At 47.7% G+C, this 142909-nt stretch overlaps 3 protein-coding genes across 5 annotated transcripts; 2 read left to right on the forward strand and 1 right to left on the reverse strand.

Annotated features, from left to right (window-relative positions):
* The first annotated feature begins 11420 nt into the window (after positions 1-11420).
* Positions 11421-60111, forward strand: Ppp2r5a (protein phosphatase 2 regulatory subunit B'alpha). Its single transcript, XM_048439405.3, has 13 exons — positions 11421-12207; positions 36896-37092; positions 40797-40898; positions 50750-50842; positions 52984-53114; positions 54314-54373; positions 54946-55054; positions 55705-55758; positions 56782-56832; positions 57120-57239; positions 57320-57447; positions 57963-58064; positions 59103-60111. Exons 1-13 carry the CDS (start codon positions 12027-12029, stop codon positions 59236-59238), a joined length of 1464 nt encoding a protein of 487 aa, XP_048295362.1. The 5' UTR covers positions 11421-12026; the 3' UTR covers positions 59239-60111.
* Positions 60112-60873: 762 nt separating this feature from the next.
* Pacc1 (proton activated chloride channel 1) lies at positions 60874-86784 on the reverse strand. Of its 3 annotated transcripts, none has more exons than XM_048439407.3 (8): positions 86640-86784; positions 84353-84449; positions 71420-71629; positions 69898-70049; positions 65965-66107; positions 64252-64396; positions 63197-63304; positions 60874-62176 (listed from the first exon to the last, which is right to left on the reverse strand). In XM_048439407.3, the coding sequence occupies exons 1-8, from the start codon at positions 86673-86675 to the stop codon at positions 62015-62017; spliced, it is 1053 nt and encodes a 350-aa protein (XP_048295364.1). In that variant the 5' UTR covers positions 86676-86784; the 3' UTR covers positions 60874-62014. The 3 variants fall into 3 exon arrangements, with proteins under 3 accessions (XP_048295364.1, XP_048295363.1, XP_048295366.1); XM_048439406.3 differs by having other exon boundaries at positions 71420-71632; XM_048439409.3 differs by lacking the exons at positions 60874-62176; positions 64252-64396 and having other exon boundaries at positions 63193-63304.
* A 7246-nt stretch (positions 86785-94030) lies between these two features.
* Positions 94031-105595, forward strand: Nenf (neudesin neurotrophic factor). Its single transcript, XM_048439307.3, has 4 exons — positions 94031-94223; positions 101370-101430; positions 103136-103239; positions 105060-105595. Exons 1-4 carry the CDS (start codon positions 94050-94052, stop codon positions 105234-105236), a joined length of 516 nt encoding a protein of 171 aa, XP_048295264.2. The 5' UTR covers positions 94031-94049; the 3' UTR covers positions 105237-105595.
* The last annotated feature ends 37314 nt before the right edge of the window (positions 105596-142909 follow it).

Here is a 142909-nt window from a genome sequence, read left to right on the forward strand (position 1 = left end):
ATATTAACTCTATTCACTAATGAATCCAAGATTATCACTTTTATGAAGGCCCTGCCTGGAGAAAGAAGACAAAATAAGACATTCGGCAGAATTCCATTTCCCAGAGGCTGAGTGTCCACCCTGGAGCATGGCTGTGTGGGGGAAGACGGAGCCAGTTAACTGTTGCTTCTATGTTGGGCCTCGGTCATTGCAGGGAAAAGGCAGCTGTGGCTGCAGCACGTGTTTGCCACGTGTTTTTGTTTATTGGCCTTGAGAAGAAATTCCGGGGAGAATAAAAGGGCTAGTGGGAGAAGGAACAGGGTAGCCGCCTCTGATGTAACCACAGCATTCTTACAGACCCTGCCTCATGCCCATAGTGAGTCAGGCACTGTGCTGTCTTTTCTAAAGCTTTGTGTCTGGTTCCCAAAACAACCTGAAGTAAGCCTGCTTGTCCCTGCTTGGAGACAGGGAAGCCGAGGCGGCATAGACTGTAACTCCTGATGGGCAGGCCTCTTTCCAAGTCTTAGTGAGTACATTCACTCAGAGATTGGACTGACAGGTTAAGCCCAGTATGTCCAGAATTTCTCTCTGCCTTTATTCTCCTCTCTCTGACTTTTTCCCAGTGAACAGTTGCAGAATTAAACCTTGTTTTGGTTTACATCCTATTGCCGCTGTAAGAAAGACCATGACCTAACACAACCTGGGAAGGAAAGAGTTTATTTGGCTGTCCATAACCTGGAGGCAGGAACTGAAGCAGAGACCATAGCTTGCTCCCCACGGCTTGCTCAGCCTGCTTCTTGTACAACCCAAGACCACCAGCCCAGGGATATTGCTGCCCACAGTGGTTTCTCCTCACTTCCCAATCGTTACCCAGGAAAATACCCGACAGATATACCACAGGCCTATCTGATGGAGACATTTCTCAACCAAAGCTCCCTCTTCCCAGATGACCCAAGAAGCTTGAGTCAAGTTGACAAAATTTCACAGCACAAGCCTCTTAGATCCAGGCGTAACTGGGACTACCCTGCTCCAAATTCCTCACTAGTCCCTCAGCGCCCAAACAGCGATGTAAAAAGTTCTCACCTTGACATTCCAAGTCCAAGTTCCTTTACACTCCTGTAATAAACCTGACTTTACTGCGTATTCTCCTCCCAACCCCAGCCAGGGCTCACACCTTCCCAGCCGCCTTCTGCTCCTGTTTTTCCTCTTGCTGTTCTGTTTACCCACGGACTTCCCACGGACCCCAGGGTAGACTGGCTAGGCATTCCCCACCACTCATTTTCTCATCCCCCCAATCAGAATACGTCTCTTCCTCTTCCAGCCCTGAACGAATTTTTATACGTCCCTTATCTTCTTGGATTACCCTGTGATTCTCTATGTGCTTGCCTTTCCCAACCCCATAAAATTGTAAACTCCCAGACCATGAGCTGTTTCCTCCTCACCTTTGCTCCCCCTAAGGTCCAGGAGGAAAAGGGACGATCTGCGGCCCTTGAATTGATGTAGCACTTTCTCTCCTCAGAGGACCAAACTCAGAACAATTCATGTTGAAATACAGAGGTCAGCCTTGTTCAGCCTGGGCACAGAATAAACTGCATCTTGCACGGGCTTAAGGTCACGCTCCTCTCTCAACCTGGAAAGAAAGTTGTTGTAATTCAGTGTGTGAGAGTAAAGACAAAGGCCTGGGCCAGGGCGTAGCTAAATCAAGACTCTGGGAAGCTGTTTACATTTATTTAGGCCTTGCCTGAAATTGGGAGACAGCGTTCGATGGGCAGGTAAGACTTCACACTTGCTCTGGAAAGGCATTGTGCAGACTTTCAGAGTTCCAAGTGGAAGGTGGTTAGGAATAAACACAAGGTAGATGACAGTGTGTGCGTTGTGTAGTGGACACACACTTGTGTAGTGGACACACACTTGTGTAGTGGACACACTTGCATACATAGAGCATGTCCACAGTGGCTCTCAACCTGTGAGTAGTGTAAGCCGCCTTATTCCTGACTTCCAGCCCTCTGGCACAGGAGTATCGGGGTTGTCATGGGCTTTTGGGGTCCCCTCCACACAGCCCTGCTGCACCCTCAGTCCCAGAGTACCCCGAGGCACAGGCCATGAGCTTTGCTTCTGTCGTGACATTTTTTTTTTCCCGAAAGAGAAAGAAGCTTGTGTTTGTATAATTTTCTCCTTTGCTCTGGACTACTTCAGGCTGTCAGCCCGGTCCAGTCATCTTCTTTCCCCAAATTAATATACATGTCATCACCTCTCTTTAAAAGTAAGGATCCAGCCCGCCAGCGCCAATGACCTTAAAAAACTTTAGTAACTCAACACTGCTAACCTTGGACTCATCTTTGCTTCCTTTCCTTCCTTGCTCTGACATCCCCCTACCCCCTGCCAAAACAGACCTGGCTCAGCTTCTGTCCTTTTGGTAAAGGGTCCAAATTGATTACAAAACCTTGACATCATTTGTGATTCTTCTGACTTGACAGTTCCCAACCCTACAGACCTAGTGTGTGTGTATGTGTATGTGTGTGTGTTTGTGTGTATGTGTGTGTGTGTACACACACACACCAAACCCCTCATCTCACACAGACACACATGCTGGCCTCGCGTTCTACAACTGAGCTACATCCCCAGTCTTCTGTTGCTTGAGCTCTTCCCAAGCTGGCCTTGAACTTACTGTTTGTGCTGATTTGGTTCTCTTTTTAGGTGGCTGTGGTGCTATTGGATCCAGGCCTTGCACACGCTCAGCAAGTGACGTTCTACTACTGATCTACAACCCTGGCCCTCTAATCCCATCTGTAATTAAAACACCCTAGCATCTCTTCTGTTGCAGCTCCCAACATCTACTCCCAAAACCACATTTAGCTTAAATCACTCATCGCTTAGGGATTGGGGAAAGGGTTGTGTTAGGAGATTTATTTATATTTCCAAAGCTCAGTTTGCCTCCTCTATCTTATGATTTTAGCTGCCTTGGGGGAGCTAGGGATGATAGCATGAGAAAAACCCCTGGGTGCTCTTGTGCACACTGCTCAGCACCACACAGCCCAGCCCTTGCTTCATAGACACTTCCAGTCACCTCCAACCAGCTCCTTTGGCTTCTGCTTCCCCAATCTGCTGTTCTGAGTACACCTCTTCCGACCGGGCATCTCCCATTAGCTCCTCCTGCCTGATCTTAGGTCAGGTCATCAGATTGTCTCCTAGCATCTGCAAACCTGATCACCCCAGCAGTATCCTCTCTGTCATCCCTTCTCATCCCACACACTCCAGCTCTGCCCAGGGCAGTAAGTGGCACCCTTTGTGCTCCATTTATTCTGTGTACTCTCCCAGGCCTGTCTCCAGCCTAGATCTCTTTCCGGCCAGACTTCACTGTCCAGCTACTTACTGCATGTCTCACAGATTTAAAGTGCCCAGCTATATGTCACCACCCCAACCCCATCCACTCAATCTAGATACCTGGCGGGGGGGTCACCTTTCCCTCTTTGTCCCCAGCCCCTATGCACATTCAACAAGCCACCCAGTCATCTCCTGTATTTTCTGTTTGATGGCCTGTATATGTATACCCTGATGTCTGAATCTGAGCTCTGTCTTCCATCCCGGAAGCAGATCCAGGCTCCCACTCCCTTTCTTCTGGTCTCCTGGTCCCACTTTGCCCTCTGTAATCAGTTTGTCCTCTACTTTGCCGACAATGTAGTTTTTCTGGAATACACATCTAGATCCCCTCACAGGCTCTCCCTCCTGCCATCTGCAGAGCTCAGAACAGCGCCCCCCACCCCGGGGCTCCTGAACCACCTCTTCCCAGGGCTCTCACCTCCTGTACCTTGTTCCCCATGCCTAGAACAATTTCTTTCCTTTGCTCTGCTAACTTCTAGCTCCTTGGTGATCCCATGCCTTCATCCAGAGCCTCCCTTCCCCTCCTCACCTGGGAGCTGTGGAATCGACACACCTCCTCCATATCTACTCCTAACTGGACAATAGAAGGCCACTACCGTGAGCTTTGGGGTTTTATGTCTCCCTGCTGTGACTTTTCCTGGGGATTTGATTTCTAATTATCCTAGACAGAGAGGGTAATGTAAGACCAAAGAAATGATTTCATGAAAGTTTAACGTGGTAAATCAGTCAGTTTAATTGGGGTTACTTCCAGGATCATGGGCACCTGTCTCTATGGCGTGGTGCTCATCAAACAGTGTCCTGAAGGAGACTATGTCTCTTCTGGATCCAGCCTCCTCTAGAACGAATACTCCCTTAGGGCAAAGACCACAATGCTTTCCTACGGTTTTTTTCAAGACAGGGTTTCTCTGGGAGACAGAATTTCTCTGTGTAGCTTTGGAACCTGTCCTGGAACTCACTCTGTAAGACCAGGCTGACCTCAAACTCACAGAGATCCACTTCCCTCTGCCTCCTGAGTGTTAGAATCTAAGGCGTGCGCTAGCATCGCCCAGCACATTGGAGGCCTTTAATAAATCTGTTTTATTCATAGAAAGGCCAACTCTCCTGGACCAAGAGTCCTGGGAGGTAGGTCTTCAGTGCTGGAACCTGACCAGTCCCTAGCGAGGGCTCCCCTATTGGCTCCCCTATCGGCACACGGAGTTTCCAGCTGGGCTTTAATTGACGAGAATTTTCGCCTCCACTGATGAGTTTTGTCTCATCTACAAATGAGATCTACTGATGTTCTCCAAACAGCCGACAGGGCAAAGCATGTTGGATGTGATAAATGAATAAGTCTGAATGAGTGAAAACGTTGACTTCCTTTCTAAGCGAGAGCAAAGGTCTATGGTAGCAAACACCAGTCCGTCCTGTTGTCATCTTTGGTCAAAGCTGCTGCTCAGCACGAACGGAGCCTTCAGTCTCAACCCTGAGCTTTAGATGAGAAAGACAGACCACACCAGGATACTATAATAAAAAAGATACTGATGTAGGGGCCTCGTGCCTGCAACTCTAGAACTCAGGAGACTGAAGCAGTAGGATTGCTGAGAGTAAGTTTCAGAAAGGGCAAGCCTGTGGGGTGAGACCCTGTCTGAAAAAAAAGAAGATTCTGAATGTGACAGAAATAACCAAGGGGCACGGAGGAGTGAGAGTCTGTAAGAAAAACTCCACCTCATTTACTCTCTGCCAGGTTCTTCATATTAGGGGTCTGACACACAGGTAGTGTGATATATGTGATGGAGGTTATATTCATACATACTTACAGCTCCGTAGAGACTTCTTCCTTCTTTGCTTGCTTCTTTCTCTTTCCTTTCAGTTAGGTCTTGCTGCATAGTCCAGTCTGGCCTCAGATCTTCAACCTCCCTGCCTCAGCCTCCTAAATGATAAAGTTTTAGGAACCGAATGGCACCTGGATTCATACATTCTGTTGGTGGTGGTGCTGAGGCTTTGGTTTTTTTCCCTTTGTCTTTGTTTTTGAGACTATATAGCTCTGGTTGGCCTAGAACTTGCTACATAATCCATGTTGTCCTCGGACCCACAGAGATCTGCCTGCTTCTTCTCATTCACAGGGTTCTGAAAAACGGATGGCTTTTGCTATGGAAGCCAAGTGAAAATGACCAATTATTTCTAACTCAATAATTCCTAAAAACCCCCTCACATTTCCATTATTATTTTGTCATCGACAGCACTACTGAAGACAAGTCAGCTTGCGGGCTTCTCAAACTGATCTTTTTCTCCTGTAAGCTGGAGCCTAAGCAGCAAGCAAGGAGAGAAGACAGACGGCTGACATTCAGCAGCTGTGTGTTTGAGAACAGCAACAGCCTCAAACCGCCAGAAGCTTCTTCAGGTAAATGAGGAAAGGCCACCCTCAGACTTACGTAAGAGCTGCATATCAGCGCCAAGGGGACATGCAGGTTTTTGCATCACTGCTTTTCATAATATGGCCAGAGGACAGTCACGTGAAAAAGCCCACCTCTCCCTTCTTTCTCCAGGTCAAATTCTGAAGCAAGATGTGGCATAAGGTATTTTCCTACGGCTTTGGAATTTTAATTTTTGCCAGGATGGTATGCAAACTATGCAAATCTTTATAGTGATGAAGAAATGTCAGGGGACTAATTTCTAAGACAACAAGATTTTCTTTTTTGATGGTTGTCTCGAAAGTTTGTTTTCTTCAAGTCTCATTTTTTTTTCAAACATGGTTTCTGTTAAATTTCCTCTGACTCCTTCTTCCCAACCCAAATGAGACATTTTCCCACGACACCATGAAGAACATCTGTGCTGAGTTTTCGTTCGTTTGTTTTGTTGTTGTGACTGTGCTTCTTTTGTTTTGCTGCTTTTTATTTACTTTTTTCCTTCTGTTTTTGTTTTTTGAGGCAGTCTCAAGTTGCCCAGGCTGCCCTCAAACTTGTTATGTATCCAAGCCTGGCCTTGGACTCCTGATCCTCCTGTCCCTACTTACCAAGTGCGGAGACTACTGTATGCACTGGCCTGACAGGCTTTTTTTGTTATTTGTTTAAGTCTGTCCCTTCCCACTGGGCTGTCGTAAGGGCCACTCTTTATTTATCTCTTCATTTCTAGTGATTGGCCTTTTGCCCGACACAAGGACTCCCATTAAATGTGTGTAGTGTTTTATTGTTGTAGCATGGGGAGTTTGCCAAGCTTTAGTCACACTCACAAGGACAGTGGCTCATGACATGAACTTTACAATTCTGTCTGATTCCTCGTCTACATAGGTCCAAGATGGGGTAGAGCAAGTGCTAGCCGACACTGAGGCTCTCAGCCCATAGCGAGGGAGCACAGGCTTCCTAGCTATGAAGAGAAAGTCAGGTGATCATAACACGGCAGGATCCTCAGGTATATGTATACCTTTGCTGCCATTTAATCCACCTACAGGTCCCTGGTACTCCTTGCCCCAAACAGATCTCCAACCTAACCATTTCGATTGTCGTTGGCCTTGTGGAAAGTCCTGGTTTACCAACCAACACAGTAGCTCACAACAGATTGAGTTGAAATGATGAGCTTCACGAAAAGTTTATAATTCGAAAGAGAAAAGTGGTGCCAGCGGAAAGCTGGGACGTCTCATCTTGCCCTGCTAGCATCTCTGTCTGAAGTCACAGGAATTCCAATCATCTCAACACACGCTGGCTCTTACAAAGCACCTAGATAAACCACGTGGAATTGGAGTCCTTGAAAACCCAGAAAAGTGGCTGGGGGTGATGGCATTTGTCTGTAATCCTATCGCTCTGGGAGACAGAAGTGGGAGGATTACAAGTTCAAAGCCAACCTGGGTTATTTTTGCAAGATCAAATTTCCATACCTCTTAACAGCTTACACGGCAACTCAATAGTCGAAAGCTCTTCTTGCACATAGCAAATCTTTGATAAGACAGTTTTATTTTGTTTGAGACAGGTTCATACTCTGTAATCCTGGGTGGCTAGGAACTAACAACAGACTTTCAGCCGACATTCTTCCTTTGCCTCCCAGGGACTAGGTTTACAGGTGTTTGCTACCATATAGATGGTTCATAGTGACCAAATTTCTGTCTAGGGCCCAAATACTTAATTCAAGACAGAGGGTGGAAAATAGGTTTTTTGACAAATATCTGTGTGTAAAAGAGCTGCCTGTAGAAGGTTCATTTTATCAAGTGTTGCGCTCAGGTGTCATATTTAAAACCCATGCCAACCCTTCCCAGAAGGTCGTGCACTTTTCCTTCCTACCCTTGTATGAATGTGGAAGATAAGACTTTGAGAAGGTGAGTGATATGATAGGCTCATATCATTAATGTCATTTAAAGTCGGGCCAGTTCACTGCTAGGGTTCCCACGCTGCAGTAGATAGCACATCTGTGCACACAGGTCAGCAATAACTGGGCTCATGGGTTGTAAAAAAATATTAAGTTGGGGGGCTGGACAGATGGCTCAGTGGTTAAGAGCACATGCTGCTCTTCTAGAGGACTGGGGTTCAATTCAGCACCACATGACAGCTCATAACTGCCTGTAACTCCAAGATCTGACATCCCTACACAAACATACATGCAGGCAAAATACCAATGCACATAAAATAAAAAATAAATAAAATTTTAAAAAGTTGGGTCTTTATTCTGAGACGGGGTCACATCACATTTTATCCTCCCCAAAATGCTAACATGAACTTTGAATCCTCGTTTTCTTCTCTCTTTGAGGTTTGGACTGAACCTTCTCTTTCAAGCTTCAAAATCTTCTTCCCCAGGTTCCACTTCAGACAACATCCGATCAGTTGTGCTCATTCTAACCGAATTGCTAGGAGTCTATCAGTCTTTACTGTAGACGAACTTTCTGGTCAAGACTCCCAGCTCACAAATAATGACACAGAGACTTATTATGAAAGTTTGGTTGGCCTTCCCTTAGGCTTGTTCCTAATTAGTTAATTAACTTAATTAACCCATGTTTTAAAATCTACATTCTGGCGCATGGTTCATCACCACATCTCCCTACTACCCAACCTGCTTCCCCTGCATTTGGCTGGCGACTCTGCCTTTCTTCTTCCCAGAGTCTTCTCTGTCCCTGCAAGTCCCACCTCACCTCTTTCTGCCTAGCTATTTGCCCATTCAGCTCTATATTAAACCAATCAGAAGGCACCTTGGCAAAACCACATCTTCATAGTGTAAACAAATATTCTGCAACACCTTTTTTTGTGTATGTGTGTGTGTGTGTATGTGTGTATGTGTGTGTGTACGCATGTATTCTCATATACACTGTCTTTGTTATAAATATCACTACTCTGCTTTGTGGACATTTACTCTCACTTGTGGGTGGTGCTAGGTACTGAACCCAGGGCCTTGTGTACGCTAACAAGTATTCTTCCTCTGAGCTATACCTTCAGAAATCTATACTTTTTTAAAATAATATTTCGGTGACTAGAAAATTGTGATTTCAGACTTCTGTGTGCACAACAATAGAGACTTATTAAAAATAGATTTCTAACAATTTCTCCATATTGATATAGTGTATCAGATGAGAAGTCCAGGAGCCTGCATTTCAAATGATCACCCCTAGGACTCTGATGCAGGGAATCTGACGCGGGGACTCTGGTAACCACGCTTTCTGAGACTACTGGGAGCTGACGACGCTGCTGTGTTTCAGGGGTGGCTAGGAGCGATAAAGTAACCCAGTTCCCTCAGAGGAGTTTGGGGCTGCGGTCCTGTGAGGAATATGGATAAGATGTACAATTGGAATAATTGGAAGAGAGGCATTCCCCTCCCGGGGTGGGGTGGGGGCAGATTATTGTGAAAAGCTTCACAGAAGGTAGCTGCCTGGCTGGCTGTGAAGAAAAGACACGTTTCAACAAGCGGAGATGAGGTGGATCATTTCAAGAAGGTGGGGGTAGCACTAAGTGTCAAGAAAGCAAGGTCACTTTGTGGGATGCTGTGTCTGAACTGGAAGGGAAAAAGTACATGTAGTGAGATTTGCACCTGGCAAGTCAGGAGTCAGACTGAATTTGAACTCTGCTGTGTGGGAACTGGTCCATAAGAACCAAGAGGCACAGGTAGCTAAGGAATGCTGAGAGCTGGAGGAACAGTCTCTAGGGAAGACCACACTGAGTGGTGATCCAGGGCCGGATGGACTGAGCAGGTTGTGCTGGTATATTTAGGAGTGTGTGTGTAGCAACAATTCAAGAAAAAGGCTATGAATTTGAAAGCGAGCAAGGAGGGTGGTACAGGTGAGGGTTTGGAGGGAGGGGAGAAATGATCTAATTATATTATAATTTCGCTCTCTCTACATATGTATAAATACACAGTACACACATGCACACATATATCTCCTCTTGAAAGATCCTCTGGCGGTCATCTTGAAACCCTGAATTATGATGGGTGATTCATTTTGCAAATTGTGAAAGACATTTTGAACCTTAAAGAAGAGTCAACTTAACCTGGTGTAAGACTGGATGAAAAGGTCTTTTAGTTGCTGATGAGCCTCCTTGATCGGGAAGATTGATTATAACCTTCTTTGTTTAATACTTAATTTCATATTAGAAACTTCATACAAGTATTTCTTGTGCATCCCATTTATTATTAATTTATTATCCCCTCCCATTTATTATTAATTTATTAACTCCTTTTATTCCCGCAGACAACTTCATGTCTACTTTCAAGTTGCAAATGTATACATGATTTAATGTATCTATGTAAAATCTAGGAACCACAAACAAGAGGAAACAGGATATATTTATCTTTCTGAGACTGCCCTAATCAGCTTAATATGATTATCTCCAGTTAGATCTTTTTTCTACAAATGATATAACTTCGTTCCTTATGGTGAAAAAATTTGTATATATGTCACATTTTCTTTATCCACTCCTATTGTTGGTTGGTTATATAATTTGTTCAGGTAAATGTTTTGAGTGTAGGGCTATAACTTAACTTGTACATAACTCTCGACCTCCTCACGCATTAGGTCAGTCTACTTCAACAGTTTTTATTAGGTCAAAAGGAAAGGGTGTGGCACTTGCAGGGGAGACTGAGGAGGTTGGAGGTCACTTACTGTCGAAGCATTATATGGAAAGCACAGCACAAAAGCCAACACGAACAGTTCTTGGCTTTAAATTTAAAACACAGTCGAAATCTCCAAGGACGAGATCCCAAGACCCCCACATCAGCGAATCTGAACTTGACTGCAGATGACAGAGGTCCTCAGCTGAAGGGGTTAAACTGGGCCAAGTTCGAAACGGAAAACTTCTTTTCAGAGGGCGTGGACTTGCAGAGTTCTTTGAAGTGGTAGAGGCGAGCTTGCCCAAACCCCACGCGAGAGCAGCGCTCAGCGAACCGCGGCGCCTAAGCCTCCGCAGCTACAAACAGACTCCCCAACCACCGCTCACGCGGTTGAGGACCGGGGAGGAACGGGGAGGACGAAGGCCCGCCCAGGAGCCCAGCCCCGCGTTCCGATTGGACGAGCTCATTCCTCTCCGCCCGGGGGCTCCTTCGCCTGTCAATCACATTGCTCTGACACGACCTTTGCCCCGCCCCCGTGCCACTGACGCAACACTTGGCGTTCTTGGGCGCCCAGGGGCGGGAGGACGCTCTTCGACTCTCCGAACGCTGGTCCCGTTTTCCTCTCACCCGCTGCCTGGAGGACGATCCGGGTGTGGAGCCGAGCGCAGGCGTGCGCGAGGCCCGACCGTGGCACCCCCATTTCCCCTCTGCCCCCAAACCCCGAGAGCATTCATTACAGTTGTGACGCACAAGGCACCCCGCTCCCTGCCTTCACTTGCGATTGGCTGGCACCCGCATCTGTCACGTAGCCCCTCCCTCCCACCCAGCTTCGGACTCTTGATCGACATCTCGTAGGCCCCGCCCCCTCCCGCCCCGTCCTGCCGCTGAGCCCTGCGACTGGCTGAGGGAACTGGCATGCTTTCCCGCCCCGGCCCCCTCCGGAGCCTCGGGAGGCTTAGTGGGACCCCGCGGAAGTTGTCAGTCAAACTCCTCCCTCCACCCCCCGCGAGCCCTCCCCCGGGCCGCGCGAGCGCGCACGCACGCGCCCCGGGCCCCCCCTCCTTGCCCGCTCCCCGGTCGCCCGTACCAGCCGCCCTCTCAAGTTGTAGCAGTCGCTCGCCCGGCGTGCTCCGTGGGCGGTCGGTGGGCGCGCGGGGGAGAACGAGGGCGACACTGCAAGGAACGGGGCGCCGGTGGCCGCCCCGGGCGATGAGGGGTCGGCGTTGACAGCAGAGGCGAGCGCTCGGCGGCGGCTCGCGCGGACCCGCGATGGAAGCACCCCGGGAGGAGGCTCCCGGCCGGGCGGACGGCGCGGGCAGCGGCCGCTGAGGAGCCTCCGGGACTCGGTGCGCTCAGGGGACGCGAGGCGCTCTCGCTAGCTCCAGCCGTCCAAACTTCGGGCTCGCCTCCGCCCGCCCTCGGCGCCGGGCGTCAGCAACTTGAGCGGCCCGCGCGCCCCAGCCCTCCCCTCCGCCAGCCCCGGGAGGCGGCCGCGCGGCGCGGGGATGCGGCCGTGAGGCGCTGTCGGGCGGGGAGCAGCTCGCGCAGCGCGAGGGCGGCGCGGCCGGAGCCCGGGGCGCAGGGGCGCAGGCTCTGCGCGTCCGTCCCTCGCCCATTTCCCGGGCCAGCCGCGGCGGGAGGCGCCGGGCGCCGCCGGGGTCGTGGAGATGTCGTCGCCGTCGCCGCCCGCGCCAGTTGCCTGCGCCGCCATCTCGGCCTCGGAGAAAGTGGACGGCTTCACCCGGAAATCGGTGCGCAAGGCGCAGAGGCAGAAGCGCTCGCAGGGCTCGTCGCAGTTCCGCAGCCAGGGCAGCCAGGCGGAGCTGCACCCCCTGCCCCAGCTCAAAGGTAAAGTGCGCGCCCGGCCGCCCCTGGTGCCCCTCTCCCGGGGTTGTCCACCCCTCTGCCTACTTACCCTGCCGTGGCGACCCCAGGGTCCCTCAGGTACCTGCGCTCCCCTTCCTTGTCCGCTCCTCTGACCGCCCCCCATTCGCCCCACTTTGCCCAGCCTCAGACCTGGCTCTCCTTCACGCCGAGCTAGTTCGTCACTTTCTGTACTTGTCCCTCGGTCACCAGATCCAGGGTCCGAACAACTGCCCCCGAGTTAACTGGCCTTTAGACGTAACTATAAAGAAGCCTAAAACCGCGACCAAGTGACGTATCTTCCCTACGGCGTCGGTAGGCTTAAGTGTCATCCCTTAGAAGACCTCGATTGCTTTTGGAAGGGTTCTGAAGGAACGAGTATTGCTTTGCAGTGGAACGGGAACTTGTTTCGCGGGGCTGGGCTTCCAAGGACTTTGCAAGGTTTTGTACAGTAATTGAAATTGGTGTCCATGCCTAATGCCTCGCAGGAGTGCTTGGCAATTCTTTTGGCTCGCCTGGTTTCCCCAGTAGGTTTGGAGGCTTTCCACGAAGTTGTTTCCTGGTGTTCTTGCTTATTCTTTGAGAGTTACTGGCTTTCGACTTAATAATTTTACGTCTAGATGTCATTATGGAAAGATAATTATATTCCTAGATACTTAAGACATTCTTGCAAACCTGATAGAAATCTAGAGAATGATTTACAAGGCCAAGAAATTAAAGGCTCATGCCTAAATAGATAAATGATCAGCAGATTTTTCAGCTCGTTTGACAGAGATCCAACAACCCTTTCAAGGCCAATCTGGTTCTGATTTGTCTTTGGATCTGTGAATCCTGACATAGTTTGGCAAGACTGTTAAAGAAAATCCCAGATCAAATCAACAGTTGACTAACAACAGCTTTGGGACCCCCTTCAGACCCCCCCTCCATCTTCCTCTTAGGGTGCTTTGAATCAAGGACACACCACAGCTAGGCTCAGACGGACTTGTGGGAGAGTTTATGTATGTTCAGTGTGTATCTCATTTATTGTTAACACATTCGAATTGCTAAAATTGGCATGGCACGGTCAGCGGGGTGCAGCAATTGTAATAATCCAGTGCTACCTGTTAGGATATTGAATTACTACTCAGAGGTTTAAGTTTTTATACTTTGTTAAAACCTATTTTATACTTTGTTTTTCATTAATTTATAGTGTTATTTTTAGTTTGAAACCTTGGTACTAGCATTTTTCTTTTATATTTAATCCACTCAAGTGAGTTATTCTTGTTCTTAATGTTGTACTTACTGTTCTTACCTAATAATTGAATTTTAAACATCTGGCTAGTCTCAAGAGATGCAGTTTTAATAGGCTTTATTTTTTAAAGCCAACACAAGTTTATAGAATCAGGAATCATATTCTAAGTTAGATGGTGTTTGCTTCAGAAAGTTGTGGGTTCCATAGTTGTTTTTATGCACAGAATTTTGTCAGTAGTAGAAAAAAGATAAAATTGAAACTCCAGCTTGATTTTAGATATTTGCACGTATACTATTGCTCAAGGTATTATTCATGGTAAACTCATGCAGATTCAGTTGAGGAGATAAATCTTTGACTTGGAAATAAAACCCTCAAACAGAAAAAAAAAACCTACTTTCTCTCAAGTTGTTAAAATGCTTTGAAAATTTGAGTTGTTTTCCTTGGTTCTTTGGCAGTGCCCTTGATACCACAGTATTGTAGGTTTTTTTCTGTCAGTAGTATTTTTCCCCATTTGTGGGTTTAACAAAAACAACACCAGAAAACCCTTTAGTATGAAAGAGAGTTAGTTCTTCCTGCTCTGAAATACAATCGTACTGTGGAGTGATTCAGATATCCGTGGGCATCCGAGATGTTTCAAGTATTTATATCAACCTGCTTACTCTACACTTTGTCCACACAGATCTGGGCTGGAAAGGTGCCAAGTTGTTTTCTTAAAAACAGACTGGGAGTAAGGATTAACAAAACAACCCAACCTTTTCAGTTTATTTTCGCAGAATCATGTAGGTGAGTGGGTTGCATGATTTTTTAATGTTGAAAATGTTCAGAATGAACAATGAGTTCCCCTGAGAACTGGGTGCTAGAAAGTAAAATTAGGAGTACTATATGGGAATCATTTTTTTTCTGGTCTTGGAACTTACGTTCATGAAGGATGTAATTTTTTCATCTAAAACTTGTTGATCATGAACCATTAGGAAACTTGTTTTTTAAAACAGACATTCAGTGTGTTTAGTCTGTTTTAGTTTAAATTTCTGGCCTGGTAAAACAGCTGATTCCTTACATGTATATAAGAGTTTAGTATTTCAAATGATTATCTTCAGAAAAACAACACAAACCAGTGTTGTCCATGACAACTGGAACAGCCCAAAATGGTGTATCGTTAACTCTCGTCTTCTGCCTTTTCAGACCTACTTTGGCAGTGCTGTTAGGCTGTTATTGAAAGTCTAGGGCTTGGTGTCTTTTCACAAATATCTTTCTTTGGTTGATACTAGTAACTTTATTTAGGAGAATGTTGAGGCTTAGAAAAGATAGTTTTAGGCCGGATTATCTGGATGGTGATTCATCTGACTGGGGGACTCTGGTCAAATGTCAGTGTTTTTGGTGTAAATTCATTTTACACAAGCTTGAAGTAGTATGGTTGAGAAAATCAGGTCCGTGGGGTTAGTTCAGGGTGAAAAGTTAGTTTTTGATCTGAATTATTTTCCTTATCTGTAAAGTGGGAATAACACTGTCTCCCAGGATTGGAAGGATTAAGTGAAATAATGTAAGTAAGGAATGCTCGCTCTCATCCCTTTTGTGATTGAAATCCAAATTAAAATATTTTAAATGAAGAATTACTAGTAATACTTAAATATGAACTTTCCCAGAATATTATTTTTCATTATGTGCCTGTGAGTACAGGTGTCTGCAGAAGCCGGAGTCGGTAGATCCTCCTGGAACTGAACCGGGGTCCTCCGGGAGCTATACATGCTTTTTCTCCAGGAGTCCTCTCTCCAGCCTGGATCCATAAGTTTTTTCCAAGAAAAGGATCTATCATTATGATTATACAGATTTGTATTTCTCCTGGAATAGTCAGTAAACAGCAAGGAACAGAAACTGATTTTGAGATTGAACTCTTGAGGTAGAGAGGGACTGGAGAGATGGTACAACGGTTGAGAGCACTGACTTTTTCCAGAGGACCTAGATTCTGATCCCAGCACTCACGTGGTTGTGAAGTTACAGGGGATCCAGTGCCCTCCTCTGGCCTGTGAGGACACAGCACATAAGTGGTTCCTCAGACATACCATCATACAAATATGAATAAAAAAAGATGAGGTGGAGAACTTCCGAGAATCATTCCGTTTCACCGTTTACCTCCGAAGAACTGAGGCCAGAGCCTTGCTGCTGTTTGAAGGATCTTGCTTAGCAGTAAGGGAAATGTGTGTGCTTGTTTTGTCAAGGTATGTGGTCTTCTGAGTTAATTATGACTTAATTCACTTTTTAGGTGTCTTGATTTGGGGAGGGACGCACTACTTCTACTTGTATAACTTTTAACTGGATAGTCACAAATTATTGCTCCACCCAAACACAAAACCTTTGTAATTAGAAAAACACTTAGGTAAAGTTGAAATTCATCTGAATAAGTTAAGTGTTTCCAGTGACTTCCAACGTTATTTTAGGACTGTTTTCTGACTGTTGTCATGTCCCTCTTAGAAGACATAATTAATTTTTCTTTTTACTTTTTAAGGATATACTAAGAGGAATTGCTAAATATAGTGTCTAGTTCTAGTACTCACATGAGGAAACCTTTCCTCCTTGAAGGCTAACATCTTCAGAATTCCTATTTAGGATCATATCTCTCCTCTCATTTTTTTTTTTTGGTTGTCTTTCTTAATTTAATTATTGATTATTTTTGGAAGCGTCTAATTGAGTAAAGTGATAATCCAGGAAAATATATCTAGCAAATTGGTGATAGCATTGGGGCAGAGCACTGTCCTGTAAAGAGCAGATTTGAATTGTCTTCTCGCTTCTGTGGTGACTCACAGCTGCTTGAGGCTAGCTCTTTGACCCTGTGAACGTACTGCTTTCACCTGTAAGAATAACAGTCTCCTTGATAAAGGCACTGGGAAAGTTGTTCTTTAGGCTCCTTTGAGTTTTAGAAACAAAAGTTTAGCTACAACATAATACATTTGGGAAATAGTAGATGTTTTGTGCTTTGTTTTGTTTTCCAATTTAACTTTTAACATTGTAGCATCTGGGGTCGGGTCTAGTTTGCCTTTGTTTTTCTGTATCAAGCACATCCTGGTCCTCCTTACTTACACACTTTGAAAACTTGAACCCACACCTGGCCCTCATTCCTCCCTCAGCATTAACTGATCTAGGGTGGAATCCAGGCATGTTTATTTTTTAAAACTCCCAGGGTGATTCTCAGATGCAGTTAGAAGTCAGGGCCAAGCCTCATAGTATCAGGCGTCTTCTGGTTTAATTCATTAATTGAAGCTTTGTCTTTCCCTCTGATCCTCAGGGCTCCTTACTCAGCCCATTAACTTTTCTGCCCTCCCTTCACCTTCTGGTGCCTATACTTCTCTCTCTTAGCTCTGCTGCCCCCTATGGCCGGCTGATCAGGTGCTCTTCTAAAGGGGAGAGACTGTTGTTGGCGTCTGGCGTTTTCATATGATGAGGTGATTCTTTTAGATCTTGCTTTATTTATTTCTTTACCTAAATGAAAGCCCAACTATTGCCATTCAGTGCCAGGCAATCAGACCTTTATTTTATTTTTTTTAAGAGCTGAGATTTGAGTAGGCAAGAATTGAGAACATATGGTAGAGATTGGCCTAGCTTTAACCCAGTTTTTCAGAATCACAGGTGATAGTGCCAGTCAAAACTGATGTCTTCTATCTACTGAGTATATTGAATAAAATGTAACGGTAGTGTCCACCTTTAGTCCCACCTCTCTGGAGTCAAACCGATCTCTGGGAGTTTGAGGCCATCTTGGTCTACATAGCAAATTACAGTCCAACCAAGGCTGCATAGTGGACCTGTGTGTTGAATTTAACTGTTCGGATCATGCCTTGAATTTATTTTGTATCAAGTATTTTCTTTCAGAGAGTTTTCATGGTTTTTGTTTGTTTGTTTGTTTGTTTGTTTTTCAAAGCAGGGTTTCTCTGTGAAGTTTTGGGGCCTGTCCTGGAACTAGCTCTTGTAGACCAGGCTGACCTCGAACGCCTGTCTCTGCCTCCCAAGTGCTGGGATTAAAGGTATGCACCACTACTACTCCGTGAGAGTTTTCATATTGGTGTTTAACTTAATCTTGTCCATAGCTTTGTGTGAAAGGTATCAGTGAGGGTCTAGAGCCACTTCTAACCCATTTTCCTAATTTGTCTTTGGCCTTTCTGCTGACCACATTGAATAATACTAGCATTTGTTGGTTTGTTCTAGGTGAATGTTCCCTAGGATGAAATGGTAAATTTTGTTTTGCAAAAGTGGATGTCATTATCTCCCCCCACAAAAAAACTCATAGTAACAACTGCAGTGTAATAAATGTCATGTAGACACAGTCGTTATTTTGGTGTAATTCGCCTTGGTTACCTTAGTCACCTACCTTCCTGCATTGATAGTGCTTTCCCCAGACTATTAAGTATTGACTGTCAGAGATTCATTCTCTTTTATTTGCCTTTTGTTTTAACATATTTATGCCTAAAGCAGTTCAGGCTAAGTACATGAATTCTGATTTCTTAGTGCTTTGATAGTGAAGAGTAAATACGGGTTTGACTTGGCTTTTGTTTTAGTACATGTGCTGCTGAAGTGAGCAGAGTAATTTACTGGATTAAAACAAAGGTGTTTGCTCTTGCATTTCAACATAGTGTGAGCTGTGTAACACCGATTATTCTAGGAAAGCAGTGTATACAGTTGTGTGGAAAAGTAGTGCAGGGTTGACTTAGATATGGACTTACATGTGCTTAAAATTGGATAAAGTGAGATAGCTTGTATTAATATTTTCTTTTTAATCGCTCTTTTTCTTTTGTGCTAGGCTCTCATGGTGTAGCCTGGACTGACCACAGACTCACTACCTTGTAGCCCAGAGTGGACTTGAACTCCTGACCCTCCTTCCTCCCAAGTGATGGGATTACAGGCCTGCACTAACTTGCCCCCCACCCCGTATTACTATGCCCCTGCACTAGCTCGCCCTGCTAGTTTATATTAATTTCTAAATTTGAGATGCAGCCTTAATTTATGAGGATGTTCTTGAAGGAAATAAAAGAAATAGATTTAAAATGTATAATTACTTTTAGTGCGTTATTACGAAACAAGAAACCTAATTGCTGAAAGTTTGACGTGCCAGGCTGGGTTTACGTAAAACAGACTCTACTTGTCTGAGCAGGATCATTTACTAATAAGCAGTTACAGAACTATTTTTCATGTGTATCTTTTTGAACTCTTCCCTGAAGGAATTTGTTTATGTGAGCTTTTTGAGTGAGTAATGAAGAATTTTAGAAATCCTGTCATTTTGATTCACATTTCCTTAAACAAACTTACCGGGTTTTATTTGTTCGTGCCTGTTGTATTGTAGTTTGTAGGTTTACATGACCTGAGAGAACCTGTTTCTGACTTGGATACTGAACACTAGGGACTCCTTGGAATCACAGTGCTGGAGTAGCTAAGCTGCTTCCCCTCCAGCCCACTGTGAGGTGCTGAGCAGGACGGCCTCAGGAGTCATTCTCTCGATTTCACTCTTCTGCTACATAAACATCATTCTGGTCATCTCACCAGAGAGAGTCTCTGAAAACAGGGAGGGGAGTTTGGGTGTAAAACAGTGTAGATGGGGGCTGCAGAGGGTGCGGTGGTTGAGAACTCTGGCTGCTCTTGTAAAGGACCCAGGTTTGGTTCCCGGCACCCACTTGGCAGCTCACAACCATCTGTAATTCCAGAGCACTAGCTATGCACTTGGTACACATACACACATGCAATCAAACACTCCTCACATAAAAAAAAAATCAGTGAATCTTATATAATATAAATAGTATAGGCAGTGACTAGGTTAAGTGCCAGAAATAACTTTATAATAACTGGGCTTAGAACTTGAAGTTCAAATATCAAATGTCAAAACTAGAGCCCCCCGCCAAATGTATGCTTCGTTCGTTTGATAAAGGATGTTCTAGAATTATAGTTATTACCAGAAGCCAAATAGCATTTGAAATCATTATTAGTTATTTCCTCACAATTGATAAAAGTGCAAAATATGACAGATTTTTTTTAATAACCCTGAAGTTAGCAGAGCTGGATGTGTTTTTAAAAACATATTTTTTACAGATAGACTTGTAAAGATAAACATCTGTTGAAGTTCTAAGTAAAATAAGATAAAACTTGCAGAACTATATGTCCGATAAAAATTACCCTTATCACTACCATTCTTTGAAAAGTTTTCTTGCCTGATATGAACTTTGCTTTAAAAAAAAAATCTAGTACATTTTTTTTCTCCCTCTGGTTTCCATGGTACTTAAAATTTCCATGAGCCATTGTGGAGATTAAAATGTTACTTAGGTAAATAAAATAATAAATGCTTTTTCTTTTGAAATTACTCATATTTAGTATCTTATAGTGGGTGAAGAATATATACTTTAAGAAGTTTCAGTGAGTTTGCTAAGTATTGACCTGTCAGGGATTGTGGAAGAGTCCTGGCCCAGTGTTATTATGGAAGGAGAGAAAAAGGAAACCTGCCTGGAGTCAGAGATCGACTGAGACCAAATAGCTAGGTGTTAGGCTAAGACAGATGGAGTTTAAGACCCATCCATTGGACAGGATGTGTGGTCCACGGTTGAACACAGTGCGTTTGAGGATTGCCAGGTTTTGTGCTTAGAGAAGACAAGGGGACAGCAGTTAGGACTTCGGTCTCACTTTCAGTGTTGCCGGAGGTGGCAATGCAGACCTTGAATCCCAGCACTCGGGAGGCAGAGGCAGGTGGATCTCTGTGAGTGCAAGGCCAGCCTGGTCTACAGGAGCTGTTCCAGGACAGGCTCCAAAGCTACAGAGAAACCCTGTCTTGAGAAACCAAAAAAGAAAGAATGGGTACAGGTATTATACTGCGTTTATACCTACTGAGGATTCTGGGAGACGGGAATAAAGATTCTCATTGTGATCTGGACATGAAATACAAAAATAGCCTTCCTAAGTGGAGATGGGATAGTGTCTCAGACAGAGGACTTGGCGAAAGGAAGTCAAGAATGATACAGTTTTTATTTGAACAGCCAGGTGTACGATAGCAGTTTGTCCGTAGGTAGCCCAGGCTAACCTCAGACTCAACAACCCTGCTTTAGCCATCTGAGCGATGACATTACAGGTATGCACCACCTCACCAGCTAAAACAGTTTACTGAGAGACAAAGCAGACTTGTGAGAAGAAAAATAACATTTTTATTGTTTTGTTGGTAGTGCTTTTTAAAAATTTTGTTTTTGTTTTGAGATAGAATCACACTATAATGCAGGCTAGCCTAAATTCATGGTGATCTGCCTCAGCCTTCCAAGTGCTGAAATTACGGGTGTGAGTCCCCTGTGCTAGGCTTAAAAGAGTTCTTTTGTGGGAAGTTAAAGTGGTCTGTTGGAAAGTTAATTTGGGCCTAAAGCTGACTACATGTACACTATGATAGTAGTTTGGGAGCCTTCAGCTTGTCAGCATTTGAAGCAATGGAAGTTGAAGCAGCTTCTCAGTAGAAATCGGTAGAATGAGAAGAGGCCAGAGCATGCCAATATCTAGAGGCGAGAGAGACCAAAGCATCAAGGTAGGAGAAGCTTAGTAAGTGGGTAGGTAGAACAGATAGCAACAGAAAAGTGGGTGAGTCAAGTAAAAATTAAAAGTTTCCATGCTTTTGATAATCTTCCCTCTGGTGTCTTTGTCTATTTTGGGGGGCCATTTCAGAGGGTTGATAGACTTGAGATACCTGTAGGGTAAAGATGAAGTAGAAATTGTATAAGCACAGTCAGTAAGTAAGAATAACTCTTTTAGAAAGTCTGGCAGACATAAATGAGTGTCTTTCTGTGTATTTGTATATTTATTTATTCATTTAAATATTGGCTAGAGAGATGGTTCAGTGCTTAAGATCACAGGCTGCTCTTCCACGGGATCTGGAGCTTGTATCCCAGCTCCCAAATAGCAGCTAACAACAGTTCTTAACTCCACTTCCAGAGGATCTTCTAGCCTCCGCAGGCACCGTGCACACATGTGGTGGACGGACATAGATGCAGGCAAAACACCTGTATGCATTAAAAAAAATCTTTAAAAATAAGTATATTAGCTGCAGAGGGGAGAACGGATTAGAATGGAGCAAGGTTTTAAGAAGGGAAGGGCCAGTCAGGAGGTTTGTTTTTAAGGCTAACTAAGGTATGATGTAGCTACATCCAGAATGGTTAATGCAGAAGTGCAAAGAGGTTTATTTGAAGTGTACATTATAAGTAGGGTTTGTTAGTTGTTTGAAGTAGGAAGAGGTAGAAAAGGAAGAACTGGTCATCCTGAGGTGTGTTTTGTCCTACACTGCCACTGAGGACTGTGCTGGGAAAGCAACCAAGTAGGGAGGGAAGATCAGTTTTATTTTGTAAACTGTAAATTTGGGATGCTTTTAGAAATGCATCTTCAGTTCTAAATATCAAAAAGACCTTTGTATTTTTGTTACACATATTTCTATGTGTGCACATATTCATGCATATGTGAAAGTCAGAGGACAACTTGGAGGAGTTAGTTCTCTCCACCACGTGTGTCCTCAGGATGGAATGCAGGTCAGCAGGCTTGGAGGCAAAGAGCCTTTACCACTGACTCATCTCACCTGCCCTGTGTGTGAATCGAACAGTGCCCATTTGGATAGTTCTGTGACTAACGCAGCTTCCTTCAGGAGCCTGCTAAGACTCTGGATTTTGCTATGAAGGACTTGTCCATAACTGGATTTGTAAGCCATTGGTCTTCTGCGTACACATGGTGCAGGATGAAATGTTACATGTGTCTTCCCACACAGCATAGAGCCTGCCGTGTTGTTTATCGAGGGAAATAGTGAAGCAAAGGCTGTTGTTGAGTTGATCTAAAGAAAAAACATTTTATATCATGTTATAGTTATCATTTTAATACATATTTTATATCATATATATTTATATAAATTATATAGTTTGTAATGTTTAGTAACTGTCTTGGTTATTTTTCTGTTGCTATAAAGAAATACCATGAACATGGCAAACTTATAGAAGAAAGAGCTTATCGGGAATTTACAGTTTCAGAGAATTAAGAGTTCATTACCTGTTGCACAATTTCTAGTTAGTCGTAATAATAAAACCTGGACTCAGATACTGGGGAGTTAAAGCTGAGAGATCAGAGCAGCCAGCCACTAGTTCTTACCTCTGTGAAGTCCTCAGATGGAATGGGGTCTCCTGTCTCCTCCCGCCTTACATTCCTCTCTCCACCCAGCCCTATCACTTCCTGTCTCCACCTCTACCACTGCCTGGCCTCTGTGGCTAACTAGTGACTCTCTTCACACTCTGATCCTCAGGCTAGCACAAGCTTGCCTTCTGCCTCGCTTGCAGGCATGTTGCTGGAGCAGTAGCGGAGAGCTTACATCTTAACTGTAAGTGGGAGGCAGAGCAGGCAGGGAGAGAGAAGTGGAGAAAAGAGAGAGAACACTCTGGGATTGGCATGGGCTTTTGAACCTCAAAGGCCACCCCCAGTGGCACACATCCCAAACCTCAGACAGTTCCACCTTCTGGAGACCTGATGTTCCAACCTGTGAGCCTGTGGGTGCCATCGTTCAAACCACCACATTAACTGGGTAACATGTAGATACACCAACATTTTTACCATTTTGTGGATAAACCAAACCCTAGATTAGGTTGTGTTCTATGCCGGTCATTTACAGTTTGATCTTCTCCATTGGTTAATTCCTTCTCTGTAATGTTAAACTGAAGATGTATGTTGACTGCATTAAAGTAGAATTGTTCCCTTCAGTGCAAGAGAAAGACTGTGGTTGGGAACTTTCCAAGAAAGCTGCTGATTTCCTAGGTGCTGGACAAGTCCATTACTATCAAACACTGTCTTCACTGCCCTTGAATAGCCTAAGGTTTGCTCTAAAAGTAGTTGGGAACATTTGCTTTATGAACAAATCCTGATGATGGGATAACTGTTGGTGGTGTGGTGCAGCACATTTGTGGCAGGTAGATTGTAATCGGAGCCTCCAGCCACTCCAGTTACAGCTATCCGTTCCAGAACTGGATGCTGCACCTACTCTCCCTCTCCTTTGGAAATGCTGTCTTTAAGAGTTTGGAATTTCCTTGCACTGTGCCACATTAGCATAACACTGTCTTTCCTGGTGGTTTCCCCCAATTTGAAAACTGGAAGTAGGATGAGAAAACTGAGATTTGCATAGAGACCTAATTAGGAAAATTCATCAAACACTTCACTAATTTTAGTCTCCTAAAGTTTCCAGAGGAGATAAAATTGGACAGTTACGTATCATCTCTTTAAGTAGTATTCCAGATGCGTTTGTGCCTGTGGTTAGAGAACAAGCCTTAGCTCGAATGTAAAGTTCAGCCAAAGTAGCAGGTGTAACCGGGAAGTGCTGTTCCCTTCCTGGGAAGTTCTGGTCTTGCAGTAGGAGAGGTGGAAATAGCTCCACTCTCTGTAGCTGACCCAGCCACAGGACAGCCACGATGGGGTCGGTGCTTCATGTCTGATGTCTGGTGTGATCACCTGGATGACCCTGAACACACTTGGAGCGTGTTTTTAGCTCTAGAACAGTAGTGACTAATTTAGGATATAATACTCGGTGTGAGTCATAATTGAGTCTTGGTTTTCATTGTTTTCTGAAATAAACTCATTTAAAGAGTACACATTGAGAAATATCATTCTTAACTACCTCATTTCTTTGTGTCTTTATTTATTTTTTTTAAGAGTTTGTAGATTGTTAAAAACAGAAATTCCCCATTCAGAACAAACCTCGAATTTAATGTCTGTGGGACCAGTGTAACTGAAGGTTGTTCACCCCATGCTTTAACTTCGTAGAATATTATAAACTGCATGATTTTTCTGAAAGGAAAAATAACCATTTGGATTGATTCTGAATAAAGTACTTATTTCTAGAAATTCTGAGTTGGGCCATTTGAAACCTTAGTTATAAAGTCCACACACTAGGGCTGTTGAGATGGCTCAGCAGGCAGAAAGTGCTGGATGCCAAGCCCAGTGACCTGTATTTGGAGTGTCCTCTGATTCCCGCTCCAGCCCCACTCTGAGATCTCATACTCAGTTTAAGTAAATAAATGTTAAAAATAGATAAATTACACAGACTAAAAGGAATCTTCTTTTTAAAATTTTTATTTATTATATGTTTGTATGTATATGTGTGCACTCACACAAGCATGCCTTAGAACACATATGGAGGTCAAAGGGCAACTTGTGAGAGTTGGCCCTTCTGGGTTGATTCTGGAGATCCACCTCAAGCTGTCAGGCTTAGCCAAGTGTCTTTACCTGCTGAGCTATCTCTCTGGCTCAGAAATAGGGTTTTTTTTCTTTAATTTTTTTTTTTTTTTGTAGTGCCGAGGATTAAATGAGAGGCAACGACTATTCTGAGTACTGTTTCTAAGTCTTGTTTTAGGAGTTGATACATAGATCTATTGGAAATTCCAGTTAAATTCATCATTTCCCCAGAAAATCAGTGAAATATCCTGAGGTTTCCACTCCTGTCCGTCACCCAGAGCCCGTCTGCGATGATGAAAGGAAGTGGAGTGGGTGGGGAGCTGCGGTGCTGATGTAGACGGGGCACCTGTGAAAGGGGGCACACCTGAACACAGGAGCAGGGGTCTCTTAAAGCTGTGTAGACATTCGCATGAGATAGAGTTCCTCACAGCCGTTAAAGTAGCTTCCCACTCCGTTCCTAAAGGTCTACCTAACGTTTCTGTTCCTGAAAACCCCACACGCTGTTGTTTCATGAATAGCAGGTTCGTAGTCAAATGAGATTAAGGGGACGGCACAAGTTTTCCATTTATTCTCAGCACCGTGATTGCTAAAGTCCACAGCCAAAGGACTCTGTATCACACATCTAGTAGCTCATCTTTCTTCCTTGTTCTTGCTGTCTTAGTGGAAGTGATATATGAAATTCAAAAGACAATATGCAATTAACTTCCTTCCTCCTTCCTCCTCTTCTCCTCCCTTTCTTGATGGGATTATATAGCCCAGGCTAGCCTGGAGCTCTCCATTCTCCTGCCTGAGCCTTCAAAATACTGAGATTATGGGCATGTGTCACCTTACCCAGCTTACAGTTATTTTTTTGGAATAAAAACTAATCAGTATACTTCTATAACAGTAGTTGTGGACACAATTTTCTTTGAATGGTAATTAAAGCTGTTAAGTTTTAGACAGTAGTCCAGTGGTTTTGATTAACATACACTTACACATACCAGATCGACAGTGTGCACATTACAATTTGCTAAAGTGTGATGTCTATACATTTTTCTCACCATTTTCAGTTCTAATGAAGTCACAGACTCTTAACTAAGTCACAGTGCAGAGGCATTTGTTAAAATACAAGTATTTTCCTTGCTTCTTAGCCTGATCTCTAGTTCAAGATAAAAGCTAGCTCAGGCTCTTTGTTTTAATGTTCTCGGGTATTGCCAAAAAAGCTACACGTTCTATATCCCGTGTCAGTCTCTTAAATTAGAATTCTGGACCACACCCTCGGCATACCACTGAATGGCAGTGCTAGGTTGCTAGGATACTGCACTTGTTCTATAATTTGTAGCATGAATCCTATATGAGATGTTAGTTTAGATTTCAAATAAACGAGCAGCAGTACCTGGGGATATGGTTTGTAAAATTATCTTATTACAAATGATGCTTAGCTTTTCAAATATTTGTTACTAAGCACAGCACTAACAAATGAAAAAGCTGAAATAATTTGATTGTACCTGGGTTTCTTGCACTGACTGTAAAGACGATGGTGAAGAAGCAAGCTTTAAGATGGGCTACCCTAATATCAGCTCCCCTTCCACTGGCAGCAGCCATCAGGTGAGCCAGGATGGGCGTGTACAAATACATCCAGGAGCTGTGGAAGAAGAAGCAGTCTGATGTGATCCACTTACTTCTGAGGGCCCACTGCTGGCAATACCACCAGCTCTCTGTGCTACACAGGTCTCCAAACCCCACCCAGCCAGATAAAGCTTGTGGGCTGGGATACAGAACCAAGCAAAGTTATGTCGTGTAGGATTTGCCCAGCTCCTTCAGTCTGTTGTCATACATTTGCACAGCTTTAGTTACTGTTTCCTCAAATGTTTTTTCTGCTCCTTTTCCTCTCCTTTCAGTACCTCCATCCTGAACACTTTACTATCATGATAGTGTTCTATAGAATAGCGCTGTCCACTTCTATTTTTAAAAATTAGGTTTATTTGTTTAATTTTATATGTGAATATTTTGCCTGTATGCATATGTGTTGGTGTTAGAAGAGGTCCTGGCTTCCCTCGAACAGGAGTCATGGGTGGTTGTAAATCATGGGGTTGCTCGGACTCACGCCCAGGTCCTCTGCAGGAGCAGCCGGTTCTCTAAACCTTTAAGCCATCTCTCTAGCCCTTGTTCCAGTTCTTCAAGATTGGAGTATATCTCTAGATACGGCTTTCAGTTTCTCATGAGTCTCTTTAGTGAAGTTTTTGTTTTGTTAGACTTCTCAAGTCTATAATTTCCATTCTCTTTTTTATTGGTGTTTTTGCTCTTTTTTATTTGGTGTTCTCTCTTTGACATTACATTGCCATGACACTTCTTAGTCATGGTTTCCTTTGAATAGTGGCTACTTGGAAACCATATTTCCTTAACTCCCCTGTGCGTTCTCACAGGCAATCAAGTTATGGTGTCCCCTTGTTATTATTTTTTCCTTCTTGTTAACCTGTAGCCTGTACTTTTCTAGGCAGAGCGGGAGAAGTGGAAGTAAGAAGGGTGTGAATGGTATTTAAAATATGTGCTGGGTACTGACCTCAGTACCGGGGTTGTTGTTATCATTGCTTGTTTGTTTAGTGGCTGAGTGAGGTCTCCCTATCTTCAGCCTCTGTTGCTGTTCTTCAGAGAGGCATTGCTTTGGCTGTGCTCACGTCGTCCTGGGAGACAGTAGTTTTGGTAGACTTTTCTCCTGACAGTACCCCACCTCTTACGTCCCACTCTTTCCACCTGACTGCTCATTGTTTTTTTGTTTTTTTGTTTTTTGTTTTTTTTGCAAAGCCAATTCAATTCAGGCTTTAAGGGATTTATGTCAGGAATCTTGTTCTTGTATGGGTCCTCCAAGCTACCCCTCTTACATCTCTCTCCTGAAAATGAATTGTGTCCTCGGTGAATCTGGAGATCTCTTCCATTCCCTCTATCCTAGCCCCTGCTCTTTCTGAGAGCACTGTAAACTGAAGGATGTTGTGGGAAGGAAGAGCTAGCTTTATTAGGGGTGGCTTGTAGGCAGTCTTCTTAGCTTGCCTAAAGGACCGGGAGAGTGCAGTCTAAGGAACCCTCGCCTCTCCGCTGCTCTTGGTTAGAGCCGCACCTCTACAGCAGGCTAGAGTGCCAGAGTCTATTCCGTACCTGAAGAAGGCTGCCAGGGAGCTTGAGGTAGAGGGAGCCTCCGGGTCTCTGAGGAGAGTTCCTGCTGTGCTGAGTGAAGGGAGCCATCTTAATTCAGGTTCTGCTTACTGGGTTTCCATAAATGTGGCATGGGACTCAAATCCAAGGCCTTGCTCATATTAGATGAGTGCTTTCCCATGAGCTCGTTCCCTGAGTTTTCATAGATGTTCTTAGGAGTTTCCTCACTTGCTCTTTGCCCTTGGGCCTATTCATAGAGTCTTTAAATGGTGTTTTATTATCTTAAAACTTTATTTATTTTGAAAAAGGATCTTGCTCTATAGCCCAAAATTTCCTGAATCTCTATATGTAGACAAGGCTGGCCTTGAACTTTGGTGATCTTCCTACCTCTACCTCTCAAGTGCTAAATTGCAGGCATGTACCATCATACTTAGCTAAATGGTTGTTTTAAGCTGAAATTTGGGGGAAGCAGATAGGTCTGAGGACTTCTTACTGGAAGTTGGCCCCCAACTTGACTCCAGTTTAAGCTTGTTTTATAGTAATGGTTAGTACCTTTTCTCTAGGGTGACATAGCTTTCAGGTACAAAATTATGTGCTTATATTTGAAATCTTAAAGGAAATGGGAAAATTCCTTGAAGTAAACAGCTTTCTAAAAATAACACAAGAAGAAGCAGAAATTTCAATAAGTTTGTGCCTGTTTGGTTGAGTCTGAATTAGGAAAACATTACTAGAAAGTAAATTACAGAGTGCTGTCTCTTACGGACATAAACTGAAAAATCTTTAATAAAATATTGGCAAATTGAATTCTAAAATATGTAGATAGAATAGTATATATTGACCATGTAAGATACATGCAAGGGATCTAAGGCTTTTTTTTTTAATTTAAAAAGTGACCAGTAGTCATTTCTTGGCCTTTTGCCTCGTCTAGTGTAAAACACGACTACCATTAGTTTTTGACAAAGATGTAAAGAATAGAGATTGAAGAAACGATTGCTTCCTTACCAGTGCCAGAAAAACTGGATTTCTCTTGTAGGAGAATGGAACCTGATGTGTATGACCACCATGCATGCTGATCAACTCAGGATGGATCTTAAGGTAGTTAGGACTTGACTTCGAAACTGCTGGGAGCACAGCCCTTTCCTGTATGTCACAGGCAAAGGCTTCCTGGAAAGGATTCTAACAGCCCAGGAAACAGTCCCGAGAATTGGCAAGATTGTGAGGACGTGAAATTAAGATTCTGTACAGTGGAGACAGTTTACTGGACAGGGAGAAGTGAATCTTGGCCATCTGCTGTCAGACTAGAGAGTTGTCCAAATACATAAAGAGAGCTGCAAAAATTAACCACAGAAATCATCCAGTCAGTAAATGAACTAATAGCCAAATACATAGTTCTCAACAGAAGAAATAAAACGGCCAGTAGTACTTTAAAAGTGTTCAGTGTCCTTAGCCATCAGGAAAATGCGAATTAAAAGTGTTTTGAGAGCCCACCTCACTCCTGCCAGATGGCTATCAGGACAACAAACAATAGCAAATACTAGCAAGGCTGTGGGGGAAAGGCCTTTATTCACAGCTGGTGGGAAAGTAGACTTGTGCTGCCACTGTGGAAACTAGTGTGGACGTTTCTCAGATAACTGTGACCCAGCTATTCTACTCTTGGTGTGCCCAAAGACTATTAAATCAGCATATTGTAGAGGTAACTTGCACACCCATGTCTACTACTGCTACACTGTTCACAGTAGCCAAAACAGTGTCTATTGATCAAAGAACGTAGGACAGACGCACAGTGGAATTTTGTTTACCTTGAATTGGGGCTCTCTAGAGGAACAGAGCTGATGGAATGAATCTCCGTTGGAAGGGAATTTATTGGAGTGGCCTACAGGCTGTGGTTCAGTTAATCCAACACTCATGTCTCCTGAAGGACAGGCCAAGAATCTGGTAGTTGTTCAGTCCACAAGGCTGATTTCCTGCCCATTTTGGAGTCCTGAAGTAAGTTCTAAACTAGCAAAGGAATGCCTCAGCAGAATAGATGAACCTGCCAGAGTGAGTGAGGGCAGGCAGGCTGAAAGCTTCCTTCCATATACTTGGATGTGCATTGTCACCTGAAGGAGTGGCCCAGATTTAGGGTAGTCTTTTGACCTCAAATGATCCAATCAAGAAGAATCCCTCAGAGGTGTGTCCAGCTACTCATTGGGTTTTAGTTGATTGAAGTTGACAACCAAGATCAGCTGTCACACAGCTATAGAGGAGTGAAAGTGACATCATGCACAGAAGAATAAATGGAGCTGGAGCATTGAGAGAGGCAGGCCAATGTCAGAAAGTCAGCAACCACGTGTTTGCTCTATTGCGGAACCTAAATTTAACAGGAGAGGGAGAGAGGGAGGGAGGGAGGGAGGAAGAAGTTCATGAAACTAGAAGAGATGAAAGGGGAGAAAGAGATCTTAAAGGTGGGGTAAAATGAGGGTAATCGGATAGATGTTTGATGCATGTGACATGAAGGCAGAAGAGGTGGTTCTTGGTTTCTCAACTGTCTAGAGCAGTGGTTCCCAACCTTCCTAATGCTGTGACCCTTTAATACAGTTCTTTATGTTGTGGTGACCCCCAACCGTAACATTATTTTTGTTGCTACTTCATGAGTGTAATTTTGCTACTGCAGTGAATTATAATGTAAATATTTGTGGTTTTGATGGTCTTAGGTGACCATTGAAAGGGTCGTTCGACCCCCAAAGCGGTCACTACCCACAGGCTGAGAGTCGCTGGTTTAGATGAGCTTCTCAGGTCCTCAGAACATCTTGTCAAGATTTTGATAAATTATATCCTTTGCATAGACTCATTGGAGAAGGTACTGAGTATGTTATAATCTTCATTTATTTGATAAAAGAGTTATGGAATTTTCTCTTTTCTTTTGGCTTTTTGAGACAGGGTTTCTCCATGTAACAACCCTGGCTGTCCTAGAACTCTCTTTGTAGACCAGGTTGGCCTTGAACTCACAGAGATGTGCCTGCCTCTGCCTCTCAAGTGCTGGGATTAAAAATATGTGCCACCAATACCTGGTGGGTTTTTTTTGTTGTTGTTATTTGTTTTTTAGCTTTTTTGTTTTGTTTTGAGACAGTGTCTCTCTACAAAGTCTCACTGTTGTGAAACTCACTATGGAAAACAGGCTGGCCTCAAACTCAGAGATCAGCCTGCTTCTGCCTCCTGAGTGCTGGAACTAAAGGTGTGTACCACCATGCCCACCTGTGCCTTGGTTTTCTGTACAAAAGCCTTGCTTGTCTCTTATTATATTTCCTTTCTGTTGAAACCTGACTACCATGTATGAGGAAGCTTAGACATTGATAGGTCACACCTATCGCAGCTTTTAAAGGAACATTGGCTGCTCCACTGATAACAATCATGATAACATTCTCTTTGTATTCAGGGTGGTTTACTTTATCATCTTAGGCATACCTAATATGGAATCTTCTGGCGTTTTTATTTTTTGGGGAGCTAGAGATGAAGTCCCATGTCTCACATGTAAGAAGTGCTCTGCTTCTATACTCCAGCTGATGTGGGAAGTTCTTCTGTATATGTGTTGCTTTTATTGGTTAATGAATAAAGCTCCCTTGGCCCGTGGCAAGGCAGAATATAGCCAGGCTGGAAGAGATAAATAGAGAGAGTATGTGGAGTCAAAGAGATGCTGTATAGCTGCCGAAGGAGACAGACACCATGTAGCCACCCAAGAAGCAAGAGGTAACAAACCACAAGCCTCGTGGTAAAATATAAAATAATAGAAATGTGTTAATTCAGGATGTAAGAGATATCTAGAAATATACCTGAGTCATTGGCCGAACAGTTTCTGTAATTAATATGGTTTCTATGTGGTTATTCGTGTCTGGGCGGCCAGAAACTAAGTGCCGTCTCTGTCTACACTGGCCATGATAATGTAGCATTTTACATGTTGTGGAATGACGCATGAAGCACATCTTGCTTTGTAATTGAAGATCCATATGCAGTGCAATAAAACTGTAATCACATGCGGTACCTCTGATTGGTTTGTTTGCTTAACTCTAGTCATAACCCATCAACATGATACTGCTACCCAGTTGGTTACAATCCATACTCTAAAAAACAACACTGTAGAACATATTTCTGGTATGAGCCAGGTCACCTTCAAGTTGAGTATTTGTGGTGAAAACCTTGAAGAGTCCAGAAAATACCTAACAGGGCTTTGGGGAGTTTTTGAAGGTGAGCTAATAAGTCTTCAAGAGGAAATGCCTCGTTTCCTCGGAGCTGTTTCTGTCTCCCTGCTCGGCATGACTCTTTTTATGTTTCAGCAGTTGTAAAGTCTTTAGTAAAATCAAGTTCTGGTCATAACAAAATGGAAAAGTTACGGGCATTTAAAAACTCACATCCTGACCAGGCATGATGATGCTCACCTTCAATCCCAGCACTTGAGAAGCAAAGGGAGGTGGATCTCTGAGGTCTAGACCAGTCTGGTCTATAGAACGAGTTAGCGAGTTCCAGGACAGCCAAGGCTACACAAAGAAACCCTGGTATTGTTGGTTTTTTCTTGGGGGTGGTGCTTAGCTCAGGATGTGACTGAAGATGAGTGCACTTTGACAGCATGTTCCCTGGGCAGCAGGCAAGCCTGAAGGCATCGCCACTGCTGAATGTGCCGTCCGTACAGTAGTTCTGGACTGCTCCTTGGTAAAATATTGGGGGGGGGGAGTGGGGATCAAAATACTACTGCAGGGTTATGTAGAATTGCTTTTGTTTTTGTCGTTTCAGTGGAGTTCTCTAGTGTATTAGTAAACTTCCCTCATCTCTGTGACAAGAACAACTGACAGAAACCATTTGAGGGAGGAAGTATGAGCTGTGGCTGGTGGTTTCAGAGTTGCAGTCTGTCACTGGAAGGCACAGCAGTGGGAGCATTGGCTGCAGGTGCTCATTTGCATCACGGCAGCAGGAAGCAAAGCATACAGGCCAGAGCCAGAAGTGCTATAACTCTCAAAAGCCCACCCCAGTCACCTGCCTCTGCCATCTAGGCCCCAATTCCACGGGATCCCCAGCCCCAGAAACAGCACCAGCAACTGTGGACCACAGAGCCCGAGGGGACAGCTCCAACTCAAACCTGTTATCTTAAATACTCTTCCATATACACTCATGGCTCGTTTATATGTTTTCAGAGATTCATATCCAATAGTGTGTTCGTTTTCCCATTGCTCTGCCAAAAATACTTGATAAAATAAAGGAGGAAGGGTTCTTGTTTTTGTTTCTTAGTGGCATGCCCCTGGGCAGAGCATTATTGTGGCAGAAGTGGCACGACTCCAGTGACCCACTTCCTCCAGGGTGGCCCGCCTGGCAGCCAAGGGTTCACCTCATGGGCTTGTGGGGAACATTGCATTTTCAGACTATAACACTATATGAAATAGATAAAGAGAATCAGTTCCAGGAAATTTTATTAAAGTATCCCCAACAAAAATCTGGGTAGCTTAGGATAATTAAATTCAAAATGACTAAGCAAATGCAAACAGTGTATGGCTTAGGATACAGTTGGTACAAATACTTGGGGTTTCATGAAGCCACCCAGCATTGTGAGAGGGTATTCTACCATTAGAAGGGATCAGAACAGAAACTGAAACTGAACTAGTTTCTTCTGAATGCAAACCATTTTCCTGCCACTTTCTTACTGTGTCGTAGCTTCAGGGCATGGGTTTTGTTGGTGTTGTTTTTGAGGCAGGTCTCACTGTGTGCCCTAGCTGGCCTGGGAGTCACTGTGTAGACCAGGCTGGCCGCTGACTCTGAGAAGTTCTCTGGCCTTCACCTGCAGGATTAAAGGAGTGGCCACTACTTTTAGCTAAGGTTTTGAATGGGAGACGTGGCGTTTCACAGTGGAAGTGGGAGGACAGAGTGACCAGGACTTGCTTGCAGATGGTGATTATATGTGGATAAAGCATGAATTTGTGTTCACTTCTGCCTCAAGGAGAAAAAAGCTCAGAAAATATTTTCAGACTGTGAGAACTGAGTCAGCCTCTGAAGGTGGCACCTGTCATCCTCAGATCATCAGTATAATGGGATCTAATTATTTTAAAGACGCAGTACACGGGCAGGAACATAGCTCAGTGGTAGAACACTTGCCTAGCGTGTGTGATGCCTGTGTTCAGTCCCCAGTACCACACACACGAGACTAAGATGAAATACAGATGTATTGTAAAGATAAATATGTAAAGATATTAGTAAAGATAAATATGTATTTGACGGATATGGGTGTTTTCGAAGATAAAGGATCAACTGAGAGAACTATGGGGATTTTCTGTGAGTTGAAAAAGGGTTCATAGAATGACTTTATCTTCTTGAGTGGGTATAAACAATATGTATTCCGAAAAGTTTACCATTGTTAGTTTACAGAAACCAAAGGGGTCTTGTCTTCTAGCTTTTTAAACTAATGAACTTGGTACCAGTGTTAGAAAATGTCACTTAGTAATTAAATTAATCATTTGACTTTAAGAACCAAAACTCCAAAAGTTTTAAGAAAAAGGCCAATCAGATGTTGCTGACTTAGTGGAGGTGGAGCAGGTTCTGCTGCTGAACATCTATCTGGTGTTTGGAAGGAGCAAGGGTAGTAGGCCTGTCTGCTGGCTGTGTGTGTCAGATCTGCTTCATATTCGCCACAGTATAGTAAAGTCTCATTTCAGAGCACAGATAGCTTATGTATAAAGGGCTGCAAATTTAATGATCCTTTAAAAAAGGGTATCTTAAAACTTCTTCACTTCAGAGCAGTTCCATAAAAGGTGATTGAATAAGCCAGGTGGTGGTGGTGGATGCCTTTAATGCTAGCACTTAAGAGGAGGAGACAGGTGGATATCTTTGAGTTTGAGACCAGCGTGGTCTACAGAGCAAGTTCCAGGACAGGCTCCAAAGCTACAGAAAAACCGTGTCTCAAAAAAAAAAAAAAAAAAATTAAAAATGTGATTGGATCAAGAACTTGACTACCAAAACAGTGGTAAAAACATTATTCACTGCCCATCAGCTTTCCATGAATTCTGAGTGCCAGTCTGATGGTGGAAACCTCAGCTGACTCTGGGGCAGAACAGTAGATGCATTGTTTGTGGGTGTAGAACCGAAGCTTTTAGTGCCATAGACACAAATGGCTGTGAGAGCAAATTCAAAATTTATTTTGTAATTTTCAGCATTCAGGCCGGAAGCCTTGTAAAGTATGCAGTCTTTATACCATTTACACTTTGCTACAGTAAGAATGTAGGGGACACTGGGGGAATGGTTCAAGATGGGCTCTGAAGTCATGAGGTCCTGAGTTGAATTTCCACTGCCCACCGACAGAAGCCAGGCTCCGGCAGTCCCAGCGCTCAGGAGGCAGAGACAGGGTCCCTCGAACTCGCTGGCCAGAGTGCTGGACACATTGGCAAGTCCAGACTCAGCAAAAGATCCTGACTCGAAAAACAAGGAAGAAATTGATTAAGAAAGATGTCAGCCTCTGGCCCCTCCGTGTACACTTAGATACACACACAGACACACTCAGGCACACTCACTCAGACACACACACACACTCAGACACAGCCACACGTGGGGACACAAAATGTTGATACCTATGGTGAAATTTTAATCTTTTGGGAGATCTTTTCCTTACCTTTATATAAAATAGGTACTCGCTTTGGATGGACAAATAATTTTACATATTATAAACCTAAATATCAGGTTTTAGATTATGATCTTAGAAGTTTAAGCTCAGTAGTTCAGGAGATGTAGGCATATGAGCTCCTGGAAGGTCCTTGTTCACAGATTTGTAAGTCCAGAGTTTAAATATTCTAATTTTTTATGCTAAGAACAAAGAGATGTTCTTAGCATAAAATATATTTGTCACATGTATAATATATTTAGAATCAATGTAATGTACTTTGTTTTAGTCACAAGCAAAAGGCAAATATTTATTAAGTGCCTTTTATGTGCCAAGCTCTATGCTGAGCATTAGCGGGGAGAGAGAACAGTGGGCATGAGATAACACTTGATTCCTGCTTTGGGGGGCTTCATAGATCAGGATCATTAAGAATAGTAAGACGTAATTGCCATATGATACAAAAGGATACGGCAGCAGAGATACAGGGCTCACCAGCCAGTGTAGTGTCACTTCTATTAGGGAGACCCCTGATTAAGGACTTGGGCCAAAATGGAACCAGCGGGTAGGGTCCCCAGATAGTGGTGTGGGGAAATGGGCATTCTGGGCCTGGGAAGCAGCATGTGTTCTTCAGGAGCCCCAGAGCTGTGGTTTGACCAGGATGGAGAGCCCTGCATGGCTGTGTTGAAAGGTGACTTGGTATATGTAGTGAGGAGCTGCGGGCAGTCCTGCTTTTCATCCCACTTGGCTCCCGCATGGCTAGGTTAGCCCCGGAAATAACAACACACAAATTGTTTCATTTAAACACTGCCTGGCCCATTATCTCTAGAGAGTTAGTTACTGGCTAACTCTCACATCTTGATTAACCCATTTCTAATAATCTGTGTAGCACCACGAGGCGGTGGCTTACCGGGAAAGATTCAGCATGTCTGACCTGGTGGCTGGCTCCATGGCGTCTGCCCCATTGCCCTCTTCCCAGCATTCTGTTCTGTTTACTCCACCTACCTAATTTTCTGTCCTATCAAAGGGCCAAGGCAGTCTCTTTATTAACCAATGAAAGTAACACAATAGACAGATAACCTTCTCCATCAGGTATAAGCAGATAATACAATACAGAGGCTTCATTTTTCCAAATTATTGACGATCTTATTGAGTGCGATAGTATTGATTGTTTTAAGAAAGTTTTTACTTTTAAAGTAGTTTAGATAATAAATCAGAAATGAATACTTAGTCATGCATTATTAGCATGTTCAGACTGAAATCTAGATGAGGGATGATGAGCATCTAAAATAATCGAGGTGATCAAGGAAAGGTATGTTAGACTCCTCAGTGATTGGTCGTGGGCACTGAGAACAGCCCCGTATAAATCTGTATGTGATAGGACTATAGATGCGTGGATCTCCCTCGAGCACTAGAGGATTGCGTGCAGATACCTTCTGCAGAGTTAGTTAACAGATACAGCAGCAGTGCAAAGGCTGGTTTGTTCAGAGCTTTTCTCTTTCTGTTTATAGATGCCACTTCAAACGAGCAGCAGGAGCTCTTCTGCCAGAAGCTGCAGCAGTGCTGTGTGCTGTTTGATTTCATGGACTCTGTTTCAGACTTGAAGAGCAAAGAAATCAAAAGAGCAACACTGAATGAACTGGTTGAGTATGTTTCAACTAATCGTGGTGTAATTGTTGAATCAGCGTATTCTGATATAGTAAAAATGGTAAGCCTCTAGATTTCTATTCCTCAGATTATGTAAGATCAAGGATCTGAGGTGTATGTACTGTAACTTACACACCCAAAAGGATGTTCTTAGAAACATCCCATGGGGTGAGATCTGGTAACGCATGTCATTAATCCCAGCACTCGGGACACAGAGGCAGGCGGGTCTCTGAGTTGGAGGCCAGCCTCCTCTACGGAGTGAATTCCAGGACAGCGAGGGCTACATAGTGAGATTCTGTCTCAAAAAAAAAGAAAAGAAAAGAAAAAAGAAAAGAAAAAGAAAGAAAGAAAGAAAAAAAGAAAGAAAGAAAGAAAGAAAGAAAAGAAAAGAAAAGAAAAGAAAAGAAAAGAAAAAAAACGCCCATTGGAAAAATTGTCCGTTTCGTTGATGTGGCCTTGACTATAGGACTTGGAGAAAGTAGTAGTTTTAGTGTCTCTTGGCTACCATATTGGATAGTTCAGACCTTGAACTTCGGAGAAAGATGTAGGTTCAAGCGTACAGTTTTGTATGGGACTACTGCAGTTTGGTTCCCAGTACCCATGTCTGCAGCTCATAACTGCTTGTATGTAGCTCCAGCTCCAGGAAGGTGCTTCTGGCCTCCGGCACTTGCCCTGAGGTGCACATATCTGCACACGAACACATACATGTAACTAAAACTAAAATTTAGAAAAAGTGAACTCATTTATCCAGATAACCGATTATATCTGAGTGAGCAGTCTCTGGGAATTGTAAAGGGGGCAGAGAAGGCACGTGAAAAACACGGGTTTAAAAGAAATCGTATATGGGATGTTTTCTTATATTCGTAGAGTATAACACTTCGATTATAGCTCACAATCTTTAAGGATAAATAGGCATCTTATCTTTAATATGGGAGCCAGAAATCAAAGCACTAAAGTTTGAACACTGACGTGACTCCCTAAGTGGAAAATTCTACACCTGACTTTATGGATTGCAGTCCAAACAAGTGAAATAAAAATAGTGACTATAATTGCCTTTATATCCTATGTAAGGCACTCTTGAAACAAATGAACTTCATATTTAGATGCCCAGAGCACCTCATTATAGGCATTTATAGATGAGTAAGCCAAAATCCAGGACACTTCTTGCTCCAAGCATTTTAGGCAAGGAGTACTCAGCACAGTAGATAAATTGTGGAATCTCTCGTGTGAAAAGATGAATTGCTGCCATCTTTATTGCAGTAAGGTTCCTTTGAGGAGGAGGCTGTTAGTGGTTTAACCTCCTCCTTCAGAGTGGACACTGGTTCAGCCTCTGGAACTGGCGTGTTGTCCTGTGCAAATGAAATTCAAACCCTGTGCGAGTGGTTAGAGTCACTAAGAACATAATTTAAACTACATCCAAGCAGAACAAACAACCTAATCCATGTTCTAGGAGAAGAATAAAATGGGTAAGAGGAAAGATCTTGATTTGGTCACAGTCGAAGACCTGCCAAAGGAACTTAGGAATTTGTGTTGTACTTTAAGAACAGAAATTAATGCTTTAGTGGTTTTTATGTTATGTTTTGAAAAGATTGACTATCGAGAGAATATTAACCAGAATAAAACTAGCTTCCTAAACTCCCACAGATAGTAAAAGAGGATGTAAGTATTGAATATTGATGAACTTCCTGCTTTTGTTTGTTTATTTAGTTGGTTGGTTGGTTGGTTTTTGAGACAGGTTTTCTCCGTGTAACAACAGCCCTCACTATCCTAGAACTCTATCTGTAGACCAGGCTGGCCTCAAACTCAGAGATCCTCCTGCCTCTGCCACTTGAGTGCTGGAATTAAAGGTGTGCACCACTGTACCTTGCCGAATGTTCTATTTTTATTTTTATTTCATTATTAAAATTTTAAGAGTAAAGATTATTTTCTTCTGTTAGCTGTTTTCCAGTGGTTATTATTGAGAAATTTTGAAATCCCAATGGGAGATACCTTATAAGGTTGATAGATATTGAAAATACTCAAATATTTGAGTCAGACTTCTATAATTTTCTATATATTATACTGGGATTTAATCTCACTACTCAAGTGAAAAGTTGTGTCTGTTTCATTGTTTTTGTTTAATTTCTGGTGCTAGTTTCTAGGTAGGAGTTGGGCCACTTGATCAACCTTTAACAGACTTCTGAGTATTTGTTACGGGTTATTTTATTGGTGGCTGCAAGGTTAACATTTAAGTTTACTGGGGACAATCATGAGACACCCTGCTATTTGTGAAGTTGATGCCATCAGGCTATTACTGGTTTTACCTTTAAATTTGGTTTTGAGAGCTGGGCAGGTGATGCACGCCTTTAATCTCAGCACTCAAGAGAGGCAGGCAGATCTCTGAGTTTGAGGCCAGCCTGGTCTACAGAGCCAGTCCCAAGACAGCCAGGGCTACACAGAGAAACCCTGTCTCCAATAAATAAATAAACAACAAAAAAATGGTTTTGTGTTGCAACTTACAAAGTTCTAGATAGTTGCCTCCTTGCTTCTAGGGTTTTGGTAATGATGCCTGTCCTGGATACCACTTTTTATAAATAAGTGGAAAGTTACTTGTACATTGCTTGTATTACCTTCTTGCCCTAGGTAGTTTGTTCCAAATAGTTCTCCCTCACTGTAGTCCCCCCATTATAGTCCTCCCTCACTGAAGTCCTCCCTCACTGAAGTCCTCCCTCACTGCAGTCCTCCCCTCACTGCAGTCCACCCTCACTGCAGTCCTCCCTCACTGCAGTCCTCCCCTCACTGCAGTCCTCCCCTCACTGCAGTCCACCCCTCACTGTAGTCTCCCCTCACTGCAGTCCTCCCTCACTGCAGTCCTCCCTCACTGCAGTCCTCCCTGACTGTAGTCCTCCCCTCACTGTAGTCATCCCTCACTGTAGTCATCCCCTCACTGTGGTCATTAGTCATCCCCATACTAGCTCAGTCTTAAACATTTACTAAACTGTCTGGTGTGGTCTGTTCATTTTTCTTGAAAGAAATGAGGCTGGACATGTTGGCACACACCTTCAATCCTAGAAATCTGGAGGCAGAGCCAGGCCTATCTCTGAGAGTTTAAGACCAGCCTAGTATAACAGACAGAGTTCTAAAAACAAATAGAATTGTAGATTGGGACCACAGTATAGTCTTTTGGAGAGAGAAGGATGGGTATGGTGACCTAGGACCTGGCTGGTACTGATGGTGCAAAGGAGGAAATTATGAATACCATATCACCCAGACTCTAAAATGAATCTCAGCGCACGTCCTTGTTTCCGAGTAGTCTGTGGTTTTTAAAGCCTCAAATCTCAAAAATATTAAAATACTGAGAGTAGAAACATCATTGGAGTTACGTAACTGTAGTAACAGGGAGGGGTTCTTGTTATAGGTGCAGAACATGGTGGTGATAGAATGCAGGAAGAATGCAGAGCCGTCAGATTCAGATAGATGAAGTGGTGATATTTGCCTCCCCTCTCTTCTCGTCCCTAATCCTCCTTCATTTTAAGCAGACTTTGGAAAGAGCAGCTGGTAGTAAACGTGTGTGGAGGTAATGTGTAGTCACCAGTTGCTCGGGGCTAAGGAGGTTAGCTATCCCAGAGAAGGAGAAAGGCCTCCCTCCGTATCTTGAAGAGATTTATAGGTAGGAACTGAATTTATAGCAGTACATTTTTTCTGTAAAAAATGGTGTTATTTTTCACTGTTAGAATTCAGTTATACACAGCAAAGAACATGAATCCAAACTTAATATCTTTTCAGATCAGTGCTAACATCTTCCGTACGCTTCCTCCAAGTGATAACCCAGATTTTGATCCAGAAGAGGACGAGCCCACACTTGAGGCCTCTTGGCCTCACATACAGGTATGGATTATAAGTTTGTATTAATAATGTTTACATTTCAATTTTCTGCTGATTCTGGGCGTTTATTTAAAATCTTTGACTTTTAAACTCTATGTGTTGTCATGGGGTCTGTAATCTTAGCCTTTGGGAGGCTGAGGCAGGAAGATCATGTGCTCTAGACCAGTTTGAGCTACATAACAAGACACTGTCTCCAAACAATTCCATTTCCTGTCTGTAGTTATACTTCCCCAATTGCTCATTTCATATGCACAGACTCATGATGCATGACCTTTCATGTCTGTGTCCTTTTTCTTAGCATAGTATCCAAGGCTCATTCCTGCTGTCGCATAGGTCACTGCTTCTTATGGCTGAATAATATTCTGCCTTGTGGATGTATACTGTTCTTTTAAATCCATGTTAGTTATTTGGTGTTAAAGGTCTTTTTACCCTTTTGACTGTGTCTTAGGGTTTCTATTGTTGTAAAGAGACACTGTGACCACAACATCTCTTATAAAAGAAAACACTTAATCGAGGTAGTGGTTCAGTTTCAGAGGTTCTGTCCATTATTAGCATGGTGGAACATGGCAGCATGCTGGCAGACTTGGTGCTAGACAGGTACTGAGAGTCTGTTCTTTCAGGCGACAGGAAGTGGACTCAGTGTCAAACTGAGGGAGGCTTGAGCAAAAGAGATCTCAAAGCCTGCCCCATAACAGTGGTACACTTCCTCCAACAAGGCCACACCCACTCCAACAAAGCCACACCTCCTAATAGCACCCACTCCTTATGAGCTTATGGGGTATAGTTACGTTCAAAGTACCACAGGCTGTTACAACCAGAGCTATTAATACATTCATACATAAATTTTGTTTGAACATTCATTTCCCATAAGATGTTTGGTTTTCTGTTTTTATCCATCTGTAACTATTTTTTAATTTCCCACATGATTTTATTTCATTGTTTACTTTATTGTATGATTTTAGTTCTTGTAGAGTTCATGGCAGTGTACAGTATGTCCTGGAGAACATTACATGTGAACTTAGACCTATCAAGGGGCTGTGTGCTGCTGGGCCTAGCTGGCTTATAGTCTGTTACCTCACTGATCTGTTCATTGAAAGAAAGGTATTGAGTCTCCAGATGCTGAATTGTCTAGGCATTTCTGTGAGGTTTTACTTCATGTGTTTGGGGACCTGGTTGATAGGTGCATATAAGTTTATGTTTATAACTGTAGTTTCCCTGTGGTGGCCCTTTGTCGCTGTTTTGAAGTCAGGTTGTTTGGTATTAGTGCAGCTGTTCCAGGTTTTAGCTACTGTTTGTTTACATGGCTTACATTCTCTGTCCTTTTTGCTTTAACCTCTTTGTTTCTGACTCTAAGTGTGTCTCTTACAACAGCATGTGTTTGTAGGTGCTAGATCTACTGTTGTTTTGTGTTTTGAGGTAGGTTTCTGCCTCCCTGACTGGCCTGGAACTCACGGGGATCCGCCCGCTTCTGCCTTCCAAGTGCTGGGATTAAAGGTCTGTGTCCCCGTGCCTGGCCTCTAAATTACTTTTTAATAGAATTGAGGAGAAGTTCACCCGAAATTTTCTGCTGTATGTGGTATAAAATTAGTGGTACTGTTTTTAGTAATGGGAAAGTTTTTAAAGCATGAAATTCTCATTAGCTAGTGTTACTCTTTTATTATGTGTAGTTGGATAGTCTTTGGAAAAGACTTTTAGCTTTTGAAATTTTAAAAGCAAAGACAGATTTTTCCATCAGGATATTTTTATATACTCATAGAAATTAACACAAGAAATTCAGCCAAGTAAACAATGTGTTTTTCATCTTTTACTGGTATAATTTGAGGCTCCATTTGAATTTCCTGAGAGAAAATGGTTCTTAACATCTTAGAAGATGGTAATTACTATCAGGATACTATTTCTGTGGCTGGTGAGACTGCTCAGCGGATAAAAGACATGTCAGCCTGGTCCAGTCCATAACCTTTGTGTTGCAAAGAGAGAACCAGCTTCCACAAGTTGTCCTCTAACTGAGCGTTACACACACACACACACACACACACACACGGTGGGGGGGGGGTAATTTACAAAATGGTCTCGTGGGAGTTGGATGATGACTCTGTGGTAAAGAGCTTGTCATGCAATTATGAGGACCTGAGTTTAGATCCCCAGGATCCACATGACTCCTTCAGGCGATCTTCTGACCCCCACATGTGTACTGTGGCACACTCACATGCATGCATACACACATGTAAGAACATGCAATTAAGATTTTTTTTAGAAAGTGGATAGCAGTAGGGGATGACACTCAACAGTGACTTCTGGCTTCCACAAGTATGTGCACACTCACACCAGCATAACACACACACACACCTTGCAAAATGGATTTTTACATAAGACACATTCAGATTGCACAAGCACACAAGCAATTTTCATTCATCTGTGGTCTCGGTATGTCTAAAATTTTAAACTCTTGAGTTACTAAAATTTGATATAGCATTTAAATATTAAATATTTTGAGGCTATTTGAAGTGAGCGTATGTGTCCAGCAATGTTGTAGTCACATATTTAAGCACCTTGAGTCTTTGGTTTGTTTAGGTTTTCTTTTGTTTGGGAGGTTTTTGTTTGTTTGTTTGTTTGTTTGTTTGTTTGTTTTGAGACAGGGTTTCTCTGTGTACTCTGGCTGTCCTGGAACTCCATCTATAGACTGGACTGGCCTCAGACTCAGAGATCTGGGATTAACGGTGTGCATCATCATGCCCAGCACATCTGCTCTGATAAGTGAGAGCATAGAAAGTCACGACGCCAAAAAAGGGGCTCGATGGAAGGTTCCTATTGTGCTTTTTTTTTTTTTAAGTTTGATTTATGTAGCATGTCAAGGTTATGCTGGGGAAAACCTGCAGTGGCATTATGCCACGCGGTCTCCTTGCAATTTTTTCGCATGTCACCCCTCCACAGCAAATAACCCCCCCCCCCCCCGACACAGGCCTTGCAAAGTTGTGTCCAATCACTGGGTGTGAGGTTAAGTTTAGCGAAAGACTCCAGCAACGACCGCCTCTTTCAGTTGCTTGACATCCTTAAAGGCCAGAGAGTCAAGCTGTCTGATTCTATGTACTTGCTGACCGGTAGTTTCCTCAGCAGGATAAATCAGCCTTTCTCTACCTAGATTATTAGGTCCGTCTAACATCTCTCGAGTTCCCGCCTCTAGGTCTATAGGAGCGAGAGCCGTAGCACAATGGTTTGGGGTGGCAAAAAATGTTTTTTTGTGGTGGAGGTCTCACAGGGAGATCTCTGTTAGCGGGCCCCGCCTTCCTTTTTTTCTAGCTGTTTGGTTAGAAGTGCGATTTCGCCTTCTAATATTTCCTCTTCCTCTTCTAAATTCTCAATGCTTTTGATTTCTTGCTCCTCAAAACTCCTGATAGAGCTCACAGATTCTACTTTCTGAATCTCCTCAGGGGTTTTGTTCAAAACCTCTAACTGTTCCTTCACTATTACATCCTCACTGAGGAGGGCATCTCTGATAAGATGCCATAGCGAATAGATCGCTAGGGGGAAGGCTCTAGCTTCCCGTTTTCTCTGTGCAATATGAAGGTCAGCCCTGACTTGTTCCCAGTCCGCGATATTAAAACCTCCTGTTAATGAGAACCAAGGACTGAACTCTGAAATCGTCTTTACGATTTCCTGCGCAGTGTCAACTCTGATCTTGGCGCCTAGCCTCCCTACGAGGTCCAGCAACTAATCTGCTAACTGGCTTTTTAACGCCGGAACAGACAAATCAGCACCCATTTTTCCGAAACCAAGCCAATTCACCCTCCTTGCACACTTCCACACTTATAATGCTGGCCAGCCTTCTTGAGGGTGACTCCCACGGGGTCTTACCTCCCCAAAGCTCTCGTGGGTGAGTTTGCAGACGAGCAGAACGCAGCTGTTTTTTCTCCGATCCCAGCAGTGCCTCCAGATGTTCCACCCAATTCTGCGAGCCCCTTCCCCCCCACCCCCATACGGGTGGGTGCCTTCCTCATCGAGCTGCGAGCTTGGAACAATGTCCTAGGAGTTAAAAACAGACACACACACACACACACACACACACACACACACACACACAGACCTGGATCATTTGCCCAAAAGGTAAATGTCAACTTTATTCAGTGAAATTCCAGGTTTATATACTTACAGGCCAAAGGACGAGAACCCCCTCACAACAGGGAGTGAGATCAAGGTGTTGGGCGCCTGGCACCAAGTGGAAGGAGCTTCCGCGCAGGGGATGCCGAGCTAGCTGCAGTGACAGACAGGGCAGGTGCCGCAGTGAGAACCCTTCTTTGCAGGTGGAATTACCATGCCAATAGAGGATAAGGCTCTCTATGCTAATTCCCCTAGCCGGTGGAGCGAGCAGAGGAGATGACAGGAAGCTAGACTGGTTGGGTAAACAGTCCTGCATAGCACCTGGAGGAGCCGGGGAAAGGCCTGGGATCCAACAAGCCCTCACTGTGCTTTTATTTTTTTTAATATTTACTTATTTATTTATTATGTATACAATATTCTGTGTGTATATGTCTGCAGGCCAGAAGAGAGTACCAGACCTCATGAAAGATTGTTGTGAGCCACCATGTGGTTGCTGGGAATTGAACTCAGGACCTTTGGAAGAGCAGACAATGCTCTTAACCACTGAGCCATCTCTCCAGGCCCCCACTGTGCTTTTATACAAGCTTCAGAGATTCATTTGTAACATTTTTAGTTGTGAGTAGGTACTGTAAATGATCTTTGCTGGTCACTGTGTGTGGTGGGGGAGGCTTGCTGTGTTGCCCAGGCTGGTTTTGAACTCTTAGACTCAGGTAATCTCTTGTCTCAGCTTCCTCAGTAGCTGGGATACAAGTGTATGATGCCTGCCATGCCCAGCATGGTTTTGGTTGTTGTTTAGTTTTGAGATTGTATTTTAATTGTAACATTTCTCCTTTCTCCTTCCTCCCTCCACTCCCCCCCCCCCATATACTACCCCTCCCCATTCTTCAAATTGATGGCTTTTTTTTTTTAAAATCAACTGTTATATATTCAAGTAGTATATGTACTCAACATTTCCAGGGCTGACCATTGAACTGAACAACTAATTGGTGTGCTCTCCCTGGTGAGGACCACCTGGAGAGGTGGGAGTACTCCCGCCTTTACTCAGTTGTCTGTAGTTCTTTGTGTAGTGTTGAGCCTGATGGGTTTGTTAGTGTCTGTGTTTTTGTTCTATAGATGAAAGAGCAGAGGGAGAGTGTCAAGGCTGGCCACAGTAAAGAGCAGAGGGAGAGTGTCTGGCTGGTCACAGTAAAAAGAGCTCAGTGTTTTGCAGAATCTGTTTTGCTTTCTCAGATACCCAGAGGGAGGGAGGAGTCATAGAGAACTGAGCTTCTGTTTCTGCTCACTGCGCCCAGGCAGTGTTCTAAACATGCAGTGTAAACTACATGATGTAATTTATAGATGCTCACTCTTGTGAATTCTTCATGAAATAAATCATTTTAAATCCCTTTACATCACTTTCCTGCTAACAGAAGTTGGAAAGCCTGTGGTCACCATGCCCCTTGAAAAGGGCCTTTTTTATACCTACACTCATCAAAGTTGCTTCTCAGTTTTTCTTCCCTGGGCCAAATGTTTCTGGCTTGTTTAGCTTACCTAGGTCTTATTTTCAGGTTCTTCAGTCATTTGGACTGTTTTCTGATGGACCTGTATCTTTTTAGTGAGGAAAAGCAGAACTTTATCATTTTGTTTAGATGACCTTAGGAAAGGCATATTCAGAACTGAGTAGCATAGTGGAGCTGGGCTGTAGCTCAGTTGGCAGAGTTTGTGCCCAATGTATGAAGCCCCAGATCCATTGGTGTCGTGGGCAATTCCTATAACCCTAGCCCTCAGCAGGTGGAGGAAGAACCATTTGAAGTCAATGTCATTGTCAGTTAAATTTCAAGTTCAAGGCTAGCCTGGGCTACAGAAACCTGAGCAGTACGGCAAGATGACCTTCTGCTTTTTCGTATCTCTTGTCTTCAGGGTGTAGAGTGTGTTATGGCGAGACAGGTGGCAGGCCAACCTTGTAACAGACACACGTGAGGTCTGCCATTTTGTTAGTGCTAAAGCCATTGCTGAAGTGTGTTCTAAGATTCGTAAAAGCAAATTATAATTCTTCATATGATGCATAGAGAAACTTCAGTAACTGCATAGAAAGTCTCATCAGCTGATTTCGTATAGCTAGTAAACACTCTCAAGCATCTGCTCTGTGCTTCTAAAACCTACGCCCTAACACAGTAACTATGCTTTACAATGTCCACCCAGGATAACAGGTGTGGACTGGGGGCAAGCTTCATCTCATAGACACATGATCTTACTGTGACATTCTGATGATTGTTAGCCCTGTAGGCCAGTTGTTTCTTCTACTTGCTTGTAATACTCAGCGTGCATTAAATAACCTTCATCTCATCACCTGCTAAACTGGCTCCTGACAGCAGGTATTTGCTAATCTGGGCTATTCATTGCATGTGCACTGTTGTCAGGGAAATTATGTAGATGAGGATAAGTAAGTAGGGGTTTAGAAAGATGGCTCAGCAGGTAAAAGTCTTTCAGAGGACCCAGGTTTGAGTCCCAGCACAGACATCACAACTGAAAACTGTCTATAACTGCAGTTCCAGGGAGGTATGACGCCCTCTCCTGGCCTCCTTGGGCACTGCATGCTGCACATGGTGCATAGACAGACATGCAGGCAAAACAGCCCCACACATAAAATAACAATACGATTAAGAAACCATAATACAGTTATGAGCAGCACCGTGTCCAACAATGTCTACTGGCATAGGAATCTGGGACTTGACGTCATGCACATCTCCCAAGGGATACTATCTCTATGAAAAGTTATTTGGTGCAGTGCTCAAGGAAGTGGGTGGTATGGGACCTGCGTTAGAGCTGAGGCTGATTCCACACCTCCAGCCCTTTCCCTGGACCATCCCCATCCCAAGACACACATTGGTGCTTCTTCTTTTTTTTTTTTAAATTTATTTAACTTTATGTGCATTGGTGTGAGGGTGTCAGATCCCCTGAACTTGAGTTACAGTTAGGGCTGCCATGTGTGTGCTGGGAATTGAACCTGGGACCTCTGAAAGAACAGTCAGTATTCTTAACCACTGAGCCATCTCTCCAGCCCCCACACTGGCACTTCTATCAAAGCAGCTCTTCCTATATTCTCCAGATCAAGTGAATACAGAGCTCAAGTTGCGTGTCTCTCTCGACAGCTTTGTTGCCGACTTGATCCTACAGCAGCAGAGCTGTCTGTCAGATGCTTCCTGCACTCTGTGCCATGTAACTGTGGTGTATCCCTTTTAGTTTTCTGTGCACTGGTTATCTGGATGAGTGTTCTGAGCTGCACGGTTATTCTTGCTCACACTGTATGTAGTCCAGTCACCCAGTAAGCTGTGTGGCAGCAGAGCTCCCCAGCTCAACTTCTCAGAGCATTGCAGGCTTATATGTTTTAGCTTGTTTGTGCTCCAAAGCAGAATTCTCTTTCATGATTATGTTCTTTTGTGGTTTTATGAAACAGGGTTTTCTCTGTGTAGCCCTAGCCATCCTAGAACTCTCTCTGTAGCCCAGGCTGGCCTCAAACTCATAGAGATCTGCCTACCTCTATCTCCTGAGTGCTGGGATTAAAAATGTGCACCACCACTGCCCAACTTTTTATTATGTTCTTAATGCAAAATTAACATTAAAAATTAGGTAACCTTAATCAAATGAACATTGCTCCATGTATCTGGATGGGCAAAGGCGTATTTATACTTTATTGACACAGGGTCTCACTTTGTTTTTTTAAGATTTATTTATTTATTATGTATACAACATTCCTTCCATGTATGCTTGCATGCCAGAAGAGGGCGCCAGATCTCATTATAGATGGTTGTGAGCCACCATGTGGTTGCTGGGAATTGAACTCATGACCTCTGGAAGAGCAGTCAGTGCTCTTAACCTCTGAGCCATCTCTCCAGCCCAGGGTCTCACTTTGGAGTCCTGGTTGACCTGGAATTCACTGTGTAGCCTGGCTGACTTAGAATTCACAGAGATCCTCCTGCTTCTACCTCCCGAGTGCTGGGATTCCAAGTGGCCCACCACACCAGTTTAATTTTTTTTTAAGATGTATTATTTGTGTGTGTGTGTGTGTGTTATGTACACATGAATGCAAAAGCCTACAGATGCCCTGAAGCTGAGTTAACATTAACAGTTGCCTAATGTGGGTGCTAGGAACTGAAGTTTGGTCCTCTGAAGAGTAAGTAGCACGTGCTCCCAACTGCTGAGCCGTCCAGACCCTGTCCAGCTTTTTGTATCCGAATTCTAGTCCTCATACTTATGGGGCAAGAGATTTACCCTTGAGCCATCTTAGACCCCAAGTGTTTTTTCAGTGGTTTTTTACTTTGGGACCTAATTCTCTTGTGTTTCTGGGTTGCTAAATTGGCACACTATCCAATTGTGTTTATGATTAAAGTTATATCTTGAGGTCAGTCTCTTGCCTTTTGTAGATATTTAGGTTATGATTTTTTGGGTTTTTTTTGTTTTGGTTTTTGTTTTGGTTTTTGGGGTTTTTTTTTTTGTTTTTTTGACAGGGTTTCTCTGTGTCGTCCTGGCTGTCTTAGAACTCACTCTCAAATTTACAGAGATCCACCTGCCTCTAACTTCTGAGTGCAGGGATTAAAGGCGTGCACCACCACCGCCCAGCTATGCCCATACTTATCCTGACTGGTAGTCTTTGTGCCCTTTGCTGTCCTGCAGGCTGCACGGTGCTTCTTGATCTCAGACTCCTCTGCTTTATCTGCTCCATCAGACCTTCCTTTCTCAGGCTTCTGCATTTAGGGTTTGCTTTGTGATTCTCCAGGTGGACTGCTTTCAGTTTCAGCTTCCCTGCTCTGCTTTTACGTGTGTGTGTGTGTGTGTGTGTGTGTGTGTGTGTGAGCGCGCGCGCGCGTGTGCAGGTCAGAGGACAACCTGTGGGAGTTTTTTTTTCCACTTTCCACCACATGGGTACCAGGAATTGTACCCAGGTGAGCAGTTGGCAGCAAGTAGTGTTACTTGCTGAACCATCTTGCCAGATCCCCTATCTAGTTTTATAGGAGACGTGAATTTTATACACTGCCCACTCTCTGAGTCTGTGTTTTGGGGACGCTAGGGGTGAAATTGAGGTAGGATAATAGTGCGCTGGGGGGAAGGAACATGAACTGATACCTGAGGGGCACTCTGATAAGTGATGCAGAGAGCCACAGACCTCACAGGCTGTGCCCTAGGAGACTCTGCCTCTGTGATGATCACCATGACCAAGAGCGGTCTAGGAGGAGAGGGTTATTTGGCCTACACTTTCATATCGCAGTCTACCGAGGATAGACTTCAGGACTGGAGATGGGACCTGAGGCAGAAGCCATAGAGAAACAGTGCTTACTGGTTTGCTTTCTTACACACCCCTGGCCACCTACGCACAGGGGACTGAGCCCTCTCACGTCAGTCATTAATCTAGAACATGGCATTTGAGGCCAGCCAGGTCTACAGGAGCTAGTTCCAGGACAGTTAGGATTGTTCTACAGAGTAAACCTTGTGTGTGTGATGGGGGGGGGGGGGGAGTGGCCCACAGCCTTGCCTGCCTATAAGACAATCCAATGGAGGCATTTTTATCATTTGACTTCCTCTTCCCAGATAATTGTAGCTTGTGTCAAGTTGATAAAAAGCCAATCAGGACAAAATCCAAACTATAAAGATAATGTTTTTTTAAAACTTTGTTTTTTAGAAACAGTTACCAACTCAAGCTGATAAGAGAGGTGTGTTCTTACATGAAACATAATTTAGAGTATTATTTTATAGGCATCATTTTGCTTTTTACTTTCTTGCAGCTGGTGTATGAATTCTTCTTGAGATTCTTGGAGAGCCCTGATTTCCAGCCTAGCATTGCAAAGCGATACATTGATCAGAAGTTTGTACAACAGGTAAGGGACTCTTAGATCTCAAATCTTCTTAGCACTTGCTTATTAAGAGTAGTCATTCAAAATGTGAATAAAAGTACTTAGTTCTTGACAAACAAAAAAGGATTTGAGGGGTTGGCAAGACGACTTGGGTCAAAGCCCTTCCTGCTTTTCCAGAGGCTTCTGTGTTGTCTCCTCCCAGCATCAGGCCCCTCCCAAAAGCCTGATAACTCCAGCTCCGATTTGGTGGTCTTCTGACCTGTACAGGTCACACTTTTTTATGTAGCTTTTAGAAGTTAAGAGTGTGTATCAAGGGTGAGTGAATGCCCAATGAAGTCAGTCAAACTGAGCTTTCTGCAGCTCCTCAAAAGTTTGGGGTGACCATTTAATCCGAGGGCGAAATTTCTGTAAGTCTTTGAACTTGCTGTGTTTTAAACGTTGAGCTGCCAGGGCGGAAACCATCACCGAGTTTGAGCTCTGGGTGCCTTCAGCATCAGTCGCCTGTCTTCCCTCTCCTAGCCACAGGTCAAATGAAATGGGCCATGGAGGAGAGGAGGACATTACGCACGTGAAATGTTTAGAAACTGGTATTACCTCTATAATTAACTTCTAAGAATATTTTTGTTTGTTTTTATTGGCAAGAGCTTTTAGACAACATAACAGCCTCTTTTAATCATTTGAAACTGCCTGACCCTAAACAGAACTGAAAAGTGACCCAAGAATTTCTCTGTCCATTGTCTCTTTTAAAGCCATTGTCAGTACGTACGCCTTGTTAGGGATTTGATGGTGAGGGCACAACTCAACTCCATTATGAGGGCCTTTCAGACCACTCTCGGGTGTCCAGATGTTAAAGATCCCTCATATTTAGAGCTGTTCCTGACTCAGGGATGATAAACACCTGCCTAGCCCTTCGAGAACTCTTCATAATCCACACAAGATTAGATGTGCGCTCACAGTACACTATGTACTTCAGCCATGAATAAAATCAGCCAGATGACAATGGGGTCTTTGGGGCTATTGCGGAGGAAGGTACATCACTTTTTGGTATGGTTCTCATGTAGAATGCACTCAGCACCTAGTGAAGCCACATGCACATCAAACTTTTGCTTCAGCCTGGTGCTCTAGGCACCCAGAATCCTGGGCTTTTCTGGGGTGTGCGGGGAAGCCCTGGCATGATGGGAACCATTTTCTATCTCTACACCAAACTCCTAAAGTGCCTGGGAAGCCAAGGCAACAATCTGATTCCAGCAGTTCCGTGTGCTACGAGGCTGCTTTACAGCTCGTTTTCTGGCTGCCCAGACTCCTGAAATAATCACACAGAAACCATATTATTTAAATCACTGCTTGACCCATATTAGCTCTAGCTTCTTATTAGCTAACACATATCTTAATTTAACCCATTTCTAATAATCTGTGTATCGCCTTGAGGCTGTGGCTTACCGGCGAAAGTTTCAGCATCTGTCCCCAGGGGCAGCTCCATGGCTTCTCTGACTCCATCTTCTTCCTCCCAGCATTCAGTTTAGTTTTCCCTGCCTATCTCTATTCCCCTATAGCTCTGCTATAGGCCCAAAGCAATTTATTAACCAATGATATTAACAGCATACAGAGAGGAATCCCACATCAATCTGGTGAGGCCCAGCGCTTGTCCCCTTTCCTGTAACTACCCAGCACCACAGTTCAGAACATGAGGTCCCATCCATTTCTGTAGACTATATGGGCTTGCTGTTTGGTCTGTGAGCACCAGCACCTGGGAGCTTAAGGCAGGAAGATTGCAAGTTCAAGGCCAACCTGGCCATGGAATGACTCCCTGTCTTCCAAAACCAAGTTTTTAAATTACTATCATTATTTGAGAGATGTTTAATATTTTTTTAGCACTAAGAATCACGTTAGGAAAGAACTTTAAAGTCACTGGCAAGGTTAAAAATCTTGTTTTTATAAAGTGTTTATATTCTTTAAAATGACCAAAAGAATGGATAAAGACGAATTTGGTGAAAATATTTATGCTTTCCTCATCTTCATTTACTTAGCAAAGGTAAAATCTGATAAGGCAGAATATTTAGGGAGAATGTTAAAGATTTCATAGGCAATCTTGCAATCAAAATTAGAAAAAGAGCAGTTTTAGCTCGATTATTTTTTTAAAGTAATTTGTCAGATTTTTTTTAAAGCTCCTGGAGCTTTTTGATAGTGAAGACCCGAGAGAGCGCGACTTCCTGAAGACCGTTCTGCATCGTATCTATGGGAAGTTTCTTGGGCTGAGAGCATTCATCAGAAAGCAAATTAACAACATTTTCCTCAGGTAAATTCATCTTTTAGAGTACTCTTCCCCTCGTGCCGTTCCTTTAACCAAGCCCCTTTAGGTTAATTTTGATCTGAAACCTGACCTAGCTGAAGGCTCTCAGTCATTCCTGCCCATCATGAGGTTCACTTAGCATTTTCGAGGCGCGTGTCCTCCTCTTCTGGGTCGGCAGTGGTCATGAGGACAGTGTTGGATAGATGAAAGAATTCGCTGAGAAACTTTTTCTGAGCTTTTTAATTTTTTTAAACAATCATCATGATAGCCAATGCCTGTAAAAGTGCTTTCTTTAGATTTAATTAAAATCTTGCTGGGCATTGGTGGCTCATGCCTTTAATCCCAGCACTCAGGAGGCAGAGGCAGGCAGATCTCTGTGAGTTCAAGGCCAGCCTGGTCTACAGAGCGAGTTCCAGGACAGGCTCCAAAGCTACAGAGAAACCTATCTTGGAAAAAAAAATTCATATGGGACTATGATTTCAATACTTGCGGAGCGTTTGTTTCATATTACTGCCTGTGGTTCAGGTTTATCCTCCTTGTCTCAGTTCATTGGAGACGAGGAATTAGGCTAGCACTGGAGGTGAGTGGTGACAGCCCCCTCGAGTCTTACGTCGGTGCTCCATCCCCTCGCCTGCTGCAGTCCTGAGTCACCCACACCTCATGCTGTATTTGCCTTCAAGGCAGTCCCGATAGCCTATGCTGTTTACACTCTAGAAAAATTCTGAGCATTTGAAAAAGTGGACCTCTTTTCCTTGACCTTCATGTGAGTAATGGTTTCCTACTTAGAAAAAGACACTCGTGGGGCTGGAGAGATGGCTCAGTGCTTAAAAGCATTGCCTGCTCTTCCAAAGGTCCTGAGTTCAATTCCCAGCAACCAAATGGTGGCTCACAACCATCTGTAATGAGGTCTGGTGCCCTCTTCTGGCCTTCAGGCATACACGCAGACAGAATATTGTATACATAAGAAAAAGAAGAAAGAAAAAGAAAAGGACTCTCATATGAGCATCCCCCTTCCTTTTATATTAAGTAAAATAACCCAGATGAAATGAGACTGTTATTCTCAAATTGTAGCAGAGGAAATAGATCAAAAGGTCAAGACTGGCTACGCAGTAGAAGAGCGGTGTGGGCTAAACAGTTCAGAGAAAACCTGTCCCTGCGGTTCCTGATGCTTACGTTTAGTACATCTCTCTCTATTCCAAATGCAGGTTTATATATGAAACAGAGCATTTCAATGGTGTGGCCGAGCTCCTTGAAATACTAGGAAGGTAGGTGGGGGGGGGGGCTGCTGATTTTAACAATTAAGAATTATGTACCAAACAGCTGGAGTTAAAAAAAAAAAAATGAGCTCCCATATTTTTAGAGTTGAGCACAATGCTGGAGGTCCTGGGTTCAACCCCCAACAACAGAGCAGACGGTTTCAGGGCCTTTGGAACTGTGGTGGGTGCCACAGCTGTTTTCAGGCTTCAGCTGGGAAGACATGGAGTTTTCATCAAGTATTCACTACAAGAATTCTTACCCAAATGTTGATAGGCTGTTCTTTTGGAAGACTGTTTGGCTTCACTTACACATTTCCTTTCTGTTCACCACATAGAATTCCAGATTATTCAAACACGTAGGAGAAACTGCTCACTTATCACAGAACATGTTGGGAATTCTAGTAGCCCTGAGACAGGAGAGTGAAGGCAGAGCTGCAGTGACAGTGTGTAGAGGACACCAGATGACGCGGTGCCCTGCAGAAAAAGCACAGCACTAAGCAGATGCTCCCCCGTAGGTGCAGATAGTGTAACTTCTGGAATCAAAGCGACTGCTTAACCCTTCCCTGCTTTTCTTCCCCCAGCATCATCAATGGCTTTGCATTGCCACTGAAAGCCGAGCATAAGCAGTTCCTAATGAAGGTTCTTATTCCTATGCACACTGCGAAAGGACTGGCTTTGTTTCACGCTCAGGTAAGTCTCAGGAAAGTTGCAGATGAAGCGACTATTTAGTATAGAGGCAAAGATCTGAGATATTAAGATGCTGGTTTTGTGTCTAGTAAGGAATTTGCTCTGGCAGACTTGGAGTTTGTTTCCGTACTACTGGTGCCACTGTAAGCTACACATAGAAGTTTACTTATATTCAGGTCCAGGACCTAGACTACGTGACCCTGAGTGAGTCCTATACATCAAACCACAATGGCCTGTTAGAAAGGTCTTGGTCACTTGTCAACCTTAGAGCAGTGGTCTCAACCTTCCCGACACTGTAATCCTTTAATGCAGTTCCTCAGGTTGTGGTGACCCCAACCATAAAATTGTTGCTACTGTTATGAATCGTAATGTAGTACCTGATATATAGCTCCCAAAGGGTCAAGGCCTACAGGTTGACAATCACTGCCCTAGCGAATAGTCTGCATATTTCATATTCATAGATATGCACTGGAAAGTTAACTAAGTCTAGAGCTAACAATCTGTTGAACTTAGAACTTGAAAAGTAATACAATTATGAATATATTCATCTCATCCTGCAACTAAAAACCAAAGTGACATTTTGTGTAATGTGAAAATATCCCGTCTCCCTAATGCTACTTTTCTGACATCTCAAACTTGTCTTTGCCCTTTAGCTGGCGTACTGTGTCGTGCAGTTCCTGGAGAAAGACACAACACTGACAGAGCCTGTAAGTGTTCAGTCCCCTCTTCTGCACTTGTCTGATCTCTGGCATTTCATCCCAGCCTGTGTATCAGCTGTCATAGGAGGAGCCACTTCTGGGAGGCGGGGAAGGGAGCATTCTCATGGGAACTGAGTGGACCAGTAGTTACAGTGTGTGGCAGGATCAGAGACTGCAGTGAACTGTCCGTCATCCTCGCTGGAATCTGTTTAAGTCAGAATTAGAAGCTCTGTGACACACACGAAACCACAAGCACTAATCTGAGATGACTCCATTCACACTGGTTCACACCTGGTACAGTGTAATGTAATGTGGTGTGAATAAAGGCTAGGGAGAGTTCTTAAGGCCATATAGTTGTTTTTCCTTTTGAGTTGAACCGTCCTTGCATTTCTAGCGTTTGTATTGTGCACTACTGGATTAGTAAAATTTCTTTAACTGTTTGTTGAAATATATGGTTCTTTAATATTTTAGTGTACCTTGATCTTGTCAGCCGAGAAATAACTTAGGACCCCTGGCTTTTAAAATGTGGACTCTATAAGTATAAATTAGTTTAGATAATGGGAAATTATCTGTTCTTTATCTCTAAAGAGCTGAGGCTTGAGCTCAGTTTGCAGAGTGCCGGCCTCGCATGCACAGGGCCCTCGCAGTGGAAGGCAGAGACAGAAGATCAGAAATCCAAGGTCATCCTTGGCTATGTATACAGTCCTGAATAACTTCTTGTAAAATAACCTCCTTCACCTCGTTTTCTCCTGTTGGTCATTTATATACGAAAACCCAGGGACTCCATCTGCTCATGTGTGCCCAATGCCATGTCCCAGGCCCTCGTATGTATTTGCTGAATTAGCCGAGGTGCAAGGTTGAGTAGGAATTCTCATGTCCCAAGTGCTGTGTGCTTTACTTCAGAATAAGTAAGTGTCCTGACGTTAGAAGTGGAGGCCGGCAGCCTCTGTCTGTATTCCAGGTCCTAGGATTATAGAGAAGCATCACCACACGTGACCGTTCATTCTAAACTTGGTTGGTTGTTTCTTGTAGGTTATCAGAGGACTGCTGAAATTTTGGCCAAAAACATGCAGTCAGAAAGAGGTGGGTTTAATAAAAGTACAATGCATCTTAATCACTCTGCAATCTCGACTGCTCCAGAGTGGGGGGAGCAGGGAGATGGCGAGCACAGCTCCGAGCTGTGCCGCTGCCTCACGTGCAGGTGCCCCTTGTCTGTGAGCCTCTAAGTCAGTGTCCTGTGTTGTAGGTAGATAGATGTATGTACACTTACCTATTTGGGTTTCTCTGTGTGGCTTTAGCGCCTGTCCTGGAACTAGCTCTGTAGAGCAGAGTAAAATTTTTAACAGTTTTTTGTTTTGTTTTTAACCTAGGTGATGTTTTTAGGAGAAATTGAAGAAATCTTAGATGTCATTGAGCCAACACAATTCAAAAAAATTGAAGAGCCCCTTTTTAAGCAGATGTCCAAGTGCGTCTCCAGTTCTCACTTTCAGGTACCAGCTGCCCTCCGCGTGACGTTCTGATTTGTGCCAGCCTTCCCTGGGAATTCTGATTTTTCCAATCTCTTTTGTAGGTTGCAGAAAGAGCACTGTACTTCTGGAATAATGAATATATTCTTAGTTTGATTGAAGAGAATATTGATAAAATTCTGCCAATTATGTTTGCCAGTTTGTATAAAATTTCCAAAGAACACTGGAATCAGTAAGTTTTTTTGCTTTTTAATTTAACATATACTCTAAATAGCCCTAGCCTTGAACTCAAGTATTATTTTTTTTTTAACCATTTGAAGCCTGTATTGCAGGCTAATGTCACAGTTTTAGATACTAAAGTTGTACGTGAATGTTCCTCAGCAAATGGTCTTACCAAAGCGTGGTCTGGTTGTCCCTGTGGAAATATGTGGCTGAGCTTGTTCCTGGCCTCCCAAGCTAGGAGCTGAAGACTATACAGTCTAACACGTGATTTTTTATCTTGCTACCCAGGGTTTCAGATGAGATGCACATGAAGAGAATCAGAACATTCTTAGCTATGTTAAACCTCAGCATAACATAAGACAGATAGAAGCTTTGCAGTCAGATCATACTTGCACCTCTGGCTTGTGCGACCAGAGTTATAGCATCAAAGTTAACTGCGTTCAGCTACACCAGCCCAACTCAGAAATAAAAGTGTAGCATTTCCCAGCTGCTGGGCTCTAACCGGAACTGGCTTCTTTCCTTCAGGACCATCGTAGCACTTGTGTATAACGTGCTGAAAACCCTGATGGAGATGAACGGCAAGCTTTTTGATGATCTTACTAGTTCCTACAAAGCCGAGAGACAGAGGTACTTGACACGTTTGTTATTTAGTGTTATGTGGTTCTCAGAGCTGCTGGATCTGCAGTGCGTACACTAGGCACTGCAAGGTGAAACCTGAGCACTAAAGCTGTTACTTACGGTAAAGGAATGTTTTTATAAATGTATTAAGCCTGGCATGACTCCCCTCTGATGGTTAGATTGTGGTCTTCTGTTGATCTCTGCTGAACCTTAAGCTAGTAGCATGTACACTGTAATTTACACAAGCGTTTGTTCACACTGGCTTCCCTGACAGTCTGCAGTTCCAGTGCTGTGGATTATCAGCAAGTGGTACTGAGGTTAGCACACTGTCATGGCTTAGGGGACAGTTACCTGGTGTTCCTTGTGCTGTATTTTAGGGGGTCCACCTTCAGGAGCATCCTCCTCATATAAGGTGGGCAGTCACTACTCCATCAATCCTTCAGGGCTAGCACCTGCTGTTTCATTTATGTAGAAAAGATCCAGCCCTCCAATAATTTACTGAATGCATTTTTCTCAATAGTTTACCAGGGCATAGTGGGTCCTGTCTAATCCCAGGACTCGGGCAGTATATATAGGCAGGGATCTCTGTGACTCTGAGGAGAGGACTATATATTCAAGACCCTCTGTCAAGCAAGCAAAACCCCATAAAGTTCAGATAGAAATAAGTACACAGTCTGAGCCCAGAAAGAGGTGCGTAGGAGACTGTACGCTGGTCGTGTGACTTTGGTGTAAGTCACCAACTTCTTTAAAATGAAGCTGCAGAAATGAAATCCCATGTTACATGTATATAGCCTGTGCCCAAATTGAACATAATCTGATGGGTGGGTAGAAGATTGCCATTCTGTGGGTCTGGAAAGAGGGGCTTCTGCTGCCCCTCCAGGGCCCCAGGGTTATTCTGACTTAGAGCCGTTCTAGTGACGATGGTAAATCAATCCCATGTGTGGTCACATACACCTACAGCCACCTGGGAGGGTGACAAAAAAAAACATCTGTTCCACATTCTTCACTACCTGGAGCTTCTGATGGTTTCTGCTGGTTTCTCCTCAGAGAGAAAAAGAAAGAATTGGAACGCGAAGAATTATGGAAAAAACTAGAGGAGCTGAAGCTCAAGAAGGCGCTGGAGAAGCAGAACAGCGCATACAGCATGCACGGCCTTCTCGGCTGCAACACCGGTGCCAAGTAAGAGCAGCCCCGCCTCTGCTGGGATATATCAAACTTCAGAGCAACCTCATCAGTATAATATAATTAGGAGGCCAGGTCTTCCCGGCGAGCGTAAGCAAAAGAAGTACGGACTAAACGTAGCCCTGTGCTGACCATGGCCACAGTATATTGTAACCTGTCTAATCATCGACTGTCACTTACCGTCTGCGTTACGAGTGAGGTGATTGATTGCGGGAGTGGTGGGAATCGCGCTGCACACAGAGCAAGCCGTCCTCTGTGCTCTCACACTGCTGCAGACCTTAGTTACGTCTCGGGAGAGCACCTCCGTAACATAAACGGAGGTGTTGTCCTTCCCTCTCCTACAGAGATGGCGGGATAAAAGCCCAACCTCCTTAAAGATACTGCCGAACTCTGGGGTCTGCAACACCTACGTTTCCAGGCTTCTGAAGCACAAAGTATTAAAGCTGGGGGAAAGTAAACCAAAATTATGTTCCCAAATACCCCCTTCAGCAACAGCACCCCAGAGTGTGACAATGTAGCATCAGTGGGTGGACCCTAGGCTCACCTCTCCTTCATTCCTCTCCTCTCCAAGGCTGGAGGCAGGGCCTTCCCAGTCCGCGACTGCCCAACCCCAGCCCGCCTGCGGGGTGGAGGCTCTGAGTCCCACGGTGTGATGCAGACAGCCAGCTGTCACTGCCTGGCTTTATGTAAAGGAAATGCATTGACTTTGTAGAGGCCATGTACGTTCTTACCTGGTCAGGTATTTCTCACATGTTGTTATCAGTACCATTCCAACCTCTTGCCTTGCTGTTGTACGGAAAACTGTTTTATAATGAAAGACCTTCACTGGGGACTGAGCAGCATTTAATAAAGTCTATGTTTGTATTTTGCCTTACGTCATCTGCTCTTTTATCTCTGGGAGAGAGCTACAGAAAAATCACAACTTGTGGATATGTGTTCTAGTTAAAATTAGGATGTGTATGGTCCATGGATTAATCTAGCCATTTATCAAAATGTAACCACTTAAAGAATCTTTTATAAAATCCCAAGCTTCGTGTCCCTCTGTGCCCTAGGACAGGTTTAACATTAAAGCTAGTTTTAATTAAAACAGGTGTGGGGGGCTAGGAGATTGTAAAATGGTTTCAACTTAAACACCAGCTTGCTGTGATAGCAACTGGGGAAAAGCCCTCCTTGCAGTACAATGGCTTGTGATTTTTGCTCCATTTTCAAACTGGACTTTGCAGGCCAGTCTGCCATCCAGGCTCTGTGCTCTCACAGCTGGGCACAACCCTACCACAGAACACCGGCTTGCCTTTCCAGAAGGTGACAGGTGGGTTTTTACTCAGTCAATAAGCAAAAATATTTCCTAATTACCTAAAGCAAATGTCATAGCTCAACTTTTCCCAATACTAAAAAGCTCCAGTGGTCACTGGGGCAGATTTCATTACAGAGGTTTGTGACCAGGGCTCCCCATGCTAAGTGCACACCCAACTGTACTTAGCTGTACTCGTGGCCCTAGACATGAAGCCTTTCACTTATTTTTAATCTTGTTGATATGTTTATGCTTGGCATTTGCACTATAATGGCATTTTATAAAAAAAAAACCTTTAGTCTAAAATTCTTGTACATCTATGAAATAGAAAGATAGCAGTGAATATTTCATTATACAAGTTTATTTCTAGGGATTCAGCCAAAACAGAGTTTCTTGCTACTAAATTTAGAGACAAAAATGCCTTCCTTATACACGTGAACAGTTCCCTTCAGATTTCCCAAGGCCTATTGTGAATTCTTTGAATGTTACCATATTCCCACACCATTTGGAGAAGATGAGGTCTGGGTTTATTTAAGTGCTATTTGTCAAAGCCTTAAAGGTCACCCTTTCAGGCGAGCATTTCTGAAGGACACAGTGGCCTACTGAGCAGCTCATTCGTAGTGCGGTGTGTCCATCTGTCTGGCCATCTGCCATCGATGTCCAGCTTACCTTCCCTGAAGCAGTGGGGACATACCTCAGGGGTCAGTCCAGACTCATGCCGCCACTGGGGTTTGGTGCTCACCGCACGAGCAAGTCCAGTATTGGTGCCTGTTGGCTTACTCACACTCATTCCTTCCGTGTTAGCCCAACTTTATTTACCTGTTAATGAAATCGAGATACACTAAGTAGGCGCCTACTGTACACATCTGTGCCAGTGCTTCCAGCAGTGGCCACCGAGCTGACACCTTTGTGACCACTAGTTTCTAGTAGCCTTTCAAGCCTCATGTAAGGCTGGGAGCGGTAATAGAGGCTGTGATTCCCAGCAGTGGGAAGGCAGAGGCCTGGTCTACACAGTGAGTTCCGCCAGGGCTACATAAAAAAAAAAAAAAGTCTGACTTAGGCTGTTACTGTTCTTAAGTAACAACAGTAGGTGGTATAAGGTCATGAGGAAGTTTGTATACAGAATGTATCTCTATACTTTAAAAAAAAAAAAATCTACGGTAAAGAGGGAGTCTCTTGACCTGGAGCTTAACTACTTAATGGACAAATAGGAAGAAGCTGCTTTCCACAAACCCCCTCCTCCAAGGCACTAGACAGCGTGGTAAAATGTCTGCTAATAATTTAAATACTTAAATAAGTTTCAGGTTATTCATTGGATGTTTGCCTGTGGGCTCAGAACAGCCTCCTTCTGGGCCAGGTTTGACGTCCAGTTGGAAAGACTGCCCTTCCCTGCAAGGTCCCTTCAAGTGAGTACAGGATTGCTGGTGGCTCGGTTGTCAACGGGAGGATAAGGCTTCCGTCAGTCTGGAGTGCTGGCGCGGCGACCTCAGCTGATGTGGTTTGCTGCCTGGCCTCTCCTCTTGAGGTACCGCTTCCTGATTTTGATCATCCACTTCACACTTAGTTTGGCAAACTCTGCGGCTTTAAATAACGCGAGGAAAGCCCCACAGAGGAGTGCGATGGTGTTCCAAGGGTTGGCCGTGATTATCTGGGGAACAGAAACAAAAGGCGGGGGTGGCGGGCTGCATCAACCTTGACTCCGTCTCTGGATTTTGGACCCACAGAGACACGTGCCTCCGCTTATTAGGACTTAATGTGGACAGCCGGTCTGGAGGGAACTATGAGCCCCTCCTTCCACATAATGAAGTAACACGGAGGACATTCCTTCTCAAAACTGCATAAGACATTCAGACCGAGCTGTAATTTGGTGGCTTGGTCCTACAAGTGACTCAGATGTCCCTAAAGTCTTTCCACCCCCACTACCTGTTTTCAGCTGTGTCCCCACATTCTGTCATGAGACCTCTGCTTCCCCTGCTGGGATGTTGTCCGATCTGGACTCAATCGTCCTTCCAGCTCAGCACTTTCTCTAGCCACTCAGACAAAAACCTTTCTTTCGCCAAAGTTGTTTATCCCACAGAGCCCCGTGACAGCTGTTTACTGTCTAGCAACGATTTAAAGCAATTACTGGTCCCCGTCAAATACTCTCATCCCTGTGCAATGCTAATGCATGGACTCTGCCTTGTGCATGTTGGACAAGTGTCTTCTCCCTCACCAAATTTAGAGTTCATACATTCTGGAATTCCCATGTGTGGCTTAAAAAAAAGCACTTGTCAGTCTGGTTCAGTGGTGTGGTCTAAGACAGGATGAGCCCCTGTTCTCACATGCCCGGTGGCCACACCTCTGCCTTCAGGACTGCTGTGATGCATGGTTCAAGGGCTCTACTTGGACCAGAGCAGGCCCCTCATGACAGGTGGCTCAGGTTGAAGAGCATCAGAACATCTTACACGCACATCCATAAGCTGGTTCCTTTCACCTCAGTTGTCTTAGCCTCCAGCCCTCACCCCTCGCACACAGCCTGGGTCAATCTTTAGGATCATGGGTGAAAGCAAAATTTCCATCTCACAGAATCCATCCTGGGACCCGAGCTTTGGACTCTCTTCCCTGTCACCAAGACCATCTCGGGCCATCTTGTGATAGGTGAGGAAGGACCACTCTTGGCAGTACTTACATCCTGGACCTTCTGGATGAAGGGGTCTTTCCATTCGAAGACCACAAAGAACAACTGTGTACTCTTCTCGGCGGCTGGTCGCTGGTCAATATAATTAACCACGCTAGTCTAGGGGTGGGACAGACGGAGAATTAGCACTTCTGGGCCCTCCCTTTCCTGGACCCAGGAAGGTAACGGCAGGAAGGAACTCAGCCCTTGGCTCTCCTAATGGCATCTTCCGGAGAAGGAAAGTCAAGCTTCACATACAAGACCGGTTCACTGGTACAAGAGCCGGCTAGGACTTTACAGTACTTTGGGAGCAGAGAGACTGCAGTAGTTTGAAACCGTCACCAAAATCTGCCATCAGGTGCCAAGACTCACAATTAAATCACACGCAATCTACTACGGAAGACAAATTCCAAAGTCCCAAATTTCAAAATACTTAAGTCTCTTAAGCAGTCCTAACTCTTCAAGTCTACGGGGACAAAGTGTAGCCCCCACTCCATATGACGAGGCAGCTCTATACATACTTAGCAGGCACACATGATAAGATCAGCCAGCTGACTATGAAAGACAGGCTCCAAAGGCACAGGGCTACCTCTGATCTGATGCTCACACTGGCCGCAGGAAGACAAAGCTGAAATTAATTACAGGGCTGCCCAGGAGTGCGGTGACTAAGGACACCCCAAGCCCTGTGGGACTGGGCAGGCATCTTACAGAAGCAACAATCTTCCTGCCTCAATACCCAGCATGCTTCTGGCTCCGGACCAAGGGACCAAAAGCTTTCTGATCAGCTCATCTGCATCCTAACAGGTCATCACACCCCACTGCGCCTGACTCCTTTATACACAATCCCTGGCACAGGAGGTCCTTCCCATGCCTACAGGCACAGAGATGGTTTTGTGGGGAACAAGCAAGCTGCTGTGGACTGCCTTTAGCATATGGAGACTTCCCAAGGGCTACTAAAGATATCCTCATCCTACGACCCCACCCAAAAGACCCTTCCTCTCAAAGTCTCCCTCCACCACAGATCCAAACGTGGAAGCCATCATATATGTCAAGCAAACAACCACCACCTCTTGCCGGAACTCAACAGCTTCTCGCCCATCCTCCTCTTTGGTCTTCACCAGTGACATCTTGACCCAGGTGCGGAAGCCTCCTGAGAACTTCCAGCTGGAGTAGGCGCTCTCACACGCCTGCATGAAGCCCGCTTTGTCTGAGCTTGGGGAGGGAAGGAAGTCCAGGTTAATCCAGACCTGGCAGCTGGAACCCAGTGTGGCCAAACCAACTCTAGTCCTGTGTGATGCTAGTTTCTTTTCTGGTACAATCGGATGCTATGGATTCCCTGCTCCCTCTCCTGAATCCAGCCTTACCAAGGTTGTTGATCAGTTAGCATCAAAAGCAAGCCCAACCTGGTTATACCTCCATTTGGTTTCCAAACAGTCCCACAGTAGGAGGGTATCAGCATGATCCCTGCCCCCTACCACATAGGCACACTCCACCATGGGCACACTCGTTCCCTCTCACAGCCTCTGCCCCACAGCTCAATCACCCACACCTGGGTTTCCAGAGGCTCCCTGAAATATGGCTAAAGTATGGCAAGCCACACTCAGTGAATTCAACATCCCTCTGAGAGGCCCTGCGATGGAAGAGCATCCCGGGGGAGCTGTACAAGCAGCAGAAGCAACACACAAGTGAGCGGGTGCAGAGTGGGACAAGCCTGTCATCCTAGCCCTAGGGAGGCTGAGGCAGGAGGGTTTGAGGACAGTCAGGGCGACAGAGTAATACCCTGCCTCAAAACCAGTGCTTGGTCCTAAAAGGGACAGGTGTAACATCGCCACTACCCTCCCGCCGAAGGATCAGGAAACACTGGACATTGCAGAAGAGGGGACAGGAGGAATGTGAACAAGACGTCCTCTCTGGACACGACAGCTATTGCCCTCCCCACAGCTGCTCATCTGCACAGGATGGGCCTGTCAGCACTTCATCTTGGGGGATTATAAGTTATTGGTTGCTGGGAGGAAGGCTGTCATTTCTTTCAATAGTGTAGTCACTGTGGTCCCAACCACGCGCTTGTAGTCAATTCTAGTTGAGAACAGTTTACACAGAAAAGGAGTGAAGGTAGACGGGACTCACTGGGGGGAATAAGGGCTTTGGTGGGGGGTGAGGATGGGGGTGAAAATGACCGAACTGTCAGAGAGTAAAAACAGAAGCGGCAGCGCTAGGCTCAGGACCCTTACGAAGGGGTGACGGGCCTCTGACGGCTTCCAGGACAGAGGCAAGACAGTCGATGTACGCAGAGAAGGCGCTGGCTAGGAGATACTGAAGGCCAGCAGAGGCAGCATGTGACTTTATCTTCAGGTGGGCAGTCACCTCCCTGCCCTGTGACGTATCTTCTTACATCATAGAAATGGAGCCTTAGCTCAGCAAGACTAGGTAGGGACAGACAGGAATATTCCTATTTTCTATTAAGTGCTTTAGGCCCCAGAGATTGCACTAAACTGTCCCCAGTGTTTGAAAACAGGAGCTGTCAGTGGGCAGGGATCATCTGGAAGGCAGCTCCCTCCACTCTGCATCCCAGGCCGACTGAGCCCTCTCCAGGATAGTACTGCATTAAGCAACTCTGCACCCTTAGTGTACATGTGATTAACTGTAGTCAGTGTAATGGGCCACCAGGTTCAGGGTAGCCCCTATCCTGAGCCGGCCCGCTCCCATTCCCCACCTTCACCCCTGTGTTCAGCACAACATGTGCACGGCAGGAGATGGGCCCTGTGGACCTGGACAGCCACCTTTGCATGAACTCCTGGAAGGAGGAGAAGAGGAGGTAGTCAATGGCACTGAAGTCCTCGCTGCTCTGGTTCAGGCGGAACTGGAGGAACACCAGCTCCCGCTTCTTCACTTCCTGTGGCCCCTGGACAATCAGGGCTGACTGCTGTTGGGGAAACAAAAGCCAGAGTCTGAGTGCTCGGGGCTGTGCTCCCCTAGTGCTCACACAGTCCCACATAGCCTTAGTGCTCGGAGCTGTGCTCCCCAGTGCTCCCCCAGGCCCACAGAGGCTTCAGCCACAAACACTGCCTGGCAAACCCACAGCAGGTCATCCAGCAGCCTCCAGGAACTGTCACCAAACCCTCCAGCCCAAGGATGCAAGCTGGCCGGGGCAACTTCACAGCACCCAGAGCACGGCTGAGTGTGACACATGTCCCTTTTCACAGGCTGTCCACACTACGGAACACCTTTACTGGGTGAGGGTGTTTTCTCTTACCCGTTAAGTGTTGGTGTGTCCCAATTAAGCTTGTTCCTGATGTCATCTACTACATGGGAGGTTTTCAATTCAATACAGTGAACGAAGGCTGTTCGTCTTTCTCTTATGCCTTCTGGGTTGGCTTACTAAGGCATGCCAATACTTGAACACTTCCCAGTATAGCCTGTCATGTCTTAAATCTTACATGTGTATACTGCATATGCCTGGCTAGTTTTATGTGGCATCATAGGCAACTGGCTCCCAACCATCCTCCTGCCTTCCTGCACCCTGGACCGACCTGGCCTGAATGCAGCCCAGGAATGGCTGGTCTGCCCCTGAGCCAGAGCTGTGCTTCCAAGGGCCCCATCCTGTTCAGTAAGGTGTCTACACCATCCTGTTCAGTAAGGTGTCTACGGTCTGGGCAGCTCCTCCCACGTTATCCTTCCCATATCCTAGATTTTCACTATGTGCTCACCTCTCTTCTAAACAAACTAGCTTGCAATGTCCAACTAAACTCCCCAGGATGGCTCACAGAGCCAGAACTGAACTGCTGGAGTAACCCGGGACCACCTCACCTGCCAGGAACTGGCATGTGCTCAGAAACTGACCATGACCATGTGGACAGGACAACAGCACAGAGCAACACTGCTGGGCAATGCCATGAAGTGGCAGCACCCGTGTGACCCTGCCTGCCAGTCAGGCTGCTCCATCAAGAAGCACGTTTGCACACAGGAGCTAAACCCGTACTCTGACCAGCGAGCACACTTTGTCAGAGGCAACCGATTGTTATGGGAGCTAGGAAAGCCCAGGAGATAGCATGAGCTTCACCTGGGAGAGGTGGGACACTCAGGCAGTGAGGACATACCAATCTTACAGACTAGAAAAGGGGTGGTCCTGGATGTACAAAAGCAAATCACTGGCTACAGGCAAACCACCATAAAATCCAGAGCACAAGAAACCAGGAAGTCAACCAGACCAGGAAGACATAGGCAATGTGACGCAACAAGATCCTCAATGGAGTCACTGTCAGAGGCCTCAGTGGGCTCAGCCAGAGCCTGCGCAGGAACAGCTCACGGCAGCGAGAACAGGCCCTCTCCCCGCCTGCCAGCTCAGCCCCAGTCCCCAGACAGCTCAAGCTGAAAGCAGATCCAAGGAGGGCAGTTTGCTAACATCCAGTTCTGATGTGACCACAGAAGTGTCCAGCAATGCAGATCAGCCTGTAGATGAGGCCACAGCAACCAGAGAGCAGCAGGAAGAAGCTGCCTGCAGAGCACAGCAGAAACGCAGGCCCTGAGAACCTTCCAGTCGGGCCGTGCCACACAGGCCCTGGCTGGCTGTCACCAGAGTGGCAGAGCTGTGTGAACACTGGTCTCCCTCACCACACGGACACTGGCACATTGTGTTCCTTTTCTGAGATGGAGTCTCAGTGTGGTGCTCAGGCTGAATGGGGCTCAAACAAGATCCTCCTGCCACGGCCTCCTGGGTGCCCACCCCACACCAGTCTCCTCATTACCCCATCACATGCCGGGGTTTGCTCAGTGAGCAGGTGTCCAGGGAGGAGGAAACTTCTAAGGCTCACAGCTTGTGGCTGGAAGGAGCTGATGAAGAAAATCAACCGTCCCTCAGAACTGGCGGGGGTGACTACATCCAACTTCCTTCCCATGAAAACACCCTGACTTCTGGCCCCTTAATTTCATATTTAAATTATGAACTCCTACAGCAATACAACAGTTCTGAGCGTGAGCAGCTGCCTCCTAGGAAGTGTGCCATCCAGAGGAGAGGAAGGGGTTCCCCAAATGGGCACAGCTGCACCCAGTGCCATCATGCGTCTCAGAGAGGAAGAGGAGAGCCGGGAGTCCAGATGTCACTTTTCTGGTTGCAGTCCCCTCTTCTGGACTGGATTCAGGTCACTATTACATGTTGGCCTCATGGACACATCCAGTGACACCAACTGCCCATTCTCAGAAATACAGGGTTCAGATGCCAAGTACGGGTAGACGACTCCCTGGTGCTTGCATCCGTTTGCCAACACTCTACCCATAGGAGCACTCTGCAACTGTGGGCAAGGAGCACCTGAGGTTCTGTCTCCACACCCGAACAGAGGGCCTTCCCTCAGCCTGTGCAGAGGTTGTTCTGAGGCCTGGCGCCCAGAGAAACACCTTGTCCAGCAGCTCTGCAACCAGAGGGGACAAAGTCCTGGAGTCACAGCCGTCAGCCACGCTCCAATCTCAGCCATTCAGTCACTCAGAACTGGGGCCAGAGGCCTGCACTGCCCAGCAGGCCTGTCCTGGGTTGTGAGCCTTCTCTGATGGGCCAGTTCCATCAACCAGTTCCAAACAGTAACCTGCATTGTACACGAGCTCCTCCAGCCTTCTGGTCTACCAGTCTGCGGGGCTGTCCTCACGCCCTATCTGTCCTCTCCTGCTTTTCATAGAGTAGAAATCATTTCATCAGGCTTTAGGAGGTGGCCTGGAGACGAATCTCTCATCCGCAGGACGACCCCACAGCAGGACACACTCACTGTCCTTGGCTTCTGTCCCTAACCACACCTCACTCACACACTCGGCCTCCCTGAGACCCAGTGCCTTGCCCAGAGGCACAGCTGCACAGTGCTGGTCCTCTCCATCACCACACTCAGCGTCTCGGTCACTGTTCTGCTGTGCAGAGACAACGTGACCAAGGCAACTCTTATAAAAAAGAAAGCTGGGGGCAGAGGCTTAGCCCACTATCATTACAGCAGGGGGCATGGCACCATGCAAGTAGGCATGGTGCTAGATAAGAAGCTAAGAGCTATATCCTGGTTCACAGAAAGCAGGCATGGAGAGAGGGCCGCTGGGCCTGGTATGAGCTTTTGAAACCTTCAAGCCACCCCCAGTGACACACCTCCTCCAAGGCCACATCTCCTAATCCTTCTCAAACAGTTCCACTAACTAGGAACCAAGCACTCAAATAAAGGGCCTATGGGGGCCATTCTCATCCAAATCACCACAGTCACCGATGTCCTGTGCCCAGGAAGCTTTTGTTCTGATGGGAAGCTCTCAGATGGCCCCATCAATTCAGCCCCTCTTGGAGGAGGAAAAAAGCCAGGATACAACAGTACAAAGCCACACCCCTGCCCAAGAACTCTGCATGGTCACCAGCCTAGCCCTGCTGTGTGATGCAGGGTGTCAGTGATCCCCACCACCAGTACACCATCTTTACATTCACAAAATATGGATTCCTAGACCCCATCCACAGGCATGGTGACAGTTCCTGGAGCCTGGTATTTCCAGGGGAACTGCTAGCCACAGGCAGACCCACCTGCAGCCCCGCCACCCTCCCAACAGGTAGGAAGCCCTGAGGGTTATCAGCCCCATTGGTACATATGCCACCCTCTCACCTGCCAGGACCATGGGCCCACACGTACAGGCTATAAGAGAAGGAAGGTTATAATCCTTAGCAGTGTGGATAACGAGACACAACCCAGAGACACAAGCATTACCATGGTGTGATTGGAGAAGGGATGGGTGTAATTGATCCTCTGGGTGGTGCAGTTCCTGTCTCCCGGCTGGCCAGGACTGGCAAGAGGTGGGATGACCTCATAGTGGTGCTTACAGCTGAGCAGCTGGGCCTGACCGGGGTATAGGGCGATCCCTGGAACAAACAGAAACCGCAAGTGTCAGAAGCCACAGTCCTGGGCACGCCACATTGTCTCACACCTGCCTCCTTGGCAGAAAAGGGGGTGGAAACACAGCTGTACCCCAGTGGAGGGCATTCGGCACCTTGGTCCCTCGCCCTGCCTGGGATGTGGCCTCCAGGGCTCAGAACACTCCCACCAGAGCACCTCATGGCACACAGCTGCCTCGCAGGCCCCGCTTGCCTGGTGCTGCAAAGGCTCTGGCTGGAGGGCTCTCCAGAGCTCTCTCTTCTGCTCTGCTGGGGTTCCAAGAACACACACCACACAATGTCCTGTGTGCCCTCAACCCGGGCTCCCAGGCCAGGACTCCAGAGCAGGTATTGAGGAAGAGCTGAGGATGGGAGCACACACTGCAAAAAAGCCCACAAGGAGCCCAGACCAGCAAAGCCAGGGTGAGAAGAAATGATCAGCCCGGCTGCAGGGTGACATCTGGGAGCTCTGGCTCTAGCCTGTGGGCAGGATGTCCTGGTGTCATTGGGGCCAGAGCAGGTGGCACACTCATGGCAGGCAGGGTCTGAGCCCACATTCCTTCTCTAGTGCCACTACACAGAGCCTGGCAGACAACAGTCCTCAGGGATCGCTCAGTCATCCCACCACACAGAGAAAGGTACACAGAGGCCCTACATGATGTGTGTGTACCCGCCTCCACATCCCACCACCTTCCCGAGCCCTGCTGCGGCCTGGTGGCTCACTGCCCATGGACTTTGAATGAGAACATTCCCATAGGCTCCAGTGTTTGAACACCTGGTCCCCAGTTGTCGGAACTGTTTGGGAAGGACTAGGGGGTGTGGTCTCGTTGGAGAGGGTGTGTCTCTAGGGCAGGCTTGAGGTTTTGTTCTCTCTGCCTGCTTTCCATTCCAGCTGTGAGATCCCAGCTGTTCCTGCAGCTGTGCCTCTGCTCCACCATGGCAGCCTCTAACCCTCTGAAACTGTAAGCCAATTAAATGCTTTCTTCTTTAAGTCCCTTGCTCTTGCTGTTGTTACAGTAACAGAAAAGTAACTAATACACTGCCCTTTTCCCTGGCTTTTGGCTCTTGCCTCCCTCCTAGGAGGACCACTGCTTTCCTGTATACACTGGGACCCGCTCCTCCTCCCACAAGCCTGTGCTGCCCACCTCCTGCCTAACAAAGCCTGGCTCCAGTGCTACTCCTGCCTGCCCACTCGGTGCCCCACGGCCCTGCACTAGCTCTCAGATGCATGCCTACAACTAATCTCCATCTTGCTCCACTCTGCCTGGGCTGTGAACACAGTGGTGGCTCAGGGAGGCAGTGTTTGCTAAGCAAAGCCCCAGAGCCGGGGTGCTGATGCCCAGCCCGGCAGGCCCTACCTGGAGCGTCGTAGCGGTCCACCTCCTTGTAAGACACAGACATGACCGGGTGCTTGAGCTTTTCTCGGAAGTCCGTGATGGTCTGGTAGACCAGAAAGACAGCTACAGCCATGAGCAGCAGGTAGATGAAGATGAGCAGGACCGAGAAGACGTTCTTCAGGCAGGCCTTGCTGAAGCGGATGCTGCTGGAGGCAGACTCGCTATCGACGCCTGCTGGCAGGACAGCAGAGTCACCAGAGCAGCCAGCAGTGGTCTGCCCCCCACAAGCCCTTACCTCTCAACTCCACACCCCCCTCCTCGCCAAGACCACAGATGTTACCAGCAGGCTTAGGCCCGCATGCTCTTCCTTCCCCAGCTTAACACCCTTCCCATCTTTCAGTCCTGAACTGCTCATACCTGCCACTCCTGGGCCTATTCTGAAGTTCATAACCAACTCTACCCTGTTCACTTAGAAATCCCCTTTCCCAAGGAAACCTTCCCTTGGTGGCTAATCTGACTGGGGTCTCCATGCTGAGTGAGGACGTGAGTGTCCCTCTGCTATGTGATGCAGATGCCATACAGTAACCACCTGTTACTGCCACCATGTCTAATATGATGGACGGTGTTCTCTCAAACCGTGAGCCAAATAAGCCCCTCCTTCCTTAAGGTGCTTTCTGCCCAGATACCAGTACTGCAGCACCTTGATCTCGGACACAGGCACCAGGCGTGGGTTCCTGATAAGAGCCACCCGGGATGGTGCTTGGACAGCAGCCTGGTTCACCTTCCCATAGTATTTTCCCCTTCATTCCACACCACAGTTCTGAGGGAAAGGTCAGCTGTCTCTGTGGCTTACAACAGGAACCGAGTGTGTGGTCACACCACCTGCCTCAGATGATGACCATAAGAGCTGAGCAATGTATTAATGAAGATATCAAAGAACACAAGCTCGTGATGGCCCACGAGCAAGGTATTCCTCCAAAGAGTATGGGTAACAAAAAGACAGTCTAAGCAGTAGGGATAAATCCTGGCCCCACTGCCAGTGACCCCACAGTCTGCCCCAGACATACAACTGTCACCCACATTCCAAGGGACTAGTTAGTCCTATGCTGGCTCCTTCCCTGCCCTGCAGGAGTTCGTGAGCTCCCATTAGCTCAGGTAAGCTGTTTCAGTGGGTGTCCCCATCATGGTCTTGACCTCTTTGCTCATAGTCTCACTCCTCCCACTCTTTTTAAAAGATTTATTTATTTATTATGTATACAGTGTCCTGTCTGCATATATGTCTGCAGGCCAGAAGAGGGCACAGATGGTTGTGAGCCACCATGTGGTTGCTGGGAATTGAACTCAGGACCTCAGGAAGAGCAGTCAGTGCTCTTAACCTCTGAGCCATCTCTCCAGCCCTCCTCCCACTCTCTGACTGGACTTTGGAAGCTCAGCCCAGTGTTCTGCTGTGGGTCTTTACCTCTGCTTCCATCAGTTGCTGGATGAAGGTTCTATGGTGACATTTAAGATAGTCAACAACCTGACTACAGGCAAGAGCAGTTCGGGCCTCCTCCCCACTACTGCTTAGGGTCTTAGCTGGGGTCATCCTTGTAGATTCCAAGGAATTTCTCTAGTGCCAGGTTTCTTGCTAGCCCCATGGCTCTCTCAATCAAGATAACTCATTCTCTTTGAAGGGATTCCTTGCTCAGTCTAGATATAGTGAGGAAGGCCTTGGTCCTTCCTGAAAGCAATATGCTAGACTTTGTTGACTCCCCATGGGAAGTCTCACCCTCTCTGAGGAGTGGATGGGAGTGGGGTGAGGGGGAAAGTGGACAGAATGGGAGGAGGGGAGGGAGTGGAAACTGGGATTGGTATATAAAATGAAAAAAGATAGTTTTTTTAAATAAATAATTTTTTAAAAAAGAAAAAGATGATCGTTGAGATGCACAATTGCCTGTTTGCCTGAAGGTTCATACCAACCTCCTAATGACATGGTTCAGGGTGACAGTTTAGGGCTAAAGTGAAGGGGAAATCCTGAAAGTAGGGGAGTCCCAGAGAGGGGAGGTCCCTAATTCTGTGCAGGTCATTGGCTGGACATCCCGAGGGCTGGAGAAAGCAGAGCTGATGTAGGAAGAGAAATGGCTGATTCCATGTGCCAGCATGAAAAGACAGGGCTGCAGAGCTTCCTCCTCTCCGCAGTACCTGCCCGCTGAGACAAAAGTACTTCAGAGCCACAGCAGCGTCCAGAAGCTACAGCAGTGCTGGCTGGCCTCCTCCCACCCGCCCAGGAGACTGCAGCTTTCCAGAGAGGCCAGGAGGACCCGGGCGGGAGGGCCCGGGCGGGAGGACCTGCAGTCTGCCAATGGGCTGCCCAGGTAGAAAGTGTCCCGAGGAGACAGCAGCGTGTCCCTGCCGGCTTGGCTGCTTCCTGAGTGAGTCCTGTCAGCCCTGCTAACACCTAACTCCAGCTTCCCAGGCCTTCCAACCTAGAGAGAAGGCCAGCAGCTCTTCAGGAAGCTTCCAGGCTCCTGCACCAGAGGGGACTGCTGAAGCGCCAAGCTCTGTGACTGTGTGGCCACTACCAGGCTCTCTGCCTCTCCTGCACACAGACCGACACTGCCAGGCTTCGTCATGGAAGCCAGTCTGGCAGATGCTCTTTGGTTCACATGCCACACACATGCGCACACACACACACAGATACAAGCACATGCAGACACATGTGCACACGCACTCAGATACAAGCACACACATTCTATCAATTCTCTTCACCTAGAAGAACAGGCCTAATACATCATTGTTCAATTAAAAATTACCTAGACATGAGGGGCTATAGAAACAGCTCAGCAGTTAAGAGCATGGGCTACTCCTACAGAGGACCTAGGTTCAAATTCCTAGCACCCACAGGGTGGTTCACAACCATCTGTAACTTCAGTATCCTCTTCTGACTTCCACAGGCACCAGGCACACATGTAGTATACATGTCTATATACGGGCAACAGGCAAAGCAGTAATACATACAAAATAATAAAAGATTTTTTTTTTTAACTAGTAGACATGGAAAGAATTTTTTTAAAAAAATGTGGTTGAAGGACCAGCAAAGATGGCTCAGCAGTAAAGCGCTTGGGACCAAGCAGAGCAGCGTGGGATCCATCCCCAGACCCACGTGACAGAAGGAAAGAACAACTTCCGGAAGTTGTCCTGACTTCTACACGTGAACCATGGCACATATGTGTGTGCACGCGTGTGTACACACTCACTAAACATTTAAAGGTAAAAAGAAAAGAAAACGACCCAGTGAAGGAAGACATGCCTCCATGGAGACCAATGCTCAGACAAGCTGGCTCCTGAGCCACCGAGCACTGGGCCGTGAGGAAGAGATGCGCCTGCTCCGGGGCTCTGTCCCTTCTACCTCCATCTCGGGTCTGCGGCATCCACTCCTGCCGTGGTCACTGCCAAGGGGAGCGTAGGGAAGCAGGTCCTGCTTCCTCAGCAACAGGAACTGCTCCCCGAGTGCTCCCCACAATAATCTCCTCAGCAGCGAAGTCACTGTTTCCTGCCAAGCAAGGCTCTCAGAGCTGTGAGCAGCCGGGAACCCCAAACTTCAGGTCAGCTCCTATTCTCAACGGGTCATATGTTCAGTTCAGAAACAAACGAATGAGTATTTTCTGTCAGTGCCCTGGTGCTGCACGCCCAGGTCCGCCAGACTCTGCAGTCTCAGCTGCCTGCTGCCCTCCTCTCTGTCCCGAACTCATTAGCACAAGCTAAGGTAGCCATGGGAGGCCACCGCGCTGCCCAGTGACAAGGCCAACATCCCACAACAAACCAACAGGCTGAGGTGCACTTTCAAGAGAAGGCCAACTACTGTGGAGGCCACCAGGTATGGCAGAAATATCTGGACCACTGCACATCAATCTTAACACTGAACCAAAAAGATGAAAACTCAAGGTTACATAATGCTCCCTAAAGAATGTAATTATTAGCAAGATGTCCCAAAGAAACCCAGATGGATAAGACACTTGGTCAACGATTTAAAATGCAATTAAATCGTTTGGTGGAAATAGGAAGACAATGTGAGTGAGAAACATGGGGGCAGTGGGAGGCCTCAGTGGGGAAAGCACGGGATTCGGTGGGAAATGTTGGGGAACAGAAACCAACGAAACAGGGAAAAAATTTTACTCATCTTAGGAAAGACGTGGACACTGAGGTTCAAAGGCTTTAGAAGCCCAGACAGATATGACTAGGAGACATTTCCACCATGGCATGTTATGGAGCAGACATGACTGGAAGAGATTTAACCACGGCATGTTACAGTGTAGACATGACTAGGAGACATCTCCACCACGGCACGTTACGGTGTAGACAAGACATCTCTACCATGGCATGTTATGGTGCAGACATGACTGGAAGAGATTTAATCATGGCATGTTATAATGAAACTGCCAGAAGTACATGAGAAAGCTGTAAAATCTGCAACACAAACGTCACATTAAGGACATCCCCACTAGACCACCAGCAGACTCCTTGGTGGGAACCCTGCAGCCAAGAATTATATTATTACTCAGTGATGAGATCTACCCTTCAAGAATGTCGGAGAAACAAAGGCCTTCTAGGACAAAAATGGAAAGAATCCATGTTCACAGACAGCCTTCCAGCTCAGGGTGCCCTGTGTTGGCCGGTTCATGTCACTATGGCAGATGCCCAAGAGAGAAGACTGACTGGATCACAGTCTCAGAGGCTGCCGCCCGCTGTGTAGAGCGGAGCTGCGGCTCACCGCAAAGAGAGAGGGTACCTGTGCTGTGTGTGGCTTCCTTCATTTCCCCCCGTGCTCACGTGGGCTGCTGACAGGTGCCGTTCACATCCAGGGTGGGTCTTCCCTACTTATTCCTCTCTAGGGAAGCATGTCACAGACACCCAGAAGGAGCATGCTTCTCAAAGCCATCCACAATCAAGATTAGCCAGCAGAAAGCCCTACAGCCACAAGAAAGATAAATCCCCCTGGAAGAGCAAAACTAACTACCAGTGCAGCGAGAGCAGAGGAAGGACGGGTGCTGAAAACAGCAGGAAGAACCACAAAAAGCTGGCAAGGGTCCTGAGCCACAGCAGCGATGCTGACCTAAATGGACAAAACCAAAGGTGCAGGTGGGCGTATTGAGGGAGGGGACAGACACTGTGGGGCTGGAAAGATGGGCTGGCAGTCGGAGCACTTACTGCTCTCACTGAGGGCCCGGGTTTCATTCCCAGCACCAACATGGTGCCTCAGAACTGCCTGTTAGGCCTAGTCATTCCCACGGATACATTCACACACACTAAAAAATAAAAAAAAATTAATAAGCCTTAAAAAAGCGAAATTATATATAGTATGTGACTTCACACATAAAGGCATACAGGCTTAAACCAAAAGAATGGAAAATGACATTCTAAGCAAACAGAAACCTGAATCGTGGAAAACCTAAGGAGTGGCCATGATTGCAATGGACAAGAGAGACTCCAAGACAAGGATTATAAGACAAGGAAGGCTACCACGCAGTGACCAAAACACCAAGTCCCCCAGAACACAGAATGACTTTGAGTTTACATGTGCCTCACCTCAAGCCAATAAAACAAAACGCTGCCACACCTGAAGGGGAGCAGGACCCAGAGCAAACACAACACTCACCCTCATCAGGGACAGATCAGCCAAGAGTTCAAACACTCCACAAGGCAGTACCTGACATTACAGACATTCTACCCAAGGGTGAAGAATCTTCCCGGGTCAGTGGGCTCCTTCCTGCAGAGCCGTCTCCACAGCTCATGACGGACTTCACGGTAAGTCTGTCTACATTTAGAGTCACCTGAGAAACAGATCTGCAGGCCCTGAGGCCACTTCCAGAGGTCTACCTGAGGAGGAAGGACCCAGACTCAATGTGGTGCCATTTCCGCCATTTCATTGGATTAGTTCACCGCGGGCCTCCACATGCACACTCGTGTGCACAGACATACACAAGCTCATACATGAACGTGCACACACAAAATGACATTTATCTATTTGCAGAAGCTGATGGAACTAGACAACCTGGCGCTATGTGAAGCAGATTCACAAAACAAACCCATCATGATATGATGTGGGATTAAAGAGTCAATCTGAGACTACATCAGCGGTCAAAACAGGCCGGGAAGGGCAGTGGGGCAGACAGAGGTAAAGACATAGTGTGTGCATGCATGAAAATACACCCAACAGCATGTGGGGCCCAAGAGCAAGAAATGACACTACAAAGAGCACAGTAATTCTTCAGAGACACAGTGGACATGCACAGAAAGGAATTCCAAGTAACAATTAAGAAAACACAGTGAGAGGGAGCAAGCAAGTCCTCAATGACACCAGAGTGGCCATGTGCTCTGAAGGAAAGACTCAGCCGGTAAGAAATGAGAGATGGTGCTGCCTCCCTGCCTACGAGCACTGGCTGCTCCTCCAGTCGTGAGCTCAATTCCCAGCAACCGGAAGCGACTCACAACCATCTATAATGGGATCTGGAGCCCTCTTCTGGTGTGCAGATGTTACAGCACTCATATACATAAAAGACGCACACACGGGGGGGGGGGGGGGGGGGGAGCAGGAGTCAGGCATGGTGGCACACACCTTTAATTCCAGCACTTGGGAGGCAGAGTCCAGCCTGTTCTACAGGGAGAGTTCCTGGACAGCCAGAGTTATACTGAGAAACTATCTCAAAAACACCAAAAAAGAAAAAAAAAAAAGATGTGAGAAATCAAGATGCCAATGAATCAAAATTATAACTAATATCTGCAACAGCAATAGCAGACTAGACCAAGCAGAATTTCTAAATTTGAGCTAGGCAGTGGTGACATACACCTTTAATCCCAGCACTCAGGAGGCAGAGGCAGGCAGATCTTTGTGAGTTCGAGGCCAACCTAGTCTTCAAGTGCTAGTTCCAGGCTCCAAAGCTACAGAGAAACCCTGTCTCGAAAAACAAAAAACAAACAAAAAAACAAATTTCTAAACTTGAAGTCAGGGTCATTGAAATAAGCCAGCTATAGACAGAGCAGAAGTGCAGGGAAAGCCGCAGCAGCCATGGAAAGCCAGCAAGAAAAGATCCACACAGCAGACACTGCAGAACAGGAAGGGATGAAGGAAGGCACAGAGAACATTATTTATGAAATAACAGCTAACAGTCACCGAGTAAGGTCTGAACGTGGACTCAGGTTCTAGTCACCGCAAAGAACTCCCTTTCAAGACATTCTAAGAAGCTGTCCAGAGACAGAGATAAAGAGAACTGGAGCCAGGAGCAGAGGTGCAAGCCTATCATCCCAGCCTGGGGAAGCTGAGGTGGAGACCACAAGACCAAGGTCAACCTGGACTAGAGGGAGATCACGTCTCAACAAAAAGGGATGGAGGAAGGATGAAAGGACAGATAAAAATGTTACATGAGGGGCCGGCTTGTTGGGGCTTCTGTCCCGCCCAGTACCCCAACAGCCGGCAAATCCCAAAGAGAAATTACACACAGGACTCCATAAGGTTATAAACTGATTGGCCCATTAGGTCAGGCTTCTTGTTAACTCTTATAACTTATGTTACCCCATTATCCTTATCTATGTTAGCACATGGCTCCGTACCTTTCTCAGCAGGGCAGGTTACATGCTGCCTCTTCAGTGGTCTGCACAGGAGTGGCTGAGGGAGCTTCTGTTTCCAGAAGACTCCCAGTCTCTTTTCTCCACCCCTACTTCCTGTCTGGCTTTCCCACCTATACTGCCTGCCTGGCCAATCAGTGTTTTATTAAAATATGATTGACAGAATACAGATAATTCTCCCTCACCATAAAAAGAGCGGGAGAAAGAAAAGAAAGACGAGGGGGGGGGGAATGGAGGGATTTAGAGCCAGAAAGGGGATGGTGCAGCCACTGATTTCCCAGGGGACACCGGGCAGGGAGAAAGCACCACAGCCAAGAACACCCACCTCAGTGACGGAGCATCTCAGAAATGGGAGAAGGGTAAGCTGGGGGTTCCTCATCACTGACCTGGTAAGAAACAGGGATGGGTGGAACTATTCCAGCCAGAAGCATTGGGAAAATATAACTATGTCAGGAATACACACAGGTTAACTCTTTAGGAGGGGTAAATTCATGACTGAATTAAAAATACTCCATTACTGTGACACAAAGTACCAGCTTCCAAAATTTAAACCTTTTCTTTTGGGGGAGGTGTGTCAGACGCTGGGGAAGGTGCCTATGAAGGCCAGAAGGTGGCATTGGCTCTCCCGGGTGATTGTGAGTGTCCCAGCATGGGTGCCGGGAAACACACTCAGTCCCCTGCAAATTTTAAGTGGGAAGAATAAAAGTCAGGTGGTGTCAAGTGTGTAATTCTGTAACCCGAGCAACCAGGAGACCTCAAGGCCAGCTGGACGTGTGACCCGGTGTCAGAAAGGAGCTCCCAACAGCAAATATCTACATCAACACAGAGAACCTGGGGCTCAGATAAGCTGGCACTTGCTCTATCATGAGGGCCAGGTCCTGTTCCCACGGAGGAAGTCAGACTGAGGGAGCAGGGGTGGAGGATTGCTGGGGCTTGCTACCTTCTGGCTTAACATGAACATGAATTCCAGACTCCAGGGGAGCCCCTGCCTCAAAGAAACAGATGACAAAGGGTCAGTGGTAGAGGAGGATAAGCAATGCCTCTTCTGGCCTACATACATGTACAAGCGCATACACAGAGGAGGATATGCAATCCCTCTTCGGCCTACATACATGCACAAGCACATACACAGAGGAGGATATGCAATCCCTCTTCGACCTACATACATGCACAAGCACATACACAGAGGAGGATATGCAATCCCTCTTCGGCCTACATACATGCACAAGCGCATACACAGAGGAGGATATGCAATCCCTCTTCGGCCTACATACATGCACAAGCGCATACACAGAGGAGGATATGCAATCCCTCTTCGGCCTACATACATGCACAAGTTCATACACAGAGGAGAGTATGCAAATATCCTCTTCTGGACTACAAACAAGCACAAGCGCATACACAGAGGAGGATATGCAATGTCCTCTTCTGGCCTACATACATGCACAAGTGCATACACAGACGGGGATATGCAATGTCCTCTTCTGGCCTACATACATGCACAAGTGCATACACTCACACACGCAGTAACAGTGACAAGGGCACAGAGTGGCTCAGGAGTCACAAGCACTTGCTGTTCCCGAGGACCCAAGTTCAGTTTCCAGCACTCTCTTCAAGGGGCTCACAACTGCCTATCACTCCAGCTTCAGGGCATCCAACACCCTCTTCTGGCCTCCATGGCTAGCTTCTCACATACACACAGACATATAATAAATAGAGCTGGGATGTGATGGCACACGCCTTTAATCCCAGCACTTGGGAGGTAGAGGCAGGCAGATCTCTGTGAGTGCAAGACCAGCCTGGCCTACAGAGCGAGTTCCAGGACAGCCAAAGCTACAGAGAAACTCTGTCTCAACTCCATCCCCCCAAAAAACAATAAATCTCAAAACATGTTTATATTAAGAAAAATCCCAAATAAGCAATTTTTTTGTTTGCTTGTTTTTTGAGACTGGGTTTCTCTGCAGCTTTGGAGCCTGTCCTGTCTCTGCCTCCTGAGTGCTAGGATCAAAGGTGTGCACCATCACTGCCCGGCCCAAATAAGCAACTTAATGCTGCCCCTCAAGGAACCAGAAAAATAAAGAATCAAATTCAGGGTCTCGGGGGATGGCTCAGCAGTTAAGAGCACCTGTTGGCCTTGCAGAGGATAAGGTCTGACTTCCAGCAGCCACGACAGACAACCACCTGTAACCCCAGCTCAGAGGACCCAACACCCCCTTCCAGGTTTCTCAGGCACCCACACGCATGTGCACATCCTCACACAGACACATGTATATTCACATAAATAAAAATAAAACTTCAGGTTGATGAAACAATGAATTTCTTTTTAAAAAATTAAAAGAACAAAATCCAAAGTTAGGAAAAGAGTCAACAGAGATCAGAGAACATGTAAATAGAATTGAGGCCAAGGAAAAAACGCAGGGCTGGGGATGTAACTGGTCACTCAGGAGGTGCAGCAGAAAGATGGGGAGCTAAGGCCACCCTCCCCTACATAGCAAGGGGATACATACATAGCCTGAGATACATCAGACATTGTCTCAAAAAAGAAACAAAAACATGAAAATATTCAAATACATGCGATCCAGCGATATACCGATGTACCCAGAGAAGATGAAACCAGGGTGTATGTATCTGCTGCAGGCTGAGTCAGACGCCAAGAACTGGAACCAATCTAAAGGTCCAGGCTGGGAAGATGGCTCAGTCAATCAAATAGGTGGGTATAAGCCCAATCACTAGGACTGTAAATGTGAAAAGACCACGCCTGGCGGGTCATGCTTATAATCCCAGAGCCGGAGAGACCGAGATGGCATCTCTCCGAGGACTCACTGGCAGCCTTGCCCACAGTGAGCTCCAGGCCAGGGAGAGACCCTGTCTCAGAAAAGGCACAGTGAGACGGAAGTGGCTTGGATCTGCAGTAGCCCAGCAGACCCAACTGTGGCAAGCCAAGTTTGGAGGCTCAGAAATTTAGAAATGATCGCAGAAGGCTGATCCTGAGAGGTTGGAAAGGGTGAGGCGAGCAAGGAAAACTGGGCCACAGGCTGTTTGGTCACTCTAGTCTGAGTAGATGGTTACAAGATAACAATCTAGAAGTTCACTGGCCTTCTGACAGTTCTCTGCCTACTGGAGTAAACGCCAATCAGAAGAGAACAACGTAGAAGACAATCTATATATTTATGCAGATAAACCAAGATCTCAGTCAGGGTAGGACTAAAAATTCCCACCATCCCCAGAGAGTTCAAGGCCAGCCTGGGCTACACAAGACTGTCTAAGCAGGAAGTTTGAATCTTCGTTTGTGACGTGGACAGACCTAAGAACAGACACAGGCCCGGAAAGATGAATGTCACACGAGCTCACTCACACGGTCTCTGCAACAGCTGACCTCAGCAGAGGAGAGAGAACAGTGGGTGCCAGAAATAGGGAGGGGAGCATGTGAGAGGTGAGTCCACAAGTTGTCAGACACAGCAGACAGGAGCGGTGTGTCCTGGGGTCCTCCTGCACAGCAGGGACTTCCGGTTGGCAGTGGTGTCCCTCATATTTCAAAATAACAAGGGATGTTCAATGCCCTTACCACAAAGTGATGAATGCATGAGACAACGCGCTAACCACCATGGTGAGCCATCACAGAATGTACCCGAGAACTGCCTCACGGCGAACCTCACAAATACGGACAAGCCAGATCAGCAAGACGGCTTCGTGAGCAAAGACTCTTGCCTGCCCAACAGCCTGAGTTCGATTCCTGGAACCCACACAGTGGAAGATCCAACTCCCAGAAGTCCTCTGACTTCTACAATGCTCACCCCTCACCCTCTCTCACAAAAAATAAACGTTTAAAAAAATAAGGCACCAGTGAGTAGGGGTCAGAGCGCTCCACCCAGCCTGAGTCTGTGGCCCTCATCTATGAAATGAGGACACCACCTTTCGGAGTTCTTGTGAGAATTCAATATGGTGGGGAGGGGGAGGCTGCAGGGGGACGGCAGAGCCTGGTGGAAGAGCAGTGGGAAACAGTAGTTGCTTTGCCTCCTTCCTTGGAGTGAGCAGTAAGCAGAATCACAGGACTTCCTCTCCCCAGACAGAGGAACCAAAAGAGCAGAACTCACCTCCCCTGCACCCACCCAAGGAGCTGGAACCAAGCAGGGGCTCTGGCCACTGACCTCACTCACGCACCCAACTGAGGCGTTAGAACCAGGCAGGGCTCTGTCCACTCGCCCCCCCCCCCCCCAGCTCACCCAAGGAGCCGGAACCAGGCTGGGCTCCCTCTGTCCACTCCCTCACGCTGACCAGCCAAGGCTAAGGAGAACAGACAGGAGTGACAAAGGAACCTCCTCTGCAGCAGCAACACTGCTGGGAAGAGGAGTCAGAGGACAGGGACAGTATGGGAGGATGGGACGGGATCCTGTCAGCGGGGAGCCGAGGAATGATTAGGCATTAACCAGGAGAGGAAGGGTAGCATCGACTCACCCCACAAGCCTGGCAACCTGAGCACAACCACAGAAGCCCGTGCTAAAGGCAGAAGGTGAGAACTAAGTCCACAGAGTTCTCTCTGACCTCCATGCACATGCCATGCCTTCATGCCCTAACATACATGTCCTGTGCCCCCTCACAATAAGTAGATTTTAAAGGGGGTGACTGAAGAGGTGGCTCAGTGGATAAGAGCACTTGGTGCTCTTACAGAGGACCCAGGTTCCCCTTCCCAGCATCCACCTCAACTCCAGCTCCAGGGACTTTGATGCCCTCCTCTAGTTCCCACGGGCATGCTCACACACGTGTGGCATACGCTCACAGAGACACATACATAAATAAAAACAAGCCTTTTATAAAGGTGGTTGAGAATTTCAGAAAGAGGACTGTGACAGCAAAGGTGGCCTCCGCTGGGCAGATGGACTTTAGGACACATAGGCCTCCTTCAAGGAATCCACTGGGCTACAGATGGAAGCATGGGAGTTAGGCAAACAAGACTCTGAAACAGGCGCCCAAGCCTGGGTGAGCTCACCCACCAGCTAGCAGCACTGGAGAGCCCTGCCAAGGAGCTCTTCTCCTCCAGGTCTCTGAGACGATATCAGGACATCAGAGTCATGCTGGCCAGCACCTCCTCAGGGAGAAGGGATGGCCTGGCCTCAGAACTGGTTCAAACCCACTATCAAAACTGCAGACCTTGAACAGGCACAGCCTCCCACCCGGAGGCTGATTAAGTATGTAGCGCTTTAGAACTGGGGCAGACCTTGAGATCCAACACTGGGTACAGCAGGGGAGAGGAGGCTGCCACTGCCATCGCTGGCAAGGCGCCCGGACTGGGCCTCCAGCAGCGGCGGTAGCAGCGGCACACAGCCCACGGTCCAGCACCCTAACCCCGCTTACCTGGCAGGACCCCTGGACCTTGGACTTGGACTGACTCCTTGTCTCGCTCGTCTGCCTGCTCCGAGTTCTCAACAACCTGGTCCAACTCCTCGCTGAGCTAAAGGAGAAGGAAGGGAGAACGTAGCTCAGCTGGGGCAGCCTTGCCTTTTGGAGGCCAAAAAGCAGAAGCTGCCATCCACATAATTGTCACACATGCACAAAGACCACATGACACAGGATGTGTGAGCCCAATGTCGCTGTGTTCTCTCACAGCCCCAGGCTGGCTCCCTTCGAGCTGTGAGGGAGACAAGTTCCCAGCCTGTCTCCTAGCTTCTGGTGATAGCCAGCAACCCCTGGCATTCTGTGCGTGTAACTGAGCCTGGTGTCTAACCACAGGCCCCATCTTCACACGGCCCCATGTAGCATGTGCCCCTCTGAGGGCATCTTCAAGGACACCCACCAGGCTGGATTTGGGGCCTAGCACAACCTTGTCTTTGGGGAATACACCTGAGTGACTATCTCCAATTCCAAACAAGACAAGTACGAGCGTCACATGTCAACATCTCAGCATCTCCTGGGAAACGCCCACCCACAGCCACAGAGCCAGTCAATGAAGGAGTCGCGCCACTCCGGTCTAGTTCCAAAGCCTGTGGTCCTAACCACTTCCCAGAGGGAAGAGGAAATGTGGCTGGCTTAGAGTCTGCTCAGAGAGAAATGAGAACAGCAAAGCTGGTGCCAGAGCCCTGTGGGGGGCACTGAAACCCATAGATGTGGGTGCAAACGGCAGAACACAGGAAGGATGCCCAGGTAACAAGCATTCATTAGCAGCCGGGTACCAGGCAACCACAACCTCATCAGTGTTCCCACCTGACCAGTCAGAGAGGAGAGATCTTGGCACTGAGAAAGCAGAGATTAGAGTAAGCGTCTTATCGCTTTAGGAAGGAGGCAGATGTAGTCAGTTTGGAAGGATTCCATCCAACTGGGAGGAGGAATAGCTTCCCAGGCTCATGGTATCATCACGTAAAGTTACAAGGTACTTTTCGTCCCCTGAGACAAGGTCTCATGTAACTCAGGCTGGCTTCAAACTCCCCACACTGGAGAATGACCCTGAATTTCTACTCTTCTCTATCCACCTACTAAGTGTTGGGATTAAGCACTCCAAGCGGCACCAACTCAGCTACGAACATCCCCAGTACTCAGGGAGCTTTCTAATTCATCCCGGTTTATTTAAGGAAAAACGTGTCAAGAGAGACAGTGGTCCCCGGACGCCTGGAACTCCTCAGGAGCCAGGCCTGGCGGCAACACCCCCTCCGCCTCAGTACCGGCCTGACACACAGCAGCCTTTACTTGTCCCGGCATTCTCAGAATGGAGAGTCAAAACCTCTCCTCAGCAGACACCCAGAGTCAGGTCCACTCTCAAAACAATCCAGGCAAGAAAGACGCGGGCCAATCTCTAGGCAGTCTTCCTGAAACTTCAAAACACACCTGAAGACGGTAAAGGGTGGGGATCCTTCTAGCGCCTTCTACTCATTGGGCATGACTCCGGTGAACACCCGATTCCACCTGTGGCCTTGCTCTGCAAGCAGGGCAGCAGCCTGGACTTCAATAAATTATTTTAGAAGCCCTGCTAAGTAAGGAGATACAGGCCATGTGTGGCTGAGCCACGGTCCTCGGAAACCAAGACCCCCTCTCCTCCCCCCAAACTCCCCAGAAACAGGAGTTGATAACATCCTGTTATTCACTCGGGGTCACTAATTCAACCCGGCGCTGAGCTCAGCACTCTGCCAACTCGTGTGGAGACCGTGAGCCTCCGTGGGTGGAAAAGGTTACAAAGACCAGCTGCTGGGCTGTGGAAACCTGCTGAGAAGATTGGGCTGCTCCTGTTGGACAAGGTCTAACGGTGTGGGGCGGTTGCACAGCCTCGAGCAAACCTGGAGAGTGGTGGCAGACGGCCTAGGATGCGGCGCCGCGGGGAGACACCCAGGGCAGCGCCGGGGCAGCCCCAAGCCAGAGGAGCACAAGGGACAAGGAGCGAGCGCGGCTCTACAAGGGAAAGCCCGAGGCTCGGGCGACAGACAAAGAGCTGCAGGGCTAGTGGGGCCGTGGAGGCGGCGGGGAGCCGCGAAGGAGCGGCCGGATACGCGCTTTCCCCACAGCCCGAGGCCAGAGGCCCGGTCATCTCGTGTGCGGGGACCACGCAGCGGCTCCACCTGCTGCAGAGCCCGCACGCCCGCCACGGAGTGCCAATTATCCACCTGCGCGGGGGTCGCGATGCCCTGCCCGCCCCCCGCGCCCGCCTGGCTCGCACCTCCTGGTAGGATGTGGAGAGGTCCTGTCGGATCATGGCACTAAACCTGTGGCGACTCACTCGGGACCGCGACGCCGCGTAGGCGTGCGCTCCGAGATGTGCCCGCTCCTCTAAGCCAGACCGGCTCGCGTCTACGGCAGGAGACCAGGCGTGGCGGCGCTCGGCGCATGCGCGCCTCCTGCCTCCGCCGGGCCCCGCGCGGGCGACGCTGGGAGATGTAGTTCCGTGTGCCGGGGAGAGGCGACGAGAAGAATCAGTGGGGCTCTACCTCCTGCCAGAGAGGCAAGCACGAGAGTCATACACTTCCTCTCTTTGTCAGGCAGAGGAACCGAGTGCCTGAGTGCAGCGTGGCACGGGGTCCAGGTCAGCTGGGTCGGAGTGCACAGTAATAGGAAGAGGAAACTTGGCCTTGTGGTTTAAAATGGGAATAAATGTCCAGAGAGCCCTGCATTACCAAGTTCTCCGTACATTTATGTCTTGATCCTTCCAGGCATCCTGCAATGGGAACGTTTTTCTTACAGATTATGAAATTGAGGTACTGAGGATACCTTGTATCAGAAAGGATAGGGTGATCAAGACGTTATTGCATCTGGGACAGGACTAACAAAATTCCGAGGGGCGGGGGAGGGAGCGACAACCCCTCACTTTGTAGATCAAGCTGGCTTCGAATTCATAGACAGTAACTGTGTCTCAGCTTCCCAAGTCCGAGGATTATATATTTCTCCAATTCATATCATTTTTAAACTTTTAAAAAAGATTTATGTATTTAGTGTGTGTGTGTGTGTGTGTGTGTGTGTGTGTGTACCTCCTTGTGCAGGTGCCCAGAGAGGTCAGAAAGGGGCATCACACACATGCCAGCCTCCTATGTAGTGCTGGGAACCAAACCCAGGTCCTCTTCAGCCGGCTCCTTGATTCTCAAGTTGCACACTTGGAAGTCCGACTTTGCCCCTCACCCACGATTTTTGCCATGTTCTGAGCTGTCCTTTGTCTACCACTGTGGCCAACAGCATAGTTTTACAGTACCTTGTAAGAGACACCCACATACCTGTTCAACCTTGAGCCACAAGCTCTAAATGGGGGATAATGGAATGTTTGTGCTGTAACTGGGAGGACTTGAAAACCACATCTTCCTCCTCTCACTGCCTAGAGCCACTCAGCTGTGAAGCAGAGGCTGCTTATTAAATCTCAGCAAGCATTGCTCTGTGACCCCTGCAGCTTGGCATCCCCGCCCCCAACCTCATGGCGTTTGACTCCTTCCCCTCTCAGTGGCAAGCATAGCGGCACCAACCACACCAGAGCATCCTGGATCTCCGTAGGTTCTCCTCTTTGGAAGGTCTTGTATCTCTATTGCAGCGGCAGCTAGCAGTGTCCCAGACTAGCGAGAGCAGTAGCAAGTGGCGCCCTCTAGTGTTACAGCTCCCACCCAGGCCTCCAGTAACAGGACCCTTAGCTATAGGGCCCTGTTATACATACCTGTAGCTCTTACATACACCTAGGTACCAGGACCCTACACTCTACACTGTTACAGCTCTTATTAGGCACAGTAAGGCAGGGATCCCCAGCCTTGGCAGCAGCCCGTCTTACAACTCCTGAATGTAAGGAGGCTGAGCCCCTTGGCCCTCAAGGTCTGACAGCACCTTAAAGTCTTCCAGTGCGGCACGAGTAATAAAAACCCAGGGACAGATACTGGGGTTCAACCTAAAGATCAGAAAAGCAAAGTAGCAAGCTCTTATCTCTACCTCAGACCGAAATGGCAACCCTGCCCCCATGGATCCCCAGAATGAGACTGTGCCCGAGAGCTGTCTCCTTCAGTTTTATATTCCTCTCTAGTGCTTGGATTAAGAGCATGCACCACTACCAGCTGGCCTCTATAGTTAACTAGTTAACTACTGGGATTAAAGGTGTGTGCCACTACTGCCTGGTCTGTAAGACTGACCAGTGGGGTTGTTTGACTCTGATCAAAGGCAGTCTTTATTTGTTAAAATACAAATGAGGTTTCACTACATTCCAGTAACCAGGCCCAACCGTTTCTCTTTGCAGGCCTGTTTTCTCTAGCCTGGCTCCCCCTCTCGCCTTCCATCATCCTTGTCCCTGTGCTAGCCACTCTCTCTGGCCGTCCAGCGCCTTCTTTCACTGCCAAGCAGCTGCCTCTCACTGATTTTGCAGCTCAGCCTTCTGATTACTCAGCTTTGGCTGTTGTTGCTGTTCTCTTGTTTCCACTAAGGAAAGCTTCTTATTAGAAGTAATGTTGGGACTCCAAGGGAGGCAGCACACCGTGGGAGGGGTCCTCCCAGTGAGTGACTGAACAGTCTGTTTATATAGTCAGAGAAGGGATGTCAAGTTGACTTTTCTTTTACTCTAGTCTCACGTTGGAGCACCAAAAGATTGTTGTTGGTTTTTAACTTTTTTTTGACTCTTTTGGGGGCCCGCCACCCATCTCCCAAATAAATCACACACAGAGTCTTATTCTTTCTTATAAATGCCCAGCCTTAGCCTGGCTTGTTTCTATCCAGCTTTTCTTATTTTAAATTATCCCATTTACCTTTTACATCCAGGTTTTTTCCTTTTCTCACTTCTGTATCTTACTTTCACACTCACTAGGTGGCTGACTGATTGGCTGATTTCTAGTGTCCCGCCTCCTCTGCTTATCCACTCTACCTGCCAGCCCCGAGTACCCTTGCTTCTGCCTTGCTATTGGCCATTCAGCGCTTTATTAGACCATCAGGTGTTTTAGACAGGCAAAGAGTCACAGCTTCACAGAGTTAAACAAGTGCAACATAAACAAAAGCAACACATCTTTACATCGTTAAACAATGTTCCAGAGCATAAACAAATGTAACACACCTTAAAATAATATTCTACAACAGGGTGGTACCAATCACAGAAAACTTCACATGCAAATGAGGGTTTGCATTTTCACCAATCACGCATCACCCTGCTAGGTCACCACGTGAGAGTGCCCTTCATCTGGCCTAAGTAGAAATGTTTGTCGGTTACCTAGCGCTCCACAGGCTTGTTTGTGACAATGGGTAGTTTTTTATGGACTGGGAAACAACCCTGGCTGTTTCCCAGCCAGGACAGCCCACCCAGGTCTGGTTATGACATCCAATCTCCCCACCCCATAAATGACTTTGTTTTTATGTATATATAACAGAAATGACCATCAGAAGGAATGAAGAACTCAGCAAATCTTTGATAAAAGCTTAACCATCCTCAACACCTGCCCAGTGTGCCAGGGAGGGGTGGGGTTTTTTTGTTTGTCTTACATCACCCTCCCCTGCCCTAGGTCCTCTGCTCTTAACATCTATTAAATGGGCCAGTATATAGACAATGCACACTTGATCATAGCCGAAAGCCTGAGAAGCAGCTCTAGACAGTGTGTATAGCACCTAACACAGTGTAAGGGCTCAGCAAACATTGGTTAAGTTTATCAATAGAATACTGGCTCAGCCATCTCACTTAAGAAGAGCTCACAGTGCTCGTTGGTTTTCATGTCAATTTGACACAAGCTGGAGTCATTTTGGAAGAGGGAACTTTAGCCGAATACCTGACCCCACCGGATGGGCCTGTGGGCAAACCTGTGTTGCATTTTCTTGATTGATGAGGGGCATGGGAGAGCCCAGCTCATTTGGGCACTGCTGTCCTGCGCTGGTGGTCCTGGTTTCTCTAAGAAAGTCGGTTGATCAAGCCACGAGGAGCAAGCAGCTCTCCTTCATGGCCTCTGTATCAGCTCCTGTGTCGACTTCCCTAGACAATGGATTTAGAAGCTGTAAAGTGAAATAAACCTTTTCTTCCCCAAGTTACCTTTGGTCATATTTTACGACAGCAATAGAAACCTAAGTAAGACATTTACGAAAATACAAGCACCTAATGACATTTCTTACTGTATCAATAAAGGGTAGCTGGTGGAATGTGTCACACAAGGGTTTTACAGCTGAAAGAAACCAGATAAATTTACTCCAGTCAGACTGGACAATGACGTTTGAAGTGGGTACTGGCTAATGCGACAGTTAACCCAGTTTAGCAAACACAATGCGCCATGCCCACACTGGATCCAGAAGTGACTGAGACACCCAGCTCTCTCATTCCTGTGGATCTGTTGTGGGAGTGCAGAGGGACCATAAAGTGGGGTTTCAGCCCTTGATGCCCCCAAGGCCGCTTCTCCCACCCTCCTGAGCAGTCACGCTTCAAGAGTGTGACTTCTGCTTTGTCAAATCAGGTGCCCGTTTCCTCATGTCTCTTCCTGTTTGCTTGATGGATCATTAGTATGCATGTGTGAGATGGTAGGTGGTGTGTGTTCACGCCACGGTGTGTCCACGGATGTCCGAAGACAACCCTTTAGGGTCTGCTTGCTCCTTCCACTGTCAATCCAGGACTGGACTCAGGTAGTAAGGCTGTCAAGACAAGGAGCGTACCACTGAGCCGTCTCACCACCCCTCATTGCTTCTTACCCTTGTTCTCTCTGCTGCACTGCACCCCAGACTCCTTTCCCGAGGAATACTTTCCCTCCTGCCTTTGAAGACTCCTTGATGCTACCCTCCTTATTACCAGTCCTGTGCTCTGGCTCCTCCTCCTGGCTCCACAAGGTGACCATCTTCAAAACTAGTTTCTCCATCTCCGTTCCTCTGGTTCCCAAAGGAGCAGGGAAGTGGCCATCTCCTGTCTCGTGGCTTCAGTTATTCTCTCTATCCTAGAGTCTTGTAATAAATTTATGTCCCCTCTTAATGTTCAAAAGTGCCTCAGAATATGACTTTGTTGGAAACAGGGTCACTGGAGAGTTAACCGGATATACGTAGAATGGAATAGGCCCTATCCAATAGGACCTGTGTCCTGACGGAAAGACGGAAGGTGTCTTATTCGCGCTCCTATTGCTGCGATACAACGCCATGAGCAAGGCAGCTTATAAAAGGAAGCAGTTAATCTGCTTTTCGTTTCAGAGGTTAGAGTCCATGATGGTGGAGCGAGGCTCACATATTGCTTGATCTGCAACCATGAGACAGAGAGAAAGCTCTAAGAATTTCATAAATCTTCTGAAACCTCAAAGCCACCCCCAGTGACATACCTCTCTTCCAACAAGGTCACACTTCCTAATCCTTTCCAAACAGTTCCAACAACTGGGGACAAAGCATTCAAATATATGGGCCTGTGGGAGGCGTCCTCACTGAAACCACCACCCACCGTGACATAAGAGCAGCGTGGAGGGACACAGCCCAGCGAGTCAAAGTGGCTCCAGTCACTCACATGGTGGTTTCAGGTCTCCACTCCATCCCTGGGCCATGTGCCCTGGTACAGCTCTGAACCCAGTCCAAGAGAAAATCACAAACTTAAGATATGAGATTTTTTTTTTTTTGGAACTAGATTGCATAGTTCCCAAACATGAATGTCGTGAATGACATCATCATGTTACAATGCCAAAAAGACTGAACATACCTGTAAATTATCAGTTTGTGATCCTTCAGCACAGCGGCCCTAGGAAACAAACCCACTCCCAAATGCCTGCTCTTTGAGGTCTCGGCTTGCGTGCCCAGTTGTCTGTGCGGCTTCTCTGCTCAGTGTCCACCAGAGACAGCAAATGACAGCTGGCAAAAGCAGGAACCAGGTGCCCCCAATGCCCGGTTCTGTCTTGGTTCTGCTCTGACCAACCCTGTAGTCTTGATAGTTCATTTAACTTCCCTGTACCTCAGTTACCTCATGTGTGATTTGAAACTATTGCTACCTATTTGTGATGGTTAATTTTGATTGCCAGCTTGATTGTGGAAAAAGGAACCCTAGGGTATTGGTGATATATTGGTGAGGCATTTTATCCTCGGGGGATAAATGAGACATCAGGAAGCATTCAGATCAGGGTTTCCATTGAATTCAGTCCAGAGGAAGTGCTGCCTGAGATTGGCAGGTCCAGAGAAGGGGAGAGCTCCGGAGCATCTCTGAGCCTCCATCCTTTGCCGGAGAATGCGGATGGTAAACTCCAGCTCCTCTCCCAAGACTCCAACCCTAATCCAAAGGCATCTGTGTCTCTGGTTCCAGCCAGGTGACCCACAGCACTAGAATCTCATACTGACTGCCACCTCCTTCCTTCCTGTGGCAGGTCTCCTCGGGGTTTCCGGGGTTATTGTTACATCCTCTCCAGCCACCTGTGTGTCCAGCGACCTGCATCTGACCCTTCTGTTTTACTGTTAGACACAGTTAAGACATAAATACTGGTAAACAGCAGTGTAAAATAGTTTCATTTTTTATTTTATTTATTTTATGTGTATGGATGTTTTGTCTGCATGTGTGTCTGGGCACCACATTTGTGCCTGCTGCCCACAGAGATCAGAAAGTCAGGTCCCCTGGGATTGGAATTACTGATGGTTGTGAACCACCATGTAGGTGCTGGGAATTGAGCCCAGGTCCTCTGGAAGAGCAGCCAGTGCTCTAAACACTGTCATCTCTCCAATTCCAGTTTCTACTTTCTCTGCAGATAACTATTGCTTCCAAGTGTTTTTAAAAATGAGTCTGAGCCCGGCAGTGGTGCCGCACTCCTTTAGTCCCAGCACTCAGGAGGCAGAGGCAGGTGGATCTCTGTGAGTTCAAGGCCAGCATGGTCTACAGAGAAACCCTGTCTTGAAAAACAAACAAACAAACAAACAAACAAAAAAGAGTCTGGGTTCGAGTAGCAGAGGGCACTTGGGGCACCTGGAGAACCTGGGTACAGGTACACTCCAGTGTGCCTGGTGGACATGCTATTCAATTACAAACTGATCCTTAGCATCTCTGGGAAGTTGGTAGCTAGATGTGGTCAGCAAACATCCAGGAAGGATCTTTCGATTTCAAGAGGATCCTGACACACAGGCCTGCAGAAAGAGAAGGGGCTGGAGCAGCCAGCCAGAGTGCAGGAGGACAGAGAGTTGTCAAGTTGTGTTTGGCCTGAAGGGTCTCTTCAAGGTCACAAATTAGTTAGTTGCAACACAAAAGAGCCAGGCTAGGATCCCTGCAAGGTCAGCCTTAGTGCTACCTAAACTACAGGTAAAAACGTAGAAAGAGGAGAGAGAAGAGAAGAGAGGAGGGGAGGGGAGGGGAGGGGAGGGGAGGGCAGAGAAGAAAGGAAGGGGAAGGAGGGAGAAAGAAAGGAAGAAAGAAAATAGGAAAGGAAGAGGAAGGGAGCCATAGAAAGGAGGTAGGTAGGGAAAGATGGGCAGACGGAAAAGTAAGCAAACTATCTGGGCTTGGTGCCACTAGCCTGTAATCCCAGTTTTCTGGAGGCTGAGGCAGGAGTATCACTGCCAGTTCAAGAATATTACAGGCTACAGACTAGGATTTAGTCTCTGAGAGAGAAGCAAATTAATAAGGCCGGGTCCTGTTTTACAGGGCCCCTCCCTAGGTGCTGACTGTGCTCCGCCCCTCCGTCCTCCCGCCAGCTCCAGGCGGTCCATGGCGCGCCCCGCGCCCGGGTGGCGGCTGCGGCCGCTGGCGGCGCTCGCCCTGGTGCTGGCTCTGACCCCGGTAGCCACAGCCCGCGCTGGGCAAACGCCGCGCCCCGCAGAGCGCGGGCCCCCGGTGCGGCTCTTCACGGAGGAGGAGCTTGCCCGCTACGGCGGAGAGGAGGTAGGCGGCGCGGCCTGGGCCGGCTGCTGTCCCCAGGCCCCAGCTGGTGGCAGGGGACCCGCGGAAGGCCCTTGGTGGAGGCCCGGCGCTGCCCTCATGCCCCACCCCGCGCTTCCCTCGCCCCGCCTTGTCGCTATGGTTTGTGTACAGAACTCAGACCCTTCTAGATTTTAGTGTGAATGTGGCCTGGGGCCACACGGCCTATGGTTTGTGCAGTGGCCCGCCAGAGCGCGCTCCCTGGGCTAGGGAGACTGGTTAGCCAGGATGATCCAGGACTTCTCAGCCCTTCCTCTTCCTGCTCCGGTGTCCCAGGCCTTCTGGAACCCTCCCATCAGATCCCATTTAGCGTCTTGGCCCGTGGGGATGAATGCAGAGGGAAAACAACGCTCCCGATAGGGACGGCTGCTTTAGGTAGCGAGGAAGCCGTGATTTCCAGGAATGAATCGGCTGCCTTTACTGACCGGGAAACAGAAGCACTCAGTGGAGCAGGAGGGAGGGACCCGTGTTGCTTTGCTCAGTCTCTCTGTGCTGTGCTCTCTAGTCTCTGTTTTAACCAGCCTTACACAGACCGAATATTCAGGGGTCACTCCAAAGCAGATACTTATGGGTGACAGTTTAGGCCAGCAGTTCTCAACCTGTGGGTCGAGGACGCTTTCACAGGGGGTCCCCCTAAGACCATCAGAAAACATAGATATTTACATTACGATTCATAATGGTAGCAAAATTAGAGTTATGAAGTAGCAACAAAATAATTTTATGGTTGGGGGTCACCACAACATGAGGAACTGTATTAAAGGTTACAACATTAGGAAGATTGAGAACCACTGGGATAGGAACGTGGGGTGGGGGGACAGATGGTGTTAAGGGAGCTCTTGGTGCAGACACTCACACGTGCAGAGAACAGTTAGCAAGGCGTTGTATTCCTTCCTATCCGTCGGGGATGCCTCATGACTTGCACGGGGTGTGCAGTGGGCTTTATGTGGAGCACCATGCATGGGAGCACCCAGTGTAGCTGGGGAAGAACCCAGGGTTTCTAGTGGGCAGACGACTGGCTCATGATTGTTTGCTGCCAGGAAAAGGGTATATTCAAGGGGAAGAGATAGCGTGAAGAACCTGGGAGTGGATTTAATATCTTTGATATCTGTAATGTCTTTAATATCTGTGAACAGCCCTCTACAGAGTTTGCGTTCATCCATATATGAGCACCCCCCCCACCAGCACACACTCCAAGGAAAGGCACACCCAGAGACTACAGGACAAGGGCAGAGAATAGACCCTAGTTTTCATATTAATCATACTGTGGACTGAGATTTAAGGGTGGAGAGCCATAAGCGTGAGGTGGGGGGAGCCAGGGAAGGAGTTGTTGGGACCAGAGGCAGAGGAGTGCCCTGGGTAGTTAGCAGAGCCGTGGTGGACCAGAAATGGCTCTGGTTTATGCTGTGGGTCCTGAGGAATTACCAGTAGGCACCAGCACCCCCAGCAGCATCGTGGTTTATATTATCAGTAGCCACCCCTCCACCACACGCACAGTAGCATCGTGGTTTGTGTGGTATGTTATTTGGTCATGCTAAAACTTAAACCTTTACATGGTACCTGGGCTGGTGATTTAGGCCAAGTCACTAAGCCTCACAGCTGCCATATTTTCAACTGAATGGTACCGGCATCAGAGAGGAGGAGGGGAGATATTATTACAATGGTTTTACTATATAGATATTATTACAGTGCTGTCCTGGACTCACTCTGCAGACCAGGGTGGCACCAGAGATCTCAGGCAGGCACCACCATGCCTGCCTAGGTAGAGTTCCCTTTTCCTCAGGGAACCTCATGACCTTTCCATGGGCTGGAGCAGATCACACCCACCCAGATTATCTATGATGATTTCCTTTGTGTAAAGTCACCTGACAGAGATGCCTCACCTGGCTGAGTACTGATAAACTTTGGTTGGTAGCGCTTCTGGGTGGATGTGTAAAACTCCACGTGGTTACAGTGAGTTCCTCCTCTACACAGGCATTCTGTGAAGATGAAGTGAGATGGGGACACACAAAGTGCTCGGCACGGGACCCTTGGCCAGTGTCAGCTGCTGCTGGCAGTGTTAGCGTGTTTGACAGTTAACCGAGAGCGCTGAAGGCGACCTCAGACCAGGCACTTGTGTTGTCTTCCATTTTCTGTTATTTTCTCCTGTTCCTTTTAGTCTGTTGGTAAATCCCTGTTCTGTGACCCTCAGGTCATGGGTACTGTCTGCAGAACATGGCCTCAGACCACAGGAAGGCAGTTTTCTCTGGGGGAAAAAAACCCCACCCACAGCAGGTTCCCTCTTTTCCAGTGCTGAGGAGCTGGTCTGGCTCAGCCCTGACCTGGACCCAGAGGATGGTGAGGTGCAGGTATTCTGACCAGCTGTGCCCACACTCCACTTACTTCCTCTCTGCCAATGGTTCCATGGCCCCTGAGGCACTTGCTATTGGCCTCTGCTTGACCAGAGACAGGCAGAAATGCCAGGTGATGAGGCCACCACATGTCTCAGGTGAAGGACAGTGAAAACTCCCGTCCCTTCCTGCCATGCATGTTTTCCTGGAGCCCTGGCTCTTGAGCAACTTTGGGTCTCTACTCACTCACCCCTATATCCAGGCAAGTTCTCTCTGGGCTAAGGATGCCCTCTGGTGGGCATTGAGAGAGGGCAGGAGGAACCCTGTGTTCCAAATCTTCACGTGTGGTCCTGCCTTCCCCTCTGAGTCATTCCTCCTTATTATATCTTATCCTTGGGTCCAAACAGCCTAACTCAGCAGGGTGTGGTGGGGGCAAGCCTGGAATCCCAACCCTCGGGAGACATTCAGGAGAACTGGGTTCAGGGCTAGCCTAGGTTAAATAGCAGCAGTGTTCCAAAGCGCTCTCTCTCTCTCTCTCTCTCTCTCTCTCTCTCTCTCTCTCTCTCTCTCACACACACACACACACACACACACAGACACGCACAACTAACAGTCTCAACCATAAAGAGCGTGTTTGAGCATCTTCTAGACTCCTTCCAGCTTTAAAGTCAAAGTCCCTGTGAGCAATTTTGGAATGAATTTTCATTGTTCTAGTTTTTGAGACAAGGCCTTGCTATCTGGTCCTGCATCTTAGGGTTTCTATTGCCGTGATGCAACACAGTGGCCATGACTCGAGAGGAAAGGGTTATTTCCTCTTACTCTTCCAGGTCACACTCCATTCACTGAAGGAGGTCAGGGCAGGAACTCAAGCAGATCAGGAACTTGGGGGCAAGAATGGAAGCAAAAGTCACAGAGGGGTGAAGGATGTGGCTTACTGGGTCGCCCCTTACAACTTGCTCAGCCTGCTTTCTTATACCCCCAGGCTCTGCCACAGTGAGCTGGGCCCTCCCACATCAATCAAGAAAAAGAACCAGCCTATAGGCCAGTCCTATGTAGATAGTTTTCAGTTGAGGTTTCCTCTTCCAAAATGTCCTTAGCTTATGTCAAGTTGACCATGGCTGGCCAGGAACTCACTATGTAGACCAGGATGGCTTCAAACTCACAGAGATCACCTGCCTCTGCCTCTTGGATGCTGGAATTTAAGGTGTGCATGCCCACACCTAGCTGGAATTACATGTAAAATACATTTCCATTAGGAAAACACCAGTCTTTCTTCTTGGTTATCTGATTCTTCTTGAGTTTACAAATCTTAAAACTTAGATTAGGCTCTTCCGTTTTGTGGTCATCTCTGTTGAGTGGCAGCCACAAAAATGATGTTCAATCCTTTTGTGAATTCTGACCAAAGCAAGAACTGGAAAAGGCATTTGAATGTCGCTTCCCACATGTGGAAGAAGGTCATATCTTCCTCTGTAGGGGAATGTGGTACAGTAGTGGTATTGGGATATCCTGACTTTATTGGGAAGCCGGGATATACTTAGAGTCGCAATAGGACCCCTCTGGAGGGGTAGAGTCGGCAATAGGAGCATCCTAGCAGAGCTGTCTGTTTCTCTGGCCCAAGGTGTTTCTTCTGCTAACACTTTGCTAAGGGAAGCCTCCTGCAGAAATGTAGCAATCTAGTCAGGCTCCCTCGAAAAGTTGTTACTTTTCCTTGCTGGCCTTGCTCAGCCCCCTTAAGGAGTGTCTTAGCAAGCAAGGTTCTTCTGTTCTGCTCTGCAGCCTTGCTGAGGCCTCCTAGAGAGCATCTCAGCAAGGTTTTTCAGCTCAGTCCCCTAACAGACATCCCAGCCAGGGTCAGCCAGGTTCTTCTGCCCTGGAGCGAATGAAGGTCTTTACCCAAGACTCTTTTGAGAAAGAGATTTATTTGGAAAGGAGGAGTCCAGGAGAGTGTCCGCCTCTGCCACTTAATGGCAGCTCTCAGCTGAAGTGGTGGAGAGGCTTATATAGGGCTTCTTAGGGGTGGAGTTTTCCCAGGGTGACAGGGGATTGGTTAGTTTTTCCCTGCTCAGGGATTGGTCAGTTTAGCTGGTCAGGGACAGAGGTGGCTCTGACTTCATAGCCAAACTGTGTTTCTTTCACTGGTTCTTTTTAGCTCTTTGATTCGAATATTAGGACAAGGGCATAGTTCTTTCACTGGTTCTGATTCTAGGGACAAAGTGTGTTTCTTTGACACTAGTTTCAGAGCCAGGACACATGTCTTTAGTTCTGAGTTCAGGGATAAAGATGTTTCTTTCCTGGCCCAGGCCTCAAATACAGGGTGTGTTTCTCTCAATGGCTCTAGGTTCAGAGTCAGGGTTCTCAGTGATTGGTTGGTTTCCTGTTCCAGTTGTCCCTTTTACCCTATATCCTCTTTTTCTAGAGAGTTGATAATGCTCCATCAATGCCCTTTGAAAGGAAGGCAAAGGTCAGGCTGTATGAGGACACCACAGAGGTCAGCAGATTGTCAAAGTGGTCCAGGTTTGCAGGAAGGAAAGTGTCACTGAATATGTGTGTGTGTGTGGGGGGGGGTCGACAGTACAACTGTCCATGTGGGCATTTACCCGGGAAGGTGGTTGTCACCCAAGCTAAAGTTAAAGACCACGCACACACACAAAAATTTTACTGGAATATGTAGACAGAAGTTTCTGTCCAGCCTGGTCCCGCAGCCATTTAGTCCCAAAGAAACACACAGAGGCTTATATTAGTTATAAACTATTTGACCTTTTAGTTCAGGCTTATTATTAACCAGCTCTTACAACTTAAATTCACACATAATTCTTATCTATGCTGGCTTGGTACCTTTCTCAGTGAGGCATTCTCATCTTGCTTCCTCTGCATCTGGCTGGTGACTGACTCTCTGCCTTTCCTCTTCCCAGAATTCTCTTAGTCTGGTTGCTCCGCCTATACTTCCTACCTGGCTACTGGCCAATCAGCATTTTATTAAACTAATATGAGTGACAAATCTTTACAGTGTACAGGAGCGTTACCCCACAGCAGGAATGTAAAGTCAGATCAAGCCAGGAAGAAAGAAGAAACGATTAAGAAATATAATTAAAGAGGATCTTATAAAACTTGCCTTAAAACTGTTAACTGACAGTCGAAACAAACGAACTTAAACGAGGGTGATGACAGCAGACACTCTACAGGAACAACTAAATGTTTCAGCTCTTGTCCTTTGCCCCACACCCCACTGAGCTGACATTTTTACTGTACTCTTGGGGCACAGATGGCCACTTCTGGACATCAGTCAATATGGATCCACATCCAGGTACAGGTCCTAAAATATGGCACCTGTCCAGATGGAGGGGGGAGTGGGTGTCTCTGGTCATTCTATCCCCGACAGAGGCCACCACCCCCTCCACCTTCTCAGCCATTGTTTCCTGAGGGCCCTATGGAGGGAGCCAATCGCTCTCCAGGAGAGATTCCTCCTCACACACCTGGCGCTCAGAGGTTGATGTCCTCTCCATGGCTGTGCACAATGGTCCTAAGGTGTCACACATACCTATCTGCCCCTTCCCATGACCTCCTCTTAGCGCTGCTCCTTCAGTATATAGTTGATAAGGACATAAATGTCTTACTGGGGAGAAAGGAAGAGAGTAAGCAGCGAGAAATAGCGAAGAAACGACAGAATGGGAAAGAGGGCCGGGCGCTGAGACAGTCCTGCTTAGTAGCCCAGGCTACCCCGGGACTCATGGCAGTCCTCCTTCCTCAGCCTCCCTGGTACTTTTTGACACAGGATCTCATGTAGCCTAGGCTGCCCTAGAATGCATTATTTAGCCAAGGATGACCTGAAGGATCCATCCTCCTGCCTCCAGAGTGATAGGTGTGAGCCACCACCTAGTTGTGCAGGGATGGAAGCCAGGGCTTTCTCCATCCTAGGTGAACACTCTAGCACTGAGCCACATCTGCAGGCCTGGTTATCCATACGACCCCTCTGGAGCCATCAGCCCAGATAAACCAAGACATTGTATTGTCGTGGCAACAGAAAAGCAGCCGGTAGGAAGCAGTTATGTCACAGGCTGGTGCTGTGATGACCTGCCGCCTTTTCTAGCTGTAACCACCTAGGCCCTAACTTTGGCTGCTTGTCAAGTGAGATATGTACCTATGCATGCATGCATACATACATACATACATACATACATACAAACATATACATCATTATCATTCCTTCAGGACCAAACAAATCTTTTTTTTTTTTTTAAAGAAGCAAAATAAAAAAGTGTGTTACTGGCATACTTAAACCCATGTGTGTCTATTGGTGACAGGATCATGTTCTGACTGAAATCATCCAGTATTTCATATTCTTTTGATTTGTGTCTTATTTATATTTTTTTGAGCTAGGGTCTCACATAGCCTAGCCCTGCCTCAGATTTGCTAAGTAGCTGAGACTAAACTTGAACTTCTGATCCTCCTGCCTCTGCTTCCTAAATGCTGAGATTATGGGGTGCATTACCATGACGGGTTTGCTTGTCTGCTTCAACCCCCGACCGTTTTGCAGGAGGGCTTTGCCACACCTCATGGCACTTCATGGCTTCCCGAGCTTTGGTGAATGGGTATGACATTGCCTGAGAGGTGGTGAGTCTGCCAGGGCCAAGCCTAGCAGCTCAACACCGTTCCTAACCCAGTTTGTGGCAAACAGTCCTAGCTACCTGTTAAAGAAAGCCAGTGTTTTTCCCCTGCCCCTCAGGCCTCTCCCCTGCCCCTCACACCTCTCCCCCACTCCTCACGCCTCTCCCCTGCTTTCCAGGAGGATCAGCCCATCTACTTGGCTGTGAAGGGAGTGGTGTTTGATGTCAGCTCTGGAAAGGGTAAGTGGCTCTTTCTTTCTGGGGAACACAGGGCCGGAGCAGGTGCCGGGAGGAACGAGGCAAGGAGTCCTGTCAGGCAAGGCCTTTCCCTTCCCTCTGAAAGGCCCGGATGAAGCTAACCCAACAGTATTTCACCAAAAGAGGTCTGATCTACTTAGTACTTCCTGACCGTACCACGTTCCTATTTGAAGGGCTGTGGAATCCAGTTCAAACCTATGAGCACTCCAGCTGAAGGCAGAAACGTGCCCCTTAGCTGAGAGTTGCTGTTTTAGGTGACAGAACACTGCTTCCCTGAGTCTATCGACATACAGCATCAGGAGGTGCTTGGTTTTTAAATAATTTTTAAATTTTTTTTTGTATATGGGTGCTTTGCCTGCATGTGTATCTGTATAGCATGTGCATACAGTGCTCACAGAAGCCAGAGGAGGACATTGAATCCCCTGGAACTGGAGTTACAGGTGGTTGTGAGCCATCATGTGGGTGCTGGGAATTGAACCTGGGTCCTGGACAAGAGCCAGTGCTCTTAACCACTGAGCCCTCTCTCCAGCCCCAGGAGGTGGGTTTTCATGACTCATCCTGTAAGTCCACATAGTAGAAAGAAACTCCTGAGGCATTTGAGACCAGAGGGTCTTCTTGTCTGTATTTGTGTATACATCTCCATACACAGATACACACAGAGATAGATAGATAGGTAGGTAGGTCGGTCGGTCCATCCGTCCGTCCGTCCATCCATCCATACATAGAGGCAAACACACCATATGCACACACCATATACACAACATACACAACACACACACACACACAGGACTGAACCAGGACTTTATGGACGATAAAGCCATACTTTGTCATACTTTAAGTACAATATGGTAGATCAGAAGACAAGCAGGCTACCATTGAGCCACACACCATACCCTCCCCGGGGCTCCTTCTTAAAATACTTACTCTGGGGTGGGTGCAGGCCAGCCTTGAATGTGCAATCCTCCTGTGTCAGCCTGCTTCCTAGCTGTGATCGCAGGCCTGCATCATTAGGTGTGACTTGCATTTTAACTTTTAAAGAGACTGCATTGTGTGTTTTCTACAAACCACCACTCAGTCGTGTTATGTCTCCTTCACGTTCTGGATTGGTGGAGCACCATTATGGGTTGGTGGAGCACCATTCTGGGTTGGTGGAACACCATTCTGGGTTGGTGGAGCACCATTCTGGGTTGGTGGAGCACCATTCTGGGTTATTGAAGCACCATTCTGGATTGGTGGAATACCATTCTGGGTTGGTAGAGCGCCATTCTGGGTTGGTGGAGCACCATTCTGGATTGGTGGACTACATTGGTGGAGCACCGTTCTGGATTGGTGGAACACTATTCTGGATTGATGAAGCACCATTCTAGATTGGTGGATTGGATTAGTGAAGCATCATTCTGGATTGGTGGACTGGATCGGTGGAGCATCGTTCTGGATTGGCGGAGCACCATTCTAGATTGGTGGAGCACCATTCTAGATTGGTGGAGCACCATTCTGGGTTGGTGGAGCACCGTTCTGGATTGGTAGAGCACCATGTGGACTCGGGCCTTCCATCTGCCCTGCTGTGTTTCTTCTCAGTACTACAGTCTTTTCTGAGGATGGGGGGTGGGTGGGTTTGGAGAACTCCCAAGTAGGTCCTGGCTGCTCTCCATGCACCTACTTTCTCCCCCTCCACCCTACACTGCAGAGTTTTATGGGCGAGGGGCCCCCTACAATGCCTTGACTGGGAAAGACTCCACCAGAGGTGTGGCCAAGATGTCACTGGATCCTGCGGACCTCACTCATGACACTGTAAGCTGATGAACGTTTGTCAGAATGCACTGCTCTGCTCCCATGCTGTGGGCTTCATTCTTGGCTTTTGTTTGTTGTTTTCTTGAGATGGGGTCTCACTGTGTCGTCCTGTCTGGGCTGCAACTCTCTATGTAGACCAGGCTGGCCTCAAGCTCACCAGACTGCCCCTGCCTCCCAACAGCTGAGATTAAAGATTGACACTGCTAATTTTAATTTTTTTAAATAATGTGCTTACTTTTATTTTATGTGCATTGGTGTATTCCCTGCATGCATGTCTGTGTGAGGGAGTCAGATCCCCTGGAACTGGAGCAGACAGCTGTGAGCTGCCATGTGGGTGCTGGGAATTGAACCTGGGGCCTCTGGATGAGCAGCCAATGCTCTTAACCACTGCTGAGTCATCTCTCCAGCCCCTGATTTTGGCTTTTTGTTTGTTTTAAGTCTCTCAGTTAAACAAAGTTGTTTATTTCTTTGGATTTGAACCCCCCCCCCCAAATGTTAGGCAAATGTTCTACCACTGGACAAGACCCTTAGCCCCCCCAAAACTTCTTAATAAGCCCATTAACGAGCCTATGTTGTACGGTGGCCAACCACTTTCTTGAGATTCATCATCTTACTGGGTCATCCCTACTTAGGGGCTCCCATGGCTCCTTTCTGCTTACAGACTAAAGTCCAAACTCTGTGTGGTCTTGTCGTCCAACCTGACAGACTTCACTGCGTGTCCCCTGCCTGCCGAGCAGCTCGGTACCCCTGTGATCTGCACCCCATCTATACCCCACCTCCAAGTCCCAGTCTCGGGAGCTGCTGTAGCTTAGTGGATGAACTGGGGAGAAACAGGTTACCCTCCACGCTCATGCTTTGTGTAGAAGGAAACAGCATTTTTAAAAATAGGGCTGGTTATAGCCAAGTCATGGCTAGGCCATGTGGCAGAGAAAACCTGTACTCCTCATGATGAGGAAGCAGAAGAGAAAGGGGAAGTGGCCAGTGTCCCACAATTCCTGTGGAGGGAAAACTCTCAATGTAAAGCACCATTTGATAGGCCCTGCCCCTTAAAGGCTCCATCACCTCCCAATAGCTCCACCTTGGAGACCAAACCTTTGACAGGGGACCGTTCATAAAGTGACACTCTCCATCCAAATTACAGCAGACGGCGTACTTAAGTGTGTAATAGTATAGAGGGGTAGACACAGGTTATAGAGTCACTCACGCAAGACTGGGTGTCCTGTGGATGATAATTCCTCTATCAGCAGACCAGCAAAATCGATGAAGCCATTGCTCCCCTGAGTTCTTCCTCGGCACACACACCCGGTACTCCACCTCTGTACAGACACTTTGCATCTACACCCTGTACATACTCTGTTCACAACCTGCACACACATGCTGCACTCACCTCTGCACACACATAAATGTTGCCTTCATCCCCTGCACACACACACATGCTGCACCTCCATCCTGTAAACATGCTCACTTACCCTCTGCACAAATACTTTAAAAGTCCATTACTTGATCTAAGATGGTTTTTCCAAATATTTCTGGCAAGTGGGGGCACTGTGAACACAAAGGTGATTTCCGGGGTGAGCCTCATTCACTGCACCACAGATGTGCAGACCCCAGCAATTCCCCAAATGCAAGAAACACAACTACAGAATCTGTGGTGGTGAGGACTGTGTTCTTGCTCACTCCTAAAAAGTTTTTTTTTTTAAGTGTGTTTTCTCTTGCATTTGGGACTTGAAGTGGGTAAGGCAGGGCAGAGAGAGGGCAGTGCCAGATACAATGTGGCCAGATTCAATTTGCCATGTCCCTCTCTCATTTCTTTCCCCCAGACTGGTCTCACAGCCAAGGAATTGGAGGCCCTGGACGATGTCTTCACCAGGGTGTACAAAGCCAAATACCCCATTGTTGGCTACACAGCGCGCCGGATCCTCAATGAGGACGGCAGCCCCAACCTGGACTTCAAGCCTGAAGATCAGCCCCATTTTGACATAAAGGATGAGTTCTGATGTCTAGCTGCAAAGGGCTGTTCTAGGGTGAGGTGGGAGGACGGGGTTAAATGTCCCATGGAACAAACCGGGGAAGCCTCTGGGTCCCCTGCATCTAAATAAAGCTGATGTTAATTGGGAGACTGCTTTGTAATGTCCTTGGTCAGGGCTGTGCCTGCCTGGGTGTCCCTGCCTGCACAGCATCCACGGTGCTACTCCTAGCTGGAACTACAGGTCAGCATTGCTATCTGGGCAGTGGGACTGTAAGGGACCTTCACTGCGTCTTCGTTCGGTTCTGTGTTCCCCAAGTTCTGTGCAACAACCACGTGTATTTTGTAGTAAGGCTAAGAATAAATAAACACACCATTGCTGCAAAAGAATTCTGTCTCTGCACGTCATATGCCCAGCTTGCAGGGCTTAGGTTTGGGGTACCTCTCCTGGTCCTGCTGTCCTTGTCTGCCTGCAAAGAGGCAAGGAGGTGAGGACCATGGAAGCAGCAGTGGGAACAAAGCAGAACAGGTGGAGGATGATGGGAAATGAGTGACTGTGGGACCTGGTTGTGGTCGAAGACTGTGGTAAGGCGCTGGAGTCCAGCATGGCAGAGCCTGGCCAGGGGCCATTGGAGAATGCTGACAACCACACCTCACACTGTCTATCAGGCCCCAGGAGGAAACCCCTCTCCTGAGGGTCTGAGGACTGCAGGGAGCTACTTTGCCTGGAGACAGAATTACCTGGCCCAAATGGCAGTCATTCTGAAGCTGAAAAATGCTGTGTCCAGCTGAACCTACAGACCCTGTCGTAGCAGGAAATGTCTTTATAGAAATCTTTATTATTTATTTATCTTTTTTTTTATTTTTGTTTTTTTTTTTGATGCAGGGTATCACTATGTAGACCAAGCTGGCCTCAAACTCACAAGAGATCACCCTGCCTCTGCCTGTCAGATTAAAGGCTTGTGCCAACATGCCCAGCTTAACCTTTGCTGTTTATTAAAAGAAATAGTTCTGGAGAGATGGCTCAGCAGTTAAGAGCAGGTGCTCCTCGTGTAGAGTTGAGAGTTCACAATCACCTGCAACTCCAGTTCCAGGTGACCCAATGCCTGGACACCTGCATTCACATGCACATACACACAATTAAAATAAAGGTAAATATTTAGAAAAATATGGGTTGGAGAGATGCCTCAGCAGTTAAGGACACTGCCTGCTCTTCCAGAGGACTTGGTACAATTCCTAGCACCTGCATGGTGGCTCACAACCGGCTATAACTCTAGTCCTAGAGAATCTGGTGCCCTCTTCTGGCCTCTGTGGGATACCAATCATACACATGGTACACATACTTACATGCAGACAAAATATCCACACACATCAAACAAACAAACAAGAATAAACAGAAAGAGGCAGGAATGTGGCTAATTTGGCAGATTGCTTAGTATGCACGAGGCTCTGGATTCCAGCCCTAGCTGGCCCTCAGGCAGCAGAGGTAGGAGGTCAGAAGTTCCAGATTGTCCTTGACTGTGTAATAGGTTCAAGGTCAACCTGGAATATGTGAGTCCCAGTCGAGTGTGTGTGTGTGTGTGTGTGTGTGTGTGTGTGTGTGTGTGCATGCATGTGTGCAAAACTAGAAATTAAAATCTGCCCCTGAGAGAATTTTGAAATTAAGCAGAGTCTGGAGCCTTGCCCCAGGGGGACTCAGAACCCCTAGAGCACCCTGGGAGCTGTTAACCAGAGCCTCAGGAAGCTCTGACCGGACCAGAGGCACTGGGAGAGTCAGCCCTGGGCCTTCCCACACCGCAGAGAGAACAGGTTCAGATCTTCCCTAAGGAGTGGTGTGACCGTTGCCTTATTTGGTGGTACATTCCAGATCTGGTGAATATAACTGCAAGCCTTTAGGTCCCGTTCTAGAAGCTGATGGCTTGGCAGCCACTCAGGAGAAATGGACCAAGTGTAGGAGGAAATTCAGGCATGACCTGGTGGCCAGCCTACTTGGCATACAGCCCTTCTAAATAAGAAGCATGACACACCCTGCTCAGAACACTGAATCCTGACGTGGCATGAGTAGCGGGCCCTGCAGACTGTGAGCTGCTTCCTGTAAAGTGCTTCTCCTGCATAGAGACCCTGCTGAGGAGTACTCACTGTCCAATCCAAGGTAAAGTGCTGTAGAAGGAGACTGACGTATGCAGAAGGGCATCCCACGTCAACGTGCCACCCAGTCATAGTTGGTAGGTGTCCGCTACATAAGCAGTCGCTCACATGCAAGGAGCAGACTGTTCCCCAAAACTGACTCTGGAGTGTTTCATCTCCACACCTTTATCAACTCACAGCTATTGTTGTCTTGGTGGGGGACACCCTGGTAGTGATGGCAACCTAGAACATGCCAGAAAGATTCAGGCCTAGAATTCTAAAAGTTGTTCATTGAGCCAAAGTAGCCTGTATGGGGACATTTTGCCCCAGACAGATGGCATACAGATTGATCCCAGCTGTGTGCAGCCCTGGAAAACACTGAGTTCCCACATCGCCTTGTCTTGGCAGCGGGGGGATACCATTCCTTACGGTCTCTGCAGAAGGCCAGAGCATCCAAACCTGGCTGGGACTTTCCAACAATGCTGCCCCTGCCCCCATCTCCCTTCTCCACCAGGACCCAGTTTCCCCTGCTGGCCGCAAGCTCCCTATCCCTTCACAGCCTCCACCTCCGCTGCAGAGGGGCCTGTCTCCAGCATGAATGGCCTCTCACATCGACATTCCAAACCAGAGACCTGAAAGGATGGAGCACACAAGTCTGGGCACCTGCTCAGGCTGCAGGAAGGGCAGTTCAGAGGGCACTGTGGGCTGGAGGTTTGCTCCATGGGCACAGAGCCCTGCAGGCCCAAAGCCTGCTGCTGTGTCTGCTACTCCACATTTGATATCATTACCGAACGTCTCACATCCAGGCTTCCTTCAAGATGAGAGGCAGGTAGCTACCATTGGAAGGAAGGGAGGGAGAGAGGGGTGGAGGGAGCTGGATTAGTTACCTGGGAGAAATGGGTGAAGGAGACACAGAGTGGAAAGCTTGGGTAGCCCCACAAGTTTAACCTTTACCTCTGGGGGCTGCCTCATCTACCTCTATGACCGGTGATTGGCATGACTTGAGAAGTTATTTGCCAAGCCTCTGCACGCTCAGGGGTCAGTCCCCTCGCCTCTGTACTCTGGGTGTCTGTAGGAGCACAGATCTCACCCTGGCATGCAACATAAAGTCAGCTCCTTCACCATGACAGAGAACAAGGGCCTGCGGCATGGAGTCACTGCCAACAACAGGGGCTGGAGAGACACCTCAGCAGTTAAGAGCACTCGCTGTTGCAGAGGACCCGAGTTCAGTGTCCAGCATTGTGTCACACGGGTCAAACCATCTGTGACTCCAGTCCAGTGGATCTGATTCCCTCTCTCGGCTCCACGGGCACTGGGCATGCACATGAAGCGCACAGACACATCAAGGCAAACACTCAGACACATGGAAGATAAAAGCAAAGAGAAGTCTTTATAAAAAAAGTCCAGCCTGGTGTGATGTCACACCTTTAATCCCAGCACTCGGGAGGCAGGGACAGGTGGATCTCTGAGTTTGAGACAGAGTGAGTTCTAGGACAGCCAGGTCTACACAGAAAAACCCTGCCTTGAAAACACACAAGTAAGTCCAATAGTGACTGGATGTCTATACGAGTATGTTTGTATGTGCAGGTGTCTCTGTGTGTGTCTGTCTGCATGTGTGTGTGTCTGCCTGCGTCTATGTGTGTATGTGTGTGTGTATGTGCACGTGTCTGCGTCTCTGTGGACTGTATATGTACCCTCTGTGGTTCTCTGCCACGTTACCTTGTTAGGTTCTCATGAGGCAGTACCTTTCTGTCTTGGGCTCTTCAGCACTGGCATGTAGCAGATGTGCATGGCCTTTAGGGATGGGTTTCAGAGTTACACCTGCGTTTGAATCCTGACTTCATTGCTTCAGCTCTGGTGAGGCTAGTTAGTGTCTTGGAGCTTTGGTTTCTTACTGTGCACGACGAGGGTAAAAACAGCTACAGCACAAGGCTGGCTGAGGACTAGGGGGAGGCAGATGTGTATTGTGCCCGGCTGGCTCCTGACACCTGTGAGGGCGGCATTTCTCCACATTTGTCCCCCTTCTGCTGCATGCCAGCCTCACCTTCTGGGCCAGCAGGCATCTTCCAGGAGAGGTATGGCCACGGGCCATTTAAGGGCATGCCCAGTGTTGGGGCAGCAGACTGGGATTTGGAGGAACTGCAGATGGGCAGCAAGGGCCAGCTTGAGCCTGAGCCCTAGCCTGGCTCTCCTGGCGGAGGGCTCTGGAGCTTCAGGGCTCTCGAATGCTCTGTGGAGCCTCCCTGCATCCCATGGGCAATGGGGAAACTGGCCTCTCTCCGGAGAATGGCCCGGGCTGATTTTTGCTACCCGGGGCCTCATCCCAACTGTTTCATGCTGTGGGACCATGGTCTGTACCCTGTCAATTATATTTTAATAAAACACTGATTGGCCAGTAGCCAGGCAGGAAGTATAGGTGGGGCAACAAGAACAGGAGGATTCTGGGAAGAGGAAAGATTCAGTCTGCAGTCGTCACCCCAGCCGCAGAGGAAGCAAGATGAGAATGCCTCACTGATATTAGCTACCAAGCCACATGGCTGACATAAGAATAATGGGTTAATGTACAATGTTAGAAAGAGTTAATAAGAAGCCTGAGATAATAGGCCAACCAGTTTATAATTAACGTATAATTAATGTGTGTTTCTTTGGGACTGAATGACTGCGGGACCTGGTGGGACAGAAACCTCCGTCAACAGTTTCAGTGGCCCCAGCACCCTTCTCCCCAAAGTCTCCCTGCTGACTCGGTTCTGGTCTGGCTCCCACTTCACCCAGGACTGAACTTACACTCTGAAAGTGCTGTACTCGTCTCTTCTAAATCCACGTAATGCTGCCCCTGTTGTCCACACTGGCTGCAAAACCCTATCTCCTCTTAGATACGTCTTCAGGGAAGCCTCTCAGACCCTGACACGACCCTGTGGTAGCACAGACCCTGCCAAACTGAACTTGTATTTTATGTTTCCAGCTTCTCACGGGGCTGGACACCCTCACTTGGTTCTGTATCCGTGCCAGCTGGCACAAAGCCCAGAACCTGAGTGTTTGATGCTATGAACAGAAGGGAAAGGAAATATTTGGGAATGAATGAGCTGGTTCTCCTCTCTCTGGGCACAGCCTTCCCCAGCCACCCTCTCCACCACGCTCTGTGTGTGAATGTCGAGCCTCCTCTCTTCCTGCCAAGCTCTCCTCTCTGGCAGAGCCTACTTGGGTATCACCTCCCAGACCAACCTTGCCAGAGAGTTTCCACAGCTCATCATCCGGAGCCTGCATGAAAATAGCAAGGGTTCCCCAGGCAACCACAGCAGCAGGTGGTAACCAGCTTGGGCATTCTGGGAGGAAAACAAACAGTGCCCTTGCTGGTGATCTTGGCTGCCCAGGAAGCCAGCTGGGCGGCCTCTTCTGGCCTCAGACCACCTGTTCTGGAGCCCAGAGGGGAAACGGGCGGGAGGAGACTCCCTGGAGCCAGATCATCTGTCAGTCCTGGGGTTGCCACATTGTCCCTTCCCTGTAGGGTCACTGAGGGTCACTTCTAGCTGCCCTGATGTCTGGAGACCTACCTGAGTGTCAGAAGGATGTTAACAGTCAGCAGCCAGCGACTCCATCTTGCAGCCCAAGTCTCCTGATGAGTCTTGGCTCAATCTTTAGTCTCCTGGCTCTAGGCCCTCCCTGCCATCCAACAGGGCACACATCCTGGTTCTTGCCTTGCTCCTGTCTAGGATGTGTAGAGGGTGTGGGGTGTCATCTAAGGTGCTGCAGGTCCTGGGGAGTATGTGAGGGGTAGGTTGTGAACCGCGGCGGTTACTAGAAGAGGAGGCTGGAGGGTAACAACTGTGACCAGAAAGCAGAACTCTGTACCACCTGTGGGAAGGAAGCCAGCAGCTGAGAGCCAAGCTGGTTCAAGGCAGAGCCTGGAGTTAACTCTGGGTACGTGCACGTGGAACACAATGGGTCTGTGGCTCCTCTGGAGCTGCCTGGCTCGCTGGCTCGCTGGCTCGCTGTGGCTCTGGACTCACCCGCCACCTCCTGTACTGAGAAGCTCGCTGCATGTCTTGGCTCTGGTTATCTCTCACTCCTCTGATGAGATTAGGCAAATCCAGGGTGATACAGCCATAAACACCCCTGAAATCTCCGATTCTGCTCTGGCTCAGCACCACTCACCGTGATATGCCTGTCTGAGTCTGCAGTTCGGTAGATGGCCGGTGCTTGAGCCGCCCATGCAAGCAACACGGGCTGCGTCTCTGTATCTGCTGTTCAAAGATGGAGTCCTCTGTTGCAGTCCTAGCTCAGGGCAATGGCAGTGAGGATACAGCTTGGGTGGGGGTGGGGGCCCTGGTGGCAGAGACTCTGGATTCTGGGCAGGGAGAGCATCTTGAGATACCCCCACCTCCTTAGTTTAACCCTTTAGTCAACAATATTATGGTAAGTGGATGGTGACCTCTGAGCGAGATTCGCTGGACCAATACTGTGATACAGACTTGGGCTACTGGGCCCCATGACATCTTTCTTCAGAGGAAGTCTATGGGAGCCCAGCCCACTGGGGGAGCTCACAGCTGATGGTGGCAACTAGAGGCCCCCTCGAGGACATAAGAAGACAAACGTGACCTTGGGGGCCCAGTGAGGCTCAGGTAGAAGTCAGGCGGGGAGGAGCCTCATCTTCCCCATATCCCTGGTATTGTCACTTAGGACCCTGAAGCAGAGGTTTGGTCTCAGTATTAGGGAGCTTCCTCCTAAGTGTCCCCCAAAACTCATGCAATGTCTCCCTGCCCAAGCCTGTCTTGTCTTCTCTCTATTTACCCATGGTTTTCTCCTTAACATTCAGTCATAGCCTCCTCTGGGTCAACACGCTCCCCTTTAAAACTTGGGCAGCTTCTTTTCATTAAATAAATATGGAGCTGGGAAGTGGCTCAGAAGGTAACAGCACCTGCTGGCAAACCTGATGACCGGAGTTGAATCCCTGACCCCTGGAATCCCTATAAGAAGCTGGACGTGGTACATGTCTGTGATTCTAGCTCTCCTGTTTCCAAATGGGAGATGGAGTCGAAAAAGTCTGGAAGTTCATGGGGTCAGCTGGCCTGGAGTACGCTGAACAGTGGCAAAGAAGAGAGACCCTGCCTCAAAAACAAGGTTGAGAAACAGTGCCCAAGGCTCCCCTCTGACCTGCAGCACACATGACCTCATACACAAACACGTACACAAAAACAGTTAAGTGTTTTTTAAATGAACTAAAATACATGGAAGCCCATTAACTTGTACTGAGCTCCTGGGCTGGGGTCCCAACTGGACAATCCAAAACGGAGCCCCCCATGCTAAGTCCACATCACCAGACGGAAGCCTAAGATCTGCCCCTCACAGAAGCCGGAAAGAGACAACAGACAAATCTCACTAGACAGACATTCCCTAGAAGGAAAGGAAGTTTAAAACCGACCTGCCTGGGACCAGCAGCTTGTTTCCTTCCTCTGCTGTCGCTGCCCTTGAAAGCCGCTCCCTGATTGGCTCATGAAAGCCGCTCTCTGATAGGCCCATGGGCATCTTCTGTCTTCTAGATTGGTTGCTGCTGAGCTCATTGAAGCTTATTGGATGTTTAAAACTGTTAACACTATTCCTGGATGCTGCTCACAATTCTTTAACTACACTTTTTTTGCACATTGATCTGTTGAACACCTAGATGTGTATTTCACACTTATTAGGCAGTCAGGCCTGGGCTAGGTCCTGGGGTGGATCCTGGAAGAACCTAGGACAAGAAAATACAGGAACTAGTCCGGTCATGAGCGGGGAGAGCAGTGGGCTGAGTTGTCGAGTGCTTATCCTGGGACTAGGAGGGGCCACAGCACAGAACGGGGAAGCTGGGGTGGCAGTTGCTTCTGCTCTAGGTTTTCCCAGGAAACTGCGGGCCCACCAAGGCCTACCATGGCCCGCTATAGCCCAGAGTCCAGCACCTACACAGGCAACAGTGCCCTCTGGTGGCCGGGCTGCAGCCGCCCCAGCAGCTGTCTTGAAAGCCAGGAGGATTAAGCTTTGCTGGAGAAGTTCTATTTTTGATTCTCAGTATTTCCAAAATGAACTGCTAACAGGAGCAGCCGGGTGGCTCGGCAAAGGACCCGGACGCCACACTGCCGGATAGTTGTTCCCAGGACTAAATCTGCTCTTGGCTCCCAGGTGCTGGTCCCTGCTCCACAGGTTTTGATGAAAGGTTCCCCAGGGGTGTTGGTGGCTTTACTGGTCGCCATCTGGCCGCAGAGGCACGAGAGTGTGCAGTCTCAGAGTGACGTGTTGGAAAGAACAGCAGATCCTGGGTCAGGAGGCTGACGTGCTGCCCACGTCAGCGGTGAGATAGCAAGTACAATAATAGCTGGGTTGACTCACGAGTGACTCTGGGCCAGCCTGACATACATGGTTGACTTTGGTACTGGGGACCCTGCGAGGCTGACACTGTCTCCATTTTCTCAATGAAGAGTCAAGGCACAGAGAAGGTTCAGCATGCAGCAGAGTTAGGACCCGGATTCCTGTGTTTGGGGACTTACTGACATAGTCACATTTTAGGGTGTCCTTGCACCTCAGCTACCCCACAGAAATGCCCAGAGATCTGTGTCCTGTCAGGTTGACGGTCCTAACCACCCCACCTATGACACCATTCCCACAATCCACTTGTTGCTCCCCAAATATGTTCATGGCCTTTGGTGGGTCTCTGTGTGAAGCACGGTGGGGGAGCCGTCAGCATAAGGAACATCATGATATCATGTTGTGGTGGTTTCGGATACAAGGTCTCATGTAGCTCAGGCTGGCCTTGAACTCAACACGTAGCCAATGGTGCCCTTGAATTCCTGCCTCTTCACCTCCACATCTGTAGCGCCAGGATTGCAGGTGTGCACCATGGCACCCAGCACACACCGTGTTGTTCACGGGAGGCATTATACTGTACCGCAAATCTCCCAGCACCTGCCTCTTTTTTGTAACAAAAATACTTTTCCTATTTGTTTCCACTTCCCATCTTAACCCCGGGCACCTCCAGTGTGCTCTCTGTTTCTAAGGTTTAACTACTGCAGGTCCCTCATATGTGTGATCTCTCACCGTCAGGCTTCTCTTTCCGTGCTTTGCAACTGACAGGAGCTCCCCCTCCTTCTAAAGGCTCAATAATATTCCATTGTGCTTGAGTGCCACGTTTTCTTCATCTATCGCCTGTTGAAAGACATTTGGGTTGTTTCCATATCTTGCCTTTTATGAATAAGGGAGAAAAACCCCAGTTTCTCCATCCAAAGTGAACAGAGACACTGAATGAAATATAATTCCATGGGGTTTGTATTACAGGAGGTTATATTTCAGGAAAGCCTGGCTTGGGAGAACATGCTAGCTGGCCTAGAATGTGTGTAAACTTGTGAGAGAGGACACCAACTCAAGCAAGCTTCTTCCTGCCCCAGGTATTCACCAGAGCCCTGCAGAGTGTGCTCTGATGTACAGACCTGCCAGATCCTGATTGGTTCACGGTGCTGCTCTGCCACGGTGTGTCTGAGAGGACTGGTGTAAAACATCCTGTTGGTCTGGCTCTTCCTGCACCATTCTCAAATTGTTTGGTAGAGACTAGCTCTGCCAATCTCAAGAATCAGGGACTTGACCTCTGAACAGACCTCTGAGCAGGTAGGGGACGAACAGGGAAACAGCACAAACCGTCTTCCTCAGTGTGAACCAGCTGCAAACTCCATGCAGGGTCCCTGGGTCCCTTGAGGGTGTCTTAGGAAGTGTCCAACCCGCCTCACTCCACTGTTGGAGGTGGCATCTGCAGCAACCATGCTTGCCCTCCAGAGCTGAGGTGTGGGGATAGGACGCTGCCAAGCAGTGTGACCACATGAGGGTCTCCTCTAAGGCCTGTCCCATGGGCCAGATGTCACTTCCTATGTCGCGTGGTCTTTCATTCTTAGGTCTCACCAAGATTCTTGAGCAAGCCTTCTCTGTAGGGTTCTGGTGCATAAACCTATGCATTCCAGATCAGAGGCCAACACCAAGCGGCCTTCCACATCCTTCCTCCTCCAGCCCCTCCTAGGGTAGGTGCCCGCTGCCCCATATCAAATCCACCTGCTGTCTCTCATGGGGAGTTCTTTCTCACAAGATACATCAGTCAGTCTCTGGGATCAGCAGAGCTCTATGATCCCCATACACAGACATGCCTGGATGTTCAAGCAATACCCCACTGTGCACACTGCTGCCTTATGAGATAGGTGGGGAAACTGAGGCTCTTGAGGTTGGGTGACTTGTTCAAGGACACACAGGGTCTCCAAATCCCTAACGTTGCTGGCCCTGTGCTCACAGCACACACTGTCTCGTGGTGCCCAGTCACATTCTAGGATCTCAACCCTGCAGGCTTGGCCTAACTACTCTGAGGCGTGGCATGCAGGGCTCCTACTCCAGGACCAGCCTCAACATCACCTGTGAAAGCCAAAGAGGGGTGGTTCTTACCCGCCAAGTCCAGGGAGGTCTCTGTGTGCTGACTATAGTCACAGTTATAATTCTGCTGTGGCGATGGAAGCATTGCTCTCAGGAGGACACAGGCGAGATCCCCACAAGCCTCTGGACACAACCTTCCCACTGACGTGGCCTTTGACACGTGCTTCTGTCTGAAGGCACCTTATTCACTGCATGCTGTTGATCCATCAGCAGTGAACTTGAGATCATGCCCGAATGGACCACACCTCGCACTTGGGATTTTTCCACTCAACACATCACGCCTGTTTCTCACGCCTGTTTCTTATGTGAGGAATGCTATACCTGGTAGACATTTTATTTATTTATTTATTTATTTATATTATGTATACAGTATTTACAGTATTCTGCCTCCAGGCCAGAAGAGGGCACCAAATCTCATTGCAGATGGTTGTGAGCCACCATGTGGTTGCTGGGAATTGAACTCAGGACCTTTTCAAGAGCAGGCAAAGTTCTTAACCACTGAGCCATCTCTCCAGCGCCCTGGTAGACATTTTAAGCAGCAAAATCAACAAAAGGCACAAAAGTCCCAAACCGGGATGTTCAGTAGATGGCAGAACAGATCCATATTTCTGGTATCATGACGGAAACAGAGAGATGGCTCAGCGGGCAAAGGCTTGAGTCCTGATGATGCAGTTCAGTCCACAGGACCCATCTGAAGCGCCAGGTGTGGTGACACGTATCTGTCATCCCAGTGCTCCTGTGACGAGATGCAAGCAGGGACAGGAAAGTCACCTGGCTGTACAGAGAGACTCTGCCTCAAAACAGGGTGGACGATGAGGATTGTCTCCTGAATGTAGTCCTCTGACCTCCACACACTTGCACTACAGCATGCACCACCGCGCACACTCACAGTGTGAAGGATGTTTTAAAAGAACTAAAGCAAAGGAAGCAGAACACACAGTGATCCAGGCCTATCCACACGTGCAGGGCGCACGCTGATCCATGCCAGTCTACATGTACTGAGCTTCTCTAGTTCTCCTCTGCAAACCCTTGAATGACCCCAGAAGAGGGGGTCAAGGGTTGACTGGGAAGGGATTACAGGTAACTTCTGACAAGTGAGTGAACTCACACCTACACCTGTGAGTGCCCGGGATGACTGCATGTAAGCGGTCTGTCTGCCTGGCATGGGTTGGTCTTATGGGATCTGGCGGTGTGGGGAAGGCGCAGAGGAAAGTGGGTGATGAGCTGCTGGGGTTCAGGAGATCTGGTGCCACCAAAACCTGAGCCAGGCAGAGCCACTGTGGGCTCTAGGCTGGTGCCACCAAAACCTGAGCCAGGCAGAGCAGCCACTGTGGGCTCTAGGCTGGTGCCACCAAAACCTTGAGCCAGGCAGAGCCACTGTGGGCTCTGGGCTGGGAACCTGCTTCAGCTCTGACCTTGGTAATCTTCCTGCATTGGGTCATGGTTGAATCTGGTTTTCACATAGGAGTTGATCTGTGAGTGGTGGGTTGGCTCTCAATCTGTGTCACAGTGTTCTGTGCCACACCTAGGTAGACAAGGGGACAGTAAGCACCTCACCCTCCCCTTTCATCCCAGCAACCGTCCTCTTGAGCCTCCTGTGAGGGTGGAGGGCCTGACAGAGGGCTCAACAGTTTCTGGTATGGCCAGGAGGGCCCAGCTGGCAGTTTTTTCAAAGATGGCTGCCACGGTTTGGATTTTAGGACCCAGTACTCATGCATTGGAAGGTTAGATCACAGTCTGGGGAACTACTGGAGAACCCTGGAACTTCTGAGAGTCTTTGAATCCTTGGGGGCATGCCCTTAAAGGGACTGTGAGATATTTCCTCCATCCCCAGTCATGAGCTGAGTGGTTTCTCACTTGGTGTACTGCCCACCACAGGCCCCGGTGTGTTTACTCTTACAAGTTCCAGTTTATCAGGAAGGTTACAGTTAAGAAAGAAAAACCTTGGGGCCAAGGAAATGCTCAGTGGATGAGAAGTGAGCTCTGCAGACCCAGGAACCTGAGATGGCGCCTCAGCACTCATACAACCGGCACACAGACACAGGTAACCCCAGTTACCAGTGCCAGACAACAGATTCAGGGGGCTCACTCCCTGCTAGTTCATGCAATCGGTGAGCTCCAGTTTTGTCAGGGAGGTGGCCCCAAGCCGGGTTTGAAGGAATGCTAGGCCTAGACAAGCCTCCCCAAGGCAGGCGGGGAACCCGACTGGGAGAAGAAGTAGGACATGGGTTTCAAACTGCAGTGAGCAGTAGTCCCTCAGGTGACTCAGGCCTGCGGGTGAGAAGCTACCTCTGTAACCTCTGAGAGAAAGAGACCTTGGGCTATAGAGAATCTGCAGCCTTCAGCAGTCCAAACCTCACCAAGTCCACCATTGTGTGTGTGTGCAGTGTGTATTGTGTGTGGTGGTGGTGGTGGTAGTGGTGCGTGTGTATGTGTGTCTGAGTGTGTGTCTGTGTGTCCTGCACCTGGGGAAGGAGCCTCTCTTGCCCTTAAGGGTCTGTTGTCTGAGCCCTCTGCCTACTGACTGACAGTGGGCAGTGGGGAAGGCAGTGCTCTGGGGTGTTCAGGTTGTCAGTGTTCAAGGGAGCCACGTGGGCAGGCTGAGAGACTGGAGCGCCTGACACTGCCCTGGCCTGACACAGGAGTGTTGAGATCCAGGTGCCTCATACATACCAGGTATCTGTGACCTGGCACCCACTCGCAAGCCTGGGCCCCTTGAGGAAGGACTTAGTTTCTTCCCCTATATACATGGAGGCACCACCCCAGGCTCTGATGGGTCATACTCTAAAGCTGCCAGTGTGCTGGGGGCACCCAGTATTGCCCTGGTTCTGCCTCTGTCCAGCCTCCAGTGCTTCACAGCTCCCAGACTGGTCCTCTGAGCAGAGTCTGAAGGAAGTTGGAGAGCCATCAGGTCAGCGGTGGACAGAGTTCACTCAGTGGCTAACTTCCACTCTGCTCTGGGCGGGCATCAAGGGATTGTCGGGAATGGGATGGGTGGCCCTGGACACCCAGGATGGATGGCTCCATGGAAAGCTGGGCTTTTCTGGTGGGCACAACACTGGGCTTTTCATTCACCCTCCACACTTCTGCCAAGCCACGGGCTTAATCCAGGGCAGGGCATGATCCAGGTTTCCTCCGTGGGGAGCAAAGCCAGCATGGGCTGCTTAACTCAGGATAGCTGGCTGAGCAGGAGGCCCAGCGTGGGTGCCTTCCAGACCTTGGAACTCATGAGTTCTGGGTTAGAAAATGTTCCCTATGAGATAGGAAAGAGGCAGGTGAGGAGCTGGACATGGCGTGAGGGTGACCTGCAAGGCATGTAAAAGAATAAGCTGGAAGAGTCCACAGGGAGCTTTGGACAGGTAGCTTCTTCCTTGCTGTGGGACAATGGTCTTGTACCCTGTCACTTGTGTTATTTTAATAAAACACTGATTGGGCAGTAGCCAGGCAGGAAGTATAGGCGAGGAGACCAGGCAGGAAGTATAGGTGGGGTGACCAGGTAGGAAGTAGAGGTGGGGTGACCAGGTAGGAAGTAGAGGTGGGGCAAAGAGAACAGAAGAATTCTGGGAAGAGGAAAGGTCAGTCTGTAGTCATAACCCAGACACAAGAGGATGCAAGATGAGACTGCCTCACTGACTGAGACATTCTCTGTGTCACATAGCTGACACAGACAAGAATTATGGGTTAATGTAGGATGTAAGAGTTAATAAGAAGCCTGAGCTAATAGGCCAACCAGTTTATGATTAATGTTTCTTTGGGACTGAACATCTGTGGGACTGGGCAGGACAGAAACCTCTGTCAACACTTTTTCCACTGCTCCTCTGAGGGTTCCACACTATCCCTCCAGTTCCTCTCCCACTTCCCTTCCACCAGGGCCAGTAGGAAGACATGAAACCCAGCAGAAAGCAAGGAAGTGGACCATGTCCTTCTACTGGCAAGCATGTCTGTGCAGTGCCACAGAGCTGTCTTCCTAGAGTTCTGAATGGCATGGAGTTCAGCTGGGATTGATGGATCTTAAAGCTGGAAGCTTTTGATGACATTGGGAGGGCATTTACTGGGAGGCGGGAGGTTGTGGAAAGGGTATGAGAGATGATCTGGGTGCAGGGACTGAGCAACATGAAATGACCCGGAAAGCAGAGGACAAGTTGCCTTGCTCTCTCCTTTGGATAGACGTCTTTCCTTGGGTTATTAATAACCTATTTGAAGGTGTGTGTGTGTGTGTGTGTGTGTGTGTGTGTGTGTGGTGTGTACCAGTTAGTAGAATGCTTGCTTATATGAGAAACTTGTTTTGTTAAACAAAGGTAGTTAGCCAACTAAGGGGTCATTTATTGCATTTATTGAACCTTCTCTTTTCTTCTTTCATCAATTAGCCAATCATATTAGCTTGTGAAGTTGAGCTCCCACCAATGGGATGAGACAGTCACCAACCATCAACCATGTTAGGGATAAAAGTCGGGAGTTGTTTGACCTTGGTAAGCTCGCTATTGTGGTTGGGTTCTGGCATATTTTTTAACAAAAATTCTTGGGGCTGTAGAGATGGCTCAGTGGTTAATAGCATTTGTTGCTCTTACAGAGGACTTTGGCTCCATTCCCAGCACCCACAGGTGGTTCACAACTGTCTGGATTACCAGTTCCAGGGATTCAACATCTTCTTCTGGACTCCACAGGCACCAAGCACATATATACATGCAGGCAAAACACACATACACATAAAAAATAATGGGTTGGAGAAATGGCCCAGAGGTTAAGAGCATTGACTACTCTTCCAGAGGTCCTGAGTTCAATTCCCACATGGTGGCTCACAACCATTTGTAATGAGACCTGGTGCCCTCTTCTGGCCTTCAGACATACAAGCAGGCAGAACACTGTATACATATTAAACAAACAGTTAAAATAAAAAAAAAGAAAGAACTACGTTACCAGGATACATTTACTTTGCTTCTGTATTCCTTTGTGTAACACAAAGATTATTTATTCTCTGTTCTGATAGCTAGCATGTGTGAGGCCCTAGGAGTAATCCCAGTCCTTGGGGGCAGAGGCAGGAGGATCAGCAGTCCAAGATCATCTCTTATGGCCTAATAAGGTTTAGGCCAGACTGCCCGAGACCTTGATGCAGAAGGGGCAGGAGCGGGAAGAGGGGAGGAGAGGAGAGATAAGATGGATGAGGAAGGGGAAGGACAGGGAGGAGGACGGAGAAGGAAGAGAGATCCACAGCTGAAGCCAGTTTGCAACACTTCTCTGACCTCATGGAAAATGTCTGGGACACCTGCACCCCAGCTCACCTGTCCTCCTGTGCACTGGGCGTGGCTGACCTTCTTGAATCCCCTGATCCTCATAAGACCTTTCTTCTATAGCCCAGCATATGTCAGGTTTGGGAAACCAATCATATGCAGCTAGTAAAACACTAAACAACCCGATCTGTTGGCAGAAAACCACTTGTTTGTTCCCGGCTGCCCAGACCATGAAATAATCACACAGAAACTATATCATTTAAATCACTGCTTGGCCAATCACTTAAGCATATTGCTAGCTAGCTCTTATATCTTTGGTTAACTCATTTCTATTAATCTGTGTATTGCCACATGGCTGTGGCTTACCAGCAAGGTTCCAGTGCATCTGTGTAGAAGGCCGCAACCACACTCTCCACCATAGATGGCGCTGCACCGTCAGGTGAGCTAGAAAGCTCACACGTGTTGGTATTTTTCCACTACTCCCAAGGTATCACCTGGGACTGGGAGCAGTTGACCAATCCAAGAATGACACGTTCCAAAGCAGGGTCTGTTTCCTATATAAGGGATGGGTTCCATCTTATCTGGGTCTCCGCCATGTGGCTTATGCTCTAGCTCCCAAGAGGATTAAAGCCTTTCTGCAGAAGGATCCTGTGTCCCGCGTGGTTCTTGCAGGCGAGACGGTAGCGTGGGACATCTGGTGCCATACCTGGGAAGAAGAAGAAGAACTTTGCACCGCCGGAGACCCCTTGGACACAAGGAGGATTCAGAACTGCAGGCATGCATGCTTAGAGAGGTACGCTCTAAAGTCCAGAGAGCATATCAGAAACTGAGCAGCAGTGGGAGGTTGTGCGCGCGCACCCAGATAAGTTAAAAAGGACCCCCCAGTGATTCTAAAAAAGTAAAAATGGGGGAGAAGGCTGATTTACAAGGTCAAAAGCTTTATGTTATGTTGTTCATGTTGTTTTTTATGTACTGGACAGGAGAAAGATATTTGAATTTAGGAACTGCTAAAAAAGGTAGTTTAAATTTAAAACATGGGTTTAAAAATATGATGTTTTGGAGGAGAGGTTCTGTTTTCGCCTCCACGGAGGATGGGAGCCTAAGTATGTGCTTGAGATCCACGTGGTTTGAATCACCGAGACCTCCTGAAATGTTGTAGTGTATACCCCTAAAATTCAGCGGCCCAATTCAGCAGGAAGCAGTCAAAGAGATTAACGACGCCCAAATTCCCTAAAAGATTAAATAAGGTCCTTTTAGTGATTGCAGACCAGCAAGCCTGCTTCTCTGAGTTCCACTTTGCTCCATGCACCGGTTTGGGCACGGAGTGGGTGCAGCTGGGGCTGGAGGGCGGCTGGAGCGGAGCTTTGCTCTGTGGCTATGGTGGGGAGCACGTTGCACCGGCTCAATTGGTGCGGCTCGGTTGGTGCCTGGCCTGGAGGATGTCACAGCAGTGCCACAGGCAGCCAGGCCAGAGAGCTTGCAATGTACCTGGGACTGTGAGGGTCTCTGAGGGTAAAATGGCTCTGATTCCATTTGGCTATGCTAAACGATGCTAACTTCAGGCAGGACTGGTCGTATTTATCATAATAAAAGCGCAATTAAGGTTTAGACGCAGTAAACAGGCAGTACCGTATTACATCTACATAGTGCGACTTAAGTTTTTAAGAACTGCTTAGCATTTTAAGAACTCAAGTCCTCCTGAAAGATTGCTGTGTGTACACTTGGCTTGTCTGGTGTTTCAGGATCCGCAGGGAGGTGGATGCGAAGGGCCCTTGGATTTTGGGGTGATTGGGTCGTTGGCTGGATCTGTGAGAGTTTACAGCCGCTTTTGCTGTGGCACAGGTGTTGAGAGTTTGCTAGTAGGGAAGCGGCCCTGTTCGCCGCCTCTCCCATTGGCCCCTTGAGCCGCAGTGGCTCTGGCGCGGACCTTGAGATGTCGCAGGCCTGTGCCGCCTCGGTCTGGGTGTCGGCTCCCGCCACACTCCCCCACCAACACAGTTGCGGAGGACTGGGCTGGCCCCGCGGGGAAGGTGGGGGCGCCTGGGGGTGGAGCCGCCACTTCCTGGCCTGGGACACGGGGATCCGTGCAGTGAGCAGGCCCAGGGCCACACACAGCCCTTGGATGACAGGCGGGCTCTGGAGCCCGAGGCCACCGTACCGACAAGGAATACAGGAGCCAATAAATCCTAAACCTTATATCAACAAACAGGGCCTGGGTTTTTCCTAGGCGCCACTGGGGCAGCACGGCCCATACCGTAAAAAACAGAGACCCCCATATGGGTTCCCCAGTGGCCACGTCATCTTAGGACTCCAGGCTGAAAACAGAAAAACGGTTTTCTCATATTTTTGAAACAATAATCTCATCTGTGCCAGATTTAAAATGGTTTAATTCTAAGGCCTACTATAATGACACAGACAAACAAGATTGCTCTTTAGAACAGAGACCTATAGGTCTCTAAGTTCAAGACCAGCCTACTTCTAGTACTGACTGTGCTAAATTTTTACACTGAGTTTTTTAATACTCTTAAATGTTATTTTGGGAGATGTTTTTTTTTCTAGGAATGCTACTATTCATGCTGTGGATTCATCTGTCCAGAGGCCTGAGGACAAAGCCTCTGCTATGGAGCTGTCTGGCCTGATTGCTGCGGAGCTGGCGGGTTCCTGAGGGATGGTCCAGCTCCTGCCCTTGGTCTGTCAGTTATTGCAGTGCTGTTGTTGCTGTACATTGCAATGTTATTGTTGCTGTGCCATTGCTATGCTGCTGGATTTCCCCTTGTTTTGTCAGTTATTGCTTGCTATCAGTTTCCCTTATCCTGTCAGTTATTTCTGCTAAACACTATGGGTATCTTCAAGACAGGTTACAAAATGCCATGGTTATTCAAATTAAAAATTGGATAAATATCTATTTAAATAAAAAAGGGGGGAATAATAAAGGAACTGCCCCCGATGCTCTGTTCATTATACATTTTTTAAATGGCAGCACAGCCTATACCATGGAAAACAAAGACCCTCAATCAGTTATCTACCACAGTGACTACAGCCCTGGATCAACAGGCTACCATAGATACATCTATTAGAGGTAGAATAAAGAACAAGTGGATATCTTATGGCAGCTTGCCCAATTGGGCTATAAATGGAAAACTCCAGCCTTATGTGTGACCAGTGTACCATATGAGAACTTTATAAAAGAGTCTAACTTGTCCCGAGAATTGTCTTTGTATCTTGCAGGAGAATTTTGATGATTTGCTGTCCTCCTTGAGATGGTCCATCATGACAATCAACTCCACGCGAGTGGACATAAGCCTGGCCAAAGGATTCCAGTCCTGGATTGTGTCCTCCATCCCCTATTTCAAAGAATGGGTGGGGGTTGGAATGTTTGGAACAGTCCTATGCTATGGAATAGTGTTTCTCCTCTGGATGGTCTGCTGACTCAAATCCCAAAGTCTTAGGGACAAAGTGGTTTTTGCACAGCGCTGGCTGCCCTGGAACAGGGAGCCTCTTCTGATATGTGGTTATCTATGTTAAAGCAGTAAGGTTTAAGCCAACCAGCTCCTGAACCCCTAGGACTGTGGTCCATGGCACAGGGTGGAGTGCTTGGCTTAGCTAGCCCTGAAGGTTGAGGAGCTGAAAAGCATCGCACAGAGAATGGCCCTCTCTGAGAGATATGTCGTCCTGCATAAGGGTTTCCTGCCGTATAGTCCCTTTCCCAGAAAATTGGCAGAGGGCAGGCCGGATAGGTTCCAGGTGTCATGAGCCTAGGGACAGATTCCGTGTAAGCCCATTTTAATGTTTCTATTTTGGGAAGTGCGACCTCTATCTTTACCTTTTGAGGGAGTTGCCTTTCTGCAAAGAAGTAAAATTAGGGGGAGATGTAGAAGGCCGCAACCACACTCTCCACCATAGATGGCGCTGCACCGTCAGGTGAGCTAGAAAGCTCACACGTGTTGGTATTTTTCCACTACTCCCAAGGTATCACCTGGGACTGGGAGCAGTTGACCAATCCAAGAATGACACGTTCCAAAGCAGGGTCTGTTTCCTATATAAGGGATGGGTTCCATCTTATCTGGGTCTCCGCCATGTGGCTTATGCTCTAGCTCCCAAGAGGATTAAAGCCTTTCTGCAGAAGGATCCTGTGTCCTGCGTGGTTCTTGCAGGCGAGACGGTAGCACGGGACACATCTGTCCCTAGCAGAGGCTACATGACTTCTCCCTGACTCCACCTTCTTTCTCCCAGCATTCAGTTTAGTTTCCCCCCCCCCCACCTAGCTCTATTCTGCCCTGCACAGGCCCAAGAAAGCTTCTTTGTTAACCAATGGTATTCACAGCATACAGAGGGAAATCCCACACCAGCAAACCATGGGGATCCAACTTAGAAAAGAGGACTACAGTTCCCAGAAGCAGCATAAACACAGATGCCATGGAAACAATAGGGACCAGACTTAGCCACCAGACCAGCCTGGATGAGGGTCCACATCACCACAGACCATCGGTGTGATCATGGCAATATCCAACCTTTTTCTCTGTGTTTCATTCTGTTGCTGAGATTAGAAACCCTGAGCAAAAACGACTTTGGGGAACGGCTTGTCTTAGTTCTCAACTCCAGGCTGCAGACCATCCCTGTGGGAAGGCCAAGGCAGGAAAGTGAAGTAGCTAGTCACAGCCGTGAAGAGAATGAATTCACATAGACTACTGCTCAGCTTGGCTCTACTCTTACACAGCCCAGGACGCCCTGCTTTCACCACCACTAAGGTGACCAAGACAATCCCCCAAAGCCAACCAGATCCAGATAACCCTCCACTGAGATTCTCTTCCCATGTTAGTGCAGCTTGAATCATTTTGACAATTAAAACTATCACAGGGCTGAGAGATGGCTCAACTGTTGAACGCTAGTCTCATAACCAGAACACTAGCCACTTAGGGCTGAGATAGCCAGGGTAAAGGCTAGCCTCACAACCCAAACACTAGCCAGCTCATTCTGAGCCTTGGTTCCTTTCTTGGTTTTATTAATGTGGAGACACTAACATCCTCCCTGCATTGCTGCTCTGAGGATGAAGTGATATGCAGTATTGTAGACGGACGTGGATGCGAAGGGCGGCACGGGGCTCGGATGGAGTATTGTGGACAGACGCAGATGGGAAGGGTGGCACGGGGCTCGGATGGAGTGTTGCAGACAGATGCGGATGGGAAGGGGGGCACCGGGCTCTTATGGAGTGTTGTGGAGAGACGCGGATGGGAAGGGCGGCACGGGGCTTGTATGGAGTTTTGGAGACAGATGCGGATGGGAAGGGCGGCACGGGGCTCAGATGGAGTTTTATAGACAGATGCTTACAGCCGAGATAAAGCTGAGACAACAGCTGAGACTTCTCACTCATGGCTGTGCCACCTGGGACAACTTACCTTACGTTTCTGGGTAAGATTTTCTAATCTATAAAATGGGCACTGTTGCTGCCTGCTGGTGCCATGAACTAGGGTTGTGCTTGTCCTGGGTGTTTTGTCCCCTCTGCACTTGGCCTTGGTAAGGACCGTGTAAGCATCTTATCCTGTTCCTTCCGAGATGGTGGAATGCGTGGTCTCCTGTATGAGGGAGACCCCGGGTGTGGCGCGGAGAGTTTAGTGCAGAGGAGCTTGGCCACACTCAGCCTCTTCCCCAAATTCTCCCACCCTGATTACCTCTGTCCCCAGCGCTGCCCTAGAACCTCCCAGTCACCTGTCAACCCCTGAGACAGAGGCAGAGGGCCCCTTGTGTGTCTCCTAGGAGGGGCTGGGTCTGCCCTGGGACAGAGATACCCTATGCGTCACTGAGTGCTGCTCAGCTTCAGGCGATTGTACGTGAGCGCCCATGCCAGGCTCGGATGAATCACCTCCCACTCCGTGTGGTCACCCTGGCTGTCAACAGAGGCCCTGTGTGTTTCTGTGTGTCGTTTCTTTCCATTCCATGAGTCAGAAGGCACCAGTCACTGGCCATGTGATGCCGTACTCTCCTGCCAAGGAACTGTGGCAGAGAGTTTCTGGAAAACCCTCGAAGGACGAGGAGGGCAGCTGTGGTTGTCAGGAAGAGGCTGTAGGCAACCTTGTGAGAGATTAGCATCAGAAGAGGGCTCTGGTCTCATGAGACCAAAGGCCACCTGGGGCAGCAGCAGCTGCTGGGTGAACAAAACTCTGCTTCCCTGCGGGTGATCGGGTGATCTGATTATAAACAGAAAATCTCTTTATGTAAAACTGCTGGTTAGTTAAGAAAAGTATAAAAGAGAAGGACTGATTTGGTGCCACCACCACACACCTTTTATTTATTAATTTCTCTAGTGTCGGTATTTTTAAAAAGGATTTTTTTAAAGATTTATTTATTATGTATACTATATAGTGCTCTTCCTGTGTTCCTGCAGGCCAGAAGAGGGCACCAGATCTTATTACAGGTGGTTATGAACCACCATGTGGTTGCTGGAAATTGAACTCAGGACCTCTGGAAGAACAGTCAGTGCTCTTAACCACTGAGCAATTTCCCCAGCCCATTACTACTACTACTACTACTACTACTACTACTACTACTACTACTACTACTACTACTACTACTACTACTACTACTACTATCTTTATTATTATTATTGACTGTCCCAGAACTCACTCTGTAGACCAGGCTGGCCTCAAACTCACAGAGATCAGCCTGCTTTTGCCTCTCAAGTGCTGGGATTAAAAGCATATTGTGCTTTTAATTATGTATTTGCATGTGGTTATGTGCGGGTGTGTATGCAGGTGACTGCAGAAGCCACAGTTGGCTGTGACCCACCTATCGGGTGCTGGAAATTGAACTATTGTCCTCTTTAAGAGCAATATATTTTCTCGACTACAGAGTCTCTCTCAAGCCTCTAGCCTTTAGCTTTTTGAGCTAGGTGTCACTATGTAGCCAGACTGGTCTCTAAGCCACAATGTATCTCTATCTGGCCTTCCTTTATGGAGCACTGGGGTTACAGACCTGCGCAACCAAAGCCACTTTACCAGACGCTGTTTCAACTTACCAATATGTTTCCTTATTCAGGGTGTCACCTGTCAGGCTCTGATCCATCATTTTGCTGGCCACTGCCTGGGTCTAGTTTTGATCCTACCTGAGATATGGGATATTGGGACTCCAGGTCCCCAAGGTGGTGTTCAGGGCACAGCCTGCAGCCTCTCTTCCTATGGTGGTTCTTCTCAGTTCCTCTGTCAACACTGACTGTGTGAACTGCTCATATAAATTCTATCATGGTTCTCTGAACAAAGTGTAAGTTACAGATATACTGTTAAGGAATATCGGGAAGCTGAAGGGAAATGTTGCTACCTGTAGGTCTATTCAGTCATGCTGGTACCTACCTGCTCACTGACCTCACTCAACCTGCTTCCTGGTCCCTAAAGGTGTTGAAAGGCTAAAAGAGTCTCAACTAAATAAGAGAAGACCCTTTGTTCAGAGCCCCAGTATTTGTCATGCCACCCGAGGGTCTGTGGGTACCTGGTCCACATAAGAACCAATGGAGAGGGCACACATTCTGTCCTGGGGGACTTTATTCCTGAGGGAAAGCTATGATAGGTGAAGAACCCAGTCTGTTCCTTATTGCAACTGTTGTGTGTGCATGTGAATGTGTGTGAGTGTATACATGTGTGTGTGGTGTGATATGTATATGTTAATATGCATGGTGCATGTGATCTCTGTGTGTGACATGTGACATGTGGTGATTTGAATGAGAAAGATGCCCTAGGTTCAGGTGTTTGGATGCTTGGTCCCCAGCTGTGGAGCTGATAGGGGAGACTTGGAGCCTTTGGGTAGTAGAGGCTTGCTGGAGGAGCACCTCATTGGCATCAGGTGTTGAGTTGGTAGCCTCTCTCGCAGCATGTGCTTCTGTATTTACTGTGGAAGATGTGATTGTGCCACTTCCCCATCCTGCTGCCATGCGTGCTGCTTGCCGCCATACTTCCCCATCATGATGGACTCTATCCCTCTGGAACCATAAGCCTAAGCAAACTCTGCATTCTATGAGTTGCCCTGGTCATGGTGTTTCTTCACAGCAACAGAAAGTAACTGATAACAGTTTATAATACTATCATAATTCATAATAGTATTTAGTCTTTAGTGGTTTTTTTGTTTGTTTGTTTTTGTTTTTGAAGAAAAGATTTCTCTGTGTAATGTCGGCTATCCTGAAATTCATTCTGTAGACCAGGCTGTCCTTGAACTCAGAGATCTGCCTGCCTCTGCTTCCTGAGTTCTAGGATTAAAGGTGTGCACCACATCTGTCTATTTGTTAGTGGTTAACTACTCAATATGCTAGTTCAACAAGAATGTGCTCACACAGCGAAGCTCCAACCGTGGCTGGTGATGTAGGTTAAGACCCAGAGTGGCAACTAGGAAGTAACTGCTCTGATTTAAAGAAATGTTTGGTATCAAGGTGACAAAAGCTCATAAAGCTTAATCTTCATTGTCAACCTTGCTGGATTTGTAATCACCTAGGAGACAATTAGAATCACCTGGGAGACATTAAGAATCACCTAGGAGACATTAAGAAACAACCTAGGACACACTGAGAATCACCAAGGAGACACTGAGAATTACCTAGGAGATATTTAGAATCACCCAGGAGATATTGAGAATCACCTAGGAGATATTTAGAATCACCTAGGAAACAATTAGAATTACCTGGGAAAACATTAAGAATCACCTAGGAGACATTTAGAAACAACCCAGGAGACACTGAGAATTACGTAGGAGATATTTAGAATCACCCAGGAGATATTGAGAACCACCTAGGAGATATTTAGAATCACCTAGGAAACAATTAGAATTACCTGGGAAATATTAAGAATCACCCAAGGGACAATTAGGACCACCCAGGAGACAGTTAGAATCGACTAGGAAATAATTAGAAGCACCTGGGAAACATCAAGAATCACCTAGGAGACATTGAGAATCACCTAGGAGATATTTAGAATCACCCAGGAGACATTGAGAATCACCTAGGAGATATTTAGAATTACGTAGGAGACAATTAGAATCACCTGGGAGACAATTAGAATGGCCCGGGAGACATGCCTCTGGATGCGGCTATGTGTGTGTGTCCTGAGTTAATCAACAGTGTAGTGAAGACACCATGGATGTGGGGGGCTCCATGCCATAGGCTGAGGCCCTGGGAAAGTGAGCTGAGTATCAACTCTCCTCTCTTGGCCGCCTGGCTGTTGGTGTAATGTGACTGGCTGCCTCCTGTTCTCCACATCCTGCCTTCCCACCATGATGGATTGATCTTTTCTTAAACCATGTGACAAAGTGAGTCCTGCTTCCTAAGCTTACGTCACTTTCTTCAGTAGTCTGCACAGCAACAAGCCGAGGAACTAACCCAGGGGTACAGAAGGGGGAGCGGGTGTTGAGACCCCAGAGCTGCTGACTAGTACCGAGGACCCCATGCCACAGACAGCAAGGTGGAACTCAAAACACTCCCTCTCAGAGTCAAAGGGTCTCTAGGCTGAGCTGTGCCCAGCAAGTGACCCTTAAGACCCATCGTGGTCTGCATCCTATTTATGCCAAGACACACACTTTCTGGGCTTCTCAACTCTCAATGCAAAAGAATGTCTTCACAGCCAGTCCCCTGCCCTTCACTCCCGCCCCGCGATCCTGGCTGGTACATCTGCACCTCCTGCAGCTGCCGGGAAAGATCAATGTGGTTAAGCGAGTGGTTGGCAAAGGTCATCTGAGGGCGAATTCCTAGCTAGCAAAATGTCCTCAGGCCTCTCACAGGAGTGCCACAAAGCCCAATGTCATTCCAGATTTCTCTGAATGGCCGTCAAGATTTTGGGTGCCAATACTCGAGCAGGTCAGTAGTCTCCTCCCACGTGGTTCACAGAGGGCAGTCTGGGGCCAGAGCACAGCCTCACAGTGACAGATGTGGTGAAATAAATGAAAGAACAAAGCACATGGTAGGTGTGTTCTCCCCGTCCCACTGTTCAGGTAAGGCCTAGCTTCTGGACCACCATTCCTGCTTGCTCCAGTCGGGGTCCCACAGAGTGAAGGCTTCGCTCAAGTACAGACTGGCGCTACCTTCAGGATTTAACACCTTTGCCTAACTTCCAAAGGCTCTCCACTGGCTGCTGCACACTCCACACTCCCTAGAGCAAAGCCCACCTGTCCTGACTGTCCGCTGTTGCTCTCCCTCCTGCACTAATTCCCACATCCTCGGAGAGGTCGGAGAGGTCCGGTTCCATGCTCTGCTCACCCTGCTTTACCCTGATGCTCTGCTGACCACCCCTGCCCAGCAGGGGGCCCCATTGTGAAGCTCTGTGGTGCCTTCCAAAGTGCTGCTTTCCCACGCTTCTGGTGTGCACAGAGCAGGTCCCACTCCTTCCTCAACCCTCATTTTTATCCCTCTTCTCCCTTCTTCCACACTCTCATATTAACCCCACTGTCTGTGTTTTCAGGATCTTGTTTATTAAGCAATGCTGCAACTCAAAATAGAAACTCACAAAACAAACTTATGAATCCACTCACAACTTTCTTATATTTTTCTTTCTTTGCTTAGGTCTGCATGTGCACACCACACACACACACACACACACACACACACACACACACACACACTGCTCTGTTTGGGCCCTGTTGAAACTATGGACTCTTTTTTAAGTTACCACCCTGTACAACTACCAATATTAAGTAACGTCAGTCTGGTTTTCAAGGTTGTACTCGTGACCCTTGCACCCTTCAAACCGCAGCTCCACTGGCTCCCAGATCTGCTACTGTTTGAGGCTGGAGTAGTGGCCAGGTCCCCCTCCTGGTGTCTGAATGCCCAGTGTTTCTCTAGATGCTCTACCCTGTCCCTCTCCTACCTTATGATTTGGTTTCTTCCAGACAGCTACTCACAATCACGCTTCCCTCCCAAAGTCTGCACCCCACGTTCAGGGGCTCCCCTTCTCTACCTCAGCTCCTGTTGCTCTCTGGAAGGCGGGGGTTCCTGGAGGGCTGTTGGCTTCCTTTCATTTCCAGGAACGCCTCTGGAGGCTGAGGGATGCTCTTCCTGGACTACATCCCTCCATACCCTCTGTATTCATAGGGTCTTCTCCGGGCACCGTGGCTTCTGGGTCACTCATGTGTATGGCTGAGGACTAAACCCAAGGCCTCAGGCTTGCTAGGCCAAACTGCTCTGCCTTTAAGTTAAACCCTTCACCTCTCTGCTTCACACTAAGAAATACACTTGTCGCTAAGGCCCACATAGCTGGTCCAGGCTAATGCTCTGCTTTAGGGCTCTTAACTTAGTCACATCTACAGAGATCCCATCACCTCAGTGAATCCAGTCTTTCTGGAGGGAACCATTCTGCCCACTACAGCCTCCCCTATGAGGCGGTTCAGGGCTGGTCTTCATATCCACATGGGAGGCAGAATGGTTTCCCCATGCTCTGCATACAATCTAAATCACAGGAAGGAATGACAGGAAAACACCTCAGCTCAGGTCACACGGAAACTCTGGAGGTCTGGGTTCATGCAGGGTTATTAGTCAGGGTTGGAGAGGCTACACTGCAGTAACGAAGAACCCCAACACCTCAGTGGCCTAACTCTACACAAGTATGATTACTTTGGGCTGGTGCAGGGCTTTCCTCTGCTATTTCCTCCTTCCAGGGCCTGGGTGATCAAGTCGCCGCCTCCTGGAAAGCTTCTGACCCTAGTGGTGAGCTAGAAACTGGTGACACTAATAATTTTCATTTAGTTCTTCTTGTTAGACCACAATACACATCTGGGAACTGCCAGCTATGACCCTAGATAAAGGTTCTCAACCTGTGGGTCTAACGACCCTTTCTCAGGGGTCACATATCAAATATCTTGCATACCAGATATTTATATTACAATTCATAACAGTAGCGAAATTACAGTTATGAAGTAGCAACAAAATAAAGTTATGGTTGGGGTCACCACAACACGAGGAACTGTGTTAAAGGGTCGCGTTAGGAAGGCTGGGGACCACTGCTCTAGAAGAACAGATGCATAAATCTACATGTTTCAGAAAGCAACACAGGATCAGGTAGCTTTGTGGTGACATCACCTGATGATGTCATCAAAGTCCCCACCTTTCTCACCTGGGTCGCTTCACTAACCAGGGCACTAGTTAAACAAAATCCCAACAGACATAATCTACTTTCACTGTTGATTCACCAACCTGGGAGCACCCTGCCAAACAGAGGCCACGCAATTTAACATCGGGCTTTGTAACACAGCTCGAGCAGGAACAAGGACACAGAGCAAGAGCCAAGCAACTGCTTAATCAGTCCAGAGAAAGCAGAGCAGGCTGCTTGGTGCCAGCTCAGAGGGACTCTCTCAGGTGAGCTGCTGTGACCCTCCTGCTGTTGGGACAATCTGGTCTGTTGGGGGCAGGGGCTTCTCTGCTTCTCAGTTTCTGTTCACTTGTGTGGCTCATCCCAGCTCCATTTTGATCTGGTTTGCTGGGTGTTACGTACAAATTCAATCCTAAATGTCCTTCTATGTATCTTACTTAATAACACTGGTTGGAGGCCAGGCATCTGGGAACTTCACAGCCACTCCCTTTTGTTAAATCACATGTCATTGCTGTTGTGACAATACTGATTACTGGACTCTTGGTCCCATGCTGGAGGAAGCTGGGGCCAGAGCCAATGCTTGAAACATAAGCCCTGGGTTAAGCCTGGAACACACATGGGCCCAAGAGGACCACCTGTTTCCTGTAAGAAGGTGCCCGTGGGGACACCCCACATAGGGGAACCCAAACGGGAGCAGACAAAAGTCAACAGATGTCCTTTCCTGAGGCTCTCCTGTGTCCTCTGCAGTAAGCTCTTGCTGGACCGCATTGGGGAGCTCACATGCTCAGGAAGCCGCCTGGCCCTTGGCCCTCATTGCTTTTCTGAGAGAGAGGAGTAAAGACAGGGAGGTGTAGTCTTGCCTAATCACCTGTCCAGCGTTGGTCCCTGGGGCCACCAGGATCCACCCAACAGGACCAGGGTGAACTGTCTGGATGCTGTCATCCAGAAGAAGGCTGGAGCAGGAAGGGGAAGGAAAACCAACCACAGGGAGTCCCCACAGGGCAAGGAAAAGGAAGACTTCAGTGAAGATGGGGTGAACGGATCTGTGTTTGACACTTAGCCCGTGGGGGGGGGGGTCCTCTCTAACTCAAGGTAGTATCACACATGACAAAATTAAGCTAATATTGGTTGTACAGACCTGTAATCCCAGCTACTCCAGATGCTGAGGCAGGAGGATTGTCAAGTACAAAGTTACCTGGGAAACTTGGTAAAAGTTGGTCTCAAAATCTGCAGTAAAAAGAGGACTGGGGTGGGACTGAGGTGGGGTGGGGGTGGGGCTGCAGAGATGGCTCAAGAGCACTTGCTGCTCTTACAGAGAACCTGAGTTCAGTTCCCAGCACCCATGCTGGGAGATTCACAGCAGCCTATAACTCCAGCTCTGGGGGATCCAACCTTCTCAGGCACTGAACATACATATGTACAGACAAAACATCCATACACACAAAATTGAAATTTTTTAAAAAAGCACAGGGACTGAGGATGTAACTCTGTGGTACAGTGTTTGCCTCTTGTGCCCGGGTCCATGTTCAACCCCCAGTGCTGAAAAAACTAAACTGCAGAACAAAGAGCCGGTGCTGCATTAAACCCTCATGTTTGGCTTTATTCTGTAAATAAAGAAACCTACTTTTCCTTTTGTGTTGTCTGTGTGTGTGCACAAGTGCACACATATATTGCACAAATGTATGTGGAGGCCAGTGGAGTCATTCACCTTGTTTTATTGAAACAGGGTCTGAGTCCCTGAGTCCATTAGGCTGGCTGGCCAGGGAGCCCCAGAACCCACCACCTACTCCCACTTTCCCCAGTGCTGCGATTAAAGGCTCTTGCTGCCACACCCAGCTTTTTTTATGTGAGTTCTGGGGATCTAACCTAGGTCCTCACTCACTTTTCCAACTGAACAACCTCCTCAGCCCCCATTTTTCTTCTTTATTTGCATTTTTATTGATTAACTAAACAATTTTGAGATTGCTTATTTTCTCTGGTTTTCATTGGCACTTAGGTGAGATTTTCTTGGACTAAAAGTTTTTAATGCCAAAAGAATTGGAGTTGGGGCTGCAGAGATGGATGAGCAGTTAAGAGCCTGTGTTGCTCGTACAGAGGATCTTGGTTTAGTCCCCAGTTCCCACATGGTCCTCCAGCCACCAGTAACTCCAGTTCCAGGGAGATCTGATGCTCCTTTCTGAACTCCCAGAGTACCTAATGTTACATGTTACATACATGGTAAACATATGTGCATGCTGGCAAAATGATTACGCATAAATAAATAAAATCTATTTTTAAAATGTGCAAGCTTCCTGTCACAGATGCCATCAGAGAGCAGCAGCAATGGCCCATGTTACCCATTTCTGTGGGCCTCAACAAGGACCACAAGGTGAAGAACATTTGCAAGCTAACACAGCGGGTGCCTCACCAGACACGCTAAGTGCATGTGGGACGTGATCGGGAGGTGTGTGGTTTCATGTCCTACATCATGCCTTAGAACTGCTCAAGGTGTCTAAAGACAAGCAGGAGCACTCAGGTTCATCCAGAGGAAGTGGGAGGGGCCGAGCAATGTGCTGGAGACCATGAGAAATGCCTCTGCCTAGAAAGACTGATGTCCTCTCCCCAAAAGATCGTCCGTTCTCCAGGGGGACTGTCCCTCTCGATTTATGGAGGAGACGGCGAGTCCGCACAGATCACAGGTGGTGGGTGGTGCAGAGGTGGGAGGAAGGGAGCTCAGGCTTCAGGCAGAGCAGAAAGCACCAAAGGTGGGTGCAGCTCCGCAGAGCCAGCTGACTCCCCTTTGACCAGCCACTGTCAGTGCACCAGGCGCAGCAGCCAACACCTCTTGGCTTGCCTCCACTGTCTTTTCTTTTTCTTACTTTGATGCAGTGAGCTGGTGAGTCAAGTCCCTGATCCGGGGATGTTAGGGAGCTTTCTGTGTTGGTGAAGAAGAGAGCAAGGATGAGGAGCCACCTTCAGCAAGGTCTTCTAGGCCCCTTCCCAATCCCAACCAGTGATGTGGCAGAGAAAAGTTGAGAGTCTGAAGGAGGAAGTTCAAAGGGCCACATGCTGTCCACCTCAGCAACTCCCAAATAAACACTTAGATGAAGTAAGGAACCTGGAGGAGCCCAAGGCAGGGGTGGGGCTGCCTCCCAAGGAAGCAGAAAGATTAAAATAATTTCTCTGCTCACAAAGGCTGGTTATTGTACCTTCAGTCCTTTTTAATCATTAGAGGACATTAATTTCCTTTCAGAGAGTCTGTTTGAGAACTGGGCCTGGCTGTCAGGCAGTACCGTGGGCTTTCCATCCCCACTGTGGATGGACATGGCTCACAGGGAGCACCATGGACTTTCATCCCCACTATGGATGGACCTGGCTCACAGGGAGCACCATGGACTTTCATCCCCACTGTGGATGGACCTGGCTCGCAGGGAGCATCGTTGACTTTCCATCCCAGCTGTGGATGGACCTGGCTTGCAGGGAGCACCGTGGACTTTCATCCCCACTGTGGATGTACCTGGCTCGCAGGGAGCACCGTGGACTTTCATCCCCACTGTGGATGTACCTGGCTCGCAGGGAGCACCGTGGACTTTCCATCCCAGCTGTGGATGGACCTGGCTCGCAGGGAGCACCGTGGACTTTCATCCCAGCTATGAGGCTGCCTCATGAGGGAGATAGCCTAAGGTTCTCTCACGAGGCACATGGTGGGATCTAGCCATGGTGTCAGGGTCCTGGTGACACTGAGTTAGGGAGTGTGCATGTGACCAAGCTATGATGGGCTCGGTGGTCAGTCGTGTGGGCTGTGGACATGAGGTTAGAAACAAGTCTCATGGGAACCCAGAACAACAGCCCCACTGCCAGGGGTGACAAGCCTACCACAAGTGCAGAAAACAAGAACATGGTTTCTCTTGCTCCTACTGGGAGCCCAAATTAGAACTCTGCCCTTTGTCCCTGATGAGTCCAGGCAACTGTGTGTGGGTGCTGTGACCACAGGCTTCTTTGTTCCTTCCACCCACACAGGCCCCTCTGTCACTGTGCTCTGACCCTCAGCCCACATCCTGGCAGACCAGGACAACTGGTGAAGTTGACTTCAGCTTTGTCAAAGGAGCATGCCTAGAGCACATGGTGCCATCCTGATGCTGGGGCATCGAAAACTCTCAACAGTGACGGTGTCACCCGCATCCCGGAGGTACAGGTGTTTCGTTTTGGTTTGTTTGAGGCGGAGTCTCTCTACACAGTCCTGGTTGTCCTGGAACTCACTGTGCAGACCAGATTGGCCTCACACTCACAGAGATCCTCCTGCTTCTGTCCCTCAAGTGCTTGGTTAAAGTGTCACTAACCAAGGCTCTTGTTGGGAAGCACTGTGTCTCTTCCACGGCATCCTGGGTACCAGGTGTGCAGTAGACGCTTTTCCCCCAGGCCTTGACTCTGGCACACTGGGCCTTTTTGGGGTTTAGGTATGGGTAGCCTAGTGGGACTCACTGGGTGCTTAGGTTATTTGTTGTATTGTATTGTATGGTATTGTGTTGTGTTGACAGTTGATTGTCAAAACTCCCTCCACAGCACTCTGAGTCTGGAATCTAGCAGTCTGCTTGCCTTTCGGCCTTGGGGGCCTATTAATCTCCGCTCACAGGTATGTGACATTCATCCTAAATGCTCTGATTACAGTGTGCGACTGGAGGCTTGGGGACAGCCCAGTAGTCACTGATTGCACTTTCAGAGCACCTCCGTTTGAGCCTCAAAACTTAAATGTCAGCTCACAGCCACCCTTTCCTGGGCTCCTTGGGCTTTGCACATGTATCATACACATACACATACAATAACAATGAAAATAAAATCTTATATCATCCATGCAGCATGAATATTATTGTGTATATACATATAGCACATATACAGTACATATATACACATACCACACCACACACATACCACACCACACCACCCACCACACACGTCCCAGAGACTAATGAACTAACATGTGCCCACCCTTCAAAGCTTTTTGATACCTGTTACTTTATTTTTTGTAGTGTTTACAGACAAACACATCTTACCCACTGAACCAATTCTATGACCACCTTTTTGGTCTTCGCCCACAGTGAGGAAGGTTCTTTGGGACCAACTCTGTGGGGGTGCTGAGCAAAAAATATGGGAGAAATCAGCATGGGGAATGGCCTGGGTCCCTCTGCAAAGTGGTTGTAGGATGTGGCTCCTCTTGGTATCCCATCTGGACTTCCCAAGAAGGTATCACCAGGGGTGGGTCCTTCTGCAGTCACTAATCCCCAAGGTGATTTTTCTACTTTGTAGGCTCAGAAACCCAGGTTGGTTAGATGTACAGTCTCACTGGAACCGGGTGTATATACCACAGAGTTGACTTGACCACTCACGGTGAGCATGAACTAATAGAGAATCTGTGTTTACCTGTCAGAGCCTCTCTGGTAGAGAAAGCAGGAGGTCAGTTTGGCCTGAGAGCTGGGAAGTAGCTGTGCACCATGGCCCCAGCCCAGCCTGAGAGCTACAATCAGTGGAGCTGGGAAGTGGCTGTGCACCATGGCCCCAGCCTATCCTGAGAGCTACAGTCAGTGGAGCTGGGAAGTAGCTGTGCACCATGGCCCCAGCCTATCCTGAGAGCTACAGTCAGTGGAGCTGGGAAGTAGCTGTGCACCATGGCCCCAGCCCAGCCTGAGAGCTACAATCAGTGGAGCTGGGAAGTGGCTGTGCACCATGGCCCCAGCCTATCCTGAGAGCTACAGTCAGTGGAGCTGGGAAGTAGCTGTGCACCATGACCCCAGCAGTAACCCAGAGTGTTCTGCTTCCCTGATTTCCCTTGCTGCCACCCCTTGTTGACCTGTGGCATCTCTGATTCTACTCTCTTCCATGTCTGTGCAGCAAGGCCTCTTCATTCAGGCTCTCGCGGTGATTGATGGAGGTTGCTGTGGTCTGAGCATGTCCTGTCACCCAGGGAGAAATGCTATGTGAGAAACTTAGTGCCACATTCACGTGTCAGTGGTATTTGGAGGTGGCTCCTGATCTTCTGGGGCAGGACACGTGCCGGAGAATGAAGAGTGAGGCTGAATAGGGTGGACAGGTCAGACAGGTGTGACGGGAGCCCTGGAAACCACGCGTGCTGCAAGGACAGAGCCTGACCCTGCCTGCCGGCTCTTACTCCCCGCAGGCAGAATGGTGGCCCTGTCACTAATGTCCTTCCCCACCCTGCCAGCCACCCATAGTGCTGAGGGTAGTGCTAAGTACACCACAGGTACCCTGGTGTGTGTGGTTAGCTAGCATAGACAGAGGACTAGCTCTTGCTAAGGAGGGGAAGCCAGAGGGAGTCTTAGACCATGGGGAAGTGATTCCATAAAGGCGCCAGACCATGGCAGAGTGACTCAGCTGCCCACTGTCAGACGGACGTCAGTCCTCAAACTCGGCCCTTCCCTTTTCTTCCAGAAACAATAACAAATCCTGCCCTGTGCTTTGGTTACCATGAGAACTAGAAAACACTGGGTAACACGGAGCCTCTGGACAGGTGGGCTTGGGCAGGTCTAGATCACAGGGCTCTTTCCCTGCCCCATTACCCAGAATCCCAGGCATCTCACCTGCTTGGAGCAGGCTAGGTAAATAGCCAGATCTGGTGTAAAGTCAGAATGACAGGGGTCACAGTCTGCAGGTCAGAGTTTACCCACACTCCACCAGGAAGGAATGGGATTTCTTACAAGAAACGGAACCTTAAGAATGGGACGCCGAGTATCCCATGTGTGCACCTGCAGCCTGTGTGGATCCTGTCCTGGAGTCTGTGTAGAGTGGGAAGGAAGCCCATGCTCAGGATGCCCCTGGCCTGCCAAGGCAGGGCACTCATGGGAAAATCCTGTCAGGGAGCCAGGGAAGCCAGGGCAGAGCTGATGCGTCTTCTGGGAGGTGGCGGAGTTCTGTGTGGTGAATCAGAACTCTCCATTCCCCAACAAGCCTGAACTGAGTGTGGCACACGTGGGACTATGGGATTACAGGGTGACAGTGAGGGCTGCCTTCGTCATGGCCTCTGGTCCTAAGTCTTCACCCCCACTCTTGGTCTTGCTTTGTCTCTGTGGCTGTGACAGATTCTGACCAAAACCAGGTAAGGGAAAAATGTTTATCTGGATTACAGCAGGTGACAATCCATCATTCCGGGGAAGTCACGCAGGAGTCCACACACAGCAGAGCAGAGGGAAGAAATGCTCACTGCTGCTCTTCCTCAGTCATTGCTACGGCAGCAGTGTAAGTGCTTTGTCTGCATGGGTGTCTCTGTGCCATTCAAGGCCGGTTCCCAGGCCCTCTGGAAAAGCAGTCTCTTACCTGCTGAGCCTCTCTCCAGACCACTCTTGGATAGTTCTCCTTCACATACAGTGCAGGGTCCAACCTACAAAATGGTGCCTCCCATATTCAGGGCAGATCTTCCCGCCTCAAATAACAATCAAGACAATCTCTCACAGACACTGCCCAGGCCAGCCTGACCTAGACTATCCCTCACTGAGACTCTCTTTTAGGTGGTTCTAGGTTGGTCAAGTTGACATTTAAAACTAATCATCTTGGGGCTGGAGAGACAGCTCAGTGGTTAGGAGGACCGGCTGCTCTTACAGAGGACCTAGGTTCAGCTCCCAGTGCCCACACGGAGGCTCACAACCACCCCTAACTCCTAACATGCATGCAGGAAAGCATTCATACACATAAAATATAAAACCAAACATCTCATCCTGCTTTCTGATATAATTTTGCGGAAGACAATGGACATCTTTTATCACTATTAATTGGTAAGTAACAATTGTGCACATTTATTACACAATGGAGTGTTCCAATGCACAATAAACCATGGAATGTTCCACAGCAGCTTCTCACGGATGTCCTAGCTTCCTCTAATTAAACAGGTGCATATCCAAACCTTGACCCCACACTCACCAGATACCTCCTCTTCCCTACAAAATCAACATCATTCCATATTTAAAGCCATTCCTTGTGTCCAGACCGCTGCCATTGTAGGAGGAACAGCAGGTAGCCAGCTTTCCCCATCCTTTCTCCCAGCCACCATCCTGGCCCTCTTGCTGTGACCACTGCAGTCACCTTCTAGATATTCCACTCCCACCACTCCCCTCCCCACCTTCTAACCCCTCTGCATTTATCCCCAGATGCCTGGCTAGTGACAACCCCCTCCTGCTACTCAGCAGGCACACTGTGCTTTTGTGGAGACTGGAGTCCTCTCAGACTGCAGGATGGCTCTGTCCTCCTTCCCCACGAATCCAGTGATGCAAAGCTACCCTACACTGCATTTGTGTTGCAATCAGTGAGTTTATCACACTTCATATTCAATGATTCTACACATTTTCTTTGCATATACAATCATATGTAGCATAGTGTGTGCCCGTTTGCATGTGTGTACATGGGGGGGGGCAGCGGAGGTTCATGTTTGCTATCTTCCTCGACTGGGTTCTACTGTATATACTGAAGCTTGCTGGAACTCAGAACTCACTGATGCAGCCGCTCTAGTTTCCAGACTGATGGAAGGATTTTCCATTTCCATTTTCAGTGCTGGGATTACGCTTATGCGGGTGCTGGAGATCCAGACTCTGGCTCTCATGCATGTACTGAGCCATCTCCCCAGCTCCAGCATGCTTAGTTCATTTTTTTATGTTGTTGTTATTATTATTATTATTATTATTATTGTATGTGTTGCATAATGGGGAGGTCATGTGCCAGAGAGAACAAGAGGTGTTGAGAAATACCAAGGGTGAGTATGGCTGAAGGCCCAGTGCAAATAGGGAGATGGGCCAGGGAGGCTCCTGCAGCCCTGGGGGCGGGGGAGTCTTAGACAGAGGATAATGCTCAATTACTGAGCAGCTGGTTGGGAGCATTCATTTCTGTTCATGCGATGGTAAAATTCAGAGGGAGGGCTGGATCTTACCCAAGTTCACACTCAATGAACAGACTGAAGAAAGAGTTCTAGAGCCAAAGAGCCACAGCCAGCACCAGAGGTGACTCCTCCCCTTGTCCCACCCGTCACAAGTGCCTGTGCTCACACTGACAGGAGTGGAGAAGCTGAGCTCCAGGGTTACATTACCTGAGAAGTTGCTAGGCATGAGTCTTCTCTGACCCCACCTCAGACCTACCAGATGGTAAACTCAGGTGCTGTGGGGGTCACCAAGCTGTGACCTCTTGAGCCCTCTAGGGAATCCTGGGCACACAAGGTTTGAGACCCTCCAGAGACATGGAGAAATTGACCTTTTACAAGCCCACTGACCCCAAACTTTGGCCTGTGGCTTGGAGAATGGGCTCCTTGCCTGCTCCTTCTCAGGAGGCTATGAGGAGGCCACATAGTGAATCAGGTCAAGTGCCCAGTTCAGGGGTGTGGGGAAGTCACTGTGCAGTCTTGGTCTTTTCTACCCAGTACGGGGGTTTTCTGCCGATCAGCCCAACCCTGTCCTTTGGCGGGCCTATGAAATGATTCACCCGAGGGCCACAGCAAATGTGTTTGCTGTCTGGTTGCCTTGACAACTTTTCCAGACCCCATTCCAGTTTTACTATTAACCAAAGACAAACAACTTAGAAGCCAAGCAGCAGAAATGACGCAACTTCCGGGTAGGCCTAGGAGGTCGTGAAACACCTGGGCAATCAGCAAGGGCAGTATGATGTCATGCAGAGAAATGCTTGCTCATGGGCAAAGGTAATCACATGACCTGGCTTGTGTGCCCCAGTCATATGAGGGGAGGGGCTCTCTGCTGAGCCAGGTTCCTCCCAGAGAGCCAAACACAGACAGGGCTTGTGTGATGAAACCCTTCACTCATGTGATGGGGCCTTTCCCCTCCCCAAAGTTTTTGCTTTAGAGCAAAGACTCAGAACAGGCCCTGGGATCAGAATCAGGCCCCCCT

Source organism: Myodes glareolus, chromosome 5 (assembly GCF_982192425.1).
Source record: "Myodes glareolus chromosome 5, mMyoGla1.1, whole genome shotgun sequence".
Classification (NCBI taxonomy): Eukaryota; Metazoa; Chordata; class Mammalia; order Rodentia; family Cricetidae; genus Myodes; species Myodes glareolus.

Bases quoted from the DNA above. Each gene is read 5' to 3' on its own strand.
- Ppp2r5a (XM_048439405.3), top strand. From the start codon at position 12,027: ATGTCGTCGCCGTCGCCGCCCGCGCCAGTTGCCTGCGCCGCCATCTCG. The intron at 12,208-36,895 runs GTAAAGTGCGCG...TTCTGTTTATAG, and splicing joins CCCCCTGCCCCAGCTCAAAG to ATGCCACTTCAAACGAGCAG. The intron at 58,065-59,102 runs GTACTTGACACG...GTTTCTCCTCAG, and splicing joins TACAAAGCCGAGAGACAGAG to AGAGAAAAAGAAAGAATTGG.
- Pacc1 (XM_048439406.3), bottom strand. From the start codon at position 86,675: ATGATCCGACAGGACCTCTCCACATCCTACCAGGAG. The intron at 66,108-69,897 runs GTAATGCTTGTG...TTTCCCCAACAG, and splicing joins CCTTCTCCAATCACACCATG to CAGTCAGCCCTGATTGTCCA. The intron at 62,177-63,196 runs GTAAGTACTGCC...TCTGTTCCCCAG, and splicing joins TCATCCAGAAGGTCCAGGAT to ATAATCACGGCCAACCCTTG.
- Nenf (XM_048439307.3), top strand. From the start codon at position 94,050: ATGGCGCGCCCCGCGCCCGGGTGGCGGCTGCGGCCGCTGGCGGCGCTC. The intron at 94,224-101,369 runs GTAGGCGGCGCG...CCTGCTTTCCAG, and splicing joins CCCGCTACGGCGGAGAGGAG to GAGGATCAGCCCATCTACTT. The intron at 101,431-103,135 runs GTAAGTGGCTCT...CCTACACTGCAG, and splicing joins TGATGTCAGCTCTGGAAAGG to AGTTTTATGGGCGAGGGGCC.